This window comes from Pogona vitticeps, chromosome 1, assembly GCF_051106095.1.
Source record: "Pogona vitticeps strain Pit_001003342236 chromosome 1, PviZW2.1, whole genome shotgun sequence".
In the NCBI taxonomy this organism is placed as follows: domain Eukaryota; kingdom Metazoa; phylum Chordata; class Lepidosauria; order Squamata; family Agamidae; genus Pogona; species Pogona vitticeps.
Genome location: NC_135783.1, coordinates 42,036,755 through 42,180,933, shown reverse-complemented (window position 1 = coordinate 42,180,933; position 144,179 = coordinate 42,036,755). Strand labels below are relative to the sequence as shown.

At 41.5% G+C, this 144,179-nt stretch overlaps 2 protein-coding genes across 4 annotated transcripts; one reads left to right on the top strand and one right to left on the bottom strand.

The window, feature by feature from the left end:
• Positions 1 to 88,063: 88,063 nt before the first annotated feature.
• SUPT7L (SPT7 like, STAGA complex subunit gamma) lies at positions 88,064 to 106,766 on the bottom strand. Of its 3 annotated transcripts, none has more exons than XM_078383028.1 (5): positions 106,515 to 106,766; positions 99,986 to 100,640; positions 94,944 to 95,268; positions 93,544 to 93,781; positions 88,064 to 89,360 (listed from the first exon to the last, which is right to left on the bottom strand). In XM_078383028.1, exons 2-5 carry the CDS (start codon positions 100,396 to 100,398, stop codon positions 89,095 to 89,097), a joined length of 1,242 nt encoding a protein of 413 aa, XP_078239154.1. In that variant the 5' UTR covers positions 100,399 to 100,640; positions 106,515 to 106,766; the 3' UTR covers positions 88,064 to 89,094. The 3 variants fall into 3 exon arrangements, with proteins under 3 accessions (XP_078239154.1, XP_020648760.3, XP_078239155.1); XM_020793101.3 differs by having other exon boundaries at positions 99,986 to 100,642; positions 106,431 to 106,630; XM_078383029.1 differs by lacking the exon at positions 99,986 to 100,640 and having other exon boundaries at positions 106,515 to 106,739.
• A 12-nt stretch (positions 106,767 to 106,778) lies between these two features.
• SLC4A1AP (solute carrier family 4 member 1 adaptor protein) lies at positions 106,779 to 130,777 on the top strand. The gene is made up of 14 exons (XM_020793098.3): positions 106,779 to 107,450; positions 108,577 to 108,766; positions 110,699 to 110,821; positions 112,441 to 112,501; positions 115,611 to 115,750; positions 116,050 to 116,210; positions 117,271 to 117,340; positions 121,813 to 122,002; positions 122,932 to 123,043; positions 123,404 to 123,650; positions 124,861 to 124,935; positions 125,655 to 125,710; positions 128,049 to 128,118; positions 130,464 to 130,777. The coding sequence occupies exons 1-14, from the start codon at positions 106,812 to 106,814 to the stop codon at positions 130,511 to 130,513; spliced, it is 2,184 nt and encodes a 727-aa protein (XP_020648757.3). The 5' UTR covers positions 106,779 to 106,811; the 3' UTR covers positions 130,514 to 130,777.
• The last annotated feature ends 13,402 nt before the right edge of the window (positions 130,778 to 144,179 follow it).

Here is a 144,179-nt window from a genome sequence, read left to right as displayed (position 1 = left end):
CCACCAGAGGGTGTGAAGCGGCCCATTTCTGAGTTTAAAATATTTTTAGAATTTGGGGGATGGGATGGCCCTCCAAGATCTAGATGTTGGTTTCTATGGCACATGGACCTCAGCGGGGGTCCCCAACCCCCAGTCTGCAGCCCTGTGTAGGTCTGTGGGCTTCCTGGAACTGGGCCACGGAGATGGATCTCTGCCCCCCCACGCACAACAGGCATGTCGTGCTTGCGGAGGGGCATGTCATGCTCGCGGGCAGGCATGTCACACTTGCGGAGGGGCATGTCACGCTTGCGCACATGCACACAAGTGCGACACACCCCTCCATGAGTGCAACACATTCCTCTGCAAACACGACACGCCCACCCGTGAGTGTGACATGCCCCTCTGTGAGAATAACATGCCCACCCACAAGCACAGAGGTGCCCCCATCCCCCCACGCATGGAGCCCACATACCCGACCGGTCCATGGTCCTAAAAAGGTTTGGGACCGCTGGACCTCAGCACTGGTCCATGGTTGGTGTATAGGACATTTCTTCTACGAGTAATGCATTTTTTTTTTGTTTTGGTTTTACTCTTGCTTCTTCTGCTGTAGTCTATTCTGTGAATATAAATACCTTCAGGTTAGATACCTACTCTTTACTCCCCATGTTTAGGAAGAGGCCGTTTGGAGTAACAGTAGGCAGAGTTTCCATGGTGTTATCATACTGGAAAGCTGGGAAAGAGTACAGGAGAGATTCAGACAATGGAACTTGGATGCGCTCTGACCTGGATGCTGTAATTGATACAGACGCAGTGGATGTAACTTTGGCCCCAGCTTGTCCTGTTTTAATGGATACTTTTCAGTTGGTACAGCCTGATGATGTGGACAGGATTTTTGGAGGTGAATGCCAGCACATGTGTGCTGGACCCTTGCCCTTTCTGGCTCATAAAAGCAGCCAGAGAAGGAATGGCCAATTGGGTACAGGGAGTGGTAAATGCCTCCTTGCATCAAGGTAGGATTCCTGCTTGCTTAAAGGAGGCAGTAATAAGACTGCTACTGAAGAAGCCCTCCCTGGATCCCAGTGTATTAGATAACTATCGGCCAGTCTCAAACATCCCATTCCTGGGCAAGGTAGTGGAGCATGTGGGGGTTTCTCCATTCCAGGGATTCCTGGAGGAAGCAGATTATCCAGACCCATTTCAATCTGATTTCAGGCCTGGCTATGGGACAGAGATAGCTTTGGTTTCCTTGGTGGATGACCTACACTGGGAACTGGACAGGGGGAGTGTGTCCATGTTGGTTCTACTGGACCTCTAAGCGGCTTTCAATACCATCAACCATGGTATCCTTCTAGACCATCTCTCTGGGATGGGACTCGGAGGCACTGTTTTACAGTGGCTCCAGTCCTTCCTGGAAGGGAGAACTCAGAAGGTGGTGCTGAATGTCTCCTGCTTACTGGCCTGTAGCATTCCTCAGGGTTCTGCTTTGTCACCCATGCTTTTTAGCATCTACATGAAACCGCTGGGAGAGGCTGTCCAGAGTTTTGGGGTTTGGTGTCACCAGTGTGCAGATTACACTCAACTCTATCTCTCCTTTCCACCTAATTCCAGGTAAGCTGTCTTGACTCTAAACCAGTGCTTGGCATCAGTAATGGGCTGGATGAGGGCATACAAACTGAAACAATCCAGACAAGACAGAGGTGCTCCTGGTTAGTCGGAAAGCAGATGAAGGAATAGGGATACTACCTGTGCTGGATGGGGTTACACTCCCCCTGAAAACTCAGCTTGGGTGTACTTCTGGATTCATCCCTAAACTTGGATCCCAGGTCTCAGTGGCGGCCAGGAGTGCATTTGAACACCTAAAGTTGGTGCGCCAGTTTTGCCCATTCTTGGAGATGTCAGATATGGCTACAGTGACACATGCCTTAGTTAGATCATATATGGATTACTGTAACGCGCTCTATGTGGGGCTGCCTTTGAAGACAGTTTGGAAACTTCAGCTGGTGCAAAACTCTGCAGTCAGACTACTGACTGGGGTCAGCTACAGGAAGCATATAATGCATCTGAATGGGTTACAAGAACTGCACTGGCTACCAGTCTGTTTCTGGGCCTGATTCAAAGTGATGGTCATTACCTATAAAGCTCTATACAGCTTGGATCCAGGACCGTATCACCCTATATGCACCTTCTGGGTGATTAAGATCAGCAGAGGAGGCCCTTGGGCCTCTCAGTCCCATTGCCAGCACAAGCACAGCTGATGGGGACATGGAAGAGGGCCTTCTCTGTGGCAGCTCCCAGGCTATGGAACACTCTCCCTCAGGAGATCAGGGTGGCCCCTTCCTTTATATCCTTTAGAAAAAAGCTAAGGAACCATCTCTTTAGGCAGGCTTTAAACAATTACAACTGAATTTCTGAACCACATTTCAGCAGACATTTAAAAATTTTTATGTTTTCATGTTTTAATCTTTTAATTGTATTTTAAATCATATATTGTTTAATTTATCTTCTAATATTTAAATTATTATGTTTTTAAATTGTGTGAATTTTAATGTTGTGACCCACTTTGGGCCCCTTATTGGGAGAAATGTGGCACATAAACAAACAAACAAACAAACATGAGTCTGTGCCTGCCCCCTTCATGATCCTTGATGTTCTAAGCAGCAGTTGTGAAGAAAGATGGAGCATGGACAGGTGGCAGTGTCCCAATGAAGGATTGTTGAACAACAACATTTGATACATTTTGTTTTCTATCCACCATTTGCTTCCATTTTTACATTTGTAAGAAGCTTTCCTTAACCTTACATTTACCTACCCAAATTGAATTGTCTACCTCACAGACAGAAGCAAGAAACGTTTTCTCTCTTTCCATCTGGTCGTGCCAGGACAAGCTCAGAAAAGTTCCCCTTGTTACTATATTTCCCAGAATCTCTTGGGAATCCTAGGGAAATACAGGGAGTTGTAGTCCCTGAATTTATTTCCCAAGATCTGTACCTGTATGTGGTGAGGCACACACTGAAAACCTGACCCCACATAACTGTTAAAAAATACAAAAATGTAATATGCAAATATGTTTGCCAACCACTTTGCAAGGGTGAGCTTTCTCTCAAAGCTTCAGTCCTCAAGGCATTCCTCCACCCTTTTTTTCCTCTCCCCAGTTCTCTCATATTCACTGTTGTTTCTGAACAGCACAAATAATTTCTCCTCCCTGGACTCCCTGGCTCACCAGAGCAGGGGAGCAATCAAGGCCGGCTGAATGTCAGGATAAATTTACACAGATGTAGCTACAAAGCTGATGGCATCTCTTTCTGTTGTTTTCCTAATTAGCTGGTGAAGACATCAGAGAAGTATTGCCTTGAAAAGGAAGAGTAGCAGGCAGGGCACGTATGGGAAGGAGGCCCTGGGAGCCATAGACCAGGATGTGTGAAAAGAGAAATGCAAATGTGGGATTCCAGAACATGGGCGATAGCTTCAAATGAGATGCAAAAGGCACATACACTCTTTTTCATCAGCTTCCAAGGAGAGGGTGATGAATGCATGCCTTTCATTAAGGGAACGACACACTCAGGAAGCTTAGCTGTAATGGGGTAGCTCTAGTTTGTTAAAGAGCAAGGGAGGGGATAAAACAAATTTCATTGCATCTGACAAGACTGCTAAGTAGGCCTTGTAAACTCCCCACCCACCCCTATCCTGATTGTATGTGAAGCTTGTCTTCCCATCTCTAGAGGAGTCTGCCAAGTCAGAAATGCACCACAGAACTGTGCAGCTCCCTTCTGATGTGTGGTATCCATTATAGGGTGAACTGGTTGGTGGGAACCTAAGCAACATGCCTTCACCTCCTTGTGGAACCCTGATCTCAGTGGGGCCATTTCCTTAGAGAAGGACCAGATGCCCTTTCCAAGTACCATTTCAACACCTTTTAGAGTAAGGGCAGAATAGGACTGCTCTATTACTGGATGATGAGCAGGAAATTGATGTGGGGTGCCAGTTTCATTCTTACCTGCCCTGCTGTATTTGATGGATGCCATCCTTTTAGCAACTTCTCCTGACCCTCCAGAATTACTAATCAGAGGTTGGAAGTAATGAGTTACAAGCAACATAACAAATGACAAGTTACAATGAGGGCACAATGAAGTTTCTTTTCAGAAGTAACTGTGAGTGGGAACAAAATCTGCTAGAGTAATGAGCAGCATTTTCTGGTTATTTTTGGAAGTTATTTGGGAGACATTTTAGGTACAGGAATTTTTCAAGATTTTTACCATTCTCTTATGAAATTTAAGGTGTTTGCTGTTTCAGAAGAAAGGGAAGAGATGTAGATAAAAAGTCACACATAATTACTGAGCTATTTTAGAAAAATGTTAGCAAGTAACAAGTCATTGCTCATTTAGCACCATAATGTGTAACAGGAGCAAATTGTTTTTTTTAAAAAAGTAACTGTCAAGGTTCTGGTTTTAATTGAGATAAGTGTAATAGCTTATTATCTTGTCTCTTTTGTTATATTGCTTTTGTACACACCTGATTGTTAAACCTGCCTTTTCTTTAGTTCCATTTGGGCCACTGAGAGACCTTCACTATGTGACTGATGGGATACACATCCATATCTACAATTTTGTGGGGAAATGCCACCCTACTGGCTCAGTCCATGAGCCTTCTATAAACCTTCAGTACTGTATTCATTTTCTTCCTCCTTCCCTTGACAGATTTGCAATTAAGATGTTAAAGCACTGTTAGACAAATAACTAAGAAGAAGCCTGAGAAAGCTATGAAGGAACTAAAAAAATGCTCAAGTAGAAGGCTATGTCACTGGAGAGCAAGGTCTAGATCCACACTAGTTTTCCTAATCACTACACATGGAGGTAAGAAATGGACACTGAAGAAAACTTGCCTAATTTGAAATGTGGTGTTCAAAAACTTTACAGGTAATATATAGATTGCCGGAAGTAAAGGGGTCCTAGATAACATCATGGGGTACCCAGTGTTGTGTAGTTGATAGAGTAATGGACTAAGACACAGGAGACCTGGGTTTGATTTCCCAGCTCTGGCATGGAAACTCATTGGGGATGGAAGTGGTAAAACCACATTATTCCTTAAATACCTCACTTACTTTGAAAGCCCTGTCTGGGAGACTGTAACTCAGTTCTGACTTGACAGCACTTAACAAAAACAGATCAAATCAAGCCTTAACTCTCTGTAGAAACTAAAATGAGTAAATTGAGGTTATGTTACTTTAGACATATCCTGAGAGGACAAAATTCACTGGAAAAGACACTGATGCAAGGAAAAGGAAAAAGCAGCAGGGAAAATAGGAAAGTGAATATGAGATAGATTGGCTTGATAAAGGAGCCCACGGCCTTGGATTTGCAAAACAACACAAAAATGGCATCTAGTGACAGAACACATTTCAGAAAACAATGCTATGGAGTTCACTACTTTGGCCATTGCAGCTGGCTCTTATGCCCGCATGGGTTATGTTTCAGGCAATGACTAAAAACATTTGTTTACTCAAGCTTCTGAGGTATAATCTCACCCTGGGGCTTTACTGGTTTATTGTGTTATGTTTTCAGCTGTGTTTTACGGCCAGTTTTCAATTCAATATAGATATTCAACGTATGTATTCAATTCCTGTTTAATACATTGTGCATCAGCCTGGGTTCCCTTGGGAGGAAAGGCAATATATAGACAAAAATTGCTTTATATACACCCATCCCAACATTAAACAACGTACACAAATAAAATGACCAGTCCCATTGCAAACCCAGATGCCACCTTCAGCCACCCCCCTACCCTGGCAACACCATTGCACAACTTTAAAATGCATCTGGCAAACCAGGGTTTTGTTCCCCTGCTAACCTTCCAGTGTGATATATGGCATCCTCTCAGCAGTTCGCTTCTAAATTCTGCATAGGTCAAACAGGTCAATCTCTGCAAAAAATAAAATAAAATAAATGGACACACATCAGAAACAGCAATATTAAGAAACCATAGCAGAACACTGCTGCCTCCCTAGATACTTTTCTCACTAACCTGAACGTAGCCACTGTGGAGCAAAAACAAACCAACAAGCCCAGAATCTTTCAAAGCATGATGAGGAAGAGAGAGGAAGAGGGCTAAATTACAATTCATTTACCAGTTCAAGTCTCTCACAAAAGTTCTGAATCGGAACAAAGAATTATTGCCTCATTCCATGTGTTAGTTGACTTACCAATTCCCAGGAATGTTTGTATTGTCAGCAATAGTTTGTGACTGGCCAGTGTTAATAACATAGTTGTCTCTTGGCATGCTATTCTGCATTTAATTTCCCTCCACCCTCACAGTCTGGAGCCACACCCAACCATGTGGACCGCAACTATTTCTACACATTAAGCAGTACTCTGAACTGGATTTCAACTGGCTATTCTTTAATATATATTATATTTTTGTCATTTATTTATTGGCTAGCAGGCTATTGCATTCAATATCTAGCTTTCCTTATACTGTATGGGGAATTGTGTGTTTTTGGGTGCTTCTGCTCTCAGCCAAAGTAGAAGGCCTGGGCTTTGATATAGGCAATGGTAGACTTGCTAAGTAGCTGACATCCCTTTGTCTATAAAGCTGGAGAAAGACAACTGGTGATGTATCCCCTGAGCTGAATTCTGATACCAAAATATCTCCAACTGGCTTTACAATTATTTGGCCTCCATATTGGACTTTACTTCCTCTACAAATCCTGCCTAGGATGATTTTTGGGTCTTTCTGTTTCTTGTTCCCCATTTTAAACTCTGCAGTGCTAAGTCTTTAAAAAGAGTCCTGCAGCCCTTGAAAGCTTACCTGTTTTGTTTTGTTTTTTCCGCATACCACTGCTGCTGCTGTTGCTACTGCTACTACTACTACTACTATTATTATTACAATTAGATACCTGGTGTGGTTTGGTGGATAGAGGATGGACTAGGACTCAAGAGACTTGGATTCAAATCCTTGTTTAGCTATGGAAACTCACTGGAGGTATGGAACTGGTAAAACCACTCCTTCAACATCTCACTCGTATTGAAAGCCCTTTTAGGGTTACTATCAGTCAGTTCTGACTTGATGGCACACAACAACAACAACAACAACAACAACAACAACAACAACATTGTCGTCGTCATCATCCATTCCATGGACACAGGCCTTGTTGAAGCGGAGGGGTTTCCATGCTTACGTGAGGCTGAGAGCTATGCTGGCGGTAGTGTTGTTACCTGAAGGATCTCCAACCCAGGTATTTGACTCATTGCCACACAACTTGATTAGCACCTGTCCAAAAAATTTTGGGATTAGTAAAAAATATTCAGAAGTTCCTCAAGAAAAACATGGAAAAAAGGAAAACTGTTTTAATGGCCTGTGGTGAAGAACTGGCAATGGTGCGGCTAAAAAATATTGTAAATAAATAAAATAAATAAATAAATAAATTTGGCAAAGTTAGCATCAAAAGAGAAATATTTCAAGGGGATTCTTTGTCACCCCTGCTGTTTAACATCTCACTAATCCACAACCAAAACAATTTATGGCAACCCTCCACAGTGTTTTCTAACCACAAAATACTCAGAAGTTGTTTACCAATTCCTCCTTCTGGTGAGTCAGGCAGCTTGTACAAGGCCACACAGCCTCATCTTCTATATGCATTCCAGCGATCTCGCTGGCCCCAGAAGACACAGTAGAGATTAGAAATCCCAGCTGTTGGCTATGCAGCTATGCACCCAAGCCCACAGAGCTATGCCTCTTCGCATTTTTTACTTATATCTGTGAAACCCAGGATATCACTTCATGCAGCTAATGAAGTGGCCTACAATTGAAACAATACCTTGTGAAAATAAAAATTTTAAACCAACATCCTCTTATCTAAACAGTGACAAGGAAATTGTGTATAGATCTCTCTCCCAACTCTCTCAAACTTCCTATCACATATCTTATTCAGCAAACCACTCATGTACAGACCAAAATAAATAAATAAATACATGTCTCCGCAAAGGCTTTCATGGCCGGGATCTAATGGTTGTTGTGGGGTTTTCAGGCTCTTTGGCCGTGTTCTGAAGGTTGTTCTTCCTAACGTTTCACCAGTCTCTGTGGCCGGCATCTTCAGAGGACAGCATTCTGTCCTCCAGAGGAGAGCACAGAGTGCTGTCCTCTGAAGATGCCGGCCACAGAAACTGGCGAAACGTTAGGAAGAACAACCTTCAGAACACAGCCAAAGAGCCCAGAAAACCCACAACAACCAAATAAATAAATGTTTGTTCTTGCAGTCACACAAATAGTCACACAATGGAGAGCCTGCTCGAACCAGGAGGGCACTTCTGTGGTTTTCCATCCACCCTGTGTTTAGGCAATAAAATACTAACCAAAGTAGGATAACTTCAGTGTCAACATTTTTGCCTTCAGAGATAGTTCCAGCTTGATTTGATCTAGGACCCACTTGTGTTTGTCTTTCTGGCAGTCCAAGGTAGTAGGATCACATCTTCTTCAGGATCACATTTAAAACTAATCAATTTTTTTCCTGTCAACTTTCTTAACTGTCCATCTTTCACACCCATACATGGTGATTAGAAATATAATAGTATGGATGATCTTACCCTTCATCTCCAGCGACACATCGTTACACATGATTATCTTTTCTAGTTCCTTCATTGCTGCCCTTCTGAGTCTCTCTCTTCTTCTGATTTCTTGGCCAGGAGTCTCCATTTGGATTGATGACTGAATCTTGTACTGTACATATCATCAATCATGAAAACACCCCAATTCAGATTTTGGATCCCTTGTTCCTCATCATCTCCCCTCCCCTACGGTGCTACACAGCTTTCATTCAGTTTTGTCTTGTGAATTTACCAACCCACCCACAGCCATAGCACACACAGAAAAAGTATTTTTAATCCCCACTCCCTCCTCCTTTCACACTCCTCAACACCTTCTAGTGGCCTTTTCACCCTCACTGAGCAGAGCAGGCTCAATTGAAATCTGTATTGATTTGCAGCTTGATTAAGATGACTGGCTCCCAGGAATACAGAAATGGAATGAAGTTATATTTTAATTGATTTTTTTAGTAATGTTTTTTAAAGCCAGAGGAATGGGAAAAGAATTCTTTTTTTAAAAAAAGACACAAGCATATGAAAAAGTAGATATGGGTTTGGTGGTTCTTGCTGGTTTGTCAGATGAACAGGTGTTCCGTGCTTCTCAGCCCCGCCTACTCCAGCTGGCACCCACTCAGAGGCAGCGCCAGGAGAAGGCGGGGCAAGGAAGCCAGGGCACTGCCTCTGAGTGGGGGCCCGCTGGAGGAGGCAGGGCTGGGAAGTGCCAATCACCTGTTCGGCCAGTAAATGAACCCATCTGTAACCGGCAGCCCTGACCTCACCTGTCTGTCACAGCTGGGCAGTGAATCATCAGCCAATGGGGTGACGGAGGGTGGGGCTGAAGAGGGAGGAGCTGGAAGAAAAAAAGGGGTGTGAAGAGAGTGTGGAAGATCAGTTCTAGTGTGTGAGAGAGAAAGAGCTTGTTTAGAGGCCTGTGTGCCTAAGTGGTCAGTGAGGGAAGTCTGTGATTGATTAAATAAGATACAGTGATTGACATCTTGATTAGCTACTTGTGATTTTCATATTTTATTTTGTTATCTCAATAAACCTGTTTTGTTTTGAAGGAAACCTTTGTCCTTCTTAAATAGTCATTACAATTGGTGGCAGCGAGTGTGAAGTAGTGTGGTGGGCATTCTGAGAGGCCTGAGTTGGCAGGGACATCAGAGTGGCCTGCTACATCACACCATCTGTATTAAAGAACTGTATAAGAATGTGACAAGAAAAAATGGACTGCTCTAATCTGATGTACCATTTTGAGGCATTATTAGTTTTGAATGAACCCATAAGGAAGAGAGGGGTGCTTCATGTCCCCTTCCCCATCATTTCTGTTGCTGTCTATGCTTGGAAGCAACTGTTTAAACACTCTTGAAAATTGTCTGCTTTATGTATGGCACAGGGATGGGCAAAACAGAAGTCTTATGCAGACCCTTGCTCATTTTTGTGATCCCAGCCCCTGCCCAACTCTCTCCACTGCAGTGTTTTGGCTGGTAAAGGCACATGTGGGGGTGGATTTCTGGTGTTTCTTCAGGAAAGATGAACTTTCAGTCACTTCCAGTTTTGAGAAATGCAGGGAGTAATGCACTTGGGGAGAGAACAGCACATTCTCAGGGGAAATTGCCCCCACACACACACCGATTGCCTACCTTTGATATGGAAGTTTGATCCTCCATTTGGAACCCTCAAACAGCAGACTACCAGAGTGCACACAGAGCATTTATAGATATGCATGGGCATTTTTTTCAGACACATTTGTGAAAAGGAATAAGATCAAGGGTGTACATGCATTTCTAAGATGACTATGGAATGAAATAAGGAGCCCAGAGGCAGTCATGGGGCACAGCAGCACACCCACTGTTCCCTATTGTTACATCTGGCAATCACATTGTGATTAAATTGGGGAAGAAAGGGGGGGGGAATCAAGAATACGAAAGAGAGAACACTTTTAACCTTAGAAATCTAACTAGTCTTGCTGCAAAGTCATGGTACATGAGAAAGACATTAAGAGATGGGAACAAACTGCCTAATGGATAGTTTGTGCCAGTTCGTTTTTCAGCCAAAGAGGTGTTGGATGCATTCCAGCCCTGCCTCCTCTGGTGGATGCGCACTCAGAGGCAACGGAGGTAGCAGAGCAGGGAAGCCAGGGCACAGCATCTGGGTGGATGCCCACCAGGGAAGGCAAGGCTGGGAAGCACCGAACACGAAAACCGGCATGAACCACCAGCTTGGCAGTTCGTGCCCATCTCTAGTTATCACTGTCATGTGTCCACAACACTACTAATTTCAGATCGAAGCAACAAGAAAGGGACAGAGAGAAGGGACAGAAATTATAGAAGAGTTAGGCTCCTTTCATTTCCCTATTAAGAAGGAATCAAAGACAGCTATTCCCACTGCCCTTTTTAGTCTCTTGTTCATTCACTCTCATATTGGTGACAACTTTTAAAAGCTACTGGAGTTTTCTTTTGGCAAATAAAAGAAAGGGGGCGATATAAACAAAACAGAGCATCTTGCTCTGCAAACTTTCACTAGTGCCCTTCTGTCATGCCTACAGCATTCCATCAATGACCTGGCCTTCCAATGTGTATTTCACCATTCCCAAGAATGGGGTTTTCATGGAGAATCAGAAATGCATAAATACCACCATGAAACTAGACAAGTATCTGGTTGGAGTGTTACAAAAGAGACTAGGTCAGGTCAGTTCTAATCTGTGGCCCTTTATTTGGGTAAGAACTGGATTGGGGGCTTCTGCACATCCCTAGGAGATGATAATTTCTCTGTTCCAAAGGCAATGGAGGCCTGGAGAGAAATAATAAGAAACCAGGCCTTCTCTATAGTGGCCCCTCGCCTTTGGAACAGTTTCCACTCAGAGATCTGTCTGGCTCCCTAGCTGGGTGTTTTTAAAAACCAAGTTAAGACCTAGGTCTTTAGGCAGGCTTTCCCTCCTTTCATCACTTGATTATTTTTATTTTTTCCCCATCTTGAACTATGTTACTATTGGTGCTTTTTATTTTATTATACTGTTTTTATTCTATTTTTATTGTTAGCCACCCAGAGTAGACTTGTGTCTAGATGGGCGGGGCATAAATTTATTTATTTATTTATTTGTTTGTTTGTTTGTTTGTTTGTTTGTTTGTTTGTTTGTTTGTTTGTTTGTTTGTTTGTTTGTTTAATATTTTCATCAGAGTGTTGGCCTTCATGTGTAGAGGACAACAGAAATGACAATGGAGAGAATGGAAGCAGAGCTTACACACTGCCTCTTCTTTTCTGTTCATGCTTTAATAAAGTCTAAAGAGGGACACAGTCACTGTATTCTTCCAGCACTGCAGACCACAAATGAATTGAAAACAGGAAAAAGTTCTCCTAGTGTAAATCCAACAACAGCCATTTGCTTCTTCTCCTGCCACTACACTTTCTGTCCACTACACTCACCCAACTTGTTTGCCAATTCCTCACATTGCCAATGAATTACATTTATACTGAACGTCTCTTTTTAGAGGTTCCTTATGTATGGAGCCAACAGGACTTAATTGCCAGTGGTTATTTATATCACCTGCAAAACTGACCCATGTTATTGCAGAGTTGTCATTGCTGCCTATGAAAACAAATGAAACAAAACAAAGCTGTTCTGAGACCACATTCAGAACAACAGCCCAAGGGAACAGCCTCATGATTTGTTCTGCCCTCTTGTAAAGTTTCCAGACTGTTTTCAAAGGTAACTCCAAATATAAGACTGTGGCGATCCCCTCTGAAGCCCCTATTCCCTCAGGTCTTCACAAGGTTCTCGCTCTTCTTCTTTCTTTGCTGTCACCAGGTATTGCTGCTTCAATACCATTTAATCAAGGAGACAAGTGTGCTTTTAAAACTTAACTCAATTTATTAGATCAGGGAAGTTAACATATGATTACTATTCAATAGATAAATCACAGGTTGCTAATCACTTGTACAGTGGTGCCTCGCTTACCGAGTGCCCCAGTTAACGACGAAATCGCATAGCGATTTGTTTTTTGCGATCGCAAAAGCGATCGCATTGCGATGTTTTAAATGGGAAAAATCACTTTGCGATGATCGGTAAGCTGTTTCGCTTACCGATTTTTTGCATAGCGATGTTTTCCCAGCAGCTGATAGGTGGTTCCAAAATGGCCGCTGGGTAGAAAACATGGCTGGCCACTGTGTTTTGGGACAGATTCCTCGCATACCAGGCAGCGAAAATGGCCGCCGTATGGAAGATTTTTGCTTAAAGGTAAGTTTTTTGCCCATAGGAACGCATTGAAGGGGTTTCAATGCATTCCTATGGGCTTTTAAAAATCGCTTAGCGATGTTTTCGGTTAGCGGCGCTTTTTGCTGCACCGATTAACATCGCTAACCAAGGCACCACCGTATTTGTATCAGTCCTACTCTGAACTTAAAATTCTATTAACACTCTGTTCCATTCAGTGTTCTTACAGACCTCTAACTCACTCTAATTTCACTTTTAAGTTTCACACTGTCTCTCACTCACAGAATCTCCCCTCATGCTCCATACACCAGCCTTTATATCCAGCCCCCTCCCCCCTTGGCTCCACCTTCCATCCTCTCATTGGCTCCTACTTCACTGTTCAGCTGTGACAGACAGATGAGGGCAGGGCTGTTCACTACAAAGACATTACAATAATTTAGGATGGTGATAAATGGTCAATTTCAAAGATGCAAGAAGTGTAGCAGTCACTATTCTAATAGCCAGTCATTTTGTCTACTATGGAGATAGGAGTAGGTTGACTGGACCACTATGAATTTCTTAACTCTATTTTGTAGTCCTTAATACTCCTTTCTGATATTTTGTAGACCCTTGTCTGCAATAAACAGATCAAATTTATATACAGCTGCATCTGTAAAATCATATGATAAGTAAATACATAGAACAGATGGCTGCTGATGTTTTCTTTTTCTGCAGGCAAAACACAATATGCCAATTGAGAAGCCCCCACTCTCTCTCCAGGTCAGGAAGACAAGCATCTTTCTTTCAGAAAAATGTTTAATGGTGGTCCCAATCTCAGTTATGTTTGTAACTAATAAGAATTCTTTCACATTAAAATCGTTCCAAAACAGGCGTGAAGAATTTGAAGGAATGGCTATAGATGAATGTATGGAAGGCAAATGCTAATTTTCACTATATCAAAAAGCCAAGTCATTTTAATGGTTCTATAAACCTCAACTAGTCTTAACAATTGTTTTGATCAGTTCCTCTCTAGTTCTCAATAGCCCTAGCCAACTTTGAGAGAGGCTGGACTTGATGATCCATAGAGTCCCTTTCAACTCTGCAGTTTTAATATGATTGTGGTGGTGGCGGGCCTACCAGTTCATCAATATCTGGAAGAATGCAGATTCTCTGTTCCATCCCTCACCCAATAGACTCCAGTGTGAAAGAAATATTAAAAAGGAACTGCCAGAAAAGACCTTGCTATACTTGCTCTGGTAAAAAGGTAAAGGTTCCCCTTGACAATTTTTATCCAGTCGTGTTCAACTCTAGGGGGTGGTGCTCATCCCCGTTTCCAAGCCGTAGAGCCAGTGTTTCTGTCCGAAGACAATCTTCCGTGGTCACATGGCCAGTGCAACTTAGACACGGAACGCTGTTACCTTCCCACCGAGGTGGTACCTATTTATCTACTTGCATTTGCATGCTTTCGAACCGCTAGGTTGGCGGGAGCTGGGACAAGTGACGGGCGCTCACTCCGTCGCATGGATTTGATCTTACGACTGCTTGGTCTTCTGACCCTGCAGTACAGGCTTCTGCGGTTTAGCCCACGGCGCCACCACGACTTGCTCTGGTAAATAAGTGAAAAGCCTATGAATGCCACTTAGGTAAGTACACTAGAGGGTACTGTGTATTGATATATAACAAGCAATGCTAGTAGTGGTGATTCATCCTGGTTTTATCCTGCTATCTGAACCCCAGGAATCTACCCCATATGCCATTTTAGAGAAACAAGGGACAGTACATGTAAGATGGACATGAATTTATGGGTCGCTCGACATGGAGCCATGTACTTGCTGGAGAGATGACTGTGTGATTTCTTTCAACGGGAATACAAGGCAGTTTGAGTGGTTTTAGTATTCATCGGCATTTGGTAGTTTGGATGATAAGTGGCTTCACTGCAGCTTCTAAATAAGAGGAAAAACTGAACTTCAGCTGAAGTATTGAGAGTATAGATGTATTCAATTAATTTCATTAGACAAGGGATCTCCCTCAGGCTAAAAGGCTTCAAAGTGGCTGAGGAGATAAATTGTCCTTCCAATTCATTCTCATGGCCAGCTGCCATTTGGGAGACTGCTTGGATTATTATTAATTTCATCCCCCCCCCCCTTAGTAATAATGGTGGAGTTCTGAAAATAGATTCACGGACAGGGAACACTTCCAGCATGCAAACGCAAAACTTGCCTTGCTTGGTTTCACACTTGACGTTTTATAATATTCTTCATATTTGTTACAACAGGGAACTTATTTTAGAGGAATGCCACAGAGAGAGAGAGAGAGAGAGAGAGAGAGAACTACAATTTTATCATTGCCTTTGCTAGACAGCTTCCTTTTGCCACAAGGCAGGGCTGAAGAGAAAAAGATGGAGAACATGGATTTTTGGTGGCCCTAAGAAAGGGACAGAAACAAATGTGTGAAAGCAAGAAAAGCAAATGATCTTTCACAGGGTGACACCAAGTGGATCCATAAAGTACAGATTAATTGGAAACTAGGAGGACAAGTTGACAGTAGCTTGACAGCCAATATACATGCAAACAGCCATGTTCTATTCTTCAAGACAGAAGCACTACAGTTCAGTTTTTTTCCCCTTTTCTTTTTGTTTCTGTGCTCAGATTTTGTCCAGTCATTTCCACCACCACCACCCCCCGATCCTGCAGACAATTTCAGGAGTAACAAGATCAGGAGGGTGGAGACTAAAGGAAAAACCTCTTTATATATATTTGTAAACTAGAGCATTCATTGGAAAGGTATGATGCAAGCTCTATTCCATTGTTAGCAAATTGTGTTTACTTACCATGGTAAATGGGAGCACCAGACACACACACACACACACACACACACACCATCCTTCTCTTCAGTGATTTCAGTGATTTCAGTGTTGTCACTCACCAACACACAGGGAGAATGATGGCTCTGAAGGGGCGGGTGGGGGTTTCAACATTTGTAGAGAGAGGCTCCACAGATAACAGAGGCTCTCCTCTTAAGACTGATCACTCTCTAATCATAGGAGAGCATGAAACTGTGAAGAGAGAGGGACAGGACTAGATTGCTTCCCTCTGTCCAGGGTAAATATGATTTTCTAATGACTACATAGGACTTTGGTGATTTAATTCAAACTAGGTCTAGACAACCTGAATAGCTGAAGGACCTACAGTGGAAATCTAGCTGAGTAAGATGTCCTAGACTTCCTGTGTTGAGATTTAAAAGGAAAGAAATAACACTGAGCTTGAATAAATTACATTGTGGGACTACAACTCCCAGAAGCTCTAGCCAGATTGCATACTGATGGAATTAAACCTCTGTATCAACCCAGCTTTCTATATACAGTAAATTATAAGGATTTTGACTTCCAATCTTTGGTTTGTCAGTAGAGCTGTGCTTTATGCCTTCAGGCCTTCGGGATTCCACTTTCAGGTAAAATTCTTCAGTTCTTTATTAGGTCTGTTCAGGTCAAAGATGGAAAACTTTCTCTCTTTTTTTGGAATTACACCCCCCACAATCTGTCAAACAGTACATGCTGCCATGGTGGGGAGTTTTAGTCTGAAAGTAGAACATTCTCCATCTCTGCTGTCCAAAGGCACATCCAGACATCTTAAGAAGCACATGACACTCATTCCTAGCCTGTGCCGATCACCACAGGTGAGAAAAGAAAGCAGGGCACCACAGTCAAGGCCTATTCTGCAAAAAGTTTTCTACATTTTTCATTTCATGCTCAAAGAAAAGAAAATTTTACAATCCATTCCAATGTGAGGGAATGGATCTAAACATTCTTTAAAATCCAATAAAAAATAACGGTGGGTAGACACACAAAGCTGGATCAAACGTTGGGTAAGCCTGATCCAGATCTTCATTTTGGAACCCATCTATGATTTCTTCATTCATACTACAATGGAATTAAAATCCAGCTTTCTTTGCTGTCAGATCAGCTGCCACTCAGAGTTCAAGAAACTCAAACTAGATATATCAAGTGTGGTCCAAATGCCAGATTGCATTTTCTGTCATTCACACGTACAGATGGAAGTTTGCCACCTGAACGTTTCTATTTCATTTTGGACATCTGGATATTAAGGTTGGTGCCAAGGCTTTCTCATTCCTCTGACAGCTCAACTCAGCTGAAAAAAAGCACTAACAAAATCTATGAAAATGGGTGCATTCAGGAAAATGTATTACAGTTACTGTTTCCCAGTAGTTCCATACCACTACATTATTTTGGAACAGGTCTGAGATTTGGCAGCAGTGTGTTTATTATTTTAAACTGTTGGATTTAGCAACCTACTATAAGCAGGAGCTTATATAGAAGATGAGTAAATGAGCATTTTCTGTGGAGCTGGACAAAGAGATAAGAGAGGGGAAGGGTGTGTTTTTTACCTTGATGCTGATTGTCTGTCTGGGCTGCTTAGAGATTTATTTGCGCTTTTGTGATTCTTTCTTCTTCTTCACATTCTCTGCTCCAACTAGGTGCTGGGAGAAGGCCTACATCTAACAAGAAGTGAGTCACTGACTTGGTTTATGGAGGATCTAGCATCTGCCAGGTCTACAATTGTATTCAGAGATATTCTGAGCTCATGAATTGGAGGGTGAGTAAACTGATATGCTGAAATTCAGTGGGGAATTTCAGGAAAGGTCCGCAATGTTGTTTCAGCTCCTGTGTAGGACAAAAGGCATGAATGTTTAAGGAACTAAGATAACCCTTAAGTGGCATATCTCTTATACTAGTTGTCTAGGTATAGTTTCTTAAACAAGGGCTGAGACAGCTTTCAGTCATGTTAGTCCCTCCCTTTTCTTTGAACAATCTGAAAAGGCACAATCCACAAGAATTGGGTTTTTGCCTTGTACTCCCAGAATCCCCTAGCCAGTTACGAATTTCTAAACAATGCAGGAAAAAAAGAAGAAACTTGTCAAAGCTCAGGTGCAGACTCAAGTTTCCCATCTTTATAAGTAGGCGGCAAATATTGAAGATCTCATGTACAATTTTATTGGTCATTGAAAAATAGAGATAGACTTCTTTTGCCACTATATATCTAACATCACTGTATTAAATCCAACAACGGTCTTTATCAGAATATAACAGTAATCAGATTTTAAAAATCAAGGCAAAATACATTAAGAAACAACAAAACCCCGAAGTCCTTAGTCCTCTCTGTTTATATAACAATCCAGTGGACTCTGCAGCAACAGGATATTAAAATCTGTTTTGTATTGCATTTGTTTTGCATACGTTTCAGATAAGGTATTTACTCTCATAGCCATACGTAAGCCAGAAAGCAAGCAAATAAACAGGGCAATTGTCAGTTGTAGGGTTCTTTTACAGCATTTTCTCTGCCTCAGAAATCAGCAGATGTCTTTCTGTGACAAGATTCCTAGTGCAGAGACCCAGCTGCTTCTATTACTGTGTGAAGAGGCAACCTTTCTAACCATGAACTGTGAGCTAAGCAGGGATATATCTTGGCATCTCAAGCCTTGGCCTCTACTGTCTGTGAGCAATCAAGCTGGAAGCATGGACAGTTCATGGCCGGTTCTCCTTAAAAGCCCATGTCTCCAAGGGCATCCATCACTTTGGTGAGACCAGAGAGCTAATGGAGTAGGTGTTGTCTCAAGAGCACATCATATCCCATGCTGAAAACAGGCTATTTGTTTTATTTTATGGTGTAAAAGCAGGAGCAAGCCTACTGCTAAGTTCAGGCTTCACTGAATACATGTGGAATCCACTAGATAAATCTACATTACATGCTTTCTACCAGACAAGAACTCACAAAGCAGGTGGGGGTGAGGAGGAAATGATGCATAGGCTAGAAGGGATGTTGACAATCAATTTTCCTGCTTGCCTAATCCTCTGCACTCTTGATGACCTCCGATGAGCACTCCCCTAAGAAGACAGTTCATAAATAACAAAATTATCATCCTCCAGGTTCCCAGTCTACTCCTCCCTTCAGCAGCTACTGAGGCAGTGCCCTAGATAAAATCAATAGCCCAGAGAGGAACTCCACCCAACTGTATCCTGTGTCAATTCAGTGTTGCTGTCAAATGGTAAAGAAATATTGGAACAAGAAAGCTGTCTCTCTTCTGCAAGACAAAAGATGTACACTCTCCACTCCTGTCCTATTTTCTCCAGACCCCAAAGCTTTTGGACGCATGCACACATCCTACTGTAATGATAAGCTACCAGGCATTAATAGCACTATTAGTAATATGTAATGGAATTGTCAAAGCAGCCCATTGCTAGTGTAATAGGTAATTCTTCATCATTAACAAGAAGTGTCAGAGGAGCAGCCACCAAAGTCCAAATGTTTAATTTTCAGAGTTGAACAATGTTGAAGTTTCCCCAAGAAGCAAAGCAGGGAGGGATGAAACCTTGGGCCTGGTTATAGCCAGGAGGCATTCACATACGGCATGGGTGAAAGGCAAACTCACTCATCCTAAGTTGGTACTAACATCAAAGCTTTTATTAAGATAGGGAACAACCATTTTCTGCTTTTTCTCAGCCCAAGCAGGGCTTGATCTAGGGAAGCAAAGAAGCAGGCATATATCTGATAGCTCTTCAGCACAATTGTCTGAATAAGAAAGTTTGAATTTGGAAAACTTCCTGCTTGGGCTACAGTTCTAAGGATCCCACAGCTACCCATGGTGAGATGCTCAGAGTCAAAATAGAGAGAGCCTACTAAATTCCAAAACAGAAGCCTCCTCCATGAAGCCTTGGCTTTTGGGGGGTAGGTGGCTCACCTAGAGCTATCTTTACTGCCTTGCTCCATTGACCCTGCTCGCTCCATGTCACTACTAGACCTCACCCAGTCTTACTTCCTGACTATAATGAGCTAGAAAGTGCAAAGATCAAGCAAGCAAATGATAGGGCATGGTTTCTTAAGCACCCGGTCAAAAACCCATGACTCCAATAACTAGAATCTATCTAACAATGCATATTGCAGAAACAGCGCTAAGCTGCACTGGCTGCAAAATATTTCACCCTAAATGTCCAAGCAAATAAATCACATAAGACATGTAGCACTGTTATTGTTCTAATGCTCTAACACAAGGTGTTCTTGCACTACAATTCCCAGAAAGCCCAGTCAGCACAGCTAGTGGTGAAAGCTTCTGGGAATTGCAGTCCAAGAACACCTGAGATACCCCAGATTTGGGAACTACTGTTCTAACAGATTGCCCATTGCACTTCAAATTGATCAAGCCAATTTTGCTGACCCAATACCACACATTCTATCTCCCCACCTAGCACTGGTAATCACTGCAGCAACTGTGGGTTATTGTGCTTTCCTTCAGAGATCTAGCAGGCAAATGACATTTGGATGGCACATGAGTTGGATGGGTGGTACACCCATCTGGCCTGAACCTACTTCTGTCTACTACCAGCAGCACTGCACATCTAGCAGGTAGGAACCTGAGAATTTAAAAGGCTGTCTTCTACTGAGTCAGGCTATCGGTCCTTCAAGTCCAGTATTGTCAACTCTGAGTGGCAGTGGGCCTCCAAGGTTTTAGGCATGATTCTTTCCTAACACTGTCAAGAGATGCCTCATATTCCCTGTTGGCCTCCCATTCAGGTACAAATGAAGCTCAACCCTGCATACTGTAGTTTCCTAAACCAAACAACACTGGGTGTGTTCCAGGTGGCAGATTGGTATTCTTGGAAGCTATTAGAAGCAACTGCCAGCATCTGCTAAAGACTGCTAAGAATGGATTTCTTACAATAGTATGCTAGACACATGAATTTTCCACATAGTTCTTTCTTGACTAAAAGCAAAAAAGCAATGTGTGTTGCTTATATACCACTCCACAGTGCTTAAAGTACTCTCTCGGCATATTACAATTATGCAGGCAACACATTGCTTCCTCAGCAAGCTTGGTCCTCAATTTACTGGCCTCAGAAGGATGGAAGACTGAGTCATCCTTGAGCAAGCTACCTGAATCCATTGGGATTCAACTCAGGTAGTGAACAGAGGCTTTGACTGCAGTGCTGCAGTTTAACCACTGTGTCACAAAGTGTATTTTTATGTGCTTAGTTTCTTAAAATGATTCACTTGTCATGAACTTGGCTCTGCTATTTTCAACGTGCTGCTGTGCATGGCTCTTTGGTTTTCTTCCATGGATTGTCCAGAAATCTAGAACAGTGGTTCTTAACCTTGGGTTACTCAGGTGTTTTTGGACTGCAACTCCCAGAAGTCTTCACCACCAGCTGTGCTGGCTGGGGTTTCTGGGAGCTGCAGTTAAAAAACACCTGGGAAACCCAAGGTTAAGAACCACTGATCTAGAACACTGGTTCTTAACCTTGGGTTACTCAGGAGTTTTGGACTGCAACTCCCAGAAGCCTTCACCACCAACTGTGCTGGCTGGGGTTTCTGGGAGTTGCAGTTCAAAAACATCCGAGTAACAAAGGTTAAGAACCACTGCTCTAGAAGACAACTAAGTATCTAGGCCTTCATGTTCTCATTTATTTATTTTCTGAAATGCCTTATAAGTACTGAATTCCATCATCATATGTTGCATATATGAATACTATTGTTATGCATTACTGCTTTGAGTGTATTTTTAGTACTACTTGGGCTTTTCATTTTTGTGTTTTCCATTTCTCAGAGTGGCATTTGTTGTTTTTTTGAAATGTACATTTATTGTTCTTAACTTTAATATTGCCTTTTAATGATGTAAGGTGCCTCTTTATATTCATTGTTCTTAGCTTTAAATATTGTCTTTTAATGATGTTAACCATGGTTATATACCCACTGTTTTCAATTTTAAATATGGTTGTTCAGTGTTGTAAGCCACCTTGGGTCCTTTTCAAGGAGAAAGGGGGGGTATTTTAAATCAACCAGTCAATACCGTAAATACTAAACATCTATTTTTATGTGTAGTCTAGGCTTATCTTCTTGAATAATTAACACTTGATTCTTGCTTTGCGCTTATTACACAACTGTTGATGTGGTATAGTATATGGATTTATTGCTTGGCCAAAGTCTATTAGTAAGCCCCTGAAAGAGCTGTAAACATGAGCAAGCATAGCTTATTCTCTGGGCTCTGCCCTTTGAACCTATCAGACCCTATCTCTTGAACCCGCTAGGCCTTGCCCAGACACCAGAATTTATCTTCTAGGAATTGATGGCCCTGCTCTCATCCAGAGGTCACAAACTCTTTGGTTCTGAACAAAACTGATTCATTCTAAATTTATTTGTATCAGGTTGTTGAAACAGGTGGCTGCTTGCTGTAATTTGAACCTCTTGGACCCTGGAGACAGCAAGTGATTCTTCTTTCCTTGATTGTTTCTATACTCATCACTTTTCTTTTTCTGCCTCTGAATATATTAATCAATAAACAAACTTTCAGGAAAATTCTTGATTAAACCTTTGAAGGACATGTATTGTATAGGGCTCTCAGTGAGGCGGAAGGAAATGCTTTCATTTTAATTACTGTGTGGCAGGGACGTTGGCGAGTCTTTGGATCCAAGTCCCAAGCCCGAGTTTGGGTCTTTGGTAACAAGCCCGAAATCTGAGTCCCTATTAAAAATAAGCTTCCCCCCCCCCAGAAAAAAAGGAAAGGTGGGTGGATTCAGAGTTATGAGTTGAGTCCAAGTCATTAAAAAAAAAAACAGAGTCAAGTCCGAGTCAAGTCACCAGTGCAACTTAAGTCTGACTTGACAGTGAGTCCCATGACTTGAGTCCCCATCCCTGCTGTGTGGTACACAAAAAACCGAAAGTTGAACCAAAGTGTCACAAGAAGACTTTAATATCACTCTAGATCAGACATTCTCAACAGGGCCCTGGCACATTTGAAGGGGGCTACAGACTGGAACCCTTTCATGGATTGCTGCCTTGTCGTGGTGAAGGGGCTTGAGTAATTCAGAGGAGCTATGGGCTATGCCGTGCAGGGACACCCAAGACGGACAGGTCATAGTGGAGAGTTCCGACTAAACGCCATCCACCTGGAGCAGGAATTGGCAAGCCACTCCAGTATCTTTGCCAAGAAAACCCCATGAACAGAAACAAAAGGCTAAAAGATATGACGCTGGAAGTTGAGACCGTCAGGTTGGAAGGCATCCAACATGCTACTGAGGAAGAGCAGAGGACAAGTACAAGTAACTCCAGAGCTAATGAAGTGGTTGGACCAAAGCCGAAAGGACGCTCAGCAGTGGACGTGCCTGGAAGTGAAAGGAAAGTCCGATGCTGCAAAGATGAATACTGCATAGGAACCTGGAATGTAAGATCTATGAACCTTGGGAAGCTGGAGGTGGTCAAACAGGAGATGGCAAGAATAAACATTGACATCCTGGGTGTTAGTGAACTAAAATGGACAGGAATGGGTGAATTCAATTCAGACAGTTATCATAAGTAAAACTGTGGGCTAGAATCCCGTAGAAGAAATGGAGTTGTCCTCATAGTCAACAAAAGAGTGGGAACATCTGTACTGGGATACAATCTCAAAAATGATAGAATGATTTCAGTACAAATCCAAGGCAGACCTTTCAACATCACAGTAATCCAAGTTTATGCACAAACTACCGATGCTAAAGAGGCTGAAATTGACCAATTCTATGAAGACTTACAACACCTTCTAGAACTGACACCAAAGAAAGATGTTCTTCTCATTATAGGGGACTGGAATGCTAAAGTAGGGAGTCAAGAGATAAAAGGAACAACAGGAAGTTTGGCCTTGGAGTTCAAAACGAAGCAGGGCAAGGCTAATAGAGTTTTGTCAAGAGAACAAGCTGGTCATCACAAACACTCTTTTCCAACAACACAAGAGGCGACTCTACATATGGACATGACCAGATGGGCAATACTGAAATCAGGTTGATTATATTCTCTGCAGCCAAAGATGGAGAAGCTCTATACAGTCAGCAAAAACAAGACCTGGAGCTGATTGTGGCTCTGATCATCAGCTTCTCATAGCAAAATTCAAGCTTAAACTGAAGAGAGTAGGAAAAACCACTGGGCTCCTCAGGTATAATCTAAACCAAATCCCTTATGAATACACAGTGGAAGTGAAAAACAGATTTAAGGAACTCGATTTGGTGGACAGAGTGCCTGAAGAACTTTGGATAGAGGCTCGTAACATTGTCCAGGAGGCAGCAACAAAAACCATCCCAAAGAAATGGAAATGTAAGAAAGCAAAGTGGCTGTCCAAGGAAGCCTTACAAATAGCAGAGAAGAGAAGGGAAACAAAATGCAAGGGAGATCTGGAAGGTTACAGAAAATGGAATGCAGACTTCCAAAGAATAGCAAGAAAAGACAAGAGGACCTTCTTAAATGAACAATGCAAAGAAATAGAGGAAAATAATAGAAAGGGAAAAACCAGAGATCTGTTCAAGAAAATTGGAGATATTAAAGGAACATTTTGTGCAAAGATGGACATGATGAAGGACAAAAATCGTAGGGACCTCACAGAAGCAGAAGACAACAAGAAGTGGTGGCAAGAATACACAGAGGAATTATACCAGAAACATCTGGATATCATGGACAACCCAGATAGTGTGGTTGCTGACCTTGAGCCAGATAGCCTGGAGAGTGAAGTCAAGTGGGCCTTAGAAAGCATGGCTAAAAAAAGGCCAGGGAAGGGGATGGCATTCCAGTTGAACTATTTAAAATCTTAAAAGATGATGCTGTTAAGGTGCTACATTCAATATGCCAGCAAGATTATAAAACTCAGCAAAGGCCAGAGGACTGGAAAAGATCGGTCTACATCCCAATCCAAAAGAAGGGCAGTGCCAAAGAATGCTCCAACTACCCTACAATTGCACTCATTTCACACGCTAGCAAGGTTATGCTCAAAATCCTACAAGGTAGGCTTCAGCAGTATGTGGACTGAGAACTCCCAAAAGTACAAGCTGGATTTTAAAGGAGCAGAGGAACTAGAGACCAAATTGCTAACATGCGCTGGATTATGGAGAAAGCCAGAGAGTTCCAGAAAAACATCTGCTTCATTGACTACGTAAAAGCCTTTGTGGATGACAACAAACTATGGCAAGTTCTTAAAGAAATGGGTGTGCCTGTTCATCTTATCTCTCTCCTGAGAAATCTATATGTGGGACAAGAAGAAACAGTTAGAACTGGATATGGAACAACTGATTGGTTCAAAATCGGGACAGGAGTACAACAAGGTTGTATATTGTCTCCCTGCTTATTTAACTTATATGCAGAATAAATCATGCAAAAGGCTGGACTGGAGGAATCCCAAGCTGGATTTAAGATTGCTGGAAGAAATATAAACAACCTCAGATATGCAGATGATACCAGTTTGATGGCAGAAAGTAAGGAGGAATTTAAAAACCTCTTAATGAAGGTGAAAGAGGAGAACACAAAAAATGGTCTGAAGCTCAACATCAAAAAAACCAAGATCATGGCCACTGGTCCCATCACCTCCTGGCAAACAGAATGGGAAGATATGGAGGCAGTGATAGAGTTTACCTTCTTGGGCTTCATGATCACTGCAAATGGTGACAGCAGCCACGAAATTAAAAGACACCTGCTTCTTGGAGGAAAGTGATGACAAACCTAGACAGCATCTTAAAAAGCAGAGACATCACCTGGCTGACAAAGGTCCACATAGTCAAAGCTATGGTTTTTCCAGTAGCGATGTATGGAAGTGAGAGGTGGACCATAAAGAAGGCTGACCGCCAAATAATTGATGCTTTTGAATTGTGGTGCATGAGGAGAAGGGGGCGACAGAGGATGAGATGGCTGGACAGTATCATGGAAGCTACCAACATGAATTTGACCCAACTCCTGGAGGCAGTGGAAGACAGGAGGGCCTGGCGTGCTCTGGTCCTTGGGGTCACGAAGAGTTGGACACGACCTAATGACTAAAAGCAAAGCAAAAGCATAGCATGCTGCTTATATACCGCCCCATAGTGCTTCAAGCACTCTCTGGGCAGTTTTCAAGTTAATTATGCAGGCTACACATTGCCCCCCAGCGAGCTGGGTACTCATTTTACCGACCTTGGAAGGATAGAAGGCTGAGTCAACCTTCAGCTGGCTACCTGGGATTGAACCCCAGGTCGTGAGCACAGTTTTGGCTGCAGTACAGCGGTTTAACCACTGCGCCACGAGGCTCCTAAACAACAATAACAACAACAGACTGGAAACAATTCTTCATACATCACTTTATAAGGTTTGTTATGTGACTCATACAATCCTGATTCAGCCTATATTTCCTTTTACCCTAGCCAAAAAGAGGTTAAGAATGTCTGCTCTAGCCCACAAACAGCTGGAATAACTGAGCTAAAAAAAATGATCTCATATCACGTTATCTGCACTCTCCCATTAGATAACAGTAAGCAAAATCCACCACCTTCGCTGTTCCACTTCTCTCTCCTTTACTGATATAGCTCCCTTTTGTAACCACCCAGTGGACTTGGTGGATAGATGTTGTACCAAGTGCACTCAGTTGTTCTGTAAAGTGCAATGGCCTTATCGCTCCATTGCTTCTCTCCGCTGGCAGTGCAGGTCTTACTTCTGCTCTGCTTAAAATTTTGTCCCATCTCTGCAAAAAAAGAGTGACGAAGATGAAAAGAGGAAAAAGTTATGCTCCACTTAACTATGGTTTATTTGGGGGATTCAGTTTGTTTGGGGGGAGGGTTCCCCTTAGCAAAGAGGGTTGCACACCTGGATACACGCAGGAGATATTATGAAGTGCTCACTGAAGCTAGCAAACTTAGTTTGGTATGCATTGTTGAAAGGGGAAAGAAATCCAATGGGTCAGGAGTTTTACAAATTTAATTTCAAACACCCAGAGTCCTATATGTAGAAAGCAAAAGAGCAGATTCTGGAGAGCTGGTGATATATCCAGCCATTTCCTCCAATACATCTCTTTGTCGGAAATACAGTTTGGAGGCACCTAATTCCAACTAGCAAGTTGCTTGTGGTTAATTCATTTCACAATATCTAGCTTGGAAATTTTCTTTTCTTTTTTTTCCTTTTTTTCTTTCTTTTTTTTCAGGGGGAGGGGCTACTACTATCAAAACATGCCAGACTAGCTGAATGATTCTGGAAGTTGTCTTCCAAAAAAAAAAAGGCAAATTTTTGAAGGAATGGTCAGAATTTGCCTCTTTAGCACTGAATGCTTTGCCAAAGAGCAGGCAGTGGGCAGGTTTACATGGAAACTGAACCTAGAAAGAAAAACATAAATTGGACAACTACTCCCGTATATTACCTCCCAAGCAAACTTTCAACATCTGTCGAATGATTAGCAATCGTGAAAGCAATTTTCAGCAGATGTCTGGTCTGTCTCTCCAAGTCCTGCCATCCTTGCTTTGGTACATTAGAAGCCAAGCTGGTATAACAGCTAATTGGTCCTGCCTTGGGCCATCTCTTCTGACTATCTTGAGAGCATCATATACCCTGTCATATGGGGTTGGGGAAGTGGTTTTACCAGCCAGATGAAGGGAAAACAACACCACACTGTGTCCACCCTCTGTTCCCAGTCACCATATTTAGAGTAAGAGGGATCTGGTGTTCGCAATATCAGATAAATCATTCAGGCAATGTCACGCCTGGCATGCAGGGACAGAAACCCATGAGAAACAGCATTTGTTCAGTCCCCTCCCTCTCTCCCCTGTCTTTCCCCTCCATTTGATCAGCTTGGGCAGGGATGCAGAACTGCTTGTCAAGACAACAGCTGAATGATGAGCAGAAGCAGAGCAGGTACAGCAAACACATATAGCTGCTACACCTGTCACCAGCTGTTATTGGTAACGTTTCAACAAGACCTCTACACTTTCCTTAGCCAGAGGCACTGTATGTACAGTACATGCTTGCCTATGGAAGGGACGCACCTGAGGCATTCCCAATATGCCAGCTGTCTGTCAAAAGAAGAGCAGATGTTGGGATGCCACACAAACATTGCTCTTGGCAGAAATCACTGTTGAGAGCTGAGACACACTTGTGCTGTGCCAACCGCTCGGTACAGCTTTTAATTAAGGACCATCAGTATGCATTCTTATGCATGCAGATGGATTTCCACTGTTACTATAGCAGTTTTGAAGGCTTGCTGTAATAAGCCATTGATTCACTAAAATAGTTAGGGGTAAGATGTCACCTCCATTAGAAACCAGGCTGGTCGTTATGAATTGCCCAGTAGTTCCCATCTAATTGTCCCAATTGTCTAAAATTCTCATCAGTCTTACTCCTCGCTTGCCTGTATTTACATAACCATTATTCAAAGCATGGGCACTGCAGCCTTACCTTCTTGCTGACTACCTTGAGACATTCAAAGGTGAACATTGTTCCTGATAGCAGGAAAAAGAAATCCCTGGATTCCAAATGGGGGAAGAATTTTAATTTAGGAAAAGTTTGAGGGGGCTGTATTCCAAGAAGGGGTGGCACAGGGTACAGAATCAGATCAAAAAAAGGTGTACAGAGCCAAGTTTAATTCCTAACCAGTCCAGAGGTTTTCTCACAAACCATACAATGCACAGTTCAGTTCTATACATGTCTACTCAAAGTGAACACTGGTGCAATAGCTTCCCAGGCTGTAAGCCAGAATTCAATTCCATGCAATAGTTTCCTCACGAGAAACTAGAATTCATTTCCAGACAACATCTTCCCAGGCCTTTTATTGGTTATCTCCATTTGCAAATCACTGAAGAAGATGCTAGTAGCTGTTTGGGGGCATCCCACTTGGCATCAGTTAAATCAATCCATGGACCAGAGGTTCCCCATTTTGATTCTGTAGAAATGAGAGATGTGAATCAAAGCTCTGTACAATCTGTCAAGAGACTGGCAAATGAGGGGATGGCAGTCTCAGTGGCTTTGAAACCTGGGCCTGTTAGCTTGTGCTGTGTAAGAGTAGGACAAAAGAAAAGGGGAGAAACTACTGGATAATTGGGAAATTTTTGCCAGCTGTGCCTTATCAGGGTGAGAGAAAGAATTTCCAGAATCATAAAATATGCTCTTGTTAGTAAGGAACTGGTTTCAGTTGAGAAAAAGGGAGGGGAAAGGACTGAAACTACCTTAGCAAAAGTTACTCCCTTCTTAAAGTTTCATGGTGATACAGAACCCAATTAGTGGAAGGTACCTGAAAGGTATGGAAAGTGGATGATGGGTATAAAAATGACATGGGAATAAGTTTAGTTTAACCTAGTTTTGCTGAGAAGAATGCTATGCTTGTCTGCTGTCTCAGTATTCTGCACATGCTCTAGAACTATGCTGAAAGCCTGTTTTTATGTAAGTAGTCAAGGATAGTTAATTTTCTTATGTTTTGTGTAAATTGTTCTGGGATTGCCTTATCCTCAAATCTTTATGAATGTATATTTGCTTTACAAACTTTTTGACTGCTTTTGACTTTTTCTGAAAATATTTTTTCAAACTGCTTGTGACCATATAGTGATTTTTTTTAATTTTTTGCAACATATTTAATAAAATAATAAGAATCTTATACCAGCTTCATTACTCTGAAAAAGGGCCTTACCTCATGTCCCTACTGGAGTCTGTACATTTTGTTAGTGTTTAATATTCCTACATGGCTAAGTTGGAGTGCAAGTTCAAGCATGCCAACTTCTAAATCTCGGTAACTCCCTGGAGCACTGAGGAGACAAGATGACTCAGAGTGTCAGGAGAGGGTACCAAGCACGAAGAATTTCCACAGTCATAGGTACATTGACCCTCCTGTAATTTACCCACACCAGGAAAGTCAGAATAATGTGAATGAATGGTTTGTGAGGTTCTCTCTATCCTGACCATAATCTTGATGCAACTGCACAGTAGAATTGTGTTAATGAATAGAAGCTTCATGAAGATAGCCCTCTATTTTAAAAGTATATTGAAAAACAGCCTGCCAAAGAGAAGTCTGAGAGAGAGATTCTGATGGATGAGGAAATAAATTTGTGGCTCCCATCAGCATCCTCCCCAACCTGACACAGAATAATCCCTTCCTACCATTCCTCATTTGCAAAGAGAGTAGCTAGGGCTCAGGTCACTAGGTGAAATCTCATAGAAGTGCTGCACTTCTCCAGTTCTCCAGGGAGGGAAACAAATCTTAGAGCAAGCAGCACTACAGGAAGTGCTAGGTTGATTCTTGTGTGTCAGGTAGCTTTAAAGCTTATTTCCAACTAGTGTCAAGCTTCACTGGCCCAGCTTGAAGGTTTTGTGTAGATGTTGTGCCAATAATGCAAAGCAAACACAAAGTGTGCTGCTTGTACACTGCTCCCTAGTGCTAAAGCACTATCTGGGTGGTTTACAACAAAATTATGCAGACTACACATATAACATGAGGAACCCCAAGTGCATATGCCCAATGGCTCTCTCCGCAGTCCCCTTCCCTCACTCCTGGCTTTCTGGCATGCTAATCTTGGGGTCCAGTGGGCCCATTCACCACAAGGCAAGGTGCAGAACACCAATATTTTGATTTCTTGCACACATCCTGACAGCAGTTGCACAAGAAACTCTTGCCCTCCCACCTTGGCCAGTTGGTGTGACATCCCAAGCTGTTGTCCTAGGCAATAGCAGGGAATAGGATGCTACCAAGCCAACTGGATAACTCTGGTCTCAAACAGTTCTTTCTAAAGCACATTTTGTCTAAAAGAAGCTTTAGTTGAATCCATGGTTCAATCCTGAAGCCATGTAGTTCATGGTACATAATTTCTGTTGGATAATTGGACCAAAACTGGGAAACATTAATATTTTTTTAAACTACAAGTACTAAAATCTTGCAGCCACCATGGCCAATAAAAACAAACGGACAAGGTAATCCCAGTAGCTGGCTTGAGGTTCACACAGCCTTCCAGCCTTCTGAGGTCAGTAAATTGAGTACCCAGCTTGCTGGGGGAGGGGGTACAATGTGTAGCCTGCATAATTAAATTATAATTTGCTCAGAGAGTGCTTTGAGAACTATGGCGCAATATTTAAGCATGCCTTGCTCTCTTTTTCTTGACTTTACACATGTTCATTTACCACCCACTAGATAGGCACGCAATCCAAATCATCCTTACTTGGCTTGTCCATTAAAATCAATAGAAGCCACTTCTGAATCAACATGCTTAAGATTAGATTGTAAGCCTCCTCCTCTGGGGCTGACAAGAATATAGAAAAGGAGCTAGATACACTGGAGAACTAAGAATGAAAAGGGAATGGAAATTTGAGATACTTAAATCCCTACTACTCAAATCCTCAAGTCATCCTGGCCATATCAGACAACCTACAGCATTGCTGACAGGCCTGATTACTTTTAATAGTGGGCAAAATACCTCACATGTCACACTAGCAGAGGGCAGGGAGAGAACTAGAAAAATGGTGCACAGCTCTTGACATGACCTAATTTGCTGACTAACGCCAAACCAGCCTGTGTTAGATGAGAAATTTTCTTCACACAGTAAAGATCAATAAATGTAATTATTTGGCCTTAAACCTCATGAATTCTGAAGAGGAGCTTGGATTACTGAGAGAATAAGTGACATTTTATTCCGTGTCAAAGCTGATTGGAATAACAGCAGTCACCTCTGGGCTCTGTCTCCAAAAATTAAATCTTTTGCAATTACTTCAGGGCTTCGGTTTTCTTAAAGAGGTGCAACGGTAATGGGAGGGGGAAGAGAGTGCTTCCTCAAACAGCATGATGTGCCTATTAACTCTGGGGGTGGGGGTGGCCAAAAAGGATGGTAGCTATCTGCATAAAACTATGCCTGTGCACACATACACATACAGATGGCGTTTCTGATCTTCCAGACCATGGGAGCACCTGCTGTGTTTTGTGTGTTTCTTCAGACCAGACTGAAAGCCTGTCCTATTCAGCACTCTACATTCCTCGAAAGACCTCCTTTCTTGCTTTTGGTTTGATCAAGCCATCACCATGATGCCTGAGCTGGTATATTAGGGCTGCTCACAGTTGCTGTAGCAGAACGGAGACTTGAAGGGTCAAGGTACCCACACTTCTTTTGCAAGGATGGTTATGCCATCTGCCACCACTTCAGCCTCTGCTGTATCCTCCAAGTTTAGCTTCAGTCCTCACAGTAGCCACCAAGACATGGACTTTCCTAACAGTTCATTGTTGTGAGCAATCTGTGTCACACAATCCAAAGTGTTTTGGTCTTGATCGGAAATTAATACACACTGAAGGTGAAAATGACCAAGATAAAGCTTGTTAATATGGATCAACACAGCTCGACACATTATTTTGGACTTCTCCTTGACAGCACAGCTGTGGGTGTTGTCATGATAAGCATCTACACTTTAAATTCACCAATATACCCCTGGCAAGAAAGACCTTTAAAACACTACTGTACACCACCGTTTGCAACCCTGATAGTTAGTTTGCCATTTGAGATGCAACAGCAGTGTGGTATGATAATCCTAGACACTGTTCATTAAGCTGAGTGTGAACAGGACAAGGAGCAAGAAAGAAGTCTACAGCATGGTGCACATCAGCACCAGCAGAGAGAGGAAAGTTATTTTTTGGACTACAGTTCTAAGGGCTGTGGGGTTCTGGCAGCAGAAGTGAAGAAAAGCAAGTCTTCCCAGCTCTGGACTCAAGTTTATTTTTCTTCCTTCAAACTATGATTTGCATGACTGGAAATGTTACATAGGAGAGTTGCCAACGACATTGTGACTGCTGCTTTCCTGCCATGAAGTAAAGGAATAGACACCATATTCTGTCCTGTCAGAAAATTATAAAATCCCGTACAAAGAACAAGAAAGTCGTCAAACAGCCAAAAGTTTGATAGGCTAAACAGAATATCATCTGTTTCACTATTTAGTACAGAATGGAAAGGAAAGTCCAATGCTGAAAATAAAAATACTGCTTAGGAACTTGGAATGTAAGATTTATGAACTTTGGTAAGCTGGATGTGGTCAAACATGAGTTGGGAAGAATAAACATTGACATCCTGGGCATCAGTGAACTAAAATGGGTGGGAATGGGTGAATTCAGTTCAGATGATTATCTGGGCAAGAATCCCATAGAAAAAATGGAGGCAAGAATCCCATAGAAGCAAGAATCCCATAGAATCCCTATTGTGGGCAAGAATCCCATAGAAGAAATGGAGTAGCCCTCATAGTCAACAAAAGAGTGGGAAAAGCTGTACTGGGATACGATGCATATTTGATTCTTGCTTTGTGCTTTTTACACAACTGCAGTCTAAGTTGATGTGGTATCATATATGGGTGTCATCGAGGTTACCAACATGAATTTGAGTCAACTCCAGTAGGCAGTGGAAGACAGGAGGGCCTGGCGTGCTCTGGTCCATGGGGTCATGAAGAATCGGACACAACTTAACGACTAAACAATAACAACAGAATGGCAAGATGGAAATAATCTTCCTTGTTTTTCCTTCATCTGCTACTTTTACAGGGAGCTTGTATGGTGTGACAGTGAGGTTGTTGGTCTATGACTCAGGAGATCTGGGTTCACATTCTCACTCAGTCATGAAACTGAATGGGTGATCTTGACCTAATCACAGTCTCTCAGCCTGACCAACATCGCAAGGTTGTTGTGACAATGGAGTGAAAGCACGAAGGTGTTGCATGCTGTCTTGATCTCACTGGAGGAAAGACATGGGATGTTTGCAACTAATTATAATTATAACTCTGTCTACCTCCAAAGAATTCAACATGCTTGAGGTAGTTTATATCTGTGGTTTAGGGTTACAGAGTCACAGCAGACCTGTGCTTGCATATTTCCTGCCTCACCCTCTTCCACGTCAAAGAAAATGAAATAGACATCATTCATTGCCCTCTTACCCCAAAATAAATACACGAGACCAGGAGTATGGATTAAACACGGGCCACACTTTATTCAAATATCATCATTGTTGCCAATCATTTGGCAAAGGAGGGTCCTGCTGTAGTGCAGATTCAGGTTTCCAATCTGGATCTAAAAGGTCCCTTCTAAACAACCAATGAGCTAAACCCTGGACACAGTTCTCCCAGTCTTGAAGACAGTGGGAAAATCTGCTGGCTCGAATTAGACCACTCCGAACCTCGTGCCACGCTCTCTGTTCTGACTGATGCTCTGGGTGTGTCCCCAGCGCATCTTTCCCCCCAAGCACTGTAACTGCACGATCCGCAGTGCTGGGAGTTCAGATGAGCTATAATTACCTGCTATTGCAATTATACTTCCCTCTATCAAATAGCTGTTTAATCTGCACTAACTGCCACAGTATTGGGACCAGCCATGCTAAGTCCCATGCCCACCATCGAGCTGGTCAAGCTCCAAAAGCAGGGCCCCCCTTTGATGTCTTTGAGGAAGACATCCAAACCTTGTTCGGAAAAATGGATGCCATCTGACTGGAAAAATTCTGGCCTATCCAAACAGATCCTGTGGTGGCCGGCCACTGATCCCAGGCCTCTGCAAACAGCTCTGCAGACTTCCCTGTTAACACTCCAACAGGCAGGGTTTACGGGTAAAAATTGTTTCCCATCCCTCCAAAACAGGTAAGGGATGGTCGTCAACCAAATGATATGCATGCCCGGGTAAGTGCCCCTCAACCAAGGGAGGTCATGGATAACATCAAGGATTAGGGCCTTTCCAGGGTACCGTGCCAAATCGTTGCCGCCCAAGTGTATCACCAACACATCCGGCTGGTGTCGTTCAAAGGCAGCCACACGACAAAGTTGATCCCACAGCATGCCATGATGCCCTCTCCATTCAATATGGGCACGTGCATCAAGGCTAAGATTGCTCCCCCACTGGGATGTGGCGGCGTATCTCAATGCCCAAAAAACATAACTGTGACCCAGCATCACGATGTGTCTCCGCCTGGCTACCAATGCAGCACCTGCAAGACATAAACACAATAGGCCCCTGCCTATATATTAGGGAGTGCCCTAACATACCTCAGATAAGAGGACGATGCTCATCATCCTAGCTGTCTAATATCTTCTGGGTGGTAGCCCAGTGCTGCCACTGTGGAGGCTGCACCGATTGTGAACAAGTGCGTGCCAAATTGACTTCTAGGTCATCCCTGATACTAACTGTAACCCTTGTTCTATGGAATGGACGATGCAGCTCTTGCATAGCCTCACAAAGCCGATGCAAAAAGGTTTGGCCTGGTGCAACCAATCTGCATGCAAAATTTAGGTGGCCCACCAACTTTTGCAGCCCATGTAGGGTCACTTTTTTCTTGTGTTGCAGTGAGGTTACTCTACTCTTCAGATCATCTAACTTTTCTTGTGGCGGCCTAGATGTCTGATGAATTGTATCTAGTTTGATCCCCAAAAACGTCAGGGTCGAGGCTGGTCCTTCAGTTTTCTCCTCAGCTAACGGGAGACGTAACTCATCAGCCATTGCCCAGAAAGTATCTAGAATAAATTTGCACTTTCTGGTGTTTTGTTCCCCACAAAAGAGATAATCATCAAGATAATGGGCTGTACTACTACAACCGACTCTACTCCTGAGCTTCCACTTCACAAAGGAACTAAAGCGCTCAAAAGCTGTGCAAGAGATAGAACAGCCCATGGGTAACACCCTATCTATATAAAAGGGCCCTTGAAACTAGAATCCTAACAAATCAAAATCCAGTGGGTTAACTGGCAGAATCCTAAATGCTGACTTAATGTCACATTTAGCCATTTCTGCTCCCACTCCGCATCAGTGGACCATACTAACAGCCTTGTCAAAAGAAGTATAACAAACTGTACATAACTCCTGAGGAATGGTGCCGTTAACCAAGTCCCCTTCAGGAAATGACAAGTGCTGAATTAATCTAAACTCTCCAAGTGCTTTTTTTAAATGATTCCTAAGGATGATACCTTCAGTGTATCTAAGGGAGGCATTGAAAATGGCCCCAATACTCTCCCTTCATGCACCTCCTTATCTATCTTTCTTTGCACCACCCTTTCCATACCACGTATGGATTTAAGGTTTTGTGCAAATAATGCCTTTCGTTCACCTACTGCTGGTATCTTAAAACCCTCCCTGAAACCACCCAGCAAATAATTGGCATCTTCCTTCCTGGGGTAGTCTCACAGCCATGTTTCAAGGACTGCCACTTTAATTGGCCTGGGCCCCTTTACCCAAATTTATGCCTCCGCTGTTGGGTTTCTTTCTGGCACTTGGCCTCTTGTCTGCCTTGACATGCCCACTCTAAAGCATGAGGCACTGGGGTGGGGGCCTCCACACACGGTGCATTCATGCTTAAATCTACACTGCTTTTTAGTGCACACTCCCTTTGCATTATACTCCCAACACACCAGGCAGGGTTGAATCACCTGCCCTGTGCTACCATGAGGAGCCACATTCACCGCTGTTTTCCCAATTAAGTGACCATTATCAGCCCTATCACCTAAATTGGGCCTGGCTGAAATCATGATCCACAACCAGAGACCAACCAAAGGCTCATCCCATCTCAAGTTGGGGTGGATGGCACTTCTCATATGAAAAGCTTCATTATAAGAAAGCCATGCCTGCCCCACAAAATCATCATAGGCCCGATAGATCAAATCTAGGTATTGGAAAAGGGCCACTGCTCTCCAAGGCTGAGCCTTTACTACCACTCTCACATAGATTAAGAAGCCGGGTAGCCAGTTGGCCCACGTTCTGTTTGGCCTTTACGCCTACACCTCTCCTTTTCTTTCTCGTTCTCCTTATCTAAGTCTTTCTTTTCAACCCCTCTATTCAATAACTCAAACAAGTCTACATACTTTCCATATCTTCTCCTTCATTACTGATGTCAAATAATCACCAAGGGACATTACACGGTCCCCAAAAGGCAGAGCCTGTAAAGGCACTGTATTGTATCCTGTGTCCGGAACAGATGGATAAGGCCAGACCCCCATCCCAGAAGCCAGAGTTACAAGGGCTGGAACTGTGACTGCATGAATTGCGCAGGCCAACCACCTACTTGGACACTCACATAAGGCCATGGTGTGTTAAACGTCGTACGCACCTGTGTATTACATACCAGGTAGGGCTGTACATTAAATTGCCCGCTACCAGGCCAGGGCCACGTTGGTAAGGCTGATGATGGTCCAGGTGTAAGAGGTAGACTGCTGACTGCCCATGGCTATGCTAAAATTGCTGTAGGTGTACTGTGGGCCTGTGTATGCCCCATGCTCAGCCCTGGCCAAACAGGGAATTGTGTTGAAGTGTTGTGCGTGGATGATAGCTCACCTGGCAGAAATAAGGTTCATCCCTGCCTTCTGTCTCATCTTGACACACTTTGCCTGGTGTCATCTGCCTACCCGTTGCCGGCAAATCAGGCGCCACCAAAATTGGAGTAAACCTCTCCGCTTTGGAATCTCTCCCTGCTGGCTGCCCCGGTACACCCTCTGTGTCCGCTCTGTCTCTCTGCTTTCCGTGTGCTGTCCAGCTTCTAGAACAGGAAATCTATTCATTAAATTGTCAGCAAGTGCCTAAAATTTATCCCTGCGATGGCCCCTATAGTCCCTTGCAGACCTACGAGACTGCACCTCAGGTGATTGAAGGGCTGGCTCTTCTGCCTTGGCAGCCTCCAGGGCAGCAATCTTCTCTTGAAGCTGCTGCCAAATAGGACATGACTCCTCATCCAAAGACGACCAAAGTGGCGAAACCTGCGGTACCTGGCATTTTTTGGTTGGCTGTTTCCCTTTTCTATTGCCTTGGCCCTTTCTCAGTGTCATTGTACACTCTAAGATTGAGCCTTGTGCAGATGTGGACCCGAGGCTCCAAGCGTAAGCTGCCCTTTTTACACTCAATATCATTTCAAACTACCTAATGAATAAGAGATTTTTTTCAATTATCTCTGCAGTTTTATTGCAGCTCTAATTGTAAACTGCAGAACTGGAAGGGACCCTATGGATCAAGACCAATCCCTGTCAAGGAGGAACAGTGAGGATTTGAACACCCAACTTTTGGCTCTGCAAGCAGATACCTAAGCCCCTGAGCTATCCAGCAGGTCCAAATGTGCTTATCACATTTGGACCTGCTGGATAAAAAAACCGTATGTATGTATGTATGTATGTATGTATGTATGTATGTATGTATGTATGTATGTATGTATGTATGTATGTATGTATGTATGTATGTATGTATGTATTTATTTATTTATTTATTTATTTATTTATTTATTTATTTATTTATTTATTTATTTATTATTTGGATGTAGGTCCAGAGCGCTTCTGGTGGCTTAATTCTCTTACTTGTCCTGACCTTTGTAACTTTAACCAAATTGAAATAATATCCTGCTCTACTCTGCAAACTATCGCTCCACTCAATAAATTATTTTAACTGCAGCTCGTTCCAATACCGCCTGTGTGTCCCTCCCAAATTCCTCTATGAATTATATCAATAAACTCTAATCAATTGAAGATGTCCACCAGATGTCACTTTTCACCCACTTATGCTCCATGCCCTCTCTTAGGAATGAATTCCGGCGAAGCCTTGGCTCCTAGTTCAAACTGGCAGCCTATCGCTACCTGCCATTAGTGCAAGGAACTCGGGGAGGGAGGGGGTAGGAGGTAGGTAAAAAGGCACAAAGCCGCTAACTAGCGTAACGGCTGAAACTGCACTCCCCTGCACTGGTCGCTAAGGAACCTAGAATCCAAACATGCTCTCCCCTCTCTTTTAACAGTTGCTTCCCAGTGATTCCAATTCCTTTTCGCCCCTCTCCTCTCTTTATTTTATCAACTCCAAGTCGGGCGCTTGTCCCTTGCTTTAATTAACAGAAGTTGAGTGGCTGGGACCACTCACCCGCACCCACACTCCTGATGGCTATGAGTAAACAACTCCACCCCTCTGTTCCTCTCCTCGCTTCCTTCTTGATTTATTATCCTCCGAATCAACCTCTATCTCCCCCAAACAAACAATTACAGGAATTAACTAAATCAGTCTATCAAACTATTCAACCAGAATTAATGAACTTGCGCAGCCGCAAGGTTGGCGCAGGCGCCAGTACCGCCACCCGCAACCCTCTCCCACGGCCGGTTAACATAATCAAATCACGTAATAAAATGAACGCTTAAAATCAACATTAAAATCACACAAAATAGATAAGAAATTAAATTTCCAAATGTAATCCAAACCGGGGGAGGGAGCCGATGCTACCCTCCCGATTCGAAGTGCAAAGCTGTGTGGTCCGGCCTACTAACAGCACGCCAGTAGCAGACCAAACAGCAAACTCTCTTTGCAGCAATGCCGACAAGAAAGAGGAAGTGATGAGGGGGAACCTGCCCTTATAAAGCCTGCAGTCCCCCCCTCCTCCAGAGCTGCTCTCACAAGACAGCCAACATGGTCTCGCATCCTCTGAGGAAGCTGGCAAAGGTATGCTGCGCTGCTGAAGCCTTGGCTCAGCGGTGGCAAATTCATTTGAGAAAACAAAGATGCAGGTGAGACAATGTGTGAGATTAGACTGATTTCTCAAATATTCAAATTAGCCTTGGGAGGGATTTGCATTCAGAGCCAGAAATGGGTGTTCTTGTTTGAAGAGCATGAGCTTTGTCTACCTGTGCAGGATTTTGTTTCCTCTCTTTTTAAAAGCTGATTGTACCCAGTAGCTCAAAGTGTGTGGGTTAAAGGTGGATACTTGATACAGCAATGCTGAAGAGCATTGCTGTATGGTACCGACAATGTAATGGTTAATCTTTTCCTACTTTATATCTTTGCTTCAGCAATAAATAAAGAGGTTAGCTTTAGGATAGAATGACTGTTTCCATTTGAGGAAGATAAAACCATCTGGAATTGCTGATGAGGTCAAATGCTGCTTCATTGCATGGAGATTTAGGGTGGGGGAGCTGTGTCATCTGAAGCCCCTGTCAGCAAAAGCTAGCTTCTCGCCTGTCTTGAGCTTCTTCTCCCTCCTGTCTGCTGCTTCCTGCCACGCAAGAAATGATATAGAATGGGCATTTTCATTGCTTATGGAAACAGACTCTTCAACTGGCACGTGCAAATGCCTACCCCTTTGAAGTAACAGGATCAAAGTGTTGGCACATGACAGGAGAGAGGATGCAGGAGGAATGTAAAACAGGCTGGAGGCACCAGCAACCAGGGAAAAAGAGCTTTTCAGTGGACATCAGTTTGATGAAAGCCTGCAGGAAAAAAAAATCCAGGATGCTACCATTATCTCTGCTCCTTGCTTTAATTTCATCTCTTATGCAGCAGCCTCTTGTCCACAGATGCACCCAAAAGGACTTAAACATTTAGAAATGCCCCATTGATTTAGAACACAATTAATGGGGTGAAATAGATTGCTGAATATCGATCATGCAACATACCTAATTGTTTGTGTGTGGTCTGTGTGCTTGTTTGCTTTGCCCAGCAGCTGGACTCAGGGCAAATGCTTCAGTTCATGAAATGCATCAACTACAGGCAAAGGGTATCTGGAAATCTAACATTCCTTCTATAGGCATCTAACTACAACCTGTGTGTCAACCACTTTGCATGTCACCTCTGAAACCACACACCATGGATGTTCTAAATATGCATCAATAGAGATAAAACACAAAGACAAAAAAACCCCACCTGTTTCCGTGTATATATATATTATTTTCTATTATGTGCCATCCAGTCATAACAGACTTATAGTGATCATAATGAGGCTGCCAAGGCAAGTGATGTATTTGAGTAGTAGTTTACCAGTGGTTTTGCGTCTAGTTGCACTGGCCACGTGACCACAGAAACTGTCTTCGGACAAATGCTGGCTCTACAGCTTGGAAACGGGGATGAGCACTGCCCCCTAGAGTCGGACACGACTGGACTAAATGTCAAGGGGAACCTTTACCTTTACCTTTCACCAGTGGTACACTCACACACCCTCCTGACTTCCCATGGCCAAATGGGAATTTAAGCCCAGGTCACTTGGGTTCACTTTATCCATTATACCACACTGGGTATCTTGTATCAAACAGGGCCACTGAGCAGGCAACTGCAGTTATCTTATGGGTATGCACTTCTAGGGAATTTATTGATTTTATTTATTATTTATTTAAAATATTTTTATCCCGCCTTTCTCCTTGAAAAGGACCCAAGGTGGCCTACAACACTGAAAGGCAATATTTAAAGTTTAAAACAATGAGTAAACAACAATGGTTAACATCATGAAAAGACAATATTTAAAGCTAAGAACAATAGAGCCATCTGACATTATTAAATATTAAAGCTAGGAACAATATGTATGCAAATATTAAAGAGAAAGAAAAAAAGTCACTCTGAGAATTGGAAAACCCCAAAATAGAAGACACAATAAAAATCACACACACGTAGCTAGTTACTTAGGGAAGACCTGAAGAGAAAGGTCTTGCCTGCTAGTGGAAGGACAGCAAAGATAGGGCCCACCTGGCCTCCTGTGGGAGGGAGTTCCAAAGACTAGGAGCTGTGACAGACAAAGTCTTCTCCTGGGTCCCTATCAGACACACCTGTGAGGGTGGGCGGGATCAAGAGAAAGGCCTCTCCTGATGATATTAACACCGAAGCCAGAACATAATGGGAAATAAAGTCTTTGAGATAGCTTGGACCCAGGCTGTTTGGGGCTTTATAGGTTGAAACCAGCACTTTGAATTGTGCCCAGAAGCTGATTGGCAGCCACTGGAGCTGCCGCAATGGCACGGGGGGGGGGGTTAGTATAGGATTCCTGTAACCAGCCCCAGTCAGTAGTAGTCTAGCTGCTGCATTTCAGACCTGCTGAAGTTTACTGACACTTTCCATCAGCAGCCCCTCATAAAGTGCATTGCAGTAATCTAGTCAGGAAGTAACTAGGGTGCGTATGACAGTGGCCAGATCAGATTTCTCAAGAGATGGATGTAGCTGGCGCACTAATTTTAATTATGCAAATGCACTCCTGGCTACCCTGAGACCTGTGCATCCAGGCTGAGGGATGAATCCAGGAGCACCCCCCCCCCAAGCTGTGCACCTATTTTTAAGTAGGAGTGTAACCCCATCCAATACAGGCTACATTCTTTTATCTGCCTTTAGACAGACCAGCAGCACCTCTGTCTTGTTTGGGTAAAGTTTCAGTTCATTCACCTCCATCCAGTAAACACTAATTTAGAGCTGTAGTAGCTTCCTCAGATTTAGGTGGCAAGGAGATCTGAGCTGGAGGTGTGGAAATAATTCTGCCATGAATCATTCTGATAGGAGCCTCGTGGCACAGTGGTTAAATTGCTGTACTGCAGCTAAAACTGTGCTGACGACCTGGGGTTCAAATCCCAGGTAGCCGGCTCCAGGTTGACTCAGCCTTCTATCCTTCCAAGGTCAGTAAAATGAGTACCCAGCTCGCTGGGGGGGGGCAATGTGTAGCCTGCATAATTAACTTGTAAACCGCTCAGAGAGTGCTTGAAGTGCTATGGGGCGGTATATAAGCAGCACGCTTTGATAGAAGTGCGTAACTCCCTACATCAAGTCATAGTTGTTAGTATTTTCCCCTTTGCATGAATAGGGTTCTCACAGACATCTGAAAGCACACAAATAACAGCGGGGACCCAGTTACGGACTGAGTCAGAGTCTCTGTGAAAGAGCACAAAGCACAGCAAGCAGTAATCTATGTGTCCTCATTTGAACATGGTCAGTGCACATCCTGACCACTCACTCAGACCCAGAATCTCATCTTACTAGCCTGATATACTCTGTTAACACAATTATCAAGAGCAAAGTGTGCTGCTTATATACCAGCCCATAGCACTTTAAGCACTTTCTGGGCAGTCTACGGTTTAATTATGCAGGCTATACTTTGCCCTCCCCACAGCACACTGGGTATTCAATTTACTGACCTTGGAAGAATGGAAGGCTGAGCGAACCTTGAGCTAGTTACTCACAATTGAACCTGGCTCATGTGCAGAGTTTTGGCTGTGATGCTGCAGTTTAACCACTGTACTACAAGGATCCTACCATGAACTTCTACAGGCGCCATGTAGATCAGAAACCATGTTTGCTATGCCCACTGCTACTAACAACAGGTTGTGCTACTGAAAATTATTACAAAAGGTAGCAAATGAAAAACCATCTTCTTTCTTGCTAAAAGGAAAGGAAACACTCTGCCCTGCATGCAAGCAGGACTTTATGGTGTAAAATAGTAATCTGGTAACTTTCTGCACCATAGAGATTAAAATTCTCTTCTCATTTAATTTGGGCAGCAATCTAGACCCAGGCCTTTGAGGCCAGCATGCTCCTCAATCCCCAAAGGTTGCCCAAACGTTATATAAATTAAGGATTGGTGAAATTAAAGCTGCATTTTAAAATTAAAAAAAATTCTTTAAGAGAGCACGACTTATCTTTAAATATTCAGAGTGGTTAATACGGTGCTTAATTTAAATTTTTGTACTTTAATACCTCTCAATATATCTGAGGAAAACTTTTTTCATTGCTAGTATTGCTTTGCAGTAGGTTCGGGTATTTACATTTTTAAGCAGCTGTTTATTTCAATTAGTAACATTCCCTACACTAGCCAGGCAGGCAATGTGTTTAATGACAAATTAATGCATGAAATGGTTATATGAAAAACCACAAATTAATCTCAGCTCCACCACATAAACAACGCAGATCTTTCATGGTACTCAAGTGGCAACAAAACTCCAAGGACAGAAGTTCAATAATGTTGAGCAACAACCACTAAAACTGTTCAATCTGTGGACACGGACGTACGAGATAAGTGGTCTTCCTCAAATTTAGCAAGCATCATGCAAGTAGTCCCAAAGGTATCACAGAACTAGCCCTACCATGAGGCAGAATGAGATGAAGTTATCATAAAAGAGCAACAAATTGTTATTTAATAGGCTGTTACTGTTTTTACTGCCAGCAATGCAACGATGCCATTATTTATAAACAACCTGACATTTAGTATTTTGTGTTAGGGTTTTTACAACCTCATATGCTGCCTGTAGTTTGAGTGTCTGGGCTGGGGTGACAGTCAATCTATCCAGCACTAACCAATTGTTCCCTCCCACTTCTGAATTCAAAGAGAGACCCACTCTGCTGAGTGTTCTTTTTTCTAAAGTCTGTTGTTGGCTAGTTGTTTGTCAGTTTGCTGTTATCTGTTCACAATGGTGACTAATTAAAAAAATATTGTTTCTCCTGCTAACGTCTCAGAGTGAGTTATTGAGACTGTAAGTGCCAGTTAATGAGAAATGGGTGGGCTATCTGAGGAACTTGATGCTACAGTATTCTATGAATCTCAGTACCGCTGCAGTGTAGAAAATAAAGGAATTTTAACCAGAAATTTAAAACTCTGCAATATTTTGTACCTGGCATTTCTGTTATGTAATGGGACAGTATCTGCTATTCCATTTCAGGTGACACAATTCATTGGTCCCATTTTGGTATGAAAGGTTCAACCTTGTTTGGGGTTTTTGAAGCTACAACGCTATAAGATTCAGATTTCAGAGCGCAAATACTTTAAGTACATAAAATGTTTCTGTGTTCATTGCTGACCCAGTCCATGCTGTTCCAGTTGCAACTTCCAGTCAACATATTAATTGGTTTCATCACACTTCCATCATCATCTAGGCTAACTAGTTACTGAAGCAGGACATGTCTTGAATAATTAACTGAGATATCATGATAGTAAAAAAAAAAGTTCTAGTGCTTAGATGGAGTGTTGCTAAATGCATCAGAGTGTTTGTGTAAAACAACTAAATGCATTACCCATCTAAACCTATTGAATGCTTGTTCGGATGTTCTTCTCCAGAAATTCAGCCGTGCAACTAAATCATATATGTTAAGAAAAAAGCAACTGTAAAGGGGCGAATATGGTTTCATGGACCACTTAGAATATTGCTTGGGGGAGGGGGCTAGGAACATGTTGCATCACTTGTTACATTGCAACAGTCAGATAATTGTTATTGTTATGGTGGCTCTGTTCACAAAAGTATTCCCTTCGGTGGTTTGTTATGTGTTGCAGTGTTACCAGCACACCAGCAAGAAAGCTCTCTGGTTTTGCCTAGGAGTCAAGTTGGATATTGTATCTTGAAAATGTATGTATTATCAAGTCAGATCTCACATATACTGACCTTCAGAGGACTTTCAAAGAAAGTGAGATATGTAATTAATGGTCAGTGAATTAAGCATCTGGCTGTGGAGCCAGAGGCTGGGAATTCAGTTTCCCATTGTGCATCCCAGAAGGCCCAGCCTATGCGGCCTTGGGCAACCCACAGTTCCAGGATACCCCCAGAAGAAGGAAACAAGAAACTACTTCTGAGAATTCTTCCTAGAGAGCCTTGAAAAGTGTTGCCATAAGTCAGAACTGATTTGACAGACCACCATTATTATTATATTTACCAGCTGCCATCCTGCCCCAAGGAAGTCTTCATGGCTAAGCAGGGATTTGGAGTAGAGATGGGGACAAAGCGCCATTAAGCCTCGTGGGGCTTAGCAAGGAGAGGGAAAGCAGGGATCAAAGCAATCCTGTAGCGGCTGGGGGATCTCTTTGATCCCTCTTTGATACCTTCCCTCCTCCTCTTATGCTGCACGGGCACAGGAAGAGGAGGAAAGGGGAACCAACCCCAGGGGTGGGACTCTCTTCAGGCAGGCTTTAGCAAGACACCCGAAGGGAAAATTCCTCTCTGCTTATGCCCCCAAGGAACAACTGATTCGCAGGGGCATAAGCAGATAGGGAACAAAGGGAGGAATATAAAAGGGTTATACTTGTTGCTTCGTATTCGTTGGGGTCTCTGGACCCCAAGAATATAAAGCGACAAATATCTGACGAATCAGGGAAATTTAACAAATATCTTGATTCGTTTCTATATTTGTCCCCATGTCTAATTTGGACCCGTATTTCCTGAATCATAGTCTGCTCATTCTATTCACCATACTTGGTAACTCCTTGAAAACATATCAATATGCAGTAAAAAGATAAAACAGGACATTATTTCTTTGGCCACTTAGGATTGATAAAACAATAGCATAAAAATAGAAAAATTCCTGTCAAAACGCCGCTACGTCACCCTTAAATGACCTTTAAAAATAACATTGGACAATAACTAGGAAATGTTCTTCATCACAGACACAACTGATTTTGTAACTATTCATCACATTATTTTGGAAGTGCAACATACTTGCACCCTCATTAGTAACTTCCAAAAAGTAACTTCCAAACTCTGGGTCTCATTTACTTTTCATATAGATTTCTGTTGCATCCACTGGGTAAAGACAATATATATATATATATATTAAATTGCTGGAATGACCAAATGCAATACATGTATTATGCATTCCTCCAAGAGAAGCTAAATAGTTTGTGCTTGAGCTTTTAAGACCCACTAGTTGATGTTATTATTTCTGTTTCTGGTGGTGGTTGCTATAACTGTAAAGTCTTGATAGGAGACTTTAATCCTCCAAAGTGTGTAAGTCAAATATGAAATGTATAAGATCTTGGGCATTTGCATGGGCAGTAGTTCATCTAGCACAGGTCTCTTCAGGTCCCACCACAGCATTTCAGTCAGGTTGAGGTCTGGACTTTAACTGGGCCATTGCAACACTTTGATTCTTTTCTTCTTCAGCCATTCTGTTGTAGATTTGCTGGTGTACCTGGGATCATTGCCTTGTTGCATGACCCAGTTTTAGCCTGGTTTTAACTTTTGGAAGATGGGCTCACATTTGACTCTAGAATACTTTGGTATACTTCGGTAGAATACCGGTACTTTGGTTCACAGTCTACTCAATGGCTGCAAGGTCCCCAGGTCCTGGGGCTGCAAAACAAGCCCAAATCATCATCCATCCATCGCCATGCTGGACAGTTGGTATAAGGTGTTTTTGCTGATATGCTGTGTTTGGTTTTTGCCAAACATTGTCCTGGGCATTATGACCAAACATCTCCACTTTGGTCTCATCTGTTCAAAGGACATTGTTCCAGAAGTGGTTTGTCCAGATGCAACTTTGCAAACCTAAGCCATGCTGCCATGTTCTTTTTAGAGTGAAGAGGCTTTCTCCTGGCAACCCTTCCAAGCTAGTCATACTTGTTCAGTCATTTTCTAAATGCAGTGTTATGAACTTTAACATTTAACATGCTAACTGAGGCTTGTAGAGTCTGAGCTCTAAAATACTCCCCCCCCCAAAAAAAAAAAAAAACCACCCTCTTGGGTTTTTTGCAATTTCTCTGAGCATTACACAGTCTGACCTTGGGGTGAATTTGCTTGAACCTCCACTCCTGGGGAGATTGGCAACTGTCTTGGATGTTTTCCACTTGTGAAAAATCTTCACTGTAGAATGATGGACTCTGAATTGTTTGGAAATGGCTTTCTAACCCTTCCCAGATTGGTGGGCAACAAAAATTTCTATTCTACAATTATTGCTGATGTTTTTCCTCCTTGGTATTGTGTGAACAGACAAGGGGATGCTCCAGACCAGGAAACTGGTAAAACTTCGGCTTTTATAGAGGTGGTCACACTTGCTGATGATCAGTTACTCAAAGGCATTTGGCTGGCAGCATCTGACTGCTACTTAGCCTCAATATGGAAGCAGTAGGGATGTACTTCATTTTTCACACATGGCTTCTCCATTTTGGCTTTAAAAAAAAAAGCATGACATGATATAATATGACATGTGTTACGTATTTACCTAATTTTCAAAACTGCTAAGAACCAGGTGATTTTTTTATTATGTCCTGATATGTAGAACCATAAAATTCAAAGAAGGCGTACTTTCTTTTTCACATAACTGTATGGAGCTCAAAGTTGAGTCAGACATTGACTATCAAGTCCAGTCTCTTAAAAGAAACATCATGGTATTGCTGAAAACAAATCAATCACATGATGATGGATCAGTGAATTATTTTATTCAAGGATCTAAGTATCACACAGAGTGAAGTGTATTCCATCCTCACAGATTGCACAGTCATGCCCATTAGAAACAGCCCATGCAGGGAAATGCACAAACCACCCCCATTATCTCATGGCCATGGGATCAATATCATCAATATCCAGGAATTATTTCCAGGTACAGAAGCTTATGCACAAGACCTCCAGGTGTCAGACAGTGGCCCAAATTAGGACATGTTTCAACGTGAGAGAGAAAGAAAGATTTATAAGTGATGAGAAAAGATCTGGAAATGACATTTAAAATTTCAACAGAATTACAGTGCCTTCCACTCAAGTGGGAAGACAATGACCAGCTGAAGTGCATGCCTGCTGCATCTGTTGTCCAAGTGCCAACCATGGCTAGGCAACTTCAAAATGTATGCTTTTTGTTCTGTATCTTAAACCCTCAAATAAAGGACTGTGCTCTGCATAAGGGAACAATATGCACACACACCCCCAAAGTGAGGCACTCTTTCGGATCTCAGTTGTGGCTTTGGTAATTGCTCATTTTTATTCGCCTATGTTGCTGAAATCAGAATTCATTGTTGCTTCAGGACAATTCCCTGTGGGAACTTGTTTGTGTGGTTTGTTTTTTAATTCTAAACCTTACAAGGTGTCTAACTGTCTAAAGTCATCAGGGCTTTTGAAGAATGGCAGTAAGGGAGAATATTTTCTGCAATCCTCCCCCAAAGTATTTTTCTTTCTCCTTTTTTTCTTCCTTCAAAACACGTAAATTGAGTTTTCCAGCAAATAATGACATAGCATCTTTTGGGGATAGATGTCAGATACTTCTGTGTCGGCGTGTGTCATCCTCTCCTTTCTATTATTCCTCCTCTACATCTTCTATTTCAACCTGTCTGCATTACAGACAGATATTGCTTTCTGTTCTGTGGAGGTCATTATATTTGTAATTGGAAACCTCGCCTTTTTTTTTTGTCTCCCCCACCCATCCCCTCAAGACACAACCAACAAAAGAAAGTTGAGTCTCAGACTCAAACTTCAACTATAGAAAAGAAGTTATAGTTATAGGAGCAAATGGATTTTTCCCCTCTTTTCTTTAAATCTCAACCAAAAAAAATACGAAATGCTGGCCAAGTGTATTGAATTATACTGTATGGCCTGGAAGTTAAGACTCCAATGTAAAGAGCTACATAACTAAATACTGTAAGTGTTCTTGTATGTGTGGGTGAGTGTTTCAATGTGTTCCACCTTTAAAGTGGAAAGTCTTCTTTGGAAAGAGAAGTAGAAAAGGAAAGATAGTTTGGAGGGACTGCAAATTTAAAAATTAATATGAGAGAAGTTATCAGAAACAACATACTACAGGTTGCAATGTCCAGCTTGAAGAAATCATTTTGTTTCTGTTTTTAATCTCCAGTTGCTAGGTTGACTTTACCACAGAGAAGGTGGGATGACTATTTGAGGAACCAAAAGCTAAGCTCTTGTGAACTCAAAGCCATGCTAAAGCCTCAGGTGACATTTACAAACAGAGAAGAGCACAGGAAGCGAGCAATGTAAGACACTGTTAATATACCACCCAAATGCCAATAGTATGGTATATGTGTAGAAATAAAATAGAAACTGAGATATGCACACCATACATAGTTTCAGACCAAGTAAAATCATACACCCTTCCATCTAAGAGAATGACCTCAAAATGAGAACATAGAAAGCTGCTTTATACTGTATTGAGTCAAACTATTGGTCCATATTGTGAACTCTGCCTACCAATGGCTTTTCACTGGTTCAAGCAAAGCTCTTTCCTAGCTCTACTTGAAGAACCTTTGAGGTCTCTCACCCAGATACTAATCACACCTGATATTGCTTAGCTTTTGCAACATATCACTACCCATTTCACTTTGACGGAAGAGTACTTTCAAGAAAATGGAATGTCTATATGTCAGCAATAGCCAAAATACTTACCAATGACAAAATAAGTAAGGATGTGTACCTCAAACTAAGCAAAGCACCACCCAAAGCATGCACTGCCACTTAAAGAACAGCATTCCTTGTGACATGGCATGGAATTGCGTCCAGCCAAAGCTTGATCGGGGCAGAAGACAGCATCCAGTGTACTGCTCCTATGCTGAGATTGTCAAAATGCATTTAAACAAATAAGGATGCTAGAGGCATTAAACAGAAAATTAGATAACCTTCTGTCAGATATACTTAGAGTTGGATTCCTGTATTGAGCAGGAGGTTGGACTCAATGATTTTATAGGTCTCTTGCAACTCCATTATTCTATGATTTTATGTAGGCTATAGGTTTGCGTGGCAATCTTTCCCAAAGGGAAAATGACACAGTTAGAACATGGAAAATAGAGCTCTCTTTAAAAATAAAAGATGTCTATTTCTCCTAGATTTCTTCATCTATGTTTCTTGCAAATTAGCTTGCTTTCGTTTTCTGATTGGTCATTGGAAGGTAATCACAGGCTTAATTTGAAAATCTGATTGCTCTTGCACAGGACTTTTAATGTATTGCAGGACTGGAGACAAAACATGATAGCAGGAAATATATGTAGTATTTCTCTAATTGGTCCATACTGCTATTCTCCAATATGGCCCTTCTTTTCAAGTAAGAGAAAATATATATATAAGTGCAGCCTAGAAAGAAACAGCTTGGAGCTGAAATAAAACCAGCGAAAGAGGCAGAAATCAGAGTTTGATTGATGATGGGTGGGTTCCAAAGCTATTTTGCTTTGAAAAAACTGGATGCTGCTTTAGATGTGAATGCTGTCTGCTTTGATATTAGCCTCCTGCTCCATTTTGGCCACTGTATTTCAAACTAAGGTCAAAAGCCAAAAAGGCCATTAGTTCCAATACGTTCTTTTCTTTCTTCGTAAGAACACAAGCCCTATAAAAACATGTCCCTGCCCAAACAAGGAAATGAAGGGGATGAAACTTTTTGGCTCATTTTGTTAGCTTCTGAAAGGCACTTTGTCCAAACTACACCTCCTTCCCTGTGAGAAGAAGAGAGATGAATAAAACTGAATCGCAATTCCAACAGGCAAGAGCATGTGATTCTTTTCATTACAATGGTTTATGTGCTGTAAAAACAGGTGCTAGCTTTGGGGGGGGAAATACCCAGACACATAATAGCTGCATTCGACATTGTTTGTTCCTTGTTAAGATGATCCAAAGCCCTGTGGGCATCTGTTTCTTTAATATCCTGGTGCCGAGAGGTGCCACATTTTCATAATATAAACCATTATAGGAAAACAATCCCAGCCCCAGATAAAGGAGAAGATTATACTTGCCACTTGAGTTACAGCAGTAGAACAACCAATGTTTATTTTCATTTTTTTTTCTGTCAATTGCCCGTCCACTTCACCTCAACAACTCCTCCCCCAAAATCAAAAACAAAAACACGTTCTGGAGAGATGATAATTGTATTTTGCACGCCTACATCCCCCTAAGAAATGACAAACCTTTTCACTCACAAATTAGATGTCTCTTTTCATTTAAACTCAAGAAAAGGGAAGCTAATTTGGAAAAAGTTGTGGCTTCTGCTTTCGTGGAGATCCTCCTGTGTACAACAGGAACTGACAGATGGATTTAAGTGAAGTGGAGCAGCAACCTCTCTGCCAATCTCTGAGATCTTCATTTAATTTTGCCCCCAGCTGATGAGCTTATTAAAATAAAAGTCACAGCTCATTCCTGTGTGAAAAGCAATATGATAGAAAGACAGGAATAACTATAGCTAAGCTTATGTTCGTGGCACACCGACAAGTAGATGAGGCCCAGAGTTTAAAGGGCTTCAATTCTTTAATAAAACTCCCTGAATTTCCACTAAGTGCTTTAGATATAGCTGTTTTTCTAACATTCCTGACTTTTTTTTAAAAAATGAAGATCTGTTTAAGAGCTCTTTGTAGTGAAGCAAATAACTGATAACATTTTGGACGATATGCAGGTAGGCCCAGGACTGGTCCAAGATGTTTTTCTGCCTGAGTTAAAGATTGAGATGGCACTTCTTCCTCCATCCCAGACACACAAGCTGACTGAACTGGCAGCAATACCCACCAGTGTGGGCAACCTGAGTTGTCTGTCTCACCCTGCCTAGTAAAAGGGCTGCCTGAGTTCACCAATTAATACAAGAGTTACCTTCTGACTCTAGGCTTTTGTATCTGAGGTAGAATGAGAGCCCCTCTGGGTTACTAAAGGGAAAGTTGATGGAGATAGAGATTTGAGCAATAGCAATGGAAGAATTTATTTTATTTTATTTATTTTATTTATTAAATTTATACCCCGCCCCTCTAGACCATGTCTACTCAGGGCGGCTTACAACATAAAATAAATCAATATAAAATATATATAATCATTAAAAATACAATTACTATATTAATGAAGACAATTAATTTAAGAAAAGGATTACCAAGATGGGGTAGGATAAGGAAAGAAGGAATAAAAATACTTAGCTGACTGGAGGGAAGGCCTGCCTAAATAGCCAACGAAGATCCTTCAGCTTTGCTGCCCTTGGCCTTCGCTATGTCCCCTCAGAGTTTCCCTAAACTCAGGACACGCTGGCCAAAACACCACAGCCTTTGCTTTGAGCCACTCTCTCCACACAAAATGGACTCCACAGAGCTCCCCTGTCTCAGTTTTTCACTCTGAAGCTTCAGCGCCCCTCTACTAGGCTTTGCTCCCCTTGAGCCAAGCCCTAGAAGGTGACCCACGCTCTCCACTTCAGATGACCCTAACTGAAGACCTTTGCTCTGGGCACGATTTTGCCAAGGCTTTACTGGAATACTCGCATCCCGCCGCTGGACACCAATTTTTTTAAATTGTCTTTTAAAAACACCCAGCGAGGGTGCCAGCCAAATTTCTGTTGGGAGGGCATTCCACAGCTGAGGGGCCACTGCCGAGAAGGCCCGATTTCTAGTTTTTTCCTTCCGAGCCTCTCTCGGCGTCAGGCCCCTCAGCCGTCCCTGCTGGCTATGGTGGGTGATTCGGGTAGATCTGGGTGGGAGAAGGTCTCCTCATTATCTTGCTTGCCAGTTTCCCATAGCACTCTTAGTTGGCCATTGTAAGAACAGGAAGCAGAACCGGACAGGTTTTTGACCAGAACAGTCTATGTTTCCCAGTCAAGAAAGCCATCTCTACAGCTTGCAAATAATTTATTCCCATAAAAATCCAATAGTCATCTTTAGCATTTTTGAACTGATGGTCAGGGAGGTTATAAATTTGAAAATAATGTACATATGTGTATGCCTTAGCAATGGAAAGCCAACAGGATTCAAACCTTTTTTTTCTACATCACTGTGCTTTTGAGCAACAAACCCTTAGGTTTTCATGCAAGCAGCTCTGTCCTTCCTAATTCTCATTCTTCCCATTCTCCCCTAGTTAAGGCTGTGAATAAAGGTATCTTTGCTGCTTTGAGCCGATAGTCGCTTTTCCAGTAATGCTCAATTTTTTCCTTATGTTTGTGGCAATTTATGATGAGCAGGCAGGTAGTACTGTGTTCCTCGTCCAAATTTACCTTGTATGTTTCAAAATACTGTAAGGAAGGTCTCATTACTTCAGTCGTTGATTAATAATCTTATGCTATCCTTGTTTGTGGAAATTATTCTCTTAGTAACTGTCAGCAGAATAAAGAGAAAGCCAATCCATGTAGGATCCTTCTAGATAGAGAGATTCCCTCTGCTGGCCTACCCATAACCACCACCACCACCCCCGGTGCTCAGACATGCTAAGTCTGAAATCCGAAAGCTGCACAGGAGGATGTAAAGATTCTAACAGTGTTGACTCTTGGCAGTTGAAAAAGCAGACTGAGATTTAGTAAGCTTGGTAGAAAATCACATATTGGACATTATTAGAAGAGAAATAGCCAAAGTGTTAAAAATATCTGAGTGTTATGAGGGAAACTTTCATGCATTTCACAGTCTGCAAATTAGCTTGCTTTGTTTTGTGATTGGTCATCTAGAGGAAAGCACAGGTTTAAGTATGATTGCTCACCCATTAAGATCTTCCCTAGAACACTAACAGGATTTCACCTTTTTATGATGGCCCCTCCCATTGCCATCTCTTGAATGGTGCCTTTAGTCAAACACATATGGTATATCACAGAAGTGAGTACACCATCTCACATTTTATAAATATTTTAGTATATCTTTTCATGTGAAATGACACTTGGTGACAATGTAAAGCAGCGAGTATACAGCTTGTATTACAATGTAAATGTGCTGTTCCCTCAAAATAACGCAACACACGGCCATTAATGTCTAAGCGGCTGACAACAAAAGTGTGTGTGTGTGTGTGTGTGTTTTCTCTCTCTCTCTCTCTCTGTCACACACACACACACACACACACACAGGGGGAGGGAGGGAGGGACTGGGAATTCCACTGGGTGAACACAGGTGAGGTCTTGATCATCTACTCTGGTGAGAAAGTAGGCAAAAATAGGCTGGCTGGAGGTTACCTAGGAGGGAGCAGTATCTCATTTGCCCTAAGGGACCAACCACCATCACATAAATTAAGGCACAATATCAACTATGAGTAAAGCTGTTTCAACAGGTCATTAGTGAGGAAAGACTTAAGGTCCACTAAAATAGATGTGTTTTGTTTGCTGCTCTCTTGAAAACTTGAGAATAAATCCATTGTCTGGTCATTTTTGTATGGCTAGTCTGTACCGTATTTTTCTGTGTATAAGATGATACTTTTGTCTAAAATATTTAGATTAAAATTTGAGGGTCATCTTATATATGGAAGTAAGGAGGGAGGAGGAACCAAAGCACTTTGATCCCTGCTTTCCCCCTCCATTTTCTTGTGAGAAAAGTGTTTTCCCCTTCCACTTTCATTGCAAAAAGTGGAGAGGGAAATCAGGAATCAAAGTGTTTTGATGATTCCTGCTTTCCCCCTCCACTTTTTGCAAAGACAGTGGAGGGGCAAAGCAGTAATCATCAAAGCGCTTTAATGATTCCTGTTCCCCCCTCCACTTTCTTGTGAGGAAAGTGCTTTCCCCCTCCACTTTCTTTGCAAAAAGTGGAGGAGGAAAGCAAGAATCATCAAAGTGCTTTGATTCCTGCTTTCCCCCTCCACTTTGTTGTGAGGAAAGTAGAGGGGGAAAGCATATTCCTCACAAGAAAGTAGAGGGTAAAGCAGGAATCAAAGTGCTTTGATTCCTGCTTTCCCCCTCCACTTTCTTGTAAAGAAATAAATTTTGGGTTAGAAAAGTGGGGGGTGTCTTGTACATGAGGGTGTCTTATACATGGGGAAATATGGTAATTAATGGTCTCAATTCTTGAAGCAAAGTTGCTGAATGTGTATTTCCCTTTCACCTGTAAAGTGCCTATAGATGCAGATGTACATATAAGTAATTCACCCTGTTTGACCTCAGAGTACACATGAGGCCCAAAATTAATAACATCTCAGAATAGACTAGACTAAAAGTTAGAAGAGTCCCTGTACTCCAAAGATCCAAATTTCTAGTTCTTGGACAAGTATTTCTCATCCGTTAGCAAACCCAATGTAATGGTCCCAGAAAATACAGATAAACCTAGATCTGTGTGTGTTCTGAGTTTTGGAAAGTTACATTTTAGGGCTGAAACTCCTAGAATTGATCCTAGGGCCAGAGGGGGGCAATACAGCACCTTCCCAGGATGAGGAAGAGAGGCTGGATGATGGGATCCAACTGTGCAAAGCGGCAGGTGGGCAGGCCTAAACAAGTAGCTATGGGGGATAAAGGGTTGGAGATGGAACAGGAGGCTACTGAGGCAAGGCAAGAAGCACCAGGAATTGCAGAGGAGAAGGACTCGAAGCCTGGCACCACAAAAAAGGGGCTTGAAGCAACACTGTGAAAGAGGCAGAGCTAGCCCTGCACGCGAAGTCTTGTTTTATTATGTGTACAAGAAGGATCCCTGGACCTCATTCTTTATACATATTCACCTGCCATATGGAAAGGGCCACCACAGGGGTTTCCAGTTGATCTCCTGTCAACCTCTACCATGCTACTACGGAAGACTACAGTGGCTGCTGGAGGCACAAGTAGCAAAAGAATTATCAGTGGCATCTTCAGGAGGAACCAGGAGATCTCACTTCCTGATGGGGATCTGCTTATATAAGGTGTACTTGTGGATCACCCGCTGGCCAGGACAGGCACTCAAACCATTCCAGCCTTGGGGGTTGAACCACCAGTCAAGATAACTGAGATACCAAGAGACCAGGACTGTTGGGGGGACAGCTAATTTTGGAGCTTGGCCAACTAATGGACAGATGATTTGGGAAGGGGATGATGTGGCTTCTTCCTTTGTTCTACCTTAAATCCCAGGATTTAATAACATCCAGCTTGGACAGTTCAACTGGTCTGAAGCCTATAAATGCCCTGTCTGAAGAGATTTTACCTGCCACCGTACCACTTCGAAGGGGCAGAGGCACTCCCAGTAATATATAAAGCATGTGATATGGTCGGATCTCAGATTTTCTGAGTATAGTTCTGACTAAGCAAATAAACAGGATGGTGCACAAGAAGAATTAAGCTCTACATATCCAACAGCTGAAAAGTCCAGCCAAACGGACAATCTGCATAAAAAATGCAAATGAGCCAAAGAGGGAAGTGGCCCATTTGAGCAAGTGTATGTAATCACCATGACTGTGAAGAGATTGTTATTATGTTTATTGTTGCTGAGATGCATTGGCATTATCTTTTTAAAGCTATTTGCATACAATAGAAATCCTATGACTCTGTGAAACTATGAAGCAGTCCAATTTTGGTAGTGGATGCAAATTAGATTGGTAGAGGAAATGATGAAACCTTACAGAGAAAATGTAATTGTCCCAAAAGATGTAATCCTATGTTTCATCTCCTTTATTGTGTTTTACATCTCAGAAGCCATGCATAGGACTGCAGTGCATGTCATTAATCAGTGGTGTCTGACACATATTGTTTGCTAATCATTTATATTAAACATAGACTATCTACCTCCTGGATATACAGTATAACTTACATTATACACTGTATTACTGTAGTAAGAAACAGGATGATTACAAAAGTTGGGGTTTCATCAGTAGGGACAGAGGGAATGAAAAGCTTTGAACATTCCTCTTTGCATTGCACCACATACACTGTATTTCTCCTGTTGTGTTTTGGTATCTGGTCTTTTGGGTAGAAAAGTCTGTGCCTTGGTGTGTTTGTGGGCTTGACGTGCACAGGTATGGGGAATTTATCAAAAATCCTTTTGAGCTTTTCAGACACAGCCATGTAAAGAATGACCAGGTTCTTCCATAGGCACTGGGTCTCAGATTGTTCCATTGTCTGAGACCCAGAGCCTATGTTAAAGGCCCATTTTGGATATCCACAGGTTTTAAGAGTTGTCTTCTGATTTCCATCTTTCTTCTTCTTGGCTTTTGTGGAGGTGGGGATGTTTCTTGCTCAGTGGTTTAGCATCCTGATGACCCCTGGTTTGTGTTGCAATGGCTGATGAGAGCCAAACCTCAGGTATTAATCAGTGTGTGGAGGTTTTCTGTAGGATTCTATTCCTAAACTGCTGTTGGTTCCCATGATGACTGCACAGTCCAGGAAAGCCAGCCCGTTGTCTTTGGTGTCTTCCCTGGTGAATGTGTTATTTGGGTCCATTGGGTTTATATGGTCTGTGAAGGCCTGTTCTTCCTGAATCTCGATATTCACCCAGGTGTCATACACATACCTGAACCAATGGGTCAGAGTCATCCCCTGGCAAGTGTTTAGTGCCTTTTTTTCCCCACTTGTTCCATGTATAAGTTGGCAACAATGACAACTTCTGACAATGTGTGGAGAAGGACTGCAGAAGTGGGATTTTCACTCACCTCCAGTCCTTTGTCCATCTAACGAGCCTATTCAGACCAGGGGGAAGTGAAACCAATGTGGAGGATATATCAGGGAACTCCTATCAACTCTCCACAGACTAAAGAAGCCATTTGGATGAGTAGTGAAACATTTCAACCTAATAAGAAAGAAGGCCAATTGCCATGACTCAACTTCCAGATAACCTCACCTGGATGACTGAGAATCTTCACAGATATAGAGTTCTAAATGATAGCAAGCTGTTGGAGAAAATTCCCTCATAACATCTAACTGGATTCCTAGAAGGACTCAAAAGATCTGGTGATCCTAAACAGACTGCAAGGCATTTAAAAGGTGAAAGATTTAGCTAGGAACCAACTGTAATCAGTACAATTATATCTTCTTTGGATTATTTTTCAATGCTATTTTTATTACATCCTTCCCAAATAACCACCATATTTCCAAAAAGAAAAAAAAAGAGTAAGTGATGTCAGTTGAATTAGTCTGCACTTTAGAATACAAAAAACACTTTGGATTAAAAAGAAATTAAAGCAAGTCACCTCTTTTATTAGATTTGCGGCTTATACTTCATTGCCCCATGTCACTTCTACCTGCTGATTAGGATTTGTTGAGGGTAATCCTTGTAAGAAAACACATTACTCTGTCACATACTGAAAACAGCTGAAGAGCTGGGGCCAGTGCTTATGTTACAGAATGATGTAGTAGCCAGGCTGCAGAAGATGACTGTAAGGTAAGATGTCTTCATGGGGAACATTGATCTTACATGTGTCTTCCTGCCTTGGCTGTGAGTTATGGGTGACCTCTCTTTGGTTCAGTTCAGAATCAGCTCAAGGAAGTATGAAAAATGCCCTTCCCCCAAAAAAAGTTGTTTTTTTTCTACAAATGTACTCGTGCAATGTCAGTACACACACATTAGCAGTATCACAGGTACCTTACCACATTGCCTTCTGGGTATACAACATCTTGAAATATCATACCTGGGTATGAGAGAGGTTATATACCAGGCTAGGGGACAGCAAAAAAGAAAATTAAGAAAGCAAACACAAATAGTAATGATGTCAAATAAATTTTGTTGACCAGGCAGTCTTGTTGCATCATTTTACAACAATCAGTGAGATTTTCAGCCAGAAGGTCACTGAGAATTTCTGTGCAGATGTCATTGTATATATGCCCCTATAAAGCAGTTGTCTTTACAGTCTATGTCATTTCACAGTGACCTGCATGAGTTTGAACTGGAATTTCATCAAGAGTAAAGATCTTTGTTCATGTTCCCTTAAAGAAGTCTTAAAGCCTTACCAGAAATACGCAGAATCTTGTTGTACGTTCTGGGCCAGTTTTTAAAAAATATGTTTTTACGTATAAGCATTATGAACTGAGTAAAACTGTATTGTGAACCAAGTAATTCTGAATTTCAGCAGCATTATAACATCTGCTGCTGACCCACATTTCAAGAAAGTCCTTATGATTTATCTCTTTCCCACTACCATTTGATGGGAACAGGAGAAGGCACAGGAAAGACCTTTTTAAGAGTTCCCAGACTCTAGAGGTTCCTGCAGAGACAAGCTAGGTTTGCTCTCTCTGTCTTTTCTTATTGGCAAAGATATTTTTATGCAGGAAGGCCTTTGGAATAAAAGATAACCATTTGTTGACGGGCACTGACTTGTGCTGGCTATATAATCACTTGCCCCACTTAGTTGAGACTCCTGGCTGAGAAACTTTTAGTAACTACAGTAGAGTCATTGAAGATTTGATGAGACAACGCTTATGGAAGTTCCATTGATTCTATTTGTGGCCGACTACTGGAATTCAGCCATTAATTGTTGAGTGGTCAGTCCATAAAGTTTATAAATCTCATTGACTCTAGGCTGGACTACTAGTAGGAGGCAGTGACAGAGTTGCGGTATTACCAGGATGCACCAGGTGGCTCTAACCAAAAAGAACTTCCCTGAGAGATGAAGACGGCAAGCAATAAAGCAGTGTTGATAGCAGAATAGTTGTATTATTTACAGGATATATACATAGATGTACAGCTTAGTCCTTGTTTCCGAAGCCATACACAGCAGTTCCAACAGGGTTCAATGCATAAATCAGAGTCAAAGTCCTTGTAAATTAGTTCAGTAGTCAAATACCATATATTCAGTCCAATAGCCAGAGTTCTTCTTCCAATATACAGCACAAAGGCACGGCTTCTTCCAGGAAACTCCAGCACAGCAATGGGACGACAGCAACCCACACCACCACACAGAGTGTGTGTGCTTGGTCTGCTAGCTTTATCCCAGGGTTAGCCAATCCTGGGATTGCTCTCTCAGCTGTTACAATTTACTCAGCTGGATAAATTCTAGCTTTGCTTGTTTCTTTAGTAATGATCCTTACAAATACTTATTGCATAGTACAAAACTGTATTTAAAAATTCCATCAGGTTTATCCGAAACCTGTCAGGCAGCCCATTAGGATTTTAAGTTGATCCTTTAAATTTTTAATTGTTTCCAATATATTTGTTCTCATATTATTTATTTAACTTATATGCCACCCATACTGCCCAAAGGTCTCTGGGTGGCTTACAACTATTAAAATACAGTTAAAAAGATAAAACAATTAAAATATATATGCTAAAAATTGCCATCAGGACTCACAGTTGATATTATTTCAATTAAAAGCCTTGGAACAGAACGTATTATGTTATGACAAGTTTTTGTTTTAAATTTGTGTTTTTTATTGTTATCCTGTACATTTAAGCATAAATAACTAAGTTTCCAACAAAAATTGTGCCAAATGGCACAGTTGTTAAACTGCAGTATTGCGTCAAAACTCTACTCACAACCTGCTTTTGATCCCAGTGGAGGCAGGGAGCCGGCTCAAAGTTGACTCAGCCTTCCACCCTTCCATGTTTGGTAAATTCAGTACCCAGCCCACTGGGAAAGGGTGGTGGCAATATGTAGCCTGCATAATTAAATAGTAAACTTCCCAGAGACTGCTTTAAGTGCTATTGGACAGTATATAAGCAGCACACTTTGCTTTGCATTGCTTTTCTTCACATTGTTTGCAGAAGAACTCACCACGTGAACTCAGGAAAAATTCCCTACACATCTCTTTACTCCGTCCTTGCTTTAGGTACTTGTTCTGATTAATAAGATTGGAGAAAGAGAGAAAAAAGCAGGGCTGGAATTGAAGACATTAACTTCCCATACGTTTCCAGAAACAACAAGGAACAATTGCATAATAAAAATCTCATCTGGAAGCACCTGTAAAAATATCATCTGAATCGCCCATAAAATTCATGAACGAGGCAATGTGATTACACAATAAAAGCCTCACCTAGTACCACTCTTACTTACAGCACAGCTTGAGAGTAATACACTACAAGTAATAACCAGTAAAGATGCCTGGTTATTAGTTCAGAGGTTTAGGTATCTGGCTGTGAAGCCAGAGGTTGGGATTTCAATTCCCCACTGTGACACCAGGAAAAGGAGCCAGCCTGTGTAGCCTTGGGCAAGCTGCACAGTCTCAGGATGCCCTCAGAAGAAGTGAATTATAAACCACTTTTGAGGGCTCTCTCTACCTGAAAAACTTTGGAAAAAGTTGCTGTAAGTTAGAATTGACTTGGCACATGATTATTATTCTTAATATCTAGTAAAGTTTTATGACGTATTCGCGAAGGCTTTCACGGCTGGGATCTAATGGTTGTTGTGGGTTTTTTGGGCTCTTTGGCCGTGTTCTGAAGGTTGTTCTTCCTAACATTTCGCCAGTCTCTGTGGCCGGCATCTTCAGAGGACAGCACTCTGTGTTCTGGTGTAGTTGGCTTGGGAATGCAGTATTTATGGCTGTGAGATAGGCTTTTGTCTTTTTCTGTAGATTGGTGATTAGTGTGTCTTGTTGTGGGTGTATTATTGTGATAAGGAGAAGAGATTATCTGTCACTGTGGTTGATGGGTGTCATTCGCTGGTCTTTTGTGTGTAGTGATCCCCTGTCCTTGTGGCTGGGTAGAGTTCGTTGACCTTTTGCACACTGTATTTTTGAGTTTTATGATGTTAGTAACAAAATTACTCATGTTACTTTTGAAAGTAATGTGATTACTGGTAACATCATTATTGTGGGGGAGCAATGGTTAATGTCACTCCCAAAAATGTTACGGAAGACTTTCATGGCTGATTTAGTTTATTATGTGTATCTTTTCAAAAATATCAAAAGAACTAAAAAGTAATTCAATAAACTATGGCACAGTCTTTAGTTTGCAAGACCTACTCTGTGCTGTTAATGATGAGATTTTTGGAGGTCAAAAATTCATATGGTCTTCATAATTTAGAAGTGACTTAACATCCTATAATAACAAGAAAAGTAACCCATTTATAACTTTTATAAATCAATAAGTTGCTTTTTTTGGCAATGTAACAAGATTGAACGGATACAAGGTTTTAAAAGTAATGAATATTGGCAACAGGCTACTTTTTATAAGCAGTAATCCAAGGTCTTAGTTATAATATGCTGTTATTTACTTTTGCCACTTGTTTGTAACAGTCTAAGCCAGCAGAATTTTTTGTGAACTCTGAAAAGCAAGTGTGGCTTAATTTCGTCCAGAAGTCCCATGAGGAGGAGGAGAAGGAGGAGGAGAAGGAGAAGAAACAACTCCAGAAAAGCAAAGTAGCTTTAATTTGTGCGCTGCCTAGAGTAGTTGAATGACTAGATAGGCAGGATGTAAATGAATGAATGAATGAATGAATGAATGAATGAATTCTTTATACTCCCACTAGTGGCTATTCATACATTACCAAAAATTAGAACCATCTTAAGAAACAACATTTTTTTACGGTTTTAATTGTACTTATTGTATTGTATTTTTATCCTCACTGCACTTTATGATTTTTTTATTTGTGCCCCTAATGTATTAATTTCATTATTTGTTATTTTGCTACTTTGTTGTTTTGTTTTACTTGTTGTAAACCACCCAGAGTGGACTCAGCTGCTAGATGGGTGGTATATAAATCAAATAAATCAAATAAAACAACACAGATTTGCATAAAATGGAATAGGCTTATTTCTATGTAGGGTTGCAAATTCAGAATGAATTTTATAATTTAAACAGAGTAACAGTGCATCTCACTTCATTGGGTGGGGAGGATGTGGCCAGGTAATCCATGTGACCCCTCAGTCTGCTCTCCAGGTGTTGCGTACTGTTTTTGGGACCCGGTTATGGGCCCTTATTCTCAAACCAGAAATGAATTGGACAACTCCTTTAAATAGAAGGTGCCTTCAAACAGAGGGTGATCTTCTAGTAGCCCTTCAAATGGAAGGCTGTCCTCCCTAAGAGAAGACATGGGGACATTCTAACTGGCACTCATTCAGAATTGGAGAGCTTATGAGGAGGAGGCGGGAGCAGTTGCTACTGCAGGGCTTAATATTGTCTCTGGTGTGGTAATCTTTTTTTTTTTAATCCTTTATTTTTAATGAAAACACTCACATTATTCTTCAGTTGGTCGTAGTGGTGAGGACATGACCCAGATGTATTACATTGTATTCTTATGCAATCACTTCAATTTTAAAATTAATCTTGGAAGTGCAAACAGGTCACAGAGAAATTAATTTCACAAATGATTCCGCTTTCACAATAGGAGTGCACTCATGGTTATTTCACCCAATCAACCTGGGAAAGGCTTTATTTCAATGAAAAATTAGGAACCAAAGGTGAAGAAGAATGGGTAAATGATGTGGTGAACCACCCAAAACAATTGTTGTTACACACCATCAAGTTACTGCAAACTTACAGTGATTCTATGCAAAGGTCTACAGTATCTCCAACAGCCCTAATCAGATCTCACAAACTAAAAGCCATGACTTTCTTTACCGAGTCAATTCATTTTGTAATCAGCCTTCCTCTTTTTCCACTATCTCCCACATTTCAAGCATCATGATCTTTTCCACTGTTTTCTCAGGAAACATCTAAAGTATGATCCTGTTTCGTTGTTTTTGCTTGTAGAGTGTTCAAGCTTGATTTGCTCTGATACCCACTTGTTTGTCTTTCAGTCCATAGTATCTGTAAAGCTTACCTCCAACTCAACACCGCAACAAATCATTTTTTATTTATTTTTTTATTTATTCGATTTTTACCCCGCCCCTCTAGACAACGTCTACTCGGGGCGGCTTTTTTAATGTTCAGCTTTCACATCCATACAGAGTAGCTAGAAATTCCAGAATACGGATGATCTCATGCTTTGTCTCTAGGTCCTTCTTAGCTGCCCTTCCAAGTCTCACTGTTCTTCTGTTTTTTGGGGGGGCACAGTTTCCATTTGAATTGATTATTGAACCAAATATAGAAAACCTGTAATTATTTCCATTACTTTATTCCTGATATTAATATTATAAAATGTACTTGTAGTTGTGAGCCTCATGATATGGTGATTAAACTGCAATACTGCAGTCAAGACTCTGCTCATAAACCGAGTTTGATCCTGATGGGCTCAGGTAGCTGGCTTGAGGTTGACTCAGCCTTCCATCCTCCTGAGGTCGGTAAATTGAGTACCCAGCTCCCAGTGGGAGGCTGGCAACATGTAGCCTGCATAATTAAATTGTAAACTACCCAGAAAGTGCTTAGTGCTCTGGGACAGGTACCTGAGATAAGGGGTGTGAATGCAGCATATCTTGCTTTCAGCAAGGTTTCTGACAAGGTCCCTCGTGATACTATTGTGGCTAAAGAGGTAAAACATGGGCTAAACGACACTGTTGCTGAATGGTTCTGTAGCTGGTTGATGCACAATATCCAGAGAGTGCACACTAATGGTTCTTCATCATCCTGGAAAAAAGCAATAAATGGAATGGCACTGGTTTTGTCCTGGGTATGGTGTTGTTCAATATCTTTGAAAAGCTAGTATTTTGGAAGGCAGAATCAGGATTCAAGATGACCTAAACAGATTGGAAAATCAGTCCAAAGTAAGCAAAATGCGTTTAAACAGGAAAAAACATAAACACCTATATTTAGGCAGGAAACATCAAGTGCACGAATACCGGATTGGTGACATCAGAAGTATGTGTGAAAAGAATCTATGGAAGTCTTAGCAGACTACAAGCTAAACATGACTCAACAGAGTGATGCAGCAAGAGCAAAAAGCAAGCAAATGAACAACAACAAAAAACAATTGTGATAGTAATTCTGTAATGCATCAAAAGAATCACAGCATCCAGATTACGGGAATTAATGGTACCTCTCTGTTTTGCCTTGGTGAGACTGCACCTTTGATCAGAGCTCATTTCTTGATACCACAATTTGAGAAGGATACTGACATGCTAGAACATGGCCAGAGGACAACAATGAAGATGGTAACAGGTTTGGAAACCAAGACATACAAGGGACATTTCAGGGAGCTGAGTTTAGGTTCTTGGGGGACGTTGGTGGCGCTGCGGGCTAAACCGCAGAAGCCTGTGCTGCAGGGTCAGAAGACCAAGCAGTCGTAAGATCGAATCCATGCGACGGAGTGAGCGCCCGTCGCTTGTCCCAGCTCCCGCCAACCTAGTGGTTCGAAAGCATGCAAATGCAAGTAGATAAATAGGTACCACCTCAGTGGGAAGGTAACAGCGTTCCGTGTCTAAGTCGCACTGGCCATCTGACCATGGAAGATTGTCTTCAGACAAAACGCTGGCTCTATGGCTTGGAAACAGGGATGAGCACCGCCCCCTAGAGTCGAACACGACTGGACAAAATAAAATTGTCAAGGGGAACCTTTATCTTATTCTGTTCTTAAATCATACAGTGCAACTACTGTATGACTTTCTGAACATGATGGATACAGTTTAATCTGGTGTCCCAGCTTTGACCATTCCACTGTGGATGTTGCTACTTTAAGTGTAGACTCAAAACAAAATCTAGCCTCCTGCCAGTACTGCTGTCAGGTTCCCTGACATAATCAAAGTCCATCACTATATAAAGATGTGTGTCTAAAAGAAGGACTTGGGACAATACAAAGTTACACAATTCTTGGGTGAACTAAACTGTACTCTAGAATCTAACAAGCCCTTTCCTCAGAAATGCCATTTGCAGTCAAGGTTGATGCTTTGTCCTCCACTGATTCCATCAATAATATCCCAACAAAAGAGGACACTCAGCAGCTTTGTTTCCATAAGGAAGACCAAAGTGAATGAAGAACATTTTCTCCACAGCCAGATTCCCTTGCTGTAAAAGCGTTTAATAATCAGAGCATCAGCCAAGAAAAGCTTCTTGTCCCCTCTTCCAACTCCCTCTGGGAATCTAGCTAACCTTGAGTTCAGATGCGCTGTCTGGTGTCCTGCTTATCCAACTGAGAAGGCAGTTTGTTTGTTTTCTTTCATTGCAGTGTGAACAGTGTCCTCAGGCTTACACAATGAAACTTCAAGGGCTGAAGTCATGACCTCTGCTTTCCTGAAGGATGGACCAATAGGCTCTATGCTGTGTGCTCCACTGGAGTGGGGGATTCCTGAAAAAGGCACACACATGGGGGGGGAGGAGGAGGAATGATTCAAGGCTACAATCTTCTTGACCTTTTTTGCTATGTCCCTGTGTTTTCCTTTCAGCCCCATTCTTTTATTTCCCTTTTATGTCTTTCCTGACATTGTCTTCGACTCTTTCACTCATCTTCTGCAAATATATGAATGCAGCCTTTATTTCAAAATTCCTCCCAAACCTACATGTATCATTGTATCTTCCACTAGAGACCTGCTTATACAGATTGCTATAGAGGAGAAGTGTGACCTTAGAAAGGAACATCATCTCCTGGCAAGAAAGAAAGAGATAGAAAGATACCATAATATTTTAAGCATGAGAAAGTTAAACCTCTCAGGAGGAATCCCAACTTGGGTGGGAATGTGATGGGACTTGACTATGTTTTCTTTTTATATTGGCACAGCAATTTCCCTAAAGGAAACTGCTCTTCTGATGGTTAAATGCATTTGTCCCAAGTATTAATAAAGGTGATTAGTGATTAATGATGATTAACAATGTATTCTAAATGAACATGAAGCTCAACAGTGCGTATTTCTGAAGGAGAAGAATGTTAATATCAAGGTAGCTGTGGCAAAAGACACTTCTCAGGAAGAAGCTCTTTCAGTGGTGGGCACATGGTTATGGGATGCTCTCTAAAAACAGGCTTGCAGGACATCTACAGGTGGATCGTTTTGATGTCTGGTAAAGATTCTTTCATTTTCTCAATATTTTGAGGGTTTGGTTTTTTTTTTTTTTTAATGCTATACTTCTTGTCAGAGCTAAGAAATCTCAGCTCCCTTTATTCTTTGCCAAATTCTGGTTTTATTTTTATGCTATTTTAATTTGTCTTACTTTTATCTTCATGCTCTAGTTATCTATTTTATAGCTTTGTATTTCTGTACATTATCAAGAAGACACATTGTTAATGGGTAACATATAAATACTAAATGTTCATAATAAAAATGGTGATGGAGATGACAACAACTATGATGATGATGATGATGATGATGATGACGACGACGACGACAGCAAAGGAATGCAGAAGCATCAACAGTTTGCTCTTAGAAAGCAGGAACAAGCAACATGTGATCTCATCCTAAATTTTAAAACTCCTGTGCTAACCTTCTGGGAAGGGAGAAACCAAAAGAGAAGAGAGATGGGAATGGCAGTATCTCCATCCACTGCTAATATGCAGACCATTGGATAGACTGGTGTCAAAGGAATGTGCACCCTAACACCCCAAAAAAGGTTTACCTTGACTGGGATCAAGAAGCACGTATCCATCTTCTTCTAGCACTTGTTTGAATGAAACCCATCTTCCCATGGGATCCCAACATACCATGTGCACTGAGGCTACCCGATCAGCCATTTCTCTTTGGCTAAGATTAGAGGACCAAAATCTGAGGACATACACATATAGACATGCACGCCTAGAGGATTTATTGAGATGTGCTGCAAGATTATTCTGTAAGAACCCCCTGCTTCTTTCCACTCTGGATACCACAAGGATGTCAAAGAATCACACAGTTGCTTTCATACACTCAAAATGGTTGGAGACTGGTTTGTCTAACACACAAAACCCTCAGTGCTTTTGAAAAAAACTCTACAGTGGTGCCTCGCAAGACGATGTTAATTCATTCCGCGAAAAATGCTGCCTTGTGAAAACATTGTCTTGTGAAACGAGGTTCCCCATTAGATAGCACTGAAATCTATTTAATGCGGTCCAATGGAAAAGTCTTTGTCTTGCGAAAATCGTCCATAGAAAACATCGTCTTGCGAAGCACAACAGCAATCGCAAAAACCAATTGTCTTGCGGATTAATTGTCTTGCGACGCAATTGTCTTGCGAGGCACCACTGTATTAAATAACAGATTATATTAAGCCACAAGGACCCTGCTGTTCAAACACACATTTTTAAAATCCTACCAGGGATATTCTATCTTTTGGGCGTTACACACCTAATACACTTCTTTGGAATCTGGGTGCAATGTAACAATTTTCAGCCTAAATTACCATCCTTTACATTATTCTGAAACACTTACTCTAATCAGTGGACTAAATTTGGAGCTTTGTTGTTAAATCTACCCACAAAAGTATGAAATATATGAATTAGCTTATACTCTCATATACAAAGCCAAACATCTCAACTATAAAGTCACAAAGCATTCCAGCAACTGTAATACTTCTAAATGGAAAATCCAATCTAAATATATATTTCGGTCCCATCACACTAGGGTGCTAGATTTTAATTGAGGCTGCTCAAATCCATTGTATTGAAGGTTGAATAGAATTTTTTCCAGCTCTGTGCAATACAAAATCACAGCAGAAATCAAAGAACTAAAATGATCCTTGATGTCATTTTCTCTTTTGTACACACTTTTAGGTCCAAATCCAACATGGGGAGGGTGCCTCAAAGTCACTTTGCCCACCTACCCTCAAACCTGGAGCTCTGTCTTTTTCATACAATATAACAAAGTAAATAATAAAACTCTGAGCATTGCTTCTTAAAAATATACCATCAATGTCAAAGCACATCCCTCTCTTCCATTTTGGCTTTCTGCAGCAAGTGACCTTACAATCAAATGGAATCACACATTAGACATAGAATCGTGGAACCATAGAATAATTGAATTGGAAGGGGTCTACAAGGCCATCAAGTCCAACCCCCTGCTCAATGGAGAAACCCAAATCAAAGTAGATCTGACAGATACTGTCCAATTTTCTCTTGAATGCCTGCAGCATTGGAGGGCTCACCATCTCCAGAGGTAATTGGTTCCATCGCCATACTGCTGTAACAGTTATGAGGTTTTTCAAGATATTCAATCAAAATCCGGTTTCCTGTAACTTGAGGCCATTGTTGTGTGTCCTGCACTCTAGGACGATAGAGAACAGATCCTGCCTTTCCTCTGTATAGCTACTTTTCAAGTATTTGAAAACTGCCATATCTCCTTCCAGTCGCCTTTTCTCAAGGCTAAATATGCCCAGTTCTTTCAGTCTTTCCTCAGAGGGCTTGGTTTCCCGCCCCCTGATCATCCTTGTTGCCCTCCTCTGAACTTGCTCCAGTTGATTGGCATCCTTCTTGAAATGCAGTGTCCAGAACTGGACACAGTACTCTAAATGAGGCCTAACCAGTGCTGGATAGAGGGGGACTAGAATCTCATGGGATTTGGAGATGATTCCTGCACAATTTTTGCAGTGTGGCAGGGTGCATTATCCTTCTGAAAGAGGCCACTGCCATCAGGGCACACCACTGCCATGAAGGGGTGTATGTGGTCTGCAACAATCTTTAGGTAGGTGGAACGTGTCAAAGTAACATCCACATGAATATCAGGACCCAAGGTTTTCCAGCAGAGCATTGCCCAGAGCATAACACTGCCTCCACTGGCCTGCCTTCTTCCCATACTACAGTCTAGTGCCATCTCTTCTCCAGGTAAACAACCCACACACACCAAGCCAACCACTTGATCTAAAAGAAAACGTGATTCATCAGAACAGGTAACCTTCTTCCATAGCTCCATGGTCCAGATCTGATGCTCATGTGCCCATTATAGGTGCCTCCAGTGCTGGACAGGGGTCATCATGGGCACTCTGGCCGATATGCACCAAACTGCGAAGCACGGTGTATTCCGACACCTTTTTATCATGGCCAGCATTAAGGTTTTGAGCAGTTTGAGCTACAGTAGCTCTTTTGTGTGGTCAGATCGAACGGGATAGCCCTTGCTCTCCACGTGCATCAATGAGCCTTGGGCACCCACAACCCTGATCCCATTCACCGGTTGTCCTTCCTTGCACCACTTTTGGTAGGTACTAACCACTGCATACCAGGAACACCTCACAAGACTTGCCATTTTAGAGATGCTCTGACCCGGTCATCTGGCCCTCATCAAAGTCATTCTGATCTTTTTGCTTGCCCATACTTCCTGATCCCAACACAGGAAATTCAAGAACTGCCTGCTCTCTTGCTGCCATTAATATATCCCACCCCTTCACAGGTGCCATTGTGACAATATAATCAATGCTACTCACTTCACCTGTCCGTGGTTTTAATGTTGTGGCTGATCAATGTATTACATCTACAGCATTTCCAATGTCTCTACTGGGGAGATTACACAATCAAAACATGAGATAAAATTAGTCTGGCAAAGATTTCTTGACAAATCTGTGGTGGCTTCTGGTTATTACTGCATTGTTTTTAAGGTGCTTGCAGAGTGACCGCTTTATAATCTGCTCCCGGATTTTCCCTGGGATTGATGTCAGACTGAGTCCTTGATTACACAGGCAAAAGAAACATTCAATTCACATTTACCTTCAAATGAATCAATGTTCAAAAGAGTGTCCCCATTATACGGATTACTTTGCCAGAGAAGCATGCTTTATAGGTGGAACGCAAGCTAAAATACTGTTCTGCTAGAAGATTTGTTTCAAATAGTACGCATGTGAAATTTGATTTATTGTATTCATGTCTGCATATGTACACTCCTGTTGCTGCAAATTGCATCTTGGAATGACCAGCAGAGGCAGTGGGAGAGGCAGCAAGGAGGGAGGGAAGGTGTTCTGACAAAGTTGTTTGTAAAAAGCTTGGCTGCTTCTGTCCTCTTAAGAATGCTTTTGCTGGTCTCTGGGAGGCAGAGAGAAGCAGCAGCGATGAGCGACTGAAGTCCGGCTGCTGTGTCCTGGAGCCTTTCTGCCCACAATGCTTCTGCCAGTTTTTCATGTGTGCTGGGTCCACATAGGAAGGGATGGCAGGTTGGTAGCCATGGAGGCAGAGGGAAATGGGAGCCGGGGTTGAAACCTCATCTCTTTTGCATGCTCCAGCTGCCAAGAATCCTCCATCTCTTGGAGCAAAAGAGGGGGGAAAGCCAATTATTTTTCCCCGGGCTTCTCAGGCAGGAGTGTATGTGTGGGCAGAGTGAGAGAGAGAAACTGAAGGGCCATAAGGGGGAGGGCTAGAGGGAGGAAAATGTAGGTGGAGAAGCACACATCCCAACCAGAATGTGCCCTAGGATGCACCCCGTTTCCACCATAAAGGCAGGCAGTAGGGAGGTGAAGGGAGATGAAGCTGACGTGAGAGGCAAGAGTTAATTATCGAACTGTCTCTATGCTTTTATGGGGGGGGGCAAGAGACCCAAACACACAACCCCACACAGGGACTGCTGTTGGCCGTCTCCCAGGTGGGAATGCAAACAGCATTTCAAATAGTCATGTGCTTTTAAATCAAATTCATTTAAATTGGAGCTTATTGCGGGGCAAATGTACATGTAGATCATCCCTGACTGTCTGTCGCTTCCACGTTCCTCTTTTTGGCCCTTTTTGAAGACAGGGATGACATTAGCCACCCTCTGGCACTTCACCCTCCCTCTGTGATTTCAAGAAAATAAGAGACAGGAGTTCTGCGATCTCTTCAGCCAGTTCCTCCAATATACTTGGATGCAGTTCATCTGGCCCCGGGGATTTGAACTCATTGAAAGTAGTAAGATATATTCGTGACTATTTGTTTATCAATCTCAAACTGCAATCTTATTCCGTCATTTCATTAGAAATATTACATTTGGGGGCAACAATTTCTTGCAGTTTAGAGAAAATCACTTCTCCAGTCTCTGGGAGGGAGGAGCGTTAAATAAAGTGATATATTCAAACCATTGCTTTAGTTCACAATGTCTGGGGGCCAGGAGGTATTTGAAACGCAGTTTGAGTGAGGCAGCGATACATCTTGGCTGTTATGAAAAGCTGCCTTATGACAGCATAAGAGACCCAAACACACATAGCAAACTGACTCTAAAATCTCCAATGTATTGCACCTTTCTCTTATCAATAGCAATAGAGTGCCTGGCTGTTATTGAGAATGTTTCATCAATATGTGTAATCAATAAGTCAGCTTTCTCACCCCATGGCGGTTTCAAATGACGCCTATTCTAATCTCCAATTTAACCTGCACCTTGAAAAAGCAACAACTTTCCTTGTAATTAAAAAAAAATTCTCATAGGTAGGCATAGAAATAACTGTTTTGAATGTCTGGTTCACTCATTGAAATCTGCGCAGCCAGCACCACCGTGTGGCCAAAGCATGCAATTTCATCCCAGCATTAAACACTAAGGTAGACTTTTCCTTGTGTTTTACAGTGGTGCCTCTCTAGACAGTTACCCCGCATGACAGTTTTTTCATTAGACATTGGCTTTTTGTGATCGCTATAGCAATTCACAAAACAGTGATTCCTATGGGGGAATTTCGCTGGACAATGTTTGGTCCCTGCTTCGCAAACTGATTTTCGCTAGACGACGATCTTGACAGCTTCCTCCGCGCTCGCAAACAGGTGGTTTCGGGACCTAAGCTTCTCAAGACAGCAATTTAAACAGCTGATCAGCGGTTCACAAAGCGGCTTTCCTATGGCCGATCTTCGCTAGACAATGATGATTCTTCCCCATTGGAACACATTAAACAGGTTTCAATGCATTCCAATGGGGAAATGCTTTTCGCTAGATGATGATTTCGCTAAACAGCAATTTCAGTGGAATGGATTTTCATCATCTAGCAAGGCACCACTATATTTGTATTTACAGAGCTGGGAAAAGTTTTTTTAAATAACTATCAGAACTCTCTGGCTAGCTAGGAGATTCTGGAAGTTGTTGTCAAAAAAGTAATATTTAGGTACTGAGCATTTAGTCCTCCTGAGGCTAACATTAATGCTGGTCTTTAAGGCCTTGTCCAGATAATTATAAATTCAAAGAACATTTGTTCCTCATTCACAAGCATTTCTTTTAATGGTTGTGTGACAACCCCAGACCTACTGGAGGATGCCACAGTCTCACTAAGCTGCCACCAACCATTCCCTATAAGAAGTCACACAGACCAGGGATGGATTTTTAACAAATAAAAGAACAAGGTTTATTTACATAACACACAGGGAAAATAAAATGATCAAATGAATAAGATACAGTAACGTGGCTTAGTCTCAATCATACATACACTAGTTTGGTTCACACAGAACGCATTTAACTAAAGCACAGACCCTGAACCTATCAGTTCTGGCTAACCCTACAGACACCTGAACCTATCAGGTTGGTACTGACTGACACACAGTAGTACCCTGTCTGACACACAGACTCCCACTCAAGCTTCTTCTCTCAGCTCTTCTTCAGCTTCTTCTTCTCCACACAGGCTTCACATATATATACAGTACAGCCCCTCCTCCTGATGTCCCGCCTTCCACTCCCCATAGGATGGAACTTTCCCTCCAACCCATGACAGACAGGTAACATCAGTGCTGTATGTAACACCTCCCCTCTTTATAAGTTGTTTTGTAGGGGGAAAGCTAAGGTGCTTTTCACCAAAAAAACAACCTGGTTAAAACACACAAAACCAGTTATACATACAATATCATACTTACTTATACTTACACTCTAAGTTAAACATTTACCATTTACAATACATCAAGTTACCTTTATTCATACAAATCAATCATGTTTAATAAACAGGTACATTTAACTTTTTGTCATCAAAATATATACATAGTCCATGTTTCTTCGCCGTCTTCATTCTTCGGGTCTTCTTGACAAGGCGTCAGCAACACAGTTCATTGACCCTCTGACCACCTTCACTTCAAAGTCATAGTCTTGCAGGTTTAAAGCCCACCTCATAAGTTTACTATTGTGGGTTTTCATTGTCTTTAACCATTGCAGTGGTGAATGGTCAGTGCACAGAACAAAATGTCTTCCCCAGATGTAAGGCTTGGCCTTCTGGATCGCGTAGACTATGGCCAGGCACTCCTTTTCCACGGTTGCCAAATGTCTCTCACCTTTCTGGAGTTTCCTACTCAGGTAGGACACTGGATGCTGGTCACCATTTTCATCCTCCTGGCAAAGAACTGCTCCTACCCGCTGTTAGACGCATCGGTGTAGATGATGAACTCCCGGTCGAAGTCTGGAGCACGCAGCACTGGATAGTTGATGAGGGCCTCCTTCAACCTCTGGAACGCCTCCTCACAGTCGCTGGTCCACGGGATGCGGTCATCAGTCTTCTTCCTCGTCAGATCGGTCAGAGGAGCCGCAATCTCGCTAAACCTCGGGATGAACTTTCTGTAGTAGCCCACCAACCCAAGAAATGATTTGACTTTTTTCTTGGTGTTGGGTCTAGGCCAATCACGAACTGCTTCTGTCTTGACCTCTAGGGGTTTTATCACTCCTCCCCCTACCATGTGACCCAAATATTTTATCTCTGGGCTACCCAGCTGCAGTTTGTTCTCTCTGCAGAGCCTAGGCCAAAGCACTTCCTCCCCTGGGTCAAAGTGCCTCTCCCTGCCTTCCTGGTCACCCCAAGCTTTCTTTCTGACCTTTTGAGCTTGCAGGTTCTCTGCTGCTAGCTCTAGGTTTCTCTTTAGGTCATTTATCAAGGTGTCTATATATGTCACAACGTCTTGTGGGTCATCCTGGGTGATCTGCTCCCAATTTTGTTTGATTAAATCAAGGGGCCCTTTCACCCTTCTCCCAAACAAAAGTTCAAACGGACTGAACCCGGTACTGGCTTGTGGCACTGATCGATAAGCAAACAAAAGGGATTGCAGCTTCTGGTCCCAATTGTATGGATTCTCTGCCAAGTAAGCCCTAATCATGCGCATTAGAGTCCCATTGAACTTCTCAGTTAACCCATTACTTTCAGGGTGATAGGCAGTGGTTTCCTTGTGTTTAATTCCACAGATTTGCCATAACCGTTTCATGAGCTTCGATGTGAACAATGCGCCCAAATCTGTGATTATTTCTGAGGCAAATCCCATCCTGGACATATACCCCACCAAGGCATCTGCCACTGTGTTAGTTTCAATGTTAGTCAAGGGAATGGCTTCAGGGTACCTCGTGGCATGGTCCACAATGGTGAGAATGAACCGGTTCCCCCTCTTTGTGGCCTTAGGCAAAGGTCCCACAATATCCACCCCTATGCATTTGAACGGAGTGTCAATCACAGGCAAAGGGCACAACTTTGCTTTGGTCCTGTCACGATTATTCCCCTGCCTCTGACACACATCACATTTTTTACAGAACTCCCTGATCTGCTTCCCTATGTCAGGCCAGTAAAAATTCTGTGTGATTCTCTGCTGTGTCTTGTTCACCCCTAAGTGCGCAGCAAACATGTCAGAGTGCCCCCTTTGTAAGATCATGGGGCGATACTTTTCAGGTACCACTAGCTGACTTCTGATCCCATCTCCCCCTTTTGAGATATTCCTCAGGGTCTCTCTATATAAAATCCCCTTTTTCTCACAAAATCTCACTGGGGTTTCAGGTGTTAGCTGGGCGTCTGTCACCTGTTCAAAACACTTTTGGAGAGTGGCGTCTGCCTTTTGCTCTTGGCCAAATCTGCTGTCTGTGGTCAAGGTTTCCACCTCAGCTTCTGAACTCCCCCCACCTGCTTCCGTCTCGGGCTCATCATTACCCCCCTGAACTGTCCCCGTGGTGGCTTGTGAGCGTGTAATCACTAGCACCCGTTTCACATGTTCAGCCAGGTCATTCCCCACGAGCACGGCTGCTGGCAGAGTCGATGAAATCGCTAGCCGCCAAACTCCCCTCCAGCCTTGAAAGCTCACAGGTATCTCCGCTACTGGCAGTGAGATCACCTGTCCCTCAATCCCTGCCACCTTTATACTCTCATTCGGGATTATATACACCCTAGGAATAATATCTGGATGGCACAGGGTCACCTGGGAACAAGTATCCCTTAACCCCCGATACTGATGGTCAAGTATTCCTACGTCCACCCCTGCTGTTTCAAACAACTGTGAATCTGTTCTCACAAGTAAGCAGCGCTTGACCTCCACAAGAGGACCATTTTCCTCAGCCTGATCAGCAGATGTAACTGTTCCAGATTGAGTAGCCATGGCAACAGGCTCCCTCTGTGGCAAGGAGCTTTGCTCTTTCTGGACACAGAACACAGCTTTTGGCTTGGTTCCACTCAAATCATGAGGCACAATTCCTTTTAGCTGCTTTAATTTCTCACACTCTGAGATTAGATGGCCCTTTCCTTGACAGAAATAACATTTTCTGGTGTATTTTGAGTCTTTCTCATCTTGTTTTGGTTTTCCCTCCAAAATCTGAGGTCTTGGTTTCATGTCTGAGGGCTTCCCTTCACCATGGGTCCCTCCCACTTGCTGGTTTCTTCCTGGTCTCTGAGAGTACTTGCTGTAGGTTTCTTTGGGTTTATCTACAGATTTCCACTCAGCACCTAAGGGTTTTCTTATTTGATAAATAAAATCTGCGATCTCTGCTGCTTCGGCCACAGATTTCGGTTTCCTTTCCCTCACCTGGAACTTCAGTTCCCCATGCAGGACTGAATAGAACTGTTCCAGCGCTATCAGGTCTTTGAGCTGCTGGTAGGTCTCTGTCCCCTCCTGAGATAGCCATTTCTCTAGCAGCCTCACCAATTGGGCCCCCACTTGGGTAAAGGTCTGCTCTGGTTTCTTGGTGAGTGACCTGAATCTTTGCCTCAGCTGCTCCACATTTATCCCATGTCTGGCAAACACCAGTTTTTTAAACTCAGAGAAGTCTTTTAGCAGCTCCTCTGGCATCTCTGCATAGACTTCTGCCAGGCTGCCACTGATTAAAGATCGCATAATGGTCATCTTCTCAGTTTCCCTCACTGAGAAGTCCACAAACGCTCTTTCCACTAAGGAAAAGAACACCTCAGGGCAATCTCCCTTGTGGTACACAGGGAATTTCTTCAGGTCAGTTTTAGACAATTGGCCCACCTCAGAATCCCTATTGTTATTATTATTCTGATTCATCAGTTCCAATTTTCGTAACTCAAATGCCATTTTCTCTCTCTCCAAGTCAAATTGTCTTTGCCTCTCCCTTTCCTGCATTCTTTCTCTCTCTAATCTTTCCTCCATTTCAAATTGCCTCATCCTCAGTTCATGCTGTTGGGCTATGAGCATTTTTCTGAGTTCTGGGTTCTGTTCTCCCGTGCTGTCACCCTGCACTGAGCCAAATTCATCCTCAGAACCTTGGTCTACCTGGGGGTCTTTCACTTCACCCATTTCTGCCATTTGGCTTCGAGTCAAGGGCATAATCCCCCCCCCCCGAACAGGCTGCTTTCAAAAGTCAAGCCTCAAAATAAAGCGACCACTTTTTTTCTCTTTTGCCTCAGAACCAGCCTTCTTATAGATTGCTGCTGTTCTTCAGCACTAACTTGCAACTGTTGCAAGCCAGAGTCTACCCCCCTCTGCTAGGCCTCTCAGCAGGCAGGCTAGATCACTGCTACTTCACACAGTTTTGCCTCAGCTTTTTTCCCGCCAAAACAGGTTGCCTCAGAGCTCCCTAATCTAGTCCCCAGTTGGCACGTTCTTCCACTAGCGCACCTCCCCGTGAGGTACGCCTAGAAGATTACCTACGCGCCCTCAGATTGTCCCTGACTAGACCCCCCTTGCTCTGGGCACACTTGCCAAGGCTTTGCTGGACCACTGGACAACTGGACCAGTCGTATCCCACACGCTGGACACCAATCAATGTGACAACCCCAGACCTACTGGGATATGCCACACTTTCACTAAGCTGCCACCAACCATTCCCTATAAGAAGTCACACAGACCAGGGATGGATTTTTAACAAATAAAAGAACAAGGTTTATTTACATAACACACAGGGAAAATAAAATGATCAAATGAATAAGATACAGTAACGTGGCTTAGTCTCAATCATACATACACTAGTTTGGTTCACACAGAACGCATTTAACTAAAGCACAGACCCTGAACCTATCAGTTCTGGCTAACCCTACAGACACCTGAACCTATCAGGTTGGTACTGACTGACACACAGTAGTACCCTGTCTGACACACAGACTCCCACTCAAGCTTCTTCTCTCAGCTCTTCTTCAGCTTCTTCTTCTCCACACAGGCTTCACATATATATACAGTACAGCCCCTCCTCCTGATGTCCCGCCTTCCACTCCCCATAGGATGGAACTTTCCCTCCAACCCATGACAGACAGGTAACATCAGTGCTGTATGTAACAGGTTGCTATAACTACTTTTCACAGTGCCCCTCAGCATTTTTTCAGTGTGCCTAACAGTCGGACTGAACCTCCTTTTCTAAATAATAATGCTATATACCAGAGCTGCATTTTAGAACACAGTAAATACAGCTCTGCCCCTCACTCAGCTCTGCCCCTCACTCAGTTCTGCCCCAGTAGCATCATGCTCTCTCATGTTTCAGAACCAAAATCTGAAACCAAGGATGGACCCTTGTGATGTCACAGGGCAGGACTCTTGTAATGTTATAGGGATGAAATGATGTCACAGAGGTAGGAATTCTGGCACCAGCTGGCCATAGACAGAGAAGGAGGAGGATCTACAGGCTTTTAGATTACTTCAGAAAATAACATCTAGCTTTTTCCAGCTCCAATGTCACTCATCTTGAGATCTGTCTCCCTGCCTAAGGATCTGGAGAAACACAGCAATTTCAAGATATGAGCTGACATCCTGCATCTTTATCCTGCAATTGTAGCCTGTTTTAATACTGAGACAATAATTCAGTGAGACCAGTAAAATGGTTCCTATTAAAATATAAAATGTTGCATTAAAATAAAGGTTTGTAGATAGGCTGTGACAGTCTGAAAAACCTGGCTGTTGGTGAATGTACAAGGTAGAACTGCAACTACTTCAGATTTCAGATGTGAAATTACAAAAGACGTTATGACAACTTTGCTATATTTGACATTTGTAGGAGGGCACAAGTTCAAGAGCTGGACCTACAATCTGAAGATGTGAAGCCCAGAGATCAGCTCTAATTAGTCTGCCTGTATAACAGCCTTTTGATTTAGGCAGGTCTTTGACCTTTCAAGATGATGTGTTCCATGTGTGACAGCTGTTGTGTTAAATCAGCTGTTTTATTGATCTTTTCTTTGGTTTTTTTCCAGCCTGCTTGTTTCAGTTATTACTTTATGCATACATATTTTTAGTATTGTTCACTGCACAGAATACAGTTATATGGAAAGACGGAATATATACATTAATTACATAATAGTAGTGGTAATTGTAGCAGTGGTGATAACGAAAATGGTAACAGTGGAGATGCAGATTGGTACTGGAATCGTATGTCTACTATGCCAATCCAAAAGGCCCAATATTATTTGTGAGCTTTGGGGATTTCCAAAGCTCACACCGAGTGTTATGTTCCTTCACCAACCCCAAAAAAGGTATTACTCTGGTATGAGTTCGGTAGTTGCTTTATGGCCAATATAGCTATCTCTGCCTTTTGTCCCTCTCTCATAGTGATAGAATCTGAGAATATCCAACAAGATCCAAGGTCCAATTAGCAGGAAATTCTGGAAAGACAAAAGGAAGTTAAATTATGGAATTCAGTGCCAGGAGATGCTGTGATGCCCTCAAGTTTAGGCAGCTTATCTATGAATGAAGGGAATGAGAAATTCAAGGAGCAAAAGTCTGACAATGGCTCCTAATCACAATGATAAAATTAAACTAAGAGGCTGTAGCTGGAATCTGATTGAGTGTAACTTCAGTGGTGCAGATTTCAGCTGTCAGGTGCCATGAATTAAGAAGTCAGCATAAGCATTTGCTATTGTACGCAAAGTCATGTGACAGGTATACACCAAGTATATGCCTACTTTTTAACTTGCAGCATTTAACAGCTAAGACTTACACCAGTGGAATTAAACAAGCTAATCAGATTCTGGCTTCTCTACACCAGAGGTTGAAGAGTAATATAACCAAAGGAGGCTATTGCTTTCATGCTCCACTTCTGGACTTCCCACCAACACCTGACTAGCTTCAGTGGGAAATATGATATTGTATGCCCCCATTGACCATTATTCTGATCCACCAAGGCTCTTATATTATTACATACTGTCAATCAAAGAACAAATTCTATGCCCTTAAATGGTGGCACAGGTGTCTCCCGAGGTTACAGATTCCAAATTCTTCTCTTCCATCTCAGACTCTGGTAGTCTAAGTATGAGCTCAAGACACACATTATCATTTGCATTAAATTTACAAAGCCAGCCATGCTTCCCAGTTCCTAATGAGTAAAGCTTTTTACCTATGTGTTCAAGTAAGCAAATGCTAGTTTGGTTCCTAGATTCATCCCCCTGTAATTTGCCAAATCAGGCTTGAAAATGTCACTGTTGCTTGTGATAAATGTCAGTGGAAATTAATGGATTATTGCAAGGCATTTAAAAGCTTCCATTTGCAAACATAAAAGTAACATGAAGCATACAAATGTCACAAGCAGCACTTAGCAAAAAGAAAAAGGGATTTTACTTTACCGCTATTCTGAAACAATAAACACCCAGCAAGTCAATGCATTTCTAGTCTCTCTGCATAAACAATCTCCTGAAAATGGGAGTCAATATTGCATCTGTCAGTTACACTTCAGCTACATTGTGGAATCAATAGAGGTTGAATTTTCCACTGTATTGAAGTGTAAACCTAAAGTATTTACTTCGGGGAGTTGCAAAGTGCAAATGCATTAGGAATAATAGAGAAACTCAAGCACATATAGATTAAGACACACAAATGTATATATATACATATATAGAGATACACATACACATACACAGATACATATACTGTATATACATATATACATACAAACACACACACACACACACACACACACACAAACTATAAACTGAAAACAGGATTTCTCTACACTATTAGGCTTGACTAGATGGTCCAACTGGAGCAGGCAAGAATGGACTAAATAAGGTTGGTTAAGGTTGGACAGAGACGTATGGTGTGATTCTTGCATCCACAGGCAAGGATTAGGTGGTTTGGGGTCAGGAAACTACGCCACAACTGAAGCAACCTTGTTTAGCACAATGAAGATCTTCTTTCTCTTAAAAAAGAAAGATTCTTTTGGTGGTGGTTGTGGGTTTTTCGGGCTCTTTGGCCGTGTTCTGAAGGTTGTTCTTCCCAACGTCTCGCCAGTCTCTGTGGCCGGCATCCTCAGAGGACAGCACTCTGTGCTCTGGTGCAGTTGGCTTGGGAGTGCCAGTACACCAGTACTGTATATTTAAATACTGGCACTCCCAAGCCAACTACACCAGAGCACAGAGTGCTGTCCTCTGAGAATGCTGGCCACACAGACTGGCGAGACGTTGGGAAGAACCTTCAGAACACGGCCAAAGAGCCCAAAAAACCCACAACCATTAGATTCTGGTGAAAGATTCTTTTAGCTATCATGAGAAATCTTTCCCTGTCTTTTAAAGGGAAAGATTTCTCAAGATTCTTAAGGATGTCCCTTCAGCGAATCTTCTTAATTAGAAACTTCCCCTCAGCTCTCTTTTGGAAGCCAGGGCAGGGCAGATATTTGCAAGGGAGACACTTGAAAGTGATCATGGATTGCCAGGAAATAAAAGTAAAAGTAGTAGCCCCGATAGGGAGACAAACATATAGATAGGATGCACTGGGACCGGGCCGGTTTATGCTGCCATTTACAACATCTGGTTGCTGGCCAAAGGAGCAAACCGATGGATGGGTGGGTAGGTGGGTGGATAGATGGATGGATGCTCTTCCTTTCTGAACTAGAAGGCAAACTGGTTCCCAACATAACTTAAAAATAGGTACTAATATGAAAATATTAAGTGACTAAAACATATCCGAATTAAAAAGAAAGCTCTTTGAGTCAAGTCTGGCAATTCTAAAAGAATGTCAATTAAAATAACCAGTTGCCCAAAGGCTGCCCAGATAGAAAAGATTTTGTCTACTGAGAAAAGGAAAATGGTGGTAGAGCTGGCATCCTAGCCTCCCCACCGGAAGTGAGCCTGGGAGCAACCACAGAGAAGGTCACCAAGCTTGCCTATAAGGATGGTGGAGCTGAAAGCAGGATAGCTTGTTTGTTCAGAAAGATAGATCTCTCACACAGCCTGGAGCTGAAATGAGCAGGGATTTATTTATTTATTTATTTTATATCCTGCCTATCTAGCCAACTCAGGACCACTCTAGGTGGCTAACATCATCAGATAATAAAAGTATACATACATACAACAGCGTAAATAATAAAAACTTTATAAAAATAGAAAACAAGTGCAGCGGAAAAGAAAAGAAACATCAGGAATTGTCTGGAGGAAAGGCCTGCCGAAACATCCATGTCTTCAATTGCTTCTTAAAGATACCCAGTGACGGAGCCCCGCAAATCCCAGGAGGTAGATTGTTCCAGAGGCGAGGAGCCACTGCCGAGAAGGCCCGATTCTTTTCTTCTCCTTCCGGGCCTCCCTCGGTGTTAGGCTCCTCAGCCTCACCTCCTGGCTCGCACGAGTGACACGGGTAGATCTTGGTGGGAGTAGGCGTTCCGCCAAGTATCGAGGCCCTAAACCGTTTAGGGCTTTATACGTAAGCGTCAACACTTTGAAGTCGATGTGGAATCGGATGGGCAGCCAATGCAATGCGGCCAGAGTGGGTGAAATATGTTGGTATTTTCTCACTCCACTAAGTAATCTGGCCGCCGCATTCTGCACCACCTGTAGTTTCCGCAGCAGCCTCAAAGGAAGCCCCACGTAGAGCGCATTACAGTGGTCTAATCTTGAGATTACGAGCACATGCACCAAGGTGGTGAGCGCCCCCACATCTAGGTAGGGCCGCAGCTGGGCTATCCGCCTGAGATGAAAAAAGGCGGTTCGGACCACGGATGCCACCTGGGATTCCACAGTGAGCGCCGGGTCCAGATGGATCCCCAAACTGCGGACCCCATCCTTGGCAAGGAGGGTCACCCCCCCAAAAGAGAGGGAGTTTCCCAAACCCCCCACTGTGGGGACACCTGCTCTTTGAGCTGTGCCCATCAAGTCAGTGAAGCCACTGAAATAAAGGAGCTCTACACTTCTTTTAATAAACCTGCCAGTAATTTTGGCACCAGTTGCTTAGCTCTTTGAGTCAGGTCTGGCAATTCTAGACATGAGGGATGGCAAAGGAGAATGAACACAGTAATTGCAAAAGAACAGGGGAGTGGAGTGTTAAAGGAGTGGAAGGTGATAGAATTAAATAGACAAAATAAAATGGTTCTGGGGCTTCAACTAGTGCAGAGTGCAGCTAGCAACCCATCTACATACAGTAGGGTTCGGTTTTCCCATCTGCTTCTCCAGGGTAACTGAATTGGCTATTGCATTTTCTCCAGGCCCAGTTAAAGTGCTCATTTTGAATTTTAAAGACAAAATGGTGTGAATCATAAGAAATGTCTTCTCCCCTATAGCCCAAGACATTTTGCTGCCAAGGCAAAGAACAGGTTGGCACACCTTCAATTCTGTATGTAGAAGCAGAGTGGGCTGGCGGTTGAATCTTCCTTCAGTGTTGGCAATGGGACAAATTTCTCCGCTGCTCCTGAATTTGGCAACAAGGTGTGTGGCACACCTAGCTCCTTCCTCTGAAAAGAACAGTTGCCACCTCCAAGCAAATTCCATCACACACAGAAGCTTGATTAACTTTGGTAAGAAACACGCCCTTCTCTGTGGAAGCCCCGGTGTCTAGAACAGTGGTGTCCAATCTTGGCCCCTTAGACGACAGCTCCCAGAAGCCTTCACCACCACCTCTACTGGCCAGGATTTCTGGGAGTTGAAGTCCAAGAACATCTGGAGGGCCAAGGTTGGACACCACTGGTCTAGAACATATACCCAAAATAAGAACTTCTAAAAGGGAACTTTTTTCACTGCTTTTTTTTTCCAGGAACAGCTCATGACATTTCGTTTTCTGAGGACCGTTGCTTTTTAATAATATTTGCCTTTACCTGCCCTGGTTCTCCAGTTTCTTGATTTATAATCTTACTGTCTCTCTTAGCACTTGTGCCTTTATTGTTATACTTTGTGAAAGAACAGCTCATGAATTAACGACGTGTCCATAAAAGGCATAGAGTAAGGCTACAATACAGTCACTGGCTGAAATCCAGTAATATCATTACACCAGTAAGGGTGATTATGTCGACAACCACAACCTCTTATCACTAATTAAAGTTTCTGATCCCTCCCCCAGCTCCCAGGTTCCCTAGGGGTCACTTTTGTCCCAGGGAAAACTTGCAGGCCCCTGATGGGGAGCAGCAGGAGGAAGCATTTGCTGTCTGAAACTCATCACCAGCCAGTCCCAGCTCCAGCGGCAGGACAAATAATTTGGATTTTCTGACATTATATATGCCTTCTTCAAATCCTGAGGCTCCCAGGACAAAAAGAATCCCTTGGGAACCTCAGGACCTTGGAGGAGAGACCTGGAAACTTTTAATTTTCAATAAAATGTATTTATTTTAAATTAATCAGCTTGCAACATAATCATCCTTGCACAACATAAAGTGGCACTAAAAAGGATTTTGGCACTCAGTTCTTGAAAGCACTATTCCTATGCACACTTCTCAGGACGAGAACCTCGACCATTTGAAAAATACTTTGAGAATTTTTCCCTCACTGTAATTTGTGGAAGAAGATAAAACAGTTTGATTTGTCAAATTAGCATTCACTAATTTGTTAATTAAATTGTTAGTTCAGAAATAAACAGTAGGGTTCACAGATAACAGCTAGCCTGTCATACTTTTTAAATGCACCTTTAAATGTAATGTTTCCTCAATCTGGCACTTCTTAAAGATGAATTACAAATCCCATAACATCACTGTACACTGGGGTCAATGCCTCTTATTCTGTGTAGTATTTGCGGCTAATGTCACATCTGTGTTTCATCTTTCTTCCTGGTTATTGAAAATTGATTTACGTTACATTGAAAGCCTGATGGAATAAAAGTGTTGTTATTACAGTATATGCTATAAAGTTGCTTTTGATGCGTAGCAACCCTATCAAGTAGTGGCCTCCAAAGGTTTCTCAATTAATAGCTATTTTTGCAAAAAAAAAATTTGGTGTTACTTGCTTATTTTGAATTATTGATATTTTTTCCACCAATTTTCACTCATCTTTCATCATAATCTAGATGGCATTTTTAAAATTTCAGATTTACACCCTGCAGATATATCACAATTAAGTGGCTAATGACATACCTTCACTTATTTTTCTAAGTTCTGGTTCCTGATTCCAAACATTAGGTTAGCTATATCTGCAAAGAAAGAGATGTCATCTCATTATAATTTTTCCTTTAAATATAACTTTTAAAATCATGAACTATCTGATGGGGAAATTAATAGGTCGTTGACCTTTGCATGTTGTATTTTTGAGAGCTGGGAGCCAAGTTTTGTTGAGCTTCATACTTTCCTCTTTTTGGTTGAAACAGTATTTTGAATACTGAGGACAGGAGCTAGACATGAAATTCTATTTCAAAACACTGAAATACTGGACAACACCAGCAATCACTACGTCAGACTGCACAGGGAAGCCATTGAAATCCACAAGCACCAGCAGAACATCAATAAAAAAGAGGAAAGTGTGAAGCTCAACAAAACTTGGCTCCCAGCTCTCAAAAATACAGCGTGCAAAAGGTCAACGAACTCTACCCAGCCATAAGGACCGGGGATCACTACACATAAAAGACCAGCTAATGTGACATCAACCACAGGAACAGATAATCTCTTCTCCTTAGCACAACAGTACACCCACAACAAGACACACTAATCACCAATCTACAGAAAAAGACAAAAGCCTATCTCACAGCCATAAATACTGCATTCCCAAGCCAACTACACCAGAGCACAGGTTGCTGTCCTCTGAAGATGCCGGCCACAGAGACTGGCGAAACGCTAGGAAGAACAACCTTCAGAACATGGCCAAAGAGCCCAAAAAACCCAGAACAACCAATATAGTGTTGATTAACAAGAGGGAAAAAAACCTTGTTAGCATTACAGTGAAGGATTAATTAGGTCAGGGCACAAGATTACTGCCACTATGCCCCATTAAGCAAAACAAAATCAATTAGTTAAATTCAAACTACTTAAAACCAACAATCAGTCTCCATCAGTTTACATCTTACTTCTTTCAAACAAATGTCTAGGAGTACGCTACACAAGGTAAACACAAAGTTGGTGCCAGGTGTAAATGGGAATGGGAATCCACTAGACAGATTTGGAACATTATCATCTTGCTCTGAGCAAAAACGGGAAATGTGTTCTTGAAGAGTTTCACAGCTGGGATCCAATGGTTGGTGTGGGTTTTCTGGGCTGTTTGGCCGTGTTCTGGAGGTTTTTCTTTTTAACGTTTCACCAGTCTCTGTAGCCAGCATCTTCAGAGGACAGGAGCTAGAATTCTGTCTGTGTTCTAGTGTAGTATGTGGGATTGTTGAGTATTTGTAGCTCTGTGATCAGGGGTTTTGTTCTTTTCAGGAGATTGGGTGTTTACTGTGATCAGGGTGTTTTTTGTTGTGGGCGTTTTTGTTGTAATGGGGGGGAGATGATCTGTCACTGTGATTGATGGGTGTCGTTAGCTAGTCTTTTGTGTGCAGAAATCACAGGTCCTCATGGCTGAGTAGAGTTCATTGACCTTTTTGCAGGGTGAATTTTTCAGTGCTGGGAGCTCAGCACTATGGGGATTGCAAGGGTCCATCTTGGTTCTTTCTCTTCTGTGGAAACCAGAGATTCTCCGCTGCTCCAGAGAGCCAGTCAAGCTCCCCCATTTCTCACAGGGGCTCTCAAACAAACCCGTTCCAGCGCATTTCCTCAGGGGATCCTGAGAAGGCAGTCAACAACAGCAACAGAAAACTGGAAGTCTCCCATACTCCAAATGTTTTATTTTTAAAGTTAAGTCTGTTAATTTTCAGGGACATGAAAATGAAAAAAGAGACACCTGAATGATAAGTTCTTAAATAACAATAAATGAATAACTTCAGCATAAGGCTCCCCTGTGGCCCACTGCAACTGGAAGTACTTCAAGCAAGATCACCTCCCATCACTCTTTCATATAAAGATTTCATAAAAATGTGTACTCTGAGTTTCCATTATCCAAAGAGCATATTAACTGCTTTTATGGTAAAGGTTTGCGACTTGAAAATGAAACACAACGTCCCTCAATTAGGGACTAGAATTACTTTTGAAGTCTGTTTTTAATTAACCACATTCAAAAACCAGAAGTTGGGAAAATCACTTCCTTGGACTACATCTCCTAAGATTCCTAGACCAACTTGACAGGACAGAGGATTCTTGGTGTTTTAGTTCCAAAAATTATCCTTCTCCAAGCTCTGGGTTTAAAACATAGGTCAGGAAATGATGTGCCATGTAAAGTCTAGAAAGCTGTCTTCTGATGCCCACAAGATTTTCTTAAATCCTCAAAATCACAGAATATATATAAAAGCAGTATATTCGAAATGTCAGAGAATGAAAATTTTATGACCAATAACCTATTTGGGAGGGAAATACAAATACCTAAGTACAGTGGTGCCTCGCATAACGAGTGCACCGTTTAATGAAGAATCTGCATACCAATGCGGATTTTCCCATCGCTAATGCGAGGGCATCCTCGCATTGCGATGGGGGAACATCTGTTCGGCGGTTCCAAAATGGCCGCCGGAACACTAAAAATGGCCGCCGGGACACCCAAAATGGCCGCCGGACACCCAAAATGGCCACCAGACACCCAAAATGGCCACCAGAACACGAAAAATGGCCGCCGGGACACCCAAAATGGCCGCCACAACATGGGGGAACATCGGAGACCGGTGAGTTTTGGGCCCATTTGGGTTTTCCCGTCCCCCTTAACGATGTTTCCCCATAGCAAAGGTTAATCCGGAACGGATTAACCTCGCTATGGGGGGCACCACTGTATTTCTTTGCTCTGGCAAACACCCCCACACAGAAATGTGCAACTAGTGACTAGTCACACAGCCAATCTTGCAAACAGTGCAAAAACTGATACACAAAGAAGGACCTGCTGGAGCAAGAGAAACATCTACAGTAGTGCCCTCTCACTACTCCATGTTTCCTCAACAGGATACTGGCTTGTGGATTTATGTATATATTTTAAAGCTGCAAAAACCTACCTTAAATAACTTTAACGGCAGCCACCTTTAAAGAAAAATCAACAGTACTGAAATATTCCTAATGACAACAGTTCTAAAAAAACACTTTCAAAATCAACACTGAAGCCAACAATAAACAATTTTCTCAGAAGAGCAGGAAAACAATACTAGCATTCAGTGTATTTAAAGAAAACTGAAATGCCACGTTTCTGAAGCACTCAAAGTATTTTTCCTTCAGAACTCAGTTGTAAGCAGTGAACAATCAATCTTTTAAAAAAATGCAGGTACAAAACTGGTAAGAAAAATTAAGGGGCCAGTCTGCTCTTACAGACATATGTAATCCTGGGTAACTACATCAGCTGCATAGGAGCAAAATAACACTTCCCACAATTAGGAAAGGGTTCCAGTTTCTTGCACAGTTTATCACCCTTCTGTATGATTATCAGAAGAAGAACCATATGATTTTTTTAAAAGATCACTTATTTGCATAATTAGCAAAGGTCACAGAACCAGCCTAGTCTCAGAACAGAATTTATGTTATGATAGTACAGATGGCTTTTCTATTTTAAAACAAGTAAAATTACACACAGACATTTTACTTTGGTACAATGAAAACAAGCCTTTATTACGAACAATAAAAATGGCAAGACTAACTCTAATATAGATCAAGTAAGAAAACGCGTTCCTCTTCTGGCACTGGACGACAATTCCAATCATCCCTCACCACTACTGGTTAGGGATAATGAGAACTTCAATTCACCAACCCATTTCTTGTCCCTAAACTAGGCAAACAGAACTACTGGGGCAGAAACTTGTTCTTCCAAAATAAAAATTTACTGTGCAGAAATCCATACACTCCATTTCAGTTTCATTGGACTTTATAGTTTTTGCTACAGATTCACATTCTTAGGACCCACCCAATTTTTCCTTCTTAAAAAACGCTATTGATACATTTAAAAGATTCTATCCACCATTCACTGCAGATTTATACAACTCTGTTAGTGTCATAATTCAAGTTATACAATTCATTTCAAGCTGTTAAGCAGAATAGCTGTCTGACTGGCTGATAACTGAGCTGAGTCACAAATGACATTTTTATCCCCAGTGGAATGAACCAAACACTCTTACTTGCCACAGTTGGCTCTAGCAAATGGTTTCTGCCCCTTCCTCAGTAACAGTTATCCATGTTTCTCTTTCTGCCACACCATCCAGTGATGGACGATGGGCATGTGTTGAAAAACTGCCAACTTCCGTTGTAAGCTACCTGGTCACTTATTAAGTAGGGACCCCAAAGGAAAAGCAAGGAGTAGTAAAGGTGAAGCACTGCAGGGAACATCCAAAACAGTGGCATAAATCCAGTGCGGTGCTGACGGTGTGGGGATTTTCACCCCTTTCTTTCTCAAGTTTATACAGATGCTAACAACATAGTTTTTTTTTTCAGCCCTCTAGAGCAGGTTTTTATAAAGCTCAAGTGTGGAGAAAGGATTGGGTGAGCAGATGGCCAAAGCTGGATATTGTCCAGCATCTCAACCAAACTGCAGCTCATTCTCTTGATCAGAGTCCTATGTGCCAGCCATGATCTTTGCTCCATCAGCTTAATGTATAATTCCCCACAAACCATAATTCACATCTTCTTCATTTTCTTCTTGCTCCGCTGATTGAAAACTGGCGAGGAACCCATGAGGCTATCGGCAGAATGAGAACCGTAACTGCTCTCAGAGCCATTCGGGCTCTGGGGCATGCCAGCTTCACTCATTCCTGACATGGGCTCCTCAAACACATCACTGCTCAGAACCCCATGATGTCCATGAACGTTGCCTTCCTCGCTCTCTTGGGGCTCCATTTTCACAGGGGCCAAGTTCCACAGAGGGGAAGTGTTTACCTCACCACCTGTTGGGGGAAAAGAGGAGGGGAAGAGAGGGCTTATTAATCAAAGAGGAATTGACATAAATATGTGTTGAGGGAAACCAAGGGAATTTATGACCTGGCTAGTTGGAGTCAATAACATGTGATAGGCCTCTGCAGCTTTGTGCGGGATGCTACAAATGTCAAACTGCTCCCCACCCAAACAAAATAACTAGAAGTGGGCAGGAGTCCACTTCGGTTTTGAAAAATAAAGTTTTTGTGTTAAATGGTGCAAGAGTCTCAGCAATCTATTTAAAAGCCAAATCACACAGCTCTTTGTGCTTTCCAGAGGTGGCAATTCACCCAGTTTTATGGAGAAAGATATCTGGAAGCTGCAAAAACATTGTAGCATTTTGTCTGTGGCTGTGTTAAGGAGAAGACCATTCATATTTTCAGCATCTGGTGTAATAGCAGGGTGTCAATGATTCTTTTAAAATCAAATTGATTTTAATTAAAAAAATCATTCTTTAATCATTTAAAATAATTTTAAAAAGTGACTTTTTTGATTTAAATCATAATTTAAATCAAATCCACCTTATGTAATAGTCTTATTCATCTGGAAGCTTCGAGAAGTTCCAGTGAATTTCAAAAATAGGGTGAACAAAGAAGTTGTCAAGGAAGCTGTCAGACCTACAGTTCAATGCATTCCAATGGGGGGGGGGAATTCACCAAAAATTAACAAAGAGTCAGAACAAAGCCAAATTAAGTTTGCAAAGGTTTTACAAGGTGCGCTAACGATCCCAAGCATTTAAAACAGTTTTTGAACATTTTAAGACACTTTAAAAATAGCGAAAACGGACCTGTCAAAACCATTGAATAGGCTTCAATGCATTCCAATGGGGTAAACATTGTTTCACTTAGCGATGTTTCCTATGGCGATTTTCGCTTAAGGACGGTAATCCGTTCCCATTGGAACGGATTATCTGGTTTTCAATGCATTCCTATGGGAAATGGTGTTTCACTTAGCGATGTTTTCCCATAGTGATGTTTTTTTGGGAACCAATTAACATTGTTAAGCGAGGCACCACTTTAGTACCCACAGAATACACAGGGAGGACACCCTTCAGTAACCTGCTTGGCAGCCCACAGAAGACCTTGTGATGAAAACAAAGATTACCAGGAAGGTGCAAAATGCCTACACTTTTAATTAATAATTACTACTCCACTAATAGAGAATCACAAGACATTTGATATACTGCCAAGATTTTAACCTCTTGCTTCCAAGCGGTCAAACATTTATATCAAACATTCCAGCTGAATCGCTCACATCCCCAAACAGCCTAAGAATAGCCTGCAGCCTCCCCTCCCCAGAACAGGAGAATTTCAAATGTTTGAGGCATTGTAACAAAGCAACGAGCTACAGCGGAACATCAAACATATCTGTGTTTTCAAAAGATCAGACTTCTTATTCTCTAAAAAGTGAAACAGAGTCTGAGATTTGGACTCCTTTGGAGAGACAGACAACAAAGGTTAAGGTTTAAGAGACCTTAAAGTCTGGGCTCTAAGATATGGTAAGCTTCTAAGTGAAAAATATATCACTGTAGGGAACACTGAAGTGTATTAACATGGAAAGTAAAATAAAAGAAAACAGAATAATCCCCTTTGGGGGCAAGAGTTTTTAAAGAATGTTTCTTCAGTGAATTGGAGTTCATGAAGTTGGTATGTCTGAAGCTCCTAGTGGATTAAATGGCTGACCAGGTGATGACCATTCCTACACCTGCAAGCCTTGTGCATTGTTATACCTCAGTCTAGAGCAGCCATTCTCAATCTTATTTGGGCTACAGACATAAATACTGTATGAAAGAAATATAGGCGAAATCAGGATGAACTAAGTTGCATAAAGGTAAAGGTTCCCCTTGACACTCAGTCCAGTCATGTCCAACTCTAGGAGGTCGTGCTCATCCCTGTCTCCAAGCCATAGAGCCAGCGTTTGTCCGTAGACAGTTTCTGTGGTCACGTGGCCAGCGTGACTAGACATAGAACGCCGTTACCTTCCCACTGTGGTGGTATCTATTTATCTACTCGTATTTCCATGCTTTCAAACTGCTAGTTGGCAGGAGCTGGGACAAGCGACGGGAGCTCACTCCGTCGCATGGATTCAATCTTACGACTGCAGGTCTTCTGACCTTGCAGCACAGAGGCTTCTGCGGTTTAACCCTCAGCGCCACCACGTCCGTTCTAAGTTGCATAATGAACCGTATAATGTGGTGTGTGAAGAATTGTTTACAGTCTGTGGCCTCCTTGGAATGTGCCAGGGCCCCCCAGGGGACCATATGGCAGCCATCGAGAATGTCTGGTGAAGTTTAGAAAGTACAAAGCATTCCAGTTCAGTGGTGTTTGCCAAATAAGCTATGCTTGTTAAAACCTCTGTTTTAGCAGGTGTAGCTTACCTCTACGAAGAGGAAGCCAGTCTTATTTTTCACCTGCCAACTTTGAAAAAATATAAAGATTCTTTGTGGTTTGGGCTCTGACAGATTAACATGGTAACCTGCAGTAGAAACCAAGTATACATATTTCAGTGGGGAATTTCGGGTACTAAAACAGGGTTATAGTGGAAAATAGCCTTGTTCCTGTAATAACACCTACTTGAAGATAATGGCCAAAATCCTGTTGGTGTAAAGTTACATTGCTGGGCCAGATGATGTCATCACCCAGCACTAGAAATATTTAATTTAATTGGATTGAAAGCCTTCTAATGCCCCCACCTGCCAATTTCAGGTTGCAAGATTCCTTAGGTCAACCTTTTTCTCTTGGGAAGCCTTTGGGAGCCTTAGGATGGCGGGAGTGAGGAGGCTTTAATAGCCAAAAGCTGCCACTAGAAGTACAATAGATCTGAGTAGATACACCCAGAACTGAATGGTGCTTTGTACAGTGCAACTGTTAAATCCCTAAGTGAAAGAAAACTTCCCCATTCATCCTCTACTCTTAACATCATCCACCATGGGGGGGGGGGGGATGAAGATCAAATACAAAAGGAAGAACCAAGAAATGAAAAGAATCAGAATAAAGATTTGAGTTGTTCATGGGGAATTGGTAAGATTTAACATGTAGACATTTCAACAGCTCTCCCGCACAGGCACTACCTTTAATTTAGAAGAAACATGCCACATCATCTGTCATGACTCTAGTGTCTTAGAATTTAATATGTTCCACCTGAAATGTTTACATAGTACAGTGGGCCCTCGACTTACGAACTTAATCCATTCTGGGAGGACGTTCGTACCCTGGAAAGTTCGTAAGTCGACCTACCATTTCCCATTGAAATGCATGGGAACGGAATTAATCCGTTCCAGCATTTCAAAAAAAAAAAAAATACAAAAATAAAAAAAAGAGCAAGTCCCACATTGGGACTGCAAAACACACACACACACACACACAAACCACAGAAACATAACCCCCCCAGTCCAAACCCACCCTCCAAAACCTACACAGTTTTTTTTTTAAAAAAAAGGACTTACCAGTCCGAAGCCTCCTGGCCCTCCGCTGGCTCCGCGCAGCCAGGGGCAAGTGGCCAGGCGCCTGGCCGGCTCTAGCCGCCCGGCGCTCCACTGGCTCCGCTGCCTTTGGAGCTTTCAAAGGGTTTCCTCCGATGTCAGGGAAAGCCCTTTGAAACCTCTGAAGGCACCCATCACGGCGGCGAGAACCCCCAGGGAGGTCTCCCATGGTGGCGTGCAAATTTCCCGCCCTTTCTCCCTGCCTTTTGGGTTCGTAACCCAATCTGCGTTCGCAAGTAGGGTTTACTACTTGCAATGAGATCGGGTTCGTAACCCGAAATGTTCGTAACTAGGGCTGTTCGTAAGTCGAGGGCCCACTATAGTAGCATACGTTTTAGGATGGAACTGCATATCAAAGATTGATTTGTCCTGGTTATCTCTTCACCTTAAAAATCTGGTACCCTGCAAAATAATTATAAATTACTTGGTCAACATCAAAAATACCCGGAGAATCATCTAATATATGAAATCCTGTTGAAGTTGGCATAATGTCAAGTTATGGCTGGGGACATATGCAGAGCACTCTGCCCAAGCAGTCAGCACTATGCAATTTGATCACGGGGTTCATGTTGTAGCACAACACCCCTCTGCAGTTTCTCTGTGAATACTACTTCTGCCTTGGCTTCTGCGACTGTCAGTATTTCCAGTATCTACTGTGCAAGAACAATACATACCTGAAGTCTGTGGAGACGCTTCTGCTTCCAGATTGGCAGAAAAACGCTCACTCTGAGCTCCAAGCACTCCCACAGGCAAAGACTGGTCACCAGATGCTAGGTCTCCCTCCAGCTCCTCACTCATGGGAAATGTGATGTCACTGACAGGCTCCTCCTTGATCTTCACAGGTTTCATGTCTTCAGCTGCCTTCTCAGGATTGACAAGTTTTTCATACTCTTCAGAGAGTTGCTTGCTGACCTGTTGATTGTCAGAGGAAAGGGCGGGAAAAGAACAAGGGGAAATGCTGCACCCCTCACCTTCATGTCTAATCCACTCCAGTCAAAGCAATCTGTGACGGGAGACGAAACCTGAGCTGTACTGGAGAGTGGGGACGTCCCTGCTCCTTCAGCATGCTCAACCTTTGTCTCCCTTTGTGTGTGACCTCCTTGGACCTTGCAGAACAGGAAGTGAACGCATCTCTCTGCATGGGGTCCCTGTAGACAGACTCCAGCATCCCACTCATTCCTAAATATTTACTTATTTATTGGAGACATTTATGGTCCCTCTTTTCTACAATGAGCTCAAGGCAGCATTCATGATTCTCATCTCCCCCACGTGCAGACAAAACAGAAAAAAAACCTGATTACCGATTAAAATCAACTTTTTTTTCAGTAGGATATAGACTACAATCTTAAAGACAAAACCCATTTGTTTTGTGACCATCTTACTGAAATGAACAGTAATTGTAGAAACCATGGAAGGGGGACAAGAACATGAATAGATGAAATGAACTGCAGCAAGCGATTAGTTTGCCTTTGACTATGGGGGAAGAGACTTGTGGGCCTAAAATGTTGATATGCTTCTTGTCAGTACCATTCATGTATTAGAAGGCAACTACAATGCAGTAGAAAATCATCAAAAATATTACATCTGAGATCCAAGCCAAATGTCTTAGGATCAATGTCACCCAAGTAAGTATTGGAGCTGCTGCAGAAAAATGGCTCCTGTCCATACAGCTCCAGCAATATAAGAACTCCAGGTTCACATGAGAGAAATCAATGATACCAGCTTAGCAGGCAGCCACATAGCTGGATTCCTCCCATGTGGCTTTCTAGTTCTTAGAGTAGGACTAGAGCAGTGTGGGAAGGAGTGACATTGTTATGTCTCCTACACCTCTCCATTAATAAAGGAAGCAGCTGACATCTTTACTGATTCCACAAATCTACCTCTCTTCTGCAGTAACAGGAAAGAACTCCTACAAACACCAAGAGCCTCTGCAGGAAGTTGGAACTTGTAGGGAATAACCCCATTTGACATATATCAATGTGATGTTCCTATCTGATTGGTATGTTTTCTCAATAAAGAACAGTAACTATGACTGGAAGGAAGATTTGAACTCACCACTTCCTTTTCTTCTCACCTGTAGCATGTAGCTGTGGTAATCTTTAATCCGGTGTTGCCAGAACTTCTGCAGAGAGAGCACACTCCCAATACCCACTTCATGGAAAACCTGTTCCATGACATCAGGGAAAGGGGTCTGCCCAAGCCGAGCTTCACGGTCCACAGCAAAACGCAGGAGCTTGGTGAACTTCAAGCAGTACTCATGAGCAATGTCTGTCAGGGTCTCTAGGACGCTCTCATTGGCACTTTCAAAGCCTGCATGAGCCAAAATGGTAGCGACAGACTGGTAGAGAAGCTGGCGGCAAGAGGTCCAACTCAGCTCTGTTACTGGCTCTCCTTTGCCCCTGAAAGCAGTCATACAGCACACAAACATGTTGGTGAAAATAAGAGTGAACATGAAATTTAAGCAGGACACAAAAAAGCTTTTTTTAAAACAATTTTTCTGTGTTTAGCAAAATGCCTGGTCAGACTTCAAAGCTAGCTTTTTTTTCTATAGAAAAAATACGGACCAAAGAAGATGCTATTGCAGATTTTTCAACGTTCAAAGTAAAGTTTGTTTTGAGGTACCATGCCTAACTCCTACAACTTTACCTCAAGGCAATATATTAATATTCATTACAATGAGGTAAAAATACCGTTTCTTAAGTGAGTTGGCATCTGAATGGATAAAAAGCCTCACATTGCATTATTTTGTACCATTCAGTCCAAAGTATTACTGAATCAAGATCATTCTGGACACGGGAAACAATTAAAGCTTTGTGCATTTATCAGTCACAGCTCTAATGTTTTAGGATTTAACATGTTCCACCTTAAAGATTTACATGCTAAGTGCAAATTTTAGAATCAAACTGCATATTTGAGATTGACTGGGCTCTGTTGTCTCTTCAGCTTAAACATCTAGTACTCTGCAAACTCACTATAAATTACTTGAGCAACTTTAAACAATCCAGAGAATCAAATAGCCAAAATCCTGTTGATGTTGGCATTGTCAAGTTGTGGATGTGGAAGCATGCAGGGCATTATGCCCAAGCAATCAACACTAGAGATGGAATCTTACTGCAGTTCGGTACTTTGGCATGGTTTGGCAGATTGGGTCCATAGGGGTTACGCAGGCACCCTGGATTCTGCACCTTGCTCCTCCCATGGGCACCCGCTCAGAGAAGGAAGCAAGGCGGGGAAGCCTGCGGCGCTACATACCCTGTAGGGATGATGGGACTTTAGTCCAAGACACCCAGAGTGTCCCCACTTTTAAAAGCCTTGTCTAATTCGTATCTTAAGATACAAGGGTTGAACTTGAGCTTCCACGAGTAAAGCATGTGCTCTACCACCGAACTGATGTTTGGCTGGTATGACAGTGGGCAAAACTGGACAATGAATGCTGGACTGCTCCTTCCCCCCCCCCAAGAAATACAGAGACTTCATTAGTGACCAATCTGCGAAGCCAGATAAATCAGGTGTGGCCTTGGGGGTTAATGTTTCAGACATCATAAATGGGGTCATTTCCCCCCATTTCAATCAGCTAAAACAGCAAGCTGCTATCGGCTAAACACCCCACCCCACCCCGCCCCACCTGAACTGATGAGAAACATGAATGAACACGAGGCAAAGGCTTTCCCATTTTAAGTAGCAGAACCTTCTGGTTCATTTCCTGTTTAACCAGCATGTTAAGAGCAAGAAATCTGGGCTCATGTGGAATGTACAGAAACAGTCAAAGTCTGCTGAAGTGAAATAATGGGTTAAAATAATAGTCCTTTCCAAAGATGAGCAGTATGATGGGAGCAGGTTTAGGAAAGCAGAGCCTGCCTCCTCACAACTGCTTCACATTTATGAAACATTTCACCACAGACCTCTCTTTTCTGGCAAATGAAGTACCATCTGATAGAAATTGCCTTCCAGATGAAATAAAGGAGGGTGCTAGTGAACTGGAAACAAGTTTGAATTAATTATAGAGTACAATGATGATGTGTGTCATCTAAGTATTCAAAAAATAAATAAATAAGGAAGCTTTTTTCTGGGGGCTGGGGTAGTTCAATCTCTCTCCCAGCAGCCATGAATTTCATCTCTGCATTCTCTCCCCACTGTGTTGGCCTGTCAGTGAAAAACAGCAGCAGTTGTCAGCTGGACTTAAACTACTGTCAAACTAACAGTTTCTGGCAACACTTGCAAACAATGACTGGACCCAGCCTTGCAATTAGCATCACTGCCTTGGGGCCCTGACACCTGACAACACTCCCACTGAATTGTGGACGAGGCAACCAATGTTCCTCTGGTCTGTTCCTTCTGCAGCCTTGTCACCCATCTCTTTCCTCCCCACAACAGGCATACAGAGCAATCAAACTCCTCACCACTGAAAGTGAGGGAAAGTGTAGACAATAAAACCGGAGAGGAAACTGGCTAGAAAAGCTGCAGTTCCCTTGTCACCTACTTTAACAAGTGACCCAAAGATCCACAGAGAGTCTTTGGGTTGCAGGAGAGACTTGCAAATTTGTAAATGGGCCTATAGATAACGACTAGAATCCTGTTGCATATTTATGCTGCCATAATTTCCTCAGCAAGTTAAGAAGTCAGTATAAGCATCTGCTATTCCAAAGTCATGCATCTGATACAAACGGCCACACCAACTTTTCAACTTGTGGCAATCTGCCGTGGAAAGTTACATCAGCACAATTGCACTGGCAAGCATAAGTAATAGGATTTTTGCCAATATTGCCAATATTCCACATGTAACACAGATCTGGTTTCCTGAAACAGGGTTACCATTATTTCCCAGTGGCTGTATGTCTGTTGGCTTGAAGGAATAAAAAGGCATATTTTTCTCCGAAGCAGCCAAGGAAATCCGTTCTTTTTGTCAAAGGATGATCTTTCTTATATGCCTGCTTCTGATCATCTAGCACCAATTGCATTATGGGGAAAGAATCCGCAAAGGCACCAAAATTCCCTTGTCAGTTCAGTTGGTGTGATCATCCCACAGGAAAATGTGCCATTAAATACCACTGGAACCACAGCTAGAACGGGCAAGTGAAAGTATAACTAGTACAGTTGCTAGGGAAATGAGTGAGCCATTTGCATCAGTGGTTCCTAACATTGGGCCTTCAGATGCTCTTGGCCTACAACTCCCAGAAGCCTTTGCCACTAGCTATGCTGATCATATTTCTGGGAGTTGTAGTCCAAGAACATCTGAGGACCCAGGGTTGGGAACCACTGATGCAAATGGCTCACTCATTTCCCTTGCAACTGGATGACTCACATGAAATCAGGGAGCTCAGCCTGCCACACATGCCCGGTCATGCACAGATAGTGGGATACAACAAATAGCCTTGCTATTTACTTCCCTTTAAAGAAGGGATACACATTCCAATATCCAGCAAGAGGGCACATTCACAGGAAGCAATTGTTTAAAACATAAAATGAAGCAACATGTTACTAAAGGTTTCCTTGAGCCATGTTATGGGACACCTAGGCCCCAGCCTATAGATGCCACAATACATGAATCCAAAACAAAAGTACAGTGGTGCCCCGTATAGCGAGGTTAATCCGTTCCGGATTAACCGTCGCTATACGGAATCATCGCTAAACAGGTAGGGGAAATGTATTGGAACGCATTAAACTTCGTTTAATGCGTTCCAATACCTTTGTTACTTACCCGTTCAGCGAGGATTCCAGGTGCCGGCAGCCATTTTCGCGCCTTCGCTAAGCGAGGGCAGGGCGCGAAAACGGCTGCCGGCAGCCATTTCCGGGCTTCCGGCGGCCATTTTGGAACCGCCGATCAGCTGTTCGGCGGCTCCAAAATGGCCGCCGCAATACCCGATCTTCGCAATGCAGGTTTTCCCCATTGCGAAGATCGGGTATGTTTCCGTATAGCGATCCCGAAAAAGCGATCGCTATACGGAAACATCGCTATACGGTGCACTCGTTAAGCAAGGCACCACTGTAATATCCAGAGGCAGGCAATACTTTTCGGAACAACAAAAATTGTTCGGAATTGTGGGATTTCAGTTGAGGCTCATGAAAGTTGTGTTGTTATGTGCTATCCAGTCTCAATTAAATATCAGAGAGCCTAATAGGATTTTCAAGGTGAGATATATAAGTTCCATCCCACCATCAATGAATTTCCATAGCTGAGTGGAGATTCAAACCCAGATCTCCTGAGTCCCAGTCCATCATTTTATCTATCATACTACATTAGTATTTCTCATGAAAGTACTGCCTGCCATTTTGGTTTTGTTTTGTTCTCATGGACCTGTGCAACAATTTATATACAGCGGTGCCCCGCTTGACGACGACCCTGTTAGATGAAATCGCTTTACGGTGAGTTCCTATCAGGTTTTTTTTGCTTGACGTCCATTAGGTGCCTGCTTCATGAACCGTTTGTTCGCAAAAAACGATTTTCTGGCTCCGCAAAATGGCTTCCCTTCATAAAATGGCTTCCTTCCGTTCGCAAAATGGCTGTTTTCTGGACCCCTGCTTCGGAACACAGCGATTTTAAACAGCTGATTGGAGGTTCTCTATGGGCAATCTTCGCTGGACGATGAGGTATTTCCCCATTGGAACATATTAAACGGTTTTCAATGCATTCCAATGGGATGTTTTTTCGCTTGACGACGATTTCGCTTAACAGCAATTTTCCTGGAATGGATTATCATCATCAAGCATGGCACCACTCTCTGTGTGTATGTGTGTGTGTGTGTGTAAATTGTTGCACAGGTCCATGAGAACAAAACCAAACCAATGTATATATACCAATGTGTATATTACAGTGGGGTCTTGACTTGAGAACTTAATCCGTATTGGTTCTCAAGTCAAAAAGTCTGTAGGTCAAGTCTCCGATTAATCCTGTAACAGGCCGTTTTTGTTCCATTTTGGTTTTTTTCTGGTCTATAAGTCAATTCTCAGGCTGCAAGTCAAACCTAAATTTTGCGGCCAGAGAAGTCTGTAACTCAAAAAGTCTGTAAGTCAAGCCGTCTGTAAGTCAAGGGTCCACTGTAGATTGTTGCACGGGTCCATGAGATCCATACACACAGACACACACAAACACAAATCTAAACAGATACCAACACACACCTGTAAAAGTCACTTTCTGGATCACTGTGCCTTAGCTGGAATGGCATTTTGGGTGTTTTACTATCTAGTGGAAGCAAGTCATCAGGGAGAGGTGGGGAAACTGGGCGGGTTGGCAGTGGCTCACTTTCTTCCATTTTGATGCCTTCCACTTGCTGCTGGTTCTGAGTCTGAGCCATGGCAATCAGGCTACGCAACCGTCGGTTGTGCTGTATAAGCTGGATGGTGTGAATTGTGAGGCTACAGGGCTCTGAAGGGATGTCCAACATGGTAGTGGGCCTGGGCTTGTTGGCTGAAGGCTGATGCAGTGGAGGATCCTGGACCTCCACAGTACGAAACTCCCGCTGAAGCAAGTCAAAGGAGCTGCGGTTGGCTTGGTTAGAGGAGATTGGGATCTCACCCCAGTAGCGCAGCATCTTCTTGTTGGCTCACTTGATGGTTTGCACTAAAGCAGTTCAGATGACAAAAAAACTCCTCTAGGAATTACAGAGACTCTGCAGCTTACTTGTCAGGGAAATTAACTTTTGGACCTAGTTGAAAAACTGGGAAGGGGTGTGTTCTCAAAATTTCTCACTCACAGCCAAAGGCCCCATTCAGTTGTAAATTCTTCATGAGATAGCTGGACAACATCTTCATTCAAGAATTACATTCTCAATGCCTCTAGAAAGACAATTAGGAGAAAAATTATCTTACAAAGCATGTTTATATTCACATTGCCATGAACAATCTGAATAACTGCTACCTTTTATATTTTCACACAGCAGCCATGATTTCTTTGTCACACACGTTTTTGATGCAAATTAATATCAAGTAACCAAGCACTGCCTACCTTTCTTAATTCCAGGTATCATGTTATCCCTATAATCTTAAGAATAACTACTACAAAACTGCAGATTTGGGGGCGTTTCATCATGCCTAGCCATGTCTTTTTCTCTCTCTTCCACCCCAACAAGTGTTTGTGTGTTTTCCCCCAGTGACCCCTGTGTATTTTGCCTCTCACACAAGTCACCTTTGGACATGACTTGTACTTTTCCACTTTTTTGCTGCCACCAGAGGATATTATCCTCACTATATCAATTAAAAATCTCACACCCTAGCTGCCAAATAACACAAGGTTTATTTAAGGATTAATAAGTGGAACACAGAAGGAAAATCATGGATGTTCTATTATCTTTCATTCAGTAAAAGTGTACAGTATTTCATTACTTACGTATAAGCTTGCTTGTATTCAGTTACGGTACTTTAATCAAGGTCTCAATATATTCTCTGTCTATGTACTTCTAATTCCTTTTAACTCTTTAATATTCTCTAACAAACCAACTGTCCATTATCCTGTCTAAACACTTCACAGTCTTTTCTCTAACTCTCTCTCTGTCACACTCTAACTGCCTCTCTGGCACTCCCAGTTCTCTTGACTCCACCCCTCCTGTCCTGTCATTGGCTCCTGTGCCAGAGCCCTAAAATGACTGACAGGAGTGACGTGTGGGCTGTCCACCACAATTGCCATGGCAGATCTTCAGAAAAGCTTTGTTGGATTTTAATTGTGCCTAATGCTGCTAGTGATTTTAGATCCTAAAGAGAGAATTGCATATCCCTTTAATTTTAAAGCCTTTAATCTTTACGTTCTCGTGTTCACCATGGTAATCTTGTCAAGTAGGACATAATGCTCAGTTTTGAAGTTCACTTAAGTCTAAATTGTAAACTAAAGGTATTACACTTGACACACACTCATGCACATAATTATATTTATGTTATGTGTCATCAAGCAGAATCCAACATATAGTGAACTTAATAGTTTTTTTTTTAAAAAAGGTAACTGATATCTTTAAAGAGTGGTTTTACGATTTCCATCCATACAGAGATTCAAATCTTGGTCTCCTGAGTCCTAGATTATTCTTTCCACTACACGACAATGGCTGTCTGATCTCTCTCTCTCTCTCTCTCTCTCTGTGTGTGTGTGTGTAGCTATGCTAAGTCATCACACGTACCGTGTTTCCCCAAAAATAAGACTGGGTCTTATATTAATTTTTGCTCCAAAAAGCACATTAGGGCTTATTTTCATGGGATTTTTTTTCATGTACAACAATCTACATGTATTCAATTACCCTGTTTCCCTGAAAATAAGACCTAACCTGAAAATAAGCCCTAGTATGATTTTTCAGGATGCTCATAATATAACCCCTACCCCAAAAATAAGCCCTAGTTAAGTGAAACCCACCCTCCACCACTGTGCAGCAATCAGAAGATGACATGACTGTATTTGAATAAACATAGATTGTTGTACATGAAAAAAAGAAAACATCCCCTGAAAATAAGCGATAAAGCTTTTTTTTTGGAGCAAAAATTAATATAAGACCCTGTTTTATTTTTGGGGAAACACAGTACAGTCATGCCATCTTCTTCTGGTTGCTGCACAATGGTGGAGGGCAGGGTTTCACTCAACTGGGGCTTATTTTTGGGGTAGGGCTTATATTACGAGCATCCTGAAAAATCATACTAGGGCTTATTTTCAGGTTAGGTCTTATTTTGGGGGGAAACAGGGTATATTTCTATATGGATCTCAGCAAGCACAGTGATGGTGGTGTGTCCAGGATTGAGAAGCAGGAGCATAGCAAATACTGTCATTCTTGATCCACAGGTAAGGACAAATTTTTGTACCTAATGATATCAATAATGTTGAATGGCACTTTTGTGACACCTCTCATTCATGCAGTCTCTTGCTAGCTGTTAAGAGAGGGCTAAAGTAGAGCAAGGAAAGGGTTAGATAGCTTCCCTGTAGAGCAGCGGCCTTAATTAGTGGGCAAGGGAAACAAATTTCTTTTAGTGACAAATTTTTATTGAGAAATTCTGTTTTATAGTGTGTTTATAGAAAGAAAGATAATCATTTAACCAAGTTGTTTCATGTTCTTACATAACTGACAGGTATTAATTAATTAATTGATTGATTGATTGATTGATTGATTGATTGATTGATTGATTGATTGATTGATTGATTGATTGATTGATTGATTGATTGATTGATTGATTGATTGATTGATTGATTAATTATCCCACCCGTACAAATAGCAGAGAAGAGAAGGGAGACAAAATGCAAGGGAGATAGGGAAAGTTACAGAAAACTGAACGCTGACATCCAAAGAAAAGCAAGGAGAGACAAGAGGGCCTTCTTAAATGAACAGTGCAAAGATATAGAGGAAAATAATAGAAAGGGAAAAACCAGAGATCTGTTCAAGAAAACTGGAGATATTAAAGGAACATTATGTGCAAAGATGGACATGCTAAAAGACAAAAATGGTAGGGACCTTACAGAAACAAAAAATATCAAGAAGAGGTGACAAGAATACACAGAGGAATTATACCAGAAAGATCTGAATGTCCCGGACAATCCAGATAGTGTGGTTGCTGACCTTGAGCCAGACATCCTAGAGAATGAAGTCAAGTGGGCCTTAGAAAGCATGGCTAACAACAAGGCCAGTGGAGGTGATGGTATTCCAGTGGAACTATTTAAAATCTTTAAAAATGATGTTGTTAAGGTACTACACTCAATATGCCAGCAAATTTAAAAAACTCAGCAGTGGCCAGAGGATGGGAAAAGATCAGTCTACATCCCAATCCCAAAGAAGGGCAGTGCCAAAGAATGCTCCAACTACCGTACAATTGCACTCATTTCACACGCTAGCAAGGTTATGCTCAAAATTATCCAAGGCAGGCTTCAACAGTAGGTGGATCGAGAACTCCCAGAAGTACAAGCTGGATTTCAAAGGGGCAAAGGAACTCAAGACCAAATTGCTAACATGAGTCAGATTATGGAGAAAGCCAGAGAGTTCCAGAAAAACATCTACTTCTGCTTCATTGACTACACAAAGGCTTTGGCTGTGTGGACCACAACAAACTATGGCACGTTCTTAAAAAACTGGGAGTGCCTTATCTACCTCCTGAGAAATCTATATGTGGGACAGGAAGCAACAGATAGAACTGGATATGGAACAACTGATTGATTCAAAATTGAGAAAGGAGTACAACAAGACTGTATAGTGTCTCCATGCTTATTTAACTTATATGCAGAATACATCATGCGAAAGGCTGGATTGGAGGAATCCCAAACCGAAAAAAAATTGCAGGAAAAAATATCAACAACCTCAGATATGCAGATGATACCACTCTGAGGGCAGAAAATAAGGAGGAATTTAAAAACCTCTTAATGAGGGTGAAAAAGGAGAGTGCAAAAAAGGGTCTGAAGCTCAACATCAAAAAAAAAACCAAGATCATGGCCACTGGCCCCATCACCTCCTGGCAAATAGAAGGGGAAGATATGGAGGCAGTGACAGATTGTACCTTCTTGGGTTCCATGATCACTGCAGATGGTGACAGCAGCCACAAAATTAAAAGACGCCTGCTTCTTGGGAGGAAAGCGATGACAAACCTAGACATGCTGCACAGAGTAGACCATTGGTCTAGACTGGCAGGGTATAAAGCAAATAAAATAAATAAATAAATAGACAGCATCTTAAAAAGCAGAGACACCACCTTGCCAACAAAAGTCCACATAATCAAAGCTATGGTTTTTCTAGCAGTGATGTATGGAAGTGAGAGCTGGCCCATAAAGAAGGCTGACCGCTGAAGAATTGATGCTGTTGAATTGTGGTACTGGAGGAGGCTCTTCAGAGTCCCCTGGACTGCAAGGAAAACAAACCTATCCATTCTGAAGGAAATCAACCCTGAGTGCTCACTGGAAGGACAAATCTTGAAGCTGAGGCTCCAATACTTTGGCCATCTCGTGGCGCAGTGGTTAAAACGCTGTACTGCAGCTGAAACTGTGCTCACGACCTGGGGTTCAAATCCCAGGTAGCCGGCTCAAGGTTGACTCAGCCTTCCATCCTTCCGAGGTCGGTAAAATGAGTACCCAGCTTGCTGGGGGGGCAATGTGTAGCCTGTATAATTAAATTGTAAACCGCCCGGAGAGTGCTTGTAGCACTATGGGGCGGTATATAAGTCCAATAAATAAATAAATAAAATAAATAAATAGAAGTGTCATTGAAGTTACCAACAAGGATTTGACCAAACTCTGGGAGGCAGTGGAAGACAGGAGTGCCTGGCGTGTTCTGGTCCATGAGGTCATGAACACACACACACACACGATTACTACCATCATACAAAACTTACTCAGGCTCAATTAAACCTTTGGTAATACTGCCAAGTTTGACTAGCCGCAGCTCTCCAGGATTTGAAGATGGAATCTCCACAGGATCTCCCATCTAACTGCTGACTGGACCTGATACGGCTTAGCTTCCAAAGTACAGTGGTGCCTCACTTAGCGACGTTAATCTGTTCCAAGAAAAACGTCGCTAAGCGATTTTTAAAAGCCCATAGGAACGTATTAAACGCATTTAATACGTTCCTATGGGCTTAGAAACTAACCTTAAGTGAAATTCCTCCATAGCGGTGGCCATTTTGGGTGCTTCTAAAACGAGGCAAAACAGTGGCCGCCATTTTGGAACCGCTGATCAGCTGTGCGAAAATGGGGGCTTTGCAATGATCACGGGGAAGCGATCATCGCAAAGCCCCCATTTTCAGCCAGCTGATCGGCGGGGCTTTGCGATGATCACTTCCCCACAATCATCCCAAAGCCCCGCCGATAAGCTGTGCTTCATCTCTCTCTCTCTCTCTCCACCCCTCGCAGCTCCAGCCTCGGCAGGGAGACTGAGGCACCACCACCGCCACCATGGCCGAGAAAGACCCTCTGCGCCTGCAGCAACCTTAAGCCTGGGCTTAAGGTTGCTGCAGGCACAGAGGGTCTTTCTCAGCCAGGGTGGCGCAGCGGTGCCTCAGTCTCCCTGCCAAGGCTGTCAGTCTCCCTGCCGAGGCTGGAGCTGCCAGGGGTGGAGAGAGACGAAGCACAGCTGATCAGTGGTGCTTTGGGATGATCGCGGGGAAGCGCTTCCCTACGACTATTCCAAAAATGGGGGCTTTGCTATGATTGCTTCCCCGTGATCATCGCAAAGCGAATTTTCCCCATAGGGCCCATCGCAAAGCGATTGCTCTTGCAATGGCAAAAAGTCCATCACAAAGCGATTTCGTCGTAAAACAGAGCGATCGTTATGTGAGGTACCACTGTATGATGAAACGGTTCTGTGCGAGGTGCTACGGTCCCATAGTGCAAGAAACACCCACGTTTTTGGACCTGTAGAAAGTCGGAACTCCAGGAACCGAGTAAGTTTAAAACTCTGGTCTGTTAACCAGAATTTCACCTCCAGGGTCATCACGATCCACTCTCAACCATAGTCCGTGGAACACAATGAATTCAACTACCAGCCCCAACCACGCACAGAAATGAGTTGCAACAGTTTTAGACAACATAAGAAATGGGAAGCAATCTGCACAGTAGTCGTCAGTTAGTCCGGGGGGGGAAACAGAAATCAAAAGTGCGACCATGTGTCCCAACTCGTACCAGCCCAGGAGGCACCCCCTGCCCCACAGCACTCAAGGGATGCAGGCGGGTGGAGGGACGGCCTCCTAGAGACCCTCTTCCTACCTCGAGGCCTGCCAAGTCCGACTTCCGCTCCTTCCTCGCTCTCTAGACTCGGGATCCCCTTGTAAGCGTTCAACTGCACGCATACCAGGATCCTTCCCTCAATGACGACGCTCCATCTCCCTCGTTCTCTTCCTCGCCTTGCCTCCCGTCACCGAGCTACGAAAAATCCCTCCCGCACTTCTTTCGGGCGGAGCTGGAGAGCCGAGCCCCTAAGGACGGTGGCACGCTTACCCGGAACCGACGTGCGCAGGGAAAGAGTTTCCCACGGGGACCACTTAGAGGAACGGACACACTAAAATGGCGGAACCCCGGGAAGGAGAAGAGATGGAGGAAGATTTCAAGAAGCCGATCCTCCCGCCGCCGCCGCCGCCGCCGCCGCCTGCGCCTCCCACTCGGGAGAAGGCAGCGGAGGGCGCGCCGTCAGCACCGGCTCTTAAACTCCCGCGGGGATGTGCCCTCCCTGACCCCACGGCCCCTAAACCCCCGCGGGGCCCTGCCCCGGGTCCCTGCGCATCTGCCCTGCCGGAGTACCAGGAGCCGTCGTGGGGAGGCTGCGTCGCAGCGGACGGCTCCGCCGGCTACAGCTTGGAGGTGCTGAAAAGCGGCGCGGTGCTGGAGAACATCAGCCTGGGCGGCCGGAGCTGGGTGATGGTGGGCCGGGCGCCGGGCTGCCACCTCTCCCTGGCTCACCCGTGTGTTTCGCGGCACCACGCCGTGCTTCAGCATCGCCCGCCTCCCGCTGGGGATGAAGAAAACCCGGGGGATCCGGCGAGGCGGGAAGAGAAGGGTCCCGAAGCTGGCCTCTACGTCTACGACCTGGACAGCGCGCACGGCACCTTCCTCAATAAAGTTCGGGTCCCGCCCCGCACATATTGCCGTGTCCGGGTCGGCCACGTCCTGCGTTTTGGGGGTAGCAGTCGCCTCTTCGTCTTGCAGGTGAGAACAGGGCGAGATACCTTTCAAGACGTCAGACCATTCGTCTGGCTAGCGTAGTACTGTATTGTCGGTCCTGAATGGCCCTGGTTCCCAAGGGTTTCTGTTGGGATCCTCACTAGGAGATCACTAGTGAGTCCCCACTCAAATGGTGCCACTCTGCTTCACTTCCAGGATTGGAGATGTATGGTGATGCAGGTGATCAGGGGGAAAATTTTTAAAAAATTATGAAGCCCTTGTACCTTAAAGACTAACTGCTGTGTTTTAATGTGAGCTTTTGTGGACAAATCCACTTCTTCAGGTGATCAGAGAGACTGAAGTGGCTCTGTCCTCAGACACACATCCTTTAGATGCTAATAGTGGAATACAAGAGGCAGTACTTGACATAGAAATGATGCTTTTATAGTATGGACACATTATACATGTTTACGTGAATTACCTGTGTTTCATAGGTCTTGCTTCATAGTAAATGAGTTTAGGATTGCACTATCTTTCAATTCAAACAAGTGTTTGTAGGAGTTAAGCTATTCTCAAACTCCCAGAGCACAAGTTGTGCACTCCAGCATTAGAGCTTGACACAACTTATATACTCAGCTCCAGTGGTTTCCTGTTAATATATTTAAAGGATTTGTGAGAAACAAAAAGCAAAAATTATGCAAGGTGTTTTTCTGTAATATCAGAAAAACTGATGTTTGTATGGTTTGTACTTTGCAAAGCTTTTGAGGCATTCTTCAACCTCAGGATTGCACCTGACTTTTCAACACTGTAAAAGCATATGCCTTAATATGTTATGTTTCTGCTTTCTCACATGTGTTCTGAAGAGAAAGAAGCAGCTTTACTTTCTAATTTTAGCAGAAAAAGATTTACTATGTTTTACAGCATCCAGTTTATAGAGAGAAGAGAACTAAAATCTTATCAACTGGTATATGCAAGTAGTAAATTGTAATGTGATTGTCTTTACAGTTTGTAACATGTATACGTCTTGGACTCAAGTCACAATTATACTTATGAGAGAATAAGCCCCTATGAACTTATTGAACTTCTTTTTGTATAAATATGGGTACAGTCATGTTATGAAAATAATTTTGTCCTATGCATACAATTATGAAGGTTGTAATTTAATCTGCAGGGTCCAGAGGAGGATCAAGAACCTGAATCAGAACTGACTGTAACCCAGTTGAAAGAACTGCATAAAAAGCAGCAAGCTAAGTTAGAGAAAACAATGCTGGGTGATGATTCTGATGAAGATCAAATAGAAAAGGAAGAACCAAGAAATGAAAACAATCGGAATAATGATTTGAGTTGTTCCTGGGGAATTGGTAAGATTTAACATGTAGACATTTTGATAGTACAAGTAGATTAAGCTGATTCTACGCTGTATTGTCTATTTTGCTGGAATTAGAGGTAAATTCCAGTACGTATTTGCCTGACAATGGCTGAAATCCAGCAGTAAGTAAAAACTAAAGTAGTCCCATTGAATTAGTGGCAATTTGGTGAATCATTTCCCCCACAAGTTCCATTGATTCAGTGGTTCTGTTCTAGCTAAAGGCTGTTTCAGACAATCGTGCATGTGGCTTTCGTATGCCAATTAATATCTGAATCAAAATGATGCTTACCATACTCCTAGATCATACAGTGGTGCCCCGCGAGACGATATTAATTCGTTCAGCAAAAATCACTGTCTTGTGAAAACATCGTCTTGCGAAATTCAGTTCCCCATTGGAATTCATTGAAATCCATTTAATGTGTTCCAATGGTGAAAAATCATCATCATTTTGCGAAAATCGGCCATAGAGAAACTGTTTTGCGAAGCATGGATCAGCTGTAAAAATCGCTATCTTGCATAAAACAGTCCCGAAAACACCCATTTTGTGAGTCGCGGACTCAGCTGTCAAAATTGTTGTCTTGCGAAAATTGGTCCCCAAAAATAGTCTTGTGAAGCATGGTCCGAAACATAGTCCAGCGAAAATCGCCCATAGGAAACACTGTCTTGTGAAGCGCTATAGCAATCACAAAAACTTGTCATCTAGCGAATTAACTGTTTTGCGAGGTAATCGTCTAGCAGGGTACCACTGTATTCTCTTTTGATGTTTCCCATGCTTTAAACACTGTTGGGGAAATTCCTGTCACTTTTATATAGTATGCAAGACATGTCTGGACCCATACACGAGCTTTTGTGCCAGAAAAATAGACTATCATGGGAATGGCAGGAAGGTGTCTTATATCAAGGAAGTAAAACTGTGTTATATCTAGTCAGGACCACTGGTCCAGCTAGTTTAGTATTGTACACGTTGATTGGCAGCAGCTCTCCAGGTTTCAGACAAGTCTTTCCAGGCCTACCTGGATCTGTGGTATGGAAAGCATATTCTCCACCAAATATTCCTGTTATGGCATCAGAACACAGAACGAAGGTTGGCACTACACTTAATGTGTCTTCTGTTTTTCATTCATTATATATATGTAATAGCATGATACTAACCATCAGGTTAGCACATTAAATATCTCCAAGGTAAAAATATAGTTCCTGTTATTTTTCCTCAATTCTTTAATTCAATAATGAATTTCTAAAGTTCAGCCATTCTGAATAAATTTATGCATGTGTGACTATTATTGGAAAAAGCTGAAGTTATGAAATAGAGATAAACACCTACAGTCTGATTCATAATTTTAATATACTGTACAAATATGGTCATTAGTTACAGAGCTTAAAGTCTGATATCCTAAATTAATGTGATTAATGTGATATATACAATTACAGTTGAATATATTTTTTGAAAAACTGAATATTTACAGTATGAAGTATACAATATGTCACAGGAAATTTGAGATTTCAGCTTTAGAGTTTATAAATTTTAATTTCATTTAATTGTTTGGAAGTGTATTTGGTTTCTATTGCAGTTCTCAATTTACTACTTACTCAAGAACTGAAGTTGGGAATTATTGTTCGAAAAATCTGTGTTCCTTCCCCTTTATTTTGTAACTTTGATGGCACAATATATGAACCTAATTGTGTGCCCAGCGCTGGTCACTGATACCAGCCTCCTGTGTAACCCTCCAGCCATCCCTCTCATTTCCACATCCTGACCAGGATGGCTCATGTATTCAGCGTATAGCTGTAGAATCTTATAGAAAAACATTGGGTTTTAAATATATTTTTATATAATACAGATTTTTCTTCTCATAATTATAACAAAAGAGGATGCATCTTGCATCTGCTTTAGCTCCCATTCCTAATTGTCCTTGTCTTTTAGGCGAAGATGCAGAGGAAGAAGAAGGTGAAGAAAACCCAATTGCTATTGAGTTTCAGGAAGATCAAGAAGCCTTTTATTTGAAAGATCCAAAGAAGGCATTGCAAGGTTTTTTTGACAGAGAAGGTGTGTCTGTTACCTATCATGCTTATCTACCCTTTTTCCCTGAATATAACCCCTAGTATGATTTTTCAGCATGCTCATAATATAAGCCCTACCCCATTTCACTAGTTAAGTGAAAGCCCACCCTCCACCAATGTGCAGCAAACAGAAGATGACATGACTGAATTTGAATAAACATAGATTGTTGTATGTGAAAAAAAGAAATCATCCCCTGAAAATAAGCCATACAGCTATTTTGGAGCAAAAATTAATATAAGACCCTGTTTTATTTTCAGGGAAACACGATAGTGGCTAGTGGTGTTCAGCAGAGCTATGTTCCGTGCATTTCTCTCTTTAATTTATATGCTATTTTTCAACATTAAAACTGACAAAGCAACACAAAATAAAACGTAATCCTATTAAAACCAAACCAAAATACAGTGGACCCTCGACTTACAGACGGCTCGACTTACAGACTTTTCGAGTTACAGACTTCTCTGGCTGCAAAATTTAGGTTCGACTTGCAGCCAGAGAATCGACCTACAGACCAGAAAAAAACCAAAATGGAACAAAAATGGAACAAAAATGGCTGGTTGAGGGATTAATCGGTTTCCAATGCATTGTAGGTCAATGGAGATTCGACCTACAGACTTTTCGACCTGCAGCCACCGTTCCAATATGGATTAATTCCGTAAGTAGAGGGTCCACTGTAGGGCCTTCTCGGCTGTTGCCGCCCAACTTTGGAAAATGCTCCCTATAGAGATCCGCCTGGCTCCAACACTTTTGTCTTTTTGGTGCCAGGCAAAGACCTTTCTTTTTGGCCAGCATTTTAATTAAATAGTATCCTTTTGCTGGCCGTATGAGCAGCAGGATTTTTTAATGATAAATTGACTGTTTTAAGATTGGGTGTTATTATAATATTGGGTATTATTTTAATGGTTTTTAATGTGGTTCTAAAGTTTTAATATTGCTGTACACTGCTCAGTGACCATTGGTAATGGCACGGCTAAAAAAAGTCTTGTAAATAAATAAATGTAGAAGAGCAGCCAGTGTGAAGGAAAGCATGTGGAAGAAATCATTGATTTCATTGTGTAAGAAGGATACCTTATAAACAGGTAGTCCTAGTATTTTCTAAGGGGACAATGGATTTCTGGAATGTAAATTAGGTTGTCAACTAAAGCTCATATATCAAAATGAAGCTTAAGTACTATATTATCCTTTAATCTGTACAAAGGCTTTGAAATACCTGGGATGTTTATTAATCTTTAGCCTAGCAGTTGTGTGTTCCCAATTTAATTTTTTTTTGACTGGGACTGAACATAGCTAATTATCCTAAATTATTGCAAGATGAGGTCTAGACGTGTTTGTGGTATTAAGTTTGATGGATGAATTTAAGACCTTGTTATGAATGTACAGGGGGTGAAGAATTTAATGCATAGTTAACATTACTTGGCTGAATATTTTGAATCATTGTTGTCAGCCATTTGGAAAGATTAAGTGTGCACTTAATCCATATAATTCATTGTTAACAAAGAAATAAAGATGAATTTGCTAACGGTAAATAATCTACTCATTTTCTTGAGAGAGAGAAAACATTCAGTTAATATATACAAGTAAATCAGTTTCTGTTCTTTCTTTTCCAGGTGAAGAACTAGAATATGAATTTGATGCCCAAGGAACTGGGACCTGGCTTTGTAGGGTGAAGTATGTATGTAATATACAATAATTATGCATAGTTGAATCTTTCTGTCAGTTAGTGATGCTGAGGGAGGTTGTATACCTTATATATTGAATCTCCTTATTAGGAGAAAGGTAGCCTATAAATAAGACAAATAAATGAAATAATTATATCTGGAATTGGATTTGAGCACTGAGATAGCAATGTAGAAATAATAATCACAGCCTTATTTTTTAATATAGTCAGATACTAACTTAAGCATAATGTTTCTTCATTTTCATTACATGTCTGCAATGGGAATATAATTTGGAAGGAGCTGAATAAGTTGGCTTTCCCATATGAAGAGAAGACATGTGGCTTATGTGATTTCAACTTAAAATCTACCATACTGTTGTCACTATAGATTTATTTCAGCTTTCAGTGGCACATACTAACATAATCATTTTTCTTCCCTCGTGGTTAGGGAAAGGTGTAAGGTAGTCATTAAACACTGGGAGTCATTATACAAGCAATGGCTGAAATATCCTACTAATGCCAATCCAAAGCCAGTCTACTAATACTATTTAAATGCTTGTTTATTTGCAAATAAAACTCAATTCAGGTATTATATATAGTCATGTGAAAAAGAAAGTACTGTATTTTTCCGTGTATAAGATGCCCCCGTGTATAAGACCCCCACACACTTTTCTAACCCAAAATTAAGAAATCTAACTGGGGCTTAGCAAGTGTAGGGGGGAAGGGATCAGAGCACTGCAGGATCACTTTGATGCCTGCTTTCTCCCTTTGTGCTAAGCCTCGCGGGGCTTAGCAAAAGGAGGGGGAAAGGGATCAAAGCAATCCCGCAACTGCATGATTGTTTTGATCCCTTTCCCCTTATACAGCCACGGAATTGCTTTGATCCTTTCCCCCTACACTTGCTAAGCCCTATGGGACTTAGTAAGCAGAGGGGAAAGCAAGGATCAAAGCCATTCTGCAGCCATTCTTTAATCCCTGCTTTCCTTTTGCTAAGGCTTAGCAAGTGGAGGGGAAAGAAGGGATCAAAGCCCTGCAGGATCGCTTTGATCCCTGCTTTCCCCTCCACTTTTTTTCTCTACTCGGCTTACTTCCATGTATAAGACGACCCTAAATTTTTAGTCTAAAGATTTTAGACAAAAGTATAGTCTTATACATGGAAAAATACATTACACCCTCTTCGAATCCTATGGTTTTATGTCAGGACATAATAAAAATCATCTGGTCCATAGCAGGTCTGAAAATTAGGTAAATACAATCTCAGATGACAACACATGACATACTACACCATGTCACAATTTATTTAACAAAAATAAAGCCAAAATGGAGAAGCCATGTACAAAAAGTACACCTTTTGATTCGATAGCTTGTAGAACCACCTTTAGCAGCAATAACTTGAAGTAATGGTTTTTAGTATGACTTTCAGTTTCTCACATTGTTGTGAACGAATTTTGGCCCACTCTTCTTACAACGTTGCTGCAGTTCTTTGAGGTTTGTGGGCATTTGTTTATGCACAGGTCTCTTAAGGTCCCGCCACAGCATTTCAATCAAGTTGAGGTCTGGACTTTGACTGGATCATTGCAACACCTTGATTCTTTTCTTTTTCAACCATGCTTTTGTAGAATTGCTGATGTGCTTGGAATCATTGTCCTGTTGCCTGACCCAATTTTGGCCAGGTTTAGCTTTCGGATAGATGAGCTCATATTTGACTCTAGAATACTTTGGAGTACAGAGGAGTTCATGGTCGACTCAGTGACTGCAAGGTGCCTAGGTCCTGTGACTGCAAAACAAGCCCAAATCCTAAACCCTCCACCGCTGTGCTTGACAGTTCGCTTTCTATCCCTTCCCAGATTGATGAGCAGCAACAGTTGCTTCTCTACAATCATTGCTGATGTGTTTCTTCCTTGGCATTGTGTTAACACGCACCTGGCTGCTACTTAGCCTCTTAATTCCTATGAAAGCAGTAAGGGTGTACTTAGTTTTTCATATATGGCTTCTCCATGTTGTTGTTGTTGTTGTTGTTGTTTAAATAAATGGTGACACAATGTAATATGTTGTTGTTCATCTGAGGTTGTATTTTCTTAATTTCAGACCTGCTAAGGGCCAGATGATTTTTCTTACGTCATGTTATGTAAAACCATAGGAATCAAAGAAGGTGTACTTTCCTTTTCACATGACTGTGTTAGACATAAATTTGAGGAGGAGAAATATATTGGCCTCTATTCACAGAGAACAGCTCGGAGTGTAATTTGAAATCTTGGAAATCAGTGGTAGCACACTCCTAACTTCTTGAGGATTCATATTTGTTATGTGTCATCAAGTCACTTTAACCATGTCAATGCCATGAAATAGTGACAGCCAAAAGGTTTTATTATGAATCCTGCTCAGCTTTACAGACTCAAGGCAGTGGCTTTCCTTATTAAGTCAGGCCTGCTGTTGCCTTCAGTCTTCTCAGCATTATTCTTTTTTCTATTGAGTATTCATTATCACCATATATAGTAGTGCCAGGATAGAGCTAAATTGATACTGATGTCTTACAGAATGTTTCTCTTTAATATCTGAACATAAAATTACAGTGCCTATTATTCACTATATATAGTTCTCCAAAAAAATTGAGTTCTCCTATTTGAGATATATATTTGTGAGCTTTTCACCGTAATTATCAGTTGCTCAAACTTAATGTCTTTGGTCAGGAGTAGTTTGTTCAGAGAAGGACAGCAATGCCTCAAACCTCAAGAACTTTTTGTTCTTACTACTGTATTTGTCTGCTTTAGTTATATGAATGATCTTAACTAGTTGGGGATCTTTAAGTGAACAAGACTTGTCCACCTGATGATGCCATTGCAGACCAAATCATTCTGAAGAGACAAACTCCACTTGGCTTTTTTTAACTTCCAAAAGTTGCTGTGTGATACTCATAAAAATGCTTACAAAACACCACCTTTCTTTCAATGTGGTTTTAATTATCTCTTTTAGCTAACTCAGAAATCAGTGTCGAGATGTTTTATAGCCAAATGGACAGGTTATTTTGGAGAACAGTTTTGATCATGGACAGGCTAACACTGAGCATGATTTTGGATCATTATTGATCTTGTTCTTACTGTAACCTTATGAATTGAACAGGCTCCCTGTGGATGATGCATCGGGGAAGCAGCTTGTAGCAGAAGCAGTTCATTCGGGGAAGAAAAAAGAAGCAATGATCCAGTGTGCATTGGAGGCTTGTAGAATACTGGATGCTAGGGGTGTGCTGCGGCAAGAGGCAGGTAGGTTAACTGGCTTTGTACATTTAAATTTAAATGTGGCATGCTGTTTCATTTTTTTAAAAGTCACATATCTCACCCTCTTTTTTTTTACACATTGCTGTTAATGGTACTATCCCACTTTATTTTCACAAGAACTCTGGGAATGTTAGTATACTGTATATTGTAGATTTGGTTATTCAGAAATAATGTGAAATGAGTTAACTATCATTAAAGTTGTACTAGAAATTGTGTATTCGTTTCACAATTATTAGATTCTTCAGTTGTTCATGATTTGATACATTTGCCTGCATTCTCCTTAGTGTCCCGAAAAAGAAAAGCAAAAAATTGGGAAGAGGAAGACTTCTATGATAGTGATGATGATACATTCCTTGATCGGACAGGCGTTATTGAGCAGAAACGGCGGAACAGAATGAAGAAAGCGGGGAAGTTAGAAGAAAAGCCAGAAACGTACGATTCACTGGTAAGAACAGCTTCTGATAGAGATCCATAAGATTTGGCTTGCCGTGACCATTAAACAAAATTTGCACTCATTAGTGACCACACCCTCCAAATTGAATAGGTGGGTGTTGACTGTGATATCACCATGAGTTTTAGATGTGCTGGGAATATTCTTGGGATTGAGCACAAACTATAGGGGAAAGCCTCCACCTCTGCTCTGGGCTGGTAGAGAGGAGGTGAATTTGAAAGTTAGTGTCTTCTTACTGCTTGCTGAATTTCTCCAAGATGCACTGCAAGGCTGACTACGCTTCCCACCTGAGCCCAGAGGAGAAAAAGGAATTCTTCCAGAACTCATATTGGAAAGCATCAGTAAACAACATATTTTCCTGTTTCCTGAGCCACAGAGTCTTCTCAAGATCTGGCAGATTTTTTTTGTCTTTCTGCAGTTACCTTGCCTACAGAGGGAACATGAGACATTTGTTTTCCTCCATTATGTTATCTCTTTGTGATAGATAAATCCAGAGGAGTGGGCTTACTAATCTATTGTAGCCAAAATGAGAATAGTAGTAGTTTTATGAAAAATACAACACACACAAAACTAACTAGGCAACTTAGAAAGTTGCATAGGTTGGTAGCATATAGAAGTAAAGATTTTACTCATTAGTGCATAAAGGCCGAAAAAACCTCAGTAGCTAGCTAGAGATGTGTACAGTTTGTTTAAAATATTTAACAATGTAACTACTGTAAAGAGGTCTGTATGCTTCACAGAAATGGAAACTGCAGATAACAAGTACAAGTACAAAAATGAGAGTTTAAAAAGCACAATTTAAAATTATATTTAAAACTATCAATGTAGTTACAGTGCCTGGTTAAATAGAAATCAGTTTACCTGTTGCCTGAAAAGAATAAAGTTTATGTCTTTAGGGAAGGCATCCCACAGTAAATATGCTTTTGTCAATTTCTGTGCTCCAGATTTCTCTTACATTAAGGGGCAGAAAAGTGACTGCCTTTTATTTTAAGGATTTTGTTAAGGCATTGTAGATGGATATGTATCTTTCCAACTTTCCAATATTTTCTGTTAGGTGGCAAAGTTAAATGCAACTGAAAAGGAACTCTCTCAGATAGCCGAGAAGCTGAAGTCTTCAAAGACAGGTAAGATCACTTTTTTATATATTAAAACTGGGGGAGAGTAAATGGGAACAAAGTATAATGTGTATATATGCAGATAATACAAATTATTGATCAGTTGAAGTACAGTGGAAACCAATTCCGTGTATTGGTCATGCAGACTAATCCCAAAAGCAGAGTGCCAGGCATACAGTTGGTGGATGTAGAACTTTTTGAGGAATTTCATAGCAGCTTAGAATTGTATCCAGGGATGCAAATATATGTCATTAGACTTTTTGTTCTTAGCTGGTCAGATGAAATTGCACTTGTTGCTCTACTTACAAATACTGTACAGTGGTGCCTCACTTAACGGGCGCTCTGTTTAGCAACGAAATCGCTTAGCGACGACTTTTTCGGAGCGTTTTGCGCTTCGTTTAGCGATGGTCCCTATGGGCAATTTTCGCTTAGTGATGGTTGGGACCATGCTTCACATAGCGATTAAATTTTGTGTCCCCTGTTTCGTTTAACGATGGTTTAAACAGCCTCATGTTTGCTGTTTTTTTAATGTTTTTCTGTTATTTATAAAGTTAAAGTTTACTGTTTAAAATGTTTGAAATCATAAAGTGCACTTAATAAACCCTTTGTTAACCAAATTTGACTTTGTTCTGACTCTTTTTTAATTTGTTGTTGTATTTTCCCCCCATTGAGATGCATCGAATAGGTTTCAGTGCATTTCAGTTGGGGAACCGCGTTTCACTTAGCGATGTTTCCTATGGCGATTTTCGCTTAAGGACGGCAATTCATTCCTATTGGAACGGATTATCCAGTTTTCAATGCATTTCAATGGGAAACCGCGTTTCGCTTAGCGATGAAATCGCTTAGCAATGATTTTTTTCGGAACAAATTAATATCGCTAAGCGACGCACCACTGTATTGAAGTTGGTGTCATGTGCGCTAAGGAGGTGCATGGTGAAGACGTTTGTTTTTGCTTCATTTGGGTTCTTTTGGTGTCGAAGAAAAATGTTAAGAAACACTAACGAAGCTGTTCTAAGCAACCAAAAAAAGGCACAGTGCAGGGGAACTTGAATAAGTCTCAAAGAGCAATATTTCTCAAAATTGCACATATTTTGTACTGAATCACAACACTTGCCATACACACAAGTGTTGTGTTTTTCACATGAACATTTCCATATTAGGTTACAAGTTCATCTTGTGGCTGATTTCACAATTTCTGGCACCTGCTATAGTTCCTTACATTTATTTCTCAGGTGTTGCTCGCTTAAGCAGAATAGTCAGAAGCCCAGGCTATACAGGTTGTGCTAAAATCTGAACCCTAACTACTTTTGCATTTTTACAGTTCTATTACATTACTTTCTTGGTTGTAATTGTGAGATTAAATTGAGATAAATTTAATTTCACAATCCCACGTCTTTGCCATTTATGGAGAAACATATTAATAATGCACTCCTAATTTCTCAATCTAATTCAGATTGTTGTTACGTGTAGTCAAGTGGTCCTCAACTTATGATGAGCCTCCAGAATGGCCTGTCCTCAACAGTCCTGCCCAGTTCTTGTAAATTCAAGCCTGCTGTTTCCTTTATGGAGTCCATCCATTTCATATTTGGTCTTCCTCTGTTCCAGCTGCCTTTTCCCATAGCATTATTGTATTTTCCAGAAATTCATGCCTTCTCATGATGTGTTGAAAACAGGACAGCCTCGTTTTTGTAATTTTTGCCTCCAGAGATATTTTAGGCCTGATTTGCTCTAGCATCCTCTCATTCATCTTCTGACAGTTCTGGGAATCATCAAAGCTCTTCTCCAACACCATATTTAAGGTGAACTGGTGTTTTTTCTTCCTGTTAGACTTCTTCACTGTCAGCCTTCTTATTTTCCTAATATTTTTATAGTATTCCCCAACTTAAGTTTAAGGGAAGGTGTAAATACTTAGAACTTTCAGGCTCAGGGTTGTACCTTTTGTACCTACTTCACAGTTGCCCTGGTGTGCTCACAAATCTGAATTATGACTGATAGTGAAGCTGAGGTAGCAAAAGAAACCCTGGACAAATTCACTGAGTGCGTAAATTGGTCTCTTCAATTTTAGGCTTGTCTTTGCCTCTTCCATCTTTTCTGAGTTTGCCAGCTTTCCAGCCTCTATCTTTTCCTTCTTCTGTCTTTTTGGTTTCTTCTCCTCATTATTTATGTTGTTGGCTGTGGGCTTCACTGGAGCTGTTTACAGCCTCATGCTTTTTCCTGTCACTGCCATTTGTTTTGTTTCTGTATGTTGTGTTGCTTCTTAATTTTTTCTCATTTGTTTTCTTTTCCTCTCCAATTTTATGCCCTTTCAGGGAGGATTGGATTTAAATCAAATTAATTTACCGTATTTTTCGCACCATAAGATGCACTTTTTTCCCACAAAACAGGGGGGTGGAAAGTCTATACATTTTATGGAGCCAAGAAAACAGATTATATTTTCCTGTTTTCTTCTCCTAAAAAATTGGTGCGTCTTATGGAAAGGTGTGTCTTATGGAGCGAAAAATATGGTAAATCATGATTCAGATTTTAAAAATCTGATTTGTTTTGATGATTTAAATTAAATGATCATGATTTAAATCGTGTTTTTTTTAAAAAAATAATTGCTTTTATTCATTCTGCCCTTAACCATGAGCTCTTATATCGGTATTATGAGCCAGAAAGTGTATGCACTGGTGCGTACAGGATTCATGTTTCATTGATTGCAAAGAGAGCCTCTAATGATTTGTATTTATGAAAGAGGGGTACATGAAAGTTTCCTTATTCCTTCCCCTCTTTTATGTAAAGTTTTTTTCACCATTTATATGTCAAATTGCCTGAGAGGTTTTCCATCCAGTAGTGTCATGAGGGTTGTTGTCAACAGCCAGTCAGAATGTCAAGGGGAGTGGGAATTTTTGAATCTGTAAAATGGCCTAGATTGTTTGGAATCTAGTGAGGAGTGCTTTTTGCTTTAATTATTTCTTGTGGATTACTTTGTGGGGCCGAGCTCCTGTTGTCCTCCATCTTGGTTTGTGCTGCCTGCCTCTTTGCATCCATCTTGGATCCTTTCTCTTCTTTTTCCTTGTTTTTGTTGCTTTGGAGGGATTTTTTTCCTACCTGTTGGATTATTTTTGCTGCTACCAGCCATTTGCTTGTGCCAGCATGCCTTCTTGGGATTATTTTTTATTTTTCTCCTCTTTGTGTTTTTGGGAGGAGAGAAGGTTAATTTTTTTGTTGGGCTTTGGGTGAAGGAGCTGTGTGTGATTTATTTATTTTTTTTGCTGTTTTTCTCCTGTTTGTAGCATAGTGTTTTCTCTGTTTATTTTTTTTAATTACTGTTTGCTTACCTTACTGTGTATTTATTCTGCTAAAGGTGTATAATTTCGTGAGGTTTAGAAGGAATGTTATGTTTCCTTCTGTGAGATTTTGTTGTCTCCAGGGATAGACTTTGTGACTGTGCCAGTGTGCCACTGGTCTGTGTGGGTAGTTGTTACTGTCGGTTGTACTGTTGCCTGCTGTTGGAGTAGGTTGATTCTGTATTACCTAGCCTTTTCTTTTACTGAATGGCTTTAAAGGACTTGGGCTTCTGGAGTGCTGGAAAACATGAATGAAGAAAAAGAAAATACTATATGACCTGAAAGAGGCTTTTCCTTTCACATAAAAGAAAAGGACGAGTGCATAAAAATACAACAACAAAATAATGAGTAATCATATGCTGTCAAGTCAGTTCTGATACATGAAAACCCTATTCAGGGTTCTCTAGGTTGAGAATACTGAGAAGCAGTTTACCATTCCCTTCCGAGGGTGCCCTGGGACTGTGCAGCTTGTCCAAGGCTACACAGGCGGGCTCTAGTGGGATACACAATGGATAACAACAAAATGGGCACCTGTCCCCAAAAGAACCCAAAACGAAACAAATATACTTCTCTAATTGCCAGTTGTGCACTTGTAGTATGGAATCATAGATTCAGCTGCATAGACCCTGTGTGTCTATTCCAGCAAACACACAAATCTTAGTCCAACACCCTGTCACTGATGTCCATCCATCTCCATGCTGAAGCTGAATCTAGCCCAGACATACCATATTATTTCTATATTACCTGAGTAACACCCTCTAACAGCTGTGATATCTCAGCATTTTGGAGATTGATTGAACATGAAAAACTCTAACACAATCTACTTGTTTTTCCATCTTGAATGACTTTTTATGCTTGAAACTAATGTTATTTTAACTGTTTATTTTGTATGATGTACGCCACCCAGAGTAGTTGAATGACTAGATGGGCAGGATATAAATTTAATTAATTGTGAACTGAATATTTTTAAAAAATCCTGAAAAAATATATTTAAATTTTAAATACTGGATGGCATAGATACTATTCTTTTTTTAGAGCTAATCCCAGTTGACAAATACTATGTCCACTCCTAGCATCTTTTCCTTGGATAAAAATTGAAATGTATCCATGTAATTTCATAACATGACTGTTTATTTATGTGACTTTCTACAGCACAATCGCAGTCAGCAGCTCAAGATTCTTTGGATGAATTCATGACAGAAATAAAATCAGGTTATGCCTTAGATAGTGTGACACGTAGAAAGCTTCACTTGCGGACTTTTGAACTGAAGAAGGAACAGCAACGGTTGAAAGGACTGATAAAGATTGTTACACCTGCATCAATGCCAGAACTGAAATCCCAGTGAGTCTTATTTATGTGGAACAGTAATTGTTAACATTCATGGAAACTGAAGGAATAGTGGAAGACCTTCAATAAAGGCTACAGCTTTTAATCATAATGACGTACCCAGGACTGTCAGTGGCAGAACCTGTTAGAAGTCAGGAATTGATAGGGTCACCATAAGGTGGAAGCGACATGATAGCACGTAATACACTTACAACTTGTGAGTCATGTCCATCTTGCACTGTACTTTGTTGCTGCTAAATGTACATGTACTGCAGTGTGGAGACGAATTGCACAGAATGTGGCACTGGAATATTCCAAAGGGCTGGTTCCAAATTCTGTATGAAATGCAACCCTGACTAGTAGTAATGGTGGAGCCAAAATAACTTCTAACCCCATGTAAAAAGGCAAGGGAAGTAGGTTTATGCCTGGGAGACCAAGACTGCACAGTTGCGTAGTCTGCGTCTGATGACATTTTATATATACTCGTCTTAAAACGTGTGACTTGGCCACAGCCCCTCACTGAGCTTGCACTTAAGGAGAATTTTGAATGTGGGTTTTTCACATGAGCCAGAGCATCTACTGCAGTCATTTAAGTGCTAACTAGAGATGGGAATGACTCACCATTTTGGCGAGTCGTCCCGCTTCATGAGTCCTCAAAAGTTGATGACTCACGAAGCACATTTCCCCCATGAAGCGACGAATAACAAAGTTATTTGGGGGGGTGGGGGTTATTAAAAAAACACAGCAAAATATTCATCAATCCATATTTGTCGAGACTTATAATTTGACAGATACAGATTGATGAATATTTGACGAATCGGCTATTTTCGTCGAAAAAGCCAATCCGTTTTTATATTCGTCCCATCTAGTGCTAACCCTTTTGGTGTTGTTGTAAAAGCTTTGTACATTCATCCATTTATATTCTTTTGTTTTGTTTTTGGTAGGCTTGGAAGTCAAGATCCAGAAGCGCAAAACAAGCCTAAAAAGCTAACTTTACCCATGTTTGGTGCCATGAAAGGGGGGAGCAAATTTAAGCTGAAAACTGGGACTGTAGGGGTAAGTTAAAAGAAGAAAATGTTTTGTGGCTAACTTGTATTGCAGAATGATTTCAGGTGTGAATAGTTCTGTTTAGAAATCTGATTGTTTTGGTTGGGGGTTCCAGGATAGCTTAAACCACATCATTCCTGCTTACTATAAACAGTGGTATGTCCTACAGAAATAATCCAGCTTTAACTGGCTTAGAAATTTGTATATTTGAATATTTACAGATATTTATTTTAGTAGAAGCTCAGCAAGCCCTTATTCCTACTGTTACAAAAATACATTGCATCATTGCATGGTATCTTGTGTTCCTTTTTGATTAGCACATTTAGGGTATAATAATGTCTTTTTAAAAATTTTCTGTTCACCATACAGAAGTTGCCTGTAAAGCATCCAGATATACCTGTAAACCTATTAAAGATGAAAGATGAGGGGCCGGAGGAGGAGGAGGAGGAGGAAGAGGAGGATGAAGATCAGGAGGCAAAGACAACAGATATATATCAAAGAATGGAAAACTCAAAGGCAAACACTGTTGCACAAGAAAAAGTTGAACAAGACCATCTCCCTGCTAGTTCATCTTCTCATAGCAGCCAGGATGTGGACGTGGATTCCGTTAACGATAGTAAATGACTCTCCCATTTCCAGTCCATCTGGATTTCAGTTGTTTTATTTATTTGTTTGTTTGTTTAATTTATATCCCGCCTATCTGGTCTTTCGACCACTCTTTTAAATCTCTAAAAGATAGAAACGGACTATTAAGGTTTTATCTTGATGGCAGTCTTCAATAATTATATTCATTTTCTTAAGTACTTATGAGAATCCCAACAGAGATTTTTTAAGAGCAGTGTGGAAGTGTGGGGCTTGGTATAGATCTGCACATAGAGAAAATTTTGTTCCCATCTCTTTGGGCTGAATGGTCTAGATTTGGGGATAACATGCTGGGCATTGTCTTGATGGAAGAAAGAGGGAATAGTGAGTCTCCTATATTTTTCCTCTCTCTCTTTTCTTTCAACTGTGCTACCCACACATCTTTCTTTCCAACTGATGCATAGCTAACATGTATTCATTAACATCAGCTATAAACATGTTGTGTGACTTGGGTCAGATTGTGGGAGTAGCTAAGTGTGCATACATACACACTCACTGCAATTTTGGCAGCTCCCAAGTGTTGAACTGATAGCCATACTCATAGGCTGTTTGATCTCTCAGTTATTAGCAGTTACTATTTTGTATGTAGTCGTGAACTAAGAAGAATAGTAATACTATTGTTCTAAAAGTCTTTAGTTCATTGTTAATAGGAATATTGTGCATAAAGAGTTCTTTTAAACCTAGAATACTAAGTTTCTACCTGTTCGTTGGAAATCACATAAAGTAGTGGTGCCATATTAGTAAGTTAGTGAATATTGTTGATGCAGACTTCAAGGTAAATTAGAAAATAGTCACCACTCTCCAGTCCAGTAAGTGCTGCACTTTTATATTAAAATGTTACATTAAAGCTCAAGACACCTTTTTTTCTGCCCTTACTCATTTAACTCTCTGAACATCTGTGATCTCCTGTGACATTTCGTAGCATAATTGCTGCATATTGTGCACAGACTGCTTTATTATATATTTATATTATCTGTATGCCACCTTTCTACGCATAGGTTAGCGTTTAAGGTAGTATTTTAAAAAAAACCAGGCTCATTGGATGAAAATGTTGGCCAACATAGAAGTATTCTATGATTCATAGGGGGAGGTTGTAATAATTACCAGACATTTAAATGTTACTATTCCTGTCCTCATTAATAGAGCTAGTTAGCTAACTCTAGAGTCTCATTTTACTTTTACAGGAACCAGACTTCAATCTGAACCTTTCAGTGGAGGTGCAGCAACACCAGTGAATATGCTCCAGAAGAAGCCGCAAGGTGAGCTATGATATAGAGCTGCTTCCCTTTTGAGGAGGCTAATCCCAAGCTTCCATTTTGAGCCACACAGCAGGCTAGAGTGCATAAAGAAGAATGACCAAATGCCTCTGACAGATGATAAAACTCTGCTATATTATATGATTGCAAGGAAAACAAAGATTTGGCTTGAACCCATGAATTCAGAAATGGGACCCACTCTTACGTCTGAAGAAGTGGACTTGCCCAGGAAAGCTCACATTAAAATATAGCAATTAGTCTGTAAGATGTCACAGCTACTTTATTTTTTGTTTTTGAGACTCCTTTACCTGAGCAGTAGCCCAAAGACAGCAGGACAGTCATATATCGTATTGACACTAAATTTTTGGAATGTACACAATTTTAGGTCAGAGAGAGTAGAGATACGTTGCTTTATTTAATGCCTCCTTGGCCTCTGTCCTCCAGGCACAGATGATTTGTTTATACTGAATTTGTTTGACTAGTACCTTTGGGGAATTAAGAGTTAATGGTTATATTATTAAGTGCCGTTAAATTGATTCAACGTAACAGTGGCAGGGCATGTAACCCCATCAGTGACCTGTGCTCTTAGCTGGTTTTCTCCCAGGATACACAATCAGGATTTGAACTCCTGATTCCTGTTTTGCAGCCATCTGCTCCAAACTACTGGGCTAAAGAATTAATAATGACTAATATTAATCTAGTTTTTCTCACCTTTTTTTAAGCATTGCAGAAGCCTGGAGAAAAGCCCAAGAGTATGAAAGCTAACAGTGCAAGTAGGGTAAGTTTGGAGAACTAAAACTCATAAACAGGTAGAGGCTTTCAGTAGATCACTCTATTCCCTGCTTCTGTGGGGTTTTTAATTAATTAAAAAAAGGAATTACTTGATACTGGCATTTTACAGTACAGTGGACCCTCTACTTACAGAATTAATCCGTATTGGAACGGTGGCTGCAAGTCGAAAAATCTGTAGGTCGAATCTCCATTGACCTACAGTGCATTGAAAACCAATTAATCCCATAACTGGCAGTTTTTATTCTATTTTTGTTCCATTTTGGTTTTTTTCTGGTCTGTAAGTCGATTCTCCGGCTGCAAGTCAAATCTAAATTTTGCGGCCAGAGAAGTCTGTAACTCGAAAAGTCTGTAAGACGAGCCGTCTGTAAGTCGAGGGTCCACTGTAGTTGTTTCCATGTTAGTAGCAGTGGGCAGCAGCTGAATGGAACATTTATGCATCTGAAAATGTGATATCTGCTGATATTTGGGGAATACATGCTTACTTATTTACTTACTTACTTGCCTTTCTCCGAATAAAGGTACTTATGTTTTATTTATTATTTACTTATTTATTTAAAATATTTTTATCTCACCTTTCTCCTTAAAAGGATCCAAAATGACTTAATAGTTAATTCACTATTGAAAGTAACAAGGAGCCATATCACCAATTATAATTCAGAGATTTGGATTTTGATATATCCTAGCAATGCTTTAATTATCTGACTTGATAGCAATGATTTAATCAGCTACTGCAACCCCAACAGAGAAATTGTGTAAGAAATTCCACCCATCTGTTGTGGTATATAGACAGTGCTGCTGGCGTCTGTTTGCAAGATTACAGTAATATGGATTTGGAGAGTCAATTCCATAAGCTTCTTTAATTGAAATGGGTTCACTTTGTGACTTACTATTCTAAAGTAAGTTGAAGTTAGAGTAGGCCCATTGAAAATGAAATGTACATAGGAATTAACTTGCCAATTCCCTGTTGATTCAAGGGACTTACTCTAGTGCAAGTTACTATGCTAAGTAACAGAACTTTGGTCAGTGGATACCGTGGCTGAAATCCAGTAGTAAGTTGCACCTAGAGTATTGAAACAGAGGAATTTATGGAGGAGTTGACTCACTAAATCCCCACTGATTTAATAGGCCTACTGTAGTTGCAGTTTACCACTGTAATCTTAATACACTTTAATTTTTATTTAACCTTTCATATTATCTAGTATAGAAAGTCAGACTTAATTGTTCACCCATTTTCATGCCACACAGTATTTTCATTTTGAAATTTAACTTTTAAAAAATAGAATGAATTTTTTTTCTGTTTCAGTGTACAGTGGTGCCTCGCTTAACGGCGATAATCCGTTCCAGGAAAATCACCGTTAAGCGAAAACATCGTAAAGCGAAAAAAAACCATTGAAACACATTGAAACCCCTCAAAACTGCACACTCCCTTCTCCTCCTATCTTGTGCTCTGCATCTTCTCATTTGTAGCAAACCATAGTTTGGTGTTACTTCCCAAAAGAAAGTGGTTTCCGTAAATAGGGGCTGAAATCCTGTTGTGCATCTCCATTTATTTATTTATTTATTATTTATTTATTTATTGGACTTATATACCGCCCCATAGCACTCTCCGGGCGGTTTACAATTTTTAATTATACAGGCTACACATTGCCCCCCCAGCAAGCTGGGTACTCATTTTACCGACCTCGGAAGGATGGAAGGCTGAGTCAACCTTGAGCCGGCTACCTGGGATTTGAACCATGTATGCAATGGGAATGATATCATCAGTGGAAAATTGTTACTGATTAAAAGCTACCTTTGGAATTTTGAGGTGCCTACAACTTTGTCACATTACATATGAGTCGCATGTACCCCAAAATCACCAAAGGAAACCTTTAATCAAAAACAACAGGATTTCAGCCAATATTTTGTCCACAAACTGCACATGAAAACAAATTATAAACCATTGTTTGGCAATGCATGTGAAACAGCCAGTTGTGGATTTGACAGCGAATAACATTTTATTTTTATTTATTTATTTAAAATATTTTACCTCATCTTTCTCTTACTGATTTATTTAATTAATTAATTAATTTATGTTAACCCCACCTTTCTTCTTAAGAGGACCCAATGCGACGTACATCAGTAAAAGACAATATTTAAAAGCCAAAAATAGCAATTCTACAAATATTTTTTAAAAATCAAACAAATTCCACACTAAAACATAAAATTCCCAAACCTTCTGCACACTTTTTAATATATGTTTTAATTTTTAAAATGCATAATATTTTTATATTGAGGTCATTCATTCCATATAATTGTCAAATAAATTAAATTCTGTTTTACAGGTTCAACATACTATGCCCTCAAAATATCCAGAAGATGATCCAGATTATTGTGTATGGATGCCTCCTGAAGGTAATTGTTGGGATGGCAAAGGATAGTCTACAGCATGAAATTGGCCCTATATTGAGATTATCTAAATAAGTAAGGCCTGCATTCATAAGATATTGTAGTTTTTATACATGATCTGCCATATGGTTTGGCTGCTGCCGCACTACAGAACCTGTAATTCTGCAGACCTTAACCTAGTTGAAAAAGAGAACAAGATGTTATCAAGACTTCTCCTGTGTTTACTCTTCATAATGAGATATGTGTGTAGGGCTGCCTCTACTAAAAATCCTGGCAATCAACACAAGGTTTATATGAGTATTCTCTTCTTAATTTCACATATGCAGAAGCTCTGCATCCTGGGGAATTAAAGTCTAGTGCAAGGGATAAGCGACTATGACCCCCACAAATGTTTTTGGACTACTATTCCTATAACCTCTCAAGATTGGCTATGCTGGAAGGGAATTAAAAACTGAAAACATCTGGAGGTTCGCAGTTGCTCATTCTGTTGTAGTGGTTGGACTACTCTTGCATTTTGCACGCTCTCAGCTCAAAAAATTCTTATGATATATCTACTTTTTATGAAACAAGAATAAAGGCAGCATGCTATTGGTTACATTATTTGGGCTGAAACAGCAGTCCCTAACAATATGGAGCTTGTCGTAGGAAGTGACCCCCCCAATCTAGTCAAGCACACACACCCATCTGGCTCCATGAGCTGCCTTATACTAACAGCTCCTTATCAGATCTGTTCAGTAAGACAGAGGTGAAATCATTGTAAACCAGTGCTCCCAGCTCATAAACTATGTGAAAGCCAGTAATTTTGATCATTAAAAGAAGTGAATTAACAAGAGAATCAACATACTGATTTACTGTCTTTGTCCATGACGATAACCAAACAGTTTCAGTAGCGAGGCTAGGTATGAAGCCAGAAGAAAAAAGATCACATGAACATACCAGATGCATTTTAAACACCTCTTACTGATCTACCAAACAACAGAACATATAACCTGGCCCTAAGACAGCAGATAAAATCCCATTGCATACATTTATGCCAACAGAAGATGATGATGTCTTCAACTAGTGCCAGGAAAATTTAATTTAATTATTTGAAAGCTTCCTATCTCTCCATTTCAGATTCCAAAGCTCCCTTTTACCCTGGGGAAGCCTTTGGGAGCCTTGGAAAACAAGAGGAGCATTAAATAATCAAAAATCCACCAGATTTTTGGTGGCTGGTGGAATTGATATTATCAATACACAAACAGAATTTTGTCTACCATAAAGCTGAGTGATCACTCAGACAGCCATTTCATTATTGAGAGGTTAAATATAAAAAGTCCTTTGTGGCCAATATGTATCTCTCAGTCCTGCCCCCACCACATTTTCACACACCCTAAAACTAAGAAAATATTGAAAAAATTATCTTTGCCTCAGAGTCTCCATGTGTTATCCAGGCAGATGTGGGGGGAAATTGCTGTTTTGCAGGCCCAGCATTATTTTTAAGCAATGTTTTGCCACTAGAGGGTATAAGGAGGCTTTTTCATATTTCAAAAAGGCTCCATTTTTGGTAAGAGGTGCAATCCCAAGCAAATGTGGCCATCCAGGGTCCCAGCATCTCAGGAGATTGCTTACTTCTACCTTCAAGGTTGATTAACACCTGGCTTTTTCATTGTTAAAATTATCCTCTTAACTATTTTTTTAATCTCCTGTTAGTTAACTAATTAACAATCTGAAAAAATATTTAAAGAATTATTGTTGGCAAACAATTCTGTAAAATACCTTTTCCATGGGTCACACAATTGATGTACACCAAACTATTAAATTTCTGTCTCTTCTTAATAGAAAAGGGCTTTGGTTCATGGCAGAGCCAAAATGTTGTGCCTCCACTAACCTTACAGTATATTCATTGTTCATGGTTCAAATCAATGTTTCCAGTTAATACTGAATGCATATTAAAACAAGACTCGTTTTTGTAGTATGAAAAGTCTTTGTCAGACTTCAGTGACAGAGTACCCTCTAGAACAATGGTTCACAAGCTTGGGTCCTCAGGTGTCTTTGACTAGAATTTTGGAAGTCTTCACCTGCTGTGCTGGCCAGGATTTCTGGGAGTTGCAGTCCAAGAACATCTGGGCACCCATGGTTGGGAACTACTGCTGTAGATATCTTGAACCAAAAATGTTAACAGATGCTGTTAGCATTGCCAGAGATGCTAAATTTGTAGTTGAAGATGTCTGGGGAGAGGGGCACCACATGGGAGAAATCCCATTTAGTTAAGTATCTTGTGTTTGCTCTGTTTCTCTGTGATGTTTTCACTACTGGAGGCAGATATTTTTTTAAAGGAAACTGCACACTTTTCCTCTTGTATTGAACAGGTCAAAGTGGCGATGGCAGAACTCACCTGAATGAAAAATATGGGTATTAAACTTCAGATGATGGCTTTGGGAAATCGCAGGTTACAGCACAGCAGATATGGACTAGAAGACTGTTAAAATGACAAACAACAAACTTCATTCTTCCCAAATTCTTTCTAATGAGTTTGCATACCCATGAAAAACTGTGTTCCCTACTGTAAGAGTTTTTGTATATGTTGCACATCAGGATGTATATAGTTGTGGGAGAGTGTATTTACAAACTGAATGTAGATGTAGCAAGGCTGGTTTGAGATAATAAAGACAAAAGAGCCTAATGCATTTGTTTCCATTGCTAGTATTTATAGGGTATTAAGCAGATCAGACTCAAACTCCTGTTTAGCTTAGAAATTCACTGAAAGTTTCCTCGTATATTGTGACACACATTATTATACAGGGCAATCTTACATAATGTGTCACAATACATGAAGCAACTAATTTCTTCAAGAAACTATTAAAAACATGCCTCATCATGAAATATAAATTTGATACATAAGTACAACTGGCCAAAATATGAATGTACTGACATTTTATTTACAGGAAGAGACAAAGAAAAGAAAAGAATGGAACATGGAATGATTTCGATTAGCTCCAACTAGACATTACTGTTTATTATTGTGTTTTTGAAGGAATGTCTGCACCTTTTGTAGGAATTCTGACAGAAGCCCCTCTCCCAGCCATAAAAGAACCAGTGGTTGTGTTAAAATAATGTATTTATATTTCATGGTGGGGGAAAAAGCCTTTCTTTTTAATAGTTCCTTGAAAGAAAGATGGGATATAAAAGGTACTAAAGAAATGTTTTTCTGCAGCTCAAATGGAAAAGGAGAGAGGAACAGGGGGCATGCAAATCGTCTTCAGCCATCCATACTACTTTCATTGCCATTGTTGACTTACTAAATAGCTGGCTCAATAGCTCAGTATCTGGCTGCGGAGCAAGAGATTGGGAGTTTGATTCCCCACTATGCCTCCTATGAGAAAAGCCAGCCTGTGTGGCCCTGGGCAACCTCCACAGCCCCAGGGCACCCCAAGAAGAAAGAAGTGGTAAACCATTTTTAAGTGTTCTTTACTTAGAGAACCCTGAAAAGTGTTGCCATGAGTCAGAATTGACTTGATGATTATTATTTTAAAAACTGTTAATAGATAGCTCATATAGGCAGCTCTGTTTTTTTCCCCAAGTGACAACTTCCTTGAGGTGAAGGGTGTTTTACAGCATAAATTGTTGGAAGTGTTTAACTTATCAAAGGGGTTATAATTTCTTTCTAAAATAGTGGTGAAAAGTTGCTGGACAGGTGTCGATAATAAATACCTATAATTAACAGCACAATTCTAAAACAGAACACACATGGCTAAAATTTAAAAGTGAAGATTCCCACAAACAGCAGCTTTAGCATCTTAAAACAGTGACAGATCAGAGAGCCTAAGATGCCCCATACATGTGTGGATCACTATGAATGCTTTCTTATCTTCACTTCCAAAAGACAGGATTTCAATGCTGGCAGAACAATGATAGCTGATCCCAAAAGAAGGAAAATTTACATACTTCAAACCTAAGTTAATTGAAATATCAACTCTTTTATTAAAATTGCACATTAGAATTAAGACTACTTGACACAGTTGAAAACTGCATGTATCAGTTATCTTAAATCATACCTTGCATTACTTTGACCTGACCTCCACTACATTTTCATCTGCCCCAAAGTTCTTGCAGCTAGGTATCTTGATCTTAATTGTTAAAGAAAATGTCAAGTAAAACAGTTTTATTTTTAGCTTCCCTTTTCCAGCCAAAAGAAGATATTAGTGCTGTTTACAAAACAAATGCTCAAGCTCTGCTTTTAGGTAATTCGCATGCAGCATCATGTATGTTTCACTTTGGTTCTGGCACACAGCCAAGTAGGAACATATAGAAACACAGCTGAAGGAGGTGATTGGGAAGTATCTTCAAAGGAAGTGTGTCTCTCAACCCCAACTCCGTATGTCTAAAGAATAATTTATTTTGGATTCACTAAATAGGATCATTCTCCTCTCATTCATTCACATATATACACAAGGAAGCACCAGCAGGACCAAGGAAACCTCTAAGCTCCCTTGTAGCTGTGGTGCCAGGACAAATTGAGTCCTATCTCATGCCCTGCGTTTTCTCCATATCTTTATTCTGAATGTGAAGAAATGTATGGATTTTGCTAAACTCTTCGGAAAATCAAACAATAAATTATCACATTCCCATACAGTAGAAACAAAACTTCCAGTGTCATAGAAGGTGGCTATGGGTAGAAAAGGACATGACACTATTCCAGTTCTTGATAGTTTGGTATTCCATTTATGGAAGTGACTATGGAAGTGGGCTCCATATACTTTAAAGGCCATTCATGTGAACTTTAAAGTATATGGAGCCCACTTCCATAGTCACTTTAGTCTGAAGAGGGGGAGGGTCTAATAGCAGGTAATATCTTCAGACAGTTGCATTTCTGTGACGAAAGAAATGATAAAAGGATGGGCCCCACATGCTTTAAACAAGCATTGAGCAAATAGTAGTTTAGTCTTGTGTAAATGCACCTTCAACTAGTTCATTCACTTTGGGGCCAAAATTGTGATCAGACATTGTCTGTATGAAGAAACCACAGAGTAAAACGAAAAGGAGGAATCTCCACCTTCCTACAGCTCTGCTACTATTACTTGACAATCTAAATACAACATAATGGGAGCCAGCTGGATTCTTCAATAAACAATTGTGCAGGAGAGAGAGAGAGATTTTAATGACTGGTTGCCAATAAGCCCAGGATCAGGTAAATCTTGTTAGAGCAAGAGCTTGGAAAACTTAACCATTTTGAATTCCAGTTCCCAGAATCCCTCAGTCACTGACTGTGCTGAAAATTTCTGGGGGTGTAGTCTAAACAGGTAATTTCTTTGGAGCTAAATCCAGCCTCGTAATTTCTCAAGCTCTACTTATAGCAACCAACATTCAGGCACTCCCTTGACTTAAAAATCCATATTAAATAGTGTAGAATGAAAAATTATAAAGGAAAATCATGCTTTGGGAAGACTTAATGAAATGATTACCTGTGGACAATGTCTTTGAAGAAAATAAAATGCCTGTTATAAATTAAAAGGTTTGGAACTTTAAAATCACACTATGGGCAATTTTCTTGGGATGACAATATAATAGAACTGCAGAACTGTCAGGGACCCTATGGATCATCAAATCCAGCCCCCTGACAAGACACAGTGAGGAATCAAACTTCCCACCTCTGGTTCCTCAACCAGATAAGAATGGGTAGGCAAAATTATTTAAGATGTCTTTGTTCAGAGCTGCTTTAACTGCATGTGTTCTTTAACTTGTTAGTGGTATTTATCTGGTCATTTTTCTGGCCTATTTTTCTGGCCTGTTGGTAGCATTCTGTAAAATAAAAGGCTATTCTCCACTTAACACTAATGACTATCCACTGAACGCTACATGATCCATGTTTGCCCTTTTGACATCAGCTGTAGCTTGAAAGTGTGTGTGTGTGTGTGTTTGTGTGTGTGTGTTACACAGCTCTGTTTTTCCTCCTCCCCTGTGAATGGGTGGGAAGCTGTTATTTCAGAATCCTTTAAAGTAACCAGTATGAATTTCACCCTCATAAATTTTCATCCCCCTTTGTTAATAAAATAAGCACATGCATTTTTTTTAATAGAAAGAATTCAGCTTTGCTGTTTCAACCTTTCTACAAGCCATGAAAGATTTATCATTGACTCAAAACACATCTCTCCGACCCAGAAGGAACCTTATTTCTAAAATGCTGTTTTTGTAAGACTGGATTTAGAAATGTCAAATGAGCAACCAAACAGTATGAATCATAGGAACCAGTTTAACAGGCAGAAAGCAATGTGTGTGTAATTAACACTAAAATGATTCTCTGCTAAGTTTGATGTCACTGAGTTTTCATACAGATGAACTTAATTCTGCCCTTTATCTCAATTCATGGCCACCTAAACTATGAAGGAGATAGCCTATGGCAGTGCGAATATTTGTTAGTGTGATGCATTAATTCTTCTGCAGACAAACAACATTGGCTCTATCCAACATTACTCTTGCCATGTCTTTTCATTTCTTCCAAATAGTGGTGCTGGGAATCAATTATGAACTATTCCCTATATATTTGTAGCATTTTTCCCTCTTCTTTGAAGTCCTGTCTTTTTGACAAGAGGCTACCTGCCCATCAGAAAAGAAAGAGAACAGAATCAAACTTTTATGTTCTTTTTAAGAAGGTGCATGTTGTTTTACATATTAATTTGCAGCACCATAGCTAACCTTTTCATGATAATTCCTTCTATGGATGAAAAGGCTCTGTTCCATTAGGCATCACGGCTACATTGTGCTGTTTTTGCTACTAGAAAAATATGAGGAAATATACAGTACTTCTGTTTCCTCTACTGTCCAATTCTACACCTTGAAAACAAAAAAATAAAGCAAAACTGTTTCTCCCTTAGGATGAAAGGCATTTGTTTGTTTGTTTGTTTGTTTGTTTGTTTGTTTGTTTGTTTGTTTGTTTGTTTGTTTGTTTGTTTGTTTATGCCCTGCCCATCTAGACCGAAGTCTACTCTGGGCATGAAAAACATTTAACCCAAAACACCTTTAAAATTCATTTTCATAGTAACTTCTGGAAGTACAGTAGTTAGAAAGTATTAATTCTTATATCAGAAAACTATTTGTTGTTATTTTTGAAGTGTAATTTAGTCCCACCTTTGTTCCACAAAAACTAATTACAGGTAATTATGTCATTTGTAAATATTTACTTCCAATCTCTGAACAGAACTATGCAAAACAAAGACTTAGGCACATCTCATAGGATGAAATGAATGTTTTTGTACTACAACTCCCATAATTCCCAATGCCACAAGATCAATGGCTATCCTACTGGGACAATAAGCACTGACGAACCATCTCCAGGTACTTCACACATAGAAATCTCTGAAAAACTTTGCCATAAGTTGGAATTGGCCTGGTGGCAGGCAATTATCATTAATTAAAAATGCAGAACCAATTTTGTCCTTTTGTGCTAACTGGTATCTGGCCTGACACCAAAGCAGGCAACAATGTTACTGCATCAACACTCTACTTCCATCATGAATCTACTTAACCACACAAAGATGCTTTTCACTGCAGAGCTAGCAGCGGCTTGTTGTTTATGAGAAGAGTGGTCGCTAGACCTAGAAGCAGAGACACCACTGTAACACAGTTTGTTGCTGTTCTCAATGTAATTAGGGTGCATGAATTTGGGACTGATGGAGATACTAGATCAGCCTGACTAACTGTGAGCCAAGCAATTAGTAGAAACCACAGAAGGAGCCAAACAGAGGCAGAAGGTTGCTTGTTATTCATAGCAGGCAAAGTATGTGGCAGCTGATGTTTGCATGCATGAGAAAGAAGGTCAGGCCCTCACTACCTCCAGATCATCTGTTACATTTTCAACTAAACAGCCATTGCAATGGCATGGCAAAGATTCTTCCCATGTTTCATAAAGAGACACTGATTCAAAGCCCATGTCACTTTACAGAAAACTTACACCTCGGGTCTAAAGATATTTGGTTGTAGGACGTTCCAGGCAAAGTTTTCCTGTCTTTAACAACCAATGAAAGATCATTCTCAGGGGGGAGGAAAAGGACCAAGAGAGTATTTGCTAAAGAGCAGAATGAGAAATAGCTAGTTAAGAAGACAAGATAATCTGGCAAAAGCTAAAAAGCTTGGGATGTTTTCCCTCATAAAATTATTTCATAAGAGGCAGATAATTATTTAACATAACTGTCACACACCCCCAGCTCCTCTGTTTGTTTTCCCTAACAGACAGATTTGCCTTCGGGCGTGGCTGTTCCTTTTCTCCTTAATTACGCTGCCACCAGAGGATTTCTTCCTCAATTACCAATTATGAATACAGAATCACTGATGTCCAATATTACAATGTTTATTTAAAGATCAACAGGTGAAACACGCAAAGAAAATCATGGATGGTATTGTAGTTGTAATTCATTAAACTTCTTTTGCTTTACACATATGTGGGTTCATTTATATTCATTTTCAAGCACGGTGTAACTGTTTATTTCTTATAACTTTTACTTCTTTCAGTTCTCTCATACATTAACTTTCCAAGTGTTCTCTTTTAAATCCTATCTTTCCTGTCTATCTATCCCTCTATACAGTACAGTATATATCTATCCTTCTTCTCTCTACCTCTTCCCCTGTCCTAACTTTTCCTAACTATCCACCCTAACTGATTCCAACTGTCCTCTTTTTTCTTCTTGGTTCTGCCCTCCTGTCCTATCATTGGCTCCCACATCAGGGTTCTAACATGATAGACAGGCGGGACATTTGGACTGTTCATCACAATAACCAACAAATAGAAATCTGTTGAACACTAACCAACATGATACATTGAATACGCAGCATGTCGTTAGCCCTCCTCTTTCTTCTCTGGTGGTCCATAACAGCTAACATTTACCCCTGAAAGGGTTAAATACTAGCGTGAACTAGATAATCATTACAATCATATCAAAGTTCATCTAGCTATCAAGATATAAGTCATTTTCTTGTTTCTCCCTAGTTCACCAGAAGTGTAGCTTATAAAATTGTTCCATCTCACTTCAGAGGAGGAGAATATTTCAGTGTTTTCACTCATGATGACATAAATAGAGAAAAATGAGTCCCGATATTACTAGCCCATCTAATTCTGCAAGCTTTATTCATCCACATTTCTTCTAAGCATAAAATTCCAGAAGTTATTGAAAACAGGGAGTCATAGCTGCCTACTCAACAGCTCATGACCAAGGGGGAAATGTCTCTGTTCTCTCAAAGAGATGGGTCAAGAGAGACATAGAGGTGACATCAATGACCCAAGAATATCAGTCTAGGTTGAATGAGAGAAGGTTGGCAGAGGTCCACATAGATGAAGGAAACTCTAGGAAATTGAAGGAGGTGCTTCTGTCTTCCACTCCCATCAATGCAAAGACTTGCATCTTCTTCAATATAAGCTGAGTTGCATCCAGTTGCCTTCAACAAGTGGAAAGTACAAGCAAAGTCAACAGTAGGAGGAGCCATATAATTCTGATTTATCCTCTCACACATCCTATGTTGTTTCTATTATTCCATTGTTAAAAGGACTCATATGCTGCCTTCAATAATGACAAGAGAGGGGAAATGTCAATGAAGCTAGCATGCAGTAGGCTAAGAGCTATTGCCACACTATACAGGCTATAAGAAAGGAAACTTTTATTTCAAGTTTGCTCATATAATCAACATGGGGCTGTGGGTAGCTTGAGACAGAAAGCCATGCTCTATTTGCCATGATGGACCAGCTCACACTGGGATTCCTTTCCTGCTTGCTTCTGGTGGAAGGAACTCTACCTGGCCCCATTTCTGTTCTCTCTTCTCCCTCATGCCCCCATTTTCTGTTCAAATACACTCTTTGCCAGGCCACTCAGAGATACCAAATGGTACACTCAGGAGAAAATGGCTAGTGCACTGTAAACCACTGGTTCTTAACCATTGTTACTCAGATGTTTTTGGACTGCAACTCCCAGAAGCCTTCACCATCAGCTCTGCTGGCTGAGGTTTCTGGGAGTTGCAGTTCAAAAAGACCTGAGTAACAAAGGTTAAGAACCACTGCTGTAAACCATTTACAGGCCACAAAGGATACACTAGTGTAGTAAAGTCAGAGCCTGGGGAAGGAGGCTGAAGCCCCACATCTTTATGAGTAGCAGAAAGACATCATTTGCCACCCCTTCCCAGCCTTCCCTGTTCTGTCTCAGCTTAGCTGTCCTCTTCAAAGCAGTCCTTAAAATAATAAAGAAATGTTTCCTCTCAGAATAGGGTGTAGTAGCTGCAGGTGATCCTTGCTGTGCTGCAACATATTTGATTAATTAAGAGCCATTAATCTTATTTAAAAACTGATTCTCACCTGTCAATATGAATGGATCCAGTTGACTGCAATCTCCTTGTTGGAGAGAGTGTTGTCTATAAGAACTGTTATGATGAGTACATTTACTTCCAAAATGTACCACTATGCCACTGAAAGTATGCTTAGGATATTCAGCCAGGATGGAGGCAGCAGAAAGGAAGAGAGAACTTCAACATCCTGCCTTTCAGCTTGTCCCCTTCTCACTGCTGGCAGGGGCAGAAGACAGACATTGGGAATTGGATGCTACTGAGTGACGGAGCACACATTTTGTGCAACAGAGGAACTTGTTTCAGTCTCCACATGCTCAAGTGAAAAGGAGTTCATGCAGGAGGTCTAGGAGAGATCACCTGTGCTTCAGATCCTGGACAGCCTCTGCCAGTAGTGCAAGGCTTGAGATATTAGTGGCTTTACTTGGTAGTGTTAGAATGGGCAATTCTGGCACTCCAAGTTTTTTTAAACTCCAAGTTATGTCTAACTTACAGCTCTCATCAGCTGTAGCCAACATTGCTAAAGGTGAGAAATTCTGAAAGTTCCAGTCCAGAAACATCTGGAAGGCTGTGGTTCTACACCCCTACAGTAGAATGGCTCTGACAGGCTTACCATGTGCTCTACTGCGCAAAAGACAGCTCTCTGAAAGACTATCAGACAATATTCCCTCTAATTGTCATCCCTGCTGCTTGTGAGCCTCGCCCATCTGCACATGCGGTTGGGGGACAGGGCTTAATCCAAAACCAGGACATAAACAGGCATTGACTGCAGCTACTGCCACATGGCAACAATGGAGCTCTGCGCGTCCATGCCCACATGCACCTTAGATCCCGCTATACGTCGCTGTCAGGTATATGCTGCTTATATACCACCCATAGTTCTTAAAGCTCTCTCTAGGTGGTTTACAATTGAACTATGCAGGCTACATATTGCCCCCTGCCCCCAGTGGGGGTAATTTACCAGACTTGGAAGGATGGAAGGCTTGAGTCTACCTTGAGCGATGTAGTTTAATGCTGAAGAGGAAAAAAGTGAGATGTTACAGGGGAGGGGTGCAATTTTTTAAAAAGCAAGTAGGGTAAGAAAAGACTGAATTTTCCCCCCTTTGAACACAGAGGGCCCCAATCCAGATCAAAACCTTTGCCAATTACTTGCAAATAAACGAGAGAGAGAGAGAGAGAGAGAGAGAGAGAGAGAGAGAGACTTAAGGCCTTTTTAGAAAGCAATGATAATGAAACAAAGACAGAGATTCTCAGGCAGCCAATAGGGACATGTAAAGATTCCAGGACATTATTACTTGATTTGTTATACACACACACACACACAGAGAGAGAGAGAGAGAGAGAGAGAGAGAGAGAGAGAGAGCGGCAAAGATGACAAAAGTGGTACACACAAGCAGTCTAAGTGAGACTCAGAGTTTTCGTGATATAAAATTATAGAATCATTGTTTTTGCTTGTTTTAGTCAAGGAAATAAAATGTATTCCCAATAATGACTGTTTTTTTAAAATTCTCTTTGTGTTTTACAAATCCCATAGGAGCAAAATACTGTACACAGCAGTATTACTAATTTTGAGCTGTAATGGAAATTGTTGTTTTTGTCTATGTTCATCTCTAACAACACTGTAATAGTTCAATATTTATACTCTTAACGGTTTCTCTAAATGAAAGATATAATAACAGAATCCCTGTAGACATAAATGTATTTCTTGGGAGGGGGGGAGGCCTTTTTTCTGTGTATTTTTTTCCATAGAGTGGTTGGTGGGATATAAAATATGAAAGGCTTAAGAATAGTTGATGTAAAATGTATCAGGTGAAGAGAGCTGAACAGTGATTAGAAAACTAAATTTTGCTCTCTCGAGGGTTACCCAGTGCAGCGAAGATAGGAGTTTGTGGGGGGGAAGCCAAAAGGAAAAGAGACAAATGCAAAACAGCAACACCAGCCCCCCTTTAAATGTGGGTGAGATGGGACAGGAGAAGGTTTCAGATCAAGAAACTATAAGAGTTTGTAACACTCTCCAGCTGAAAGAATGAAAGGCCTGCTCTGGGATTCATTAATATGAGGAAGGGCCCCCAGTGCTTTCATGGAGAGGTTCAACAAATGTTGAGATCAATTTTAAAAAAACCTAGGGAGAGGGCACAGGCAAAGGAGATTATTTTAACATCTGGCCTGTGTGAAACACATTCCTTGAAACAATAGGCTGGCCCCATCTGACAGCACATGTTCACCCTCTGAGAAAGCTCATCTCTTCCTCCTCCCCTCTGTTACGTCAGAACTATGGGACTTAACTATACACTGCATTAGGCAGGTACGAGTTACATGCCATCTCTTTCCAATTTATGGTGACCCTATGGATTATGGTGATTGCCAAAAGCCCTGTTTTGCAAGTCCTCCTCAGAACTTGCAAATTAAAGGCTACGTATGGTTTCCTTGACTGAGTCAATTTTATTTATGTCTAAAGTATGATAGTTCCAGTTTAGTTATTTAGCTTCCGTTAGAGTTCTACACTTGATCTAGAATTCATTTATTTGTCTTTGCATTGATCCATAAGACTCTTCCAACAGCTCATTTTCAAATCTGTTTTTTTCCCTATCAGGTTTATTCGTTGTCCAAATTTCTCATCTCTACAAGGTAATTGGGAATGCTGTAGGACAAATGCTGCTAATCTTGGTCTCTAGCAACACACCCTTATGCTTAAAAACAGTCTCCTTTTGATTGCTAGCTAGGTTCTGGATGAAATCAGCGAGTGTAAGGTCCCGGAGATGCAGCGCTTCATGTCAGCTACAACTTGCAGTTGCATAAGATGGAGACAGTCTCATTCAAACAAATATGGTTTATGTTGGCACAAAGTTGTGGGTGCCTCCTTGTGCAAGCTCTGGAAAGCTCCAACTACTTAAGCAAGTGGCCATGGTGCAAGGAGATATAATGAAAAAGATTCTATCAGTAACATGAAGCTTTCGGATCACTTTCATTTGTACAGTTAAGGAAGACCAATCTGAAGGTGAGATTCAGAGGTCCCTAATTCATTGATGCAGTATTTCAGAGAATTGCCATAAATCAGAAATGACTGGATGGCTCATAAGAACAACAAAGTTGCAATCCAGATTGAGACCTTTCTACAGAAGTAGAAGAGAGTCAAATCTGCCTTTCTGCTACAGCCATCCCATCTTTTAAAAAAAGACGAAGGAATATTCAGCTGGAGCTAATTTTTTATTTGTTGGGGATAAGTTGTAAAATAAATGTTGAGTGATCCTGATCTAGATCAGGGCAAAATGTGCTTATTTGTGTATAAATAATAAATGTGAACTTACACTGAGTGCTATACATTTAACCGAGCACTTAGTTTAGCCTTTAGTTCTCACTGACATGGGCAAAACCAGGCCTGGACTATGCAATTTCCAGAGCTTGGGGAAAATTACTGTTTTCACACTACAACTCCCAGAATGGCCACACCGACTGGAAGATTCAGGCCACTGCAATCCTGTACCATCTCCACTTTTCTGAAGTCCAGAATGTATGTAATGTATGCCTAACTGCAGTCAGCTTTCTCCTTCCTCTGTGTAATATAGTGCTTCCCAACCTTGAGTCCCCAGGTGTTCTTGGACTACAGTGTCCAGAAATTCTGGCCAGCATAGCTGGAGGTGAAGACTTCTGGGATTTTTAGTTCAAGAACATCTGGGGATCCCAGGTTAGGGACCATTGGTGTAATGAATCCCAAAATTACACATCATTATACATTCTACCCTAGGTTCCCACTACTTCCACCTCACTGATTAGTTCTTCCCTGTCAGTCCAATACACTATATCATCTTGTTGTTTTTTCCACTTCCTAGAAAATAAAATTGTCAGCCAGACAACTGACGAATTTTTTGGACCTTACATTCTTGGCAGAATTAGACTGCCAACAGATACCAGAATAAAGCCATTACTGCTGTATCTTTTCTTTCGGAATGTTTGTTGACTTGAAGTCATAATGCAAGTTTTCAGTCTAGCTTGGAGGTCTGTAGCAAACTCCCACAACACTATCACGGTTTTTTTCCTCCCCTCTAATTTTCACCCAAATAGTCTCAACCAGCCTTTCATGCTTGAAGATATGGATCTCCCCACAGATATACACATCCTCTCTATATAATGCTATTCCTCCTCTTTTCCTGTTTAGTCTATTCCTTTTGAATAGATTATACTCTTCAGTTACCAATAACTAAACCTTAATTGCCTTTCTTTGTTAAGATTTCCATTTCATCTTGAAAGAATTAGGAAAAGGCCATGTGGTCCTTGAGATTACACAAATATACGAGTAGGTGATACCTTTTATTGGGCCATTTCATCTTGTTTATTTCCCATGTTCTTTGCAATGGTATGAAGACATCTGAAACCATGGGCCATTCCTTGTAGCTTTTTCTGTATTGTTTCACCCCCACCCTTTGGAAGGTTGTCATACCACTGCTCCAGTATTCAATACATAATTAACACTGTTCTCCCCAGTGCATGGTGTCCTGCTGCCCTCTGAAATACTGGCCATTGCTTTTAGCACATAAAATTACACTAGAACAGGCCCACCAAATCAACGGGGAATTAGCGAGTCAACTCCTCTGTAAGAGACATTAATTCAAATGGGCCTACACTAATTACAACCTACTATGACAAGCATACTGAATATTTTGATGTATTTGCGAAGGCTTTCACAGCCGGGATCTAATGGTTGTTGTGGGTTTTTTGGGCTCTTTGGCCGTGTTCTGAAGATTGTTCTTCCTAACGTTTCGCCAGTCTCTGTGGCCGGCATCTTCAGAGGACAGCTATGTGTTCCAATATAAAGCAATGGGAAAGATGCTGAGCAGCTGGCAGTTCTTTGTCTACCAAAGTTGGGAAGACATTGAAATCCACCTTGTCTGAGGTGAAACCTGAACTCTACTACCTCAAGCTGATTTTACAAGATTCAAGACTCCATTTTGGTATTTACCTTAAACAAGAGAAGCTGGCCTCAACATCTGGCTGTGATTATTTTGGGGACTTTTCCATTTCTTCTCCCTCCCCCTTCTCTAGTGCTCAGACTGATTAAAGAGTCTTGCAAGACTCGAAAGCTTTCCTTTGTGAGAGATTCTAGTGGTCTAATAATTGTAGAATTCTCTCCTGCCTACAACATATTCCATTTAAAGCCCTCCCGATCAGGTTTGCAAGACTTCTAGCAAACATACTCTTCCCCACACTTTGGAGGGCAACCCTCATATTGTGAGTTCTTCCTCATTAAGCTAAAGACTATGGTTTCCTGACAGCGCCATCTTCTACACCACCAATTTTTCATGTTCTGTATGCTTTCCTCCTATCCCCTCCCTGGCCTACAACCTTCAGCAGGAAAGAATGGCTTAATACCACCACCACCACCCAGTCCTTCAACTTCTTGACCAGAACTCCACAGTCACATGCAATATATTGAAGCCTGTGTGCAACAGTGTCCTTGTTCCCATGTAGATCAGAAGGAAGGGATTATGACCAATGTGCTCAAAGAGCCTCAGCAACTTCTCTGTCATTTCTTGAACTGTTATATGGACAGCCCATTTCCAAAGCACATTATGACAGGTCCACACATTGTTGCCTCCGTTCCTTTCAATAGAGTCACCCGTTACCATCATCACATATCACGTCGTCCAGGAAATGGCACAAATCCTTTCAGACACAGAGTTCTCCATATTGTCTACTGACTCCATTCCTGCAGCTCAGAATCACCGTCTGTGAGACCAACCTGAGACTGTTGTCAATATGCCAGCAAT

Coding starts and splice junctions, on each gene's coding strand:
- SUPT7L (XM_078383028.1), bottom strand. CDS start 100,398: ATGCTGCGCTACTGGGGTGAGATCCCAATCTCCTCTAACCAAGCCAAC. Junction 95,269..99,985: donor CCAGAAAGTGACTTTTACAG/GTGTGTGTTGGT, acceptor GACTGCTTTCAG/GGGCAAAGGAGAGCCAGTAA. Junction 89,361..93,543: donor AGCGTCTCCACAGACTTCAG/GTATGTATTGTT, acceptor TTCCCCCAACAG/GTGGTGAGGTAAACACTTCC.
- SLC4A1AP (XM_020793098.3), top strand. CDS start 106,812: ATGGCGGAACCCCGGGAAGGAGAAGAGATGGAGGAAGATTTCAAGAAG. Junction 115,751..116,049: donor TGTGCTGCGGCAAGAGGCAG/GTAGGTTAACTG, acceptor CATTCTCCTTAG/TGTCCCGAAAAAGAAAAGCA. Junction 124,936..125,654: donor GCTCCAGAAGAAGCCGCAAG/GTGAGCTATGAT, acceptor CCTTTTTTTAAG/CATTGCAGAAGCCTGGAGAA.